Raw genomic sequence first — 104,835 nt, 5'->3', positions numbered from 1 at the left:
ACAGTACGTAAGCAAATGCTGCTCTTTTTTGGTGTGAACACTATTATTCTGCCATATGGCATATTGTACTTTGTTTGTCTACAGTATATAGGGATGCATGATGCCACGATTGTTGTTGGGATACATATACACGTCCGTCCGGTTTCATTTGTGATGTGATCCGACAAGACAACCTCCAGTCCACGCAGGTACGTCAGTGTGTGCGTCAGCAAAAGGGGGCGCTGGCCTGGGACTGGAGAAGAAATTCCGAATTCAGCAGCAACAGTGAAGCCAAGCCAATGGAAACATTCCTAAAACTTTTTGGATTTGAACATTATAGCACTTTTATTTCTATTTGGTAATTATTGTCGAACCATGAAAAAGCCTTGTTTAGTTGGTGAAATTTTTTGGTTTTAGTTACTTGTAGCACTTTCGCTTGTTTTGGGTAATTATTGTTCAATCATGGACTAACTAGGCTCAAAAGATTCGTCTCATAAATTACAGACATAGTTATTTTTTAATCTATATTTAGTGCTTCATGCATGTGCTGCAAGGTTCGATGTAACGGGAATCTGAAAATTTTCTAGAAACAAAACAAGGCCTTAAAAGATTCGCCTCATAAATTACATGCAAATTGTACAATTAGTTATTTTTTATCTATATTTAATGCTCCATGCATATACCGCAAGATTCGATGTGATGGAAAATCTTGAAAAAAGTTTTAGATTTTAGATATTAAACAAGGCCTAATTCGATCTAGGTGAGGCGATGATGATACGGTCAACACTGCAAGCGACAGCGACAGTGACAGTGTTAGCCCTGCTGACAAACTCTAATGCGCTAATCACCGGACTGAGCATTATATATACACGTACTGTATATAATAACTCCAAATTTTGATGAGATCTTTTGTCATGGAATCTTGGTTATGATGTGATTCCATCTCCTTATTAGCCATCATGGATATGCAGGCCATAAGTAAATAAGTCCACTTCAAATCAAATCAAACAAAAATAAAATACATAAATCAATCAACAACGGCCGTACGATATTATATATAGCCGACGATGGATCGGAGCAGACTTTTTTTTGTGTGTAATTATAAGATGATAATGGAGTATATAAGAATAGGGCCAGGACGCATCAAGATCCGTTGTCTGAAGAAGGGGATCGATACCTTTTTGGCTTGACGCACATGACTTCGATTAACTGGCGACGTTGTTAAGTTTGCCCTCTCTCCTGAGACATGCATAAATTTGTTTTTTTTTTTTTTTTTGCTTCTGTACATCGTGTATTTTTTTTTTTTTTGCGAGCAACTGCACATCGTGTATATACATGCCACTGAATCATGATTGCTACTGCTTTATAAGTACGACTGCCAAGTACTTCTTTTAAAAAGAAATAAAGATAGTGTGGTTCCTCCGTTCTAAAATACCTTTTACGATGGTTGAAATTGTTTCATATCGGCCCTACAAAATAATAATTTTTATGGATTTAATTCGTTGAAGGACAATATGGTCATTGTGTATATCCCTCTCACTCCCCATCCCTGCCGCACGCCCACCCCATGCTGAAAAGTATCAGGTAGCAAACCAAATTAATATATTTTTACCATGTGAACATAAATCCTAACCTGGAGTAACATTGGAAGTATGTGTGTAATTATGTATTTATAATCAGCACACTTGCACTAATATAAGCAAGATTAAAATTTTATATATGCATGTGATTCAGTGATTGTGCCATGCAGTTAATCAACCTAACATGTGAACTGATATAACCTGCTCTGCAAAATTTATTAAAAAAAACGTCTAATCCAGTAAGCATGAAGATCTTGAGGATCAGAGCATAACCTTAGCCCCCAATTTTCCTACTCCTACAGCCTTGCCGAAAGATATCTACTAACAGCCTTACAGAGTGTTAATCAAACCAACCCAATAAAGCTCAAAACCTAGGATTTATTTAGGATTAGGAACACTGTCCGATGTTGGGGCACTGGGCCTTTAACACAGACGGTGTTGAGCTTGAGCTCGCCGATCATCTCCTTCACGAAGCTGCGAGCACCCAGCTCCAGCTGAGCTCCTGGACCGGGGCTTGCGCGGCCCCCTTTCACCGGCAGCGGCGGCTCAGCACGGACTGGTGGGCGGCACCTAAAAAACCTAGAAGAAGTTTATTTTTAAATTTAAGGAAAAACTTTAGTACTTGAATCATATATATCATAACTACGTTACTCAAAATATTATTTTATAATTATAAATTTATTCTTTTACTCTTCATTAAAAAACTACGAAAAAAGAATTATCACTCCACTATTTAGGGTCCTAATTCCCATAAATTTGAAGGTGATTGAAGGCAATGTGATGTATATGACCCAGGGACTATAAACACACCTATCGCCTCTCATCGCCTTACTTCCATCGCTTGGTTCACCGACCGAAGACACACCAATCGCTTCTCAACGGCTCTCCAACTATTGTAAAAATATTCATTTTTAATTGATTAAAGTCAATCCACTTCATCTTTAACTAAGATTATATGAAAACACATTGACTTTTCTAGTTACATAGGTTTTGCTACGCATGAGAGCTTTCTCACTTGATTTATATGGTGCTCTGCATGTCATGTGCACCACATAACACGAAGTATGTACACCAGCTTTGTTGTTGTACTTATTTGCAATGACAGGCGCGACCAAACCAATTAGGCCTTGTTTACTTCCACCCAAAATCCAAATTTTTTCAAGATTTTACGTCATATTGAATCTTTAGACGCATGCATAAAGTATTAAATATAGACGAAAATAAAAACTAATTGCACAGTTTGGTCAGAATTTACAAGACGAATCTTTTGAGCCTAGTTAGTCCATGGTTGGACAATAATTACCACAAACAAACGAAAGTGCTACAGTGTCGTAAAAAATTTCCCTTTATAAATTAAACACGGCCTATCAAACCAAAATTAGAGACACATTTTCTTCTCCCATTCTCCCTCCTTAAAATCATTCTATTCTTGCAGTGTAGTACACCCAGGTTGTTGCCGCGCGTTAATCTATTTGCTATTATGGAAAAATCTGAAGGGTTCGAACCGCAAGTTCCATATGATGAATATTCTTTTTGAACCCAAAGTAATGATGAACCTCTGAGAATAAATCTATTATTAAAGTTGTCTGCCTGCTTCAAAGTCCCAATTTGGAGATCACATATACATATTTTTAGGGGATTGGAAATAAGCAATCTGTTGGGAATGCTGTAAGGGAATAAAGAAATCATTTGCTACAGTTTCTCTCAAAGCTGGCCAATAATAGAAGTTAGTTGTTACTGTTTTTGTTTTATTTATTTACGTACGGGTCCCACACTTAGGACTGGAGCAGGATGCCAGGATCTAACTATAACCATTGCATCAGTTTTTGCTAAGTTTATTTCTCTTACAGAGACAAGCATGACAATTATTTTTCTAGTAGTGAAACAAACTGTTCCGTGCTTGCTTGGCTTGGCTGTACATGCCCTATTGCCCTTAAAGAGACAAGCATGACAATTATTTTTTCTAGTAGTGAAACAAAAAATCCTTGTGGTTTGTGGTGAAAACCTGGGGAAACGGGAGTCACTACCCTAGCCCAGGTTTTTCCGTGACGGCCATGACTAATCCTTGTGGTGAAAACCTGGGGAAAAGGGGGGAAATGGGCGGAGTCTTTAACATCCCAGGGTGCATCGATCAAATTGTATTTTGGATACATTAACAAGATCTATTTGTGGCCATACAATATTTTAGCTGGGACGACATTTGGTGCACATGGCTTGCCGGCAACATTGAAACTTGTAATATATAAACTTTTTTTTTTGTGTTGAAACTGAACATAACGATGATATATTGCTATATGTATAGCTTGCCACACAGCTAATATATAAAAAGAAAACAGAGTGGGTGAGTATAGAGCAAGAAAATAAAAGAGGTTTAGAATGAAAGACTCTGAAACTCCAATAATATCTTTGTTTTAGAAATAATACTATCTTTTGGAAATTACAAAGTTTAATGTTTTCAAAGTACAATACTTCCCCTAGCTAGTCAGAGTTCAAATCTGAGGGACTCACTTTTTCGGCCCCAATGGCCACGAAAAGAAAAACTTTCTCGTCTACCCCCCATATCAAAAGCACGGGTCAGTGGCCAGCTCATCTCATGAAGCCGCGATACCGCTGTGCATGAGTAGGACAGGGGTTTAGAGGTTTTCTCGATCTATGTGAAAATATCTTCTTTTCAAGCCATGATACCCGGATTCTCAAACCAAATTATTTTGCAAAGCTCTTTTTGTAAACAAGAAAATGTTGTATTACTAATTGATGGCGTGTGCTACTAGTATAGTACCACATGCGTAGGTTGTAAGTATGACCTGCCTCGTTTTGGAGAACTCACCCACATTCTCTGGCTCTAGAGACGACTTCAACACTGTGAGGTGACCACCATAGCGCGCCATGTGATGAAGCCGGAGGTACATGATGAACTTGAACGAGTGCCAAATTAAAGATGGACAAAATCTGTCTAAGCGTGCATCTCGAGAGAGTATATATAGATATCCAATAAATATGCATATCTTCACGGATGAGCAAATGGCCGCTAGAACAAAATGTTAACAAGCAACAACTGGTTAGTATAAAATTCTACGGATTATCAGCCGCTACTTTTTCTTATATGGACCAATTATTGGTCGGTATAAATATTTACATATGTCCTCGGAGCATCAATAGGTAAAAATGCATATTAGTGTCCAACAATCAACTCAACTCACTCGTGTACAAAATAATTTATGCGGCCCACCTGTTACTCATAACACCAAAACCATATACCGGCCACCCTATCATCTGCTGCCGCGGGCTTAATTAAGTTTCTCTAAAAAAATAGCCTTTTACTCGTGTGCTATTATAAAAGATCGGAATTACATGTGTACTATTGAAAAAAGAAAAAAAGTTCACCAGTACCCTTGCACTAAACTTTTTTTGTTTTGTACCTACATGCTATTTCAAAGTTTTTTTTTTACCCTTATCAGCGGCGAACTGGCGATTGTCTTTTTGCTGCTTTCAAAAACTTGTTTGTTGAGGGGTGTTATGTGCTGTGTTTTCACCGTGATATTAAAGCTCCAATAGACAACGGACGATCCAAGAAAGAAGATGATCGAATAGGCTTTTGATGCACTCTTAATTTGAAGAGGCCGTTTTGTGTTATGCTGTCCATTTCTTATACTAGCCTTTGCTTTTCTTAAATATATACACGGGATACTTTTTTTAGTATCTTTTATCAAAAGGGGGAAAAAAGACACCTAGGCTTTATACATTGCTCATGCTCTAAGAAGAGGAAAGGGAAATGCGAAAAAGAAAAGATGAGTACATTAAATTCGCCTTGTTCGCTTGAGCTGTCGGATTTGCTAGCCATTCAACAGTATTTTCTCTCATAACAAATCAGCAAACATACTTTCAGTTATGGCTTATCAGTCAAACGTCGATGAATCGATGGTCAATGTCGATGGTGGTTGATCCAATAGACGGATATATATGATGTACAGTGGCATAGCGACGGTGGAATGCATGAACGCATGCCTTTGGTGCATGTTCCTTGGACCAAGTTTATTTGTTCCGTCGCAGCAGCAGCAGCAGCTTCTTCGCTTGCGCCGCTGCCGCCGTGGTACACTGCATCTGCATCCGGGCGCGCCTGCACCTGTTGCACCTGCTGCTGGGTACACCAGGCCACGAGCGAGGTGTGCAAGTGCGCCCCCACCTGTGTACGCTGTACGCAGCAGCGATGCAAAAGCAAAAGACACGTGCTGGATCGTCTCACCAACCAAGGCCTCGTTTACAACTTGTCTAGATCTAAAAAGATTTTAGATTTCAATACGATAATATTTTTATTTTTATTTGACAAACATTGTTTAATCATATAGCAAATAGGCTTACAAGATTCGTCTCACGATTTACAGTTAAACTGTGCAATTATTTTTTTTTGTTTTTATCTATATTTAATGCTTTAGGCATATACCGCAAGATTTGATGTGGCGGGAAATCTTAAAAAGTTTTTAGTTTTTGGGGATGAATTAAACAAATTAGTTATTTATTTTATCTATATTTAATGATCTATGCATGAGCCGTAAGATTCAATGTGATGGAGAATCTTGAAAAGTTTTTAGATTTTAGGGTAAGGTCTTGTTTAGTTCCGAAAAAATTCGGATTTAGGCACTGTAGCATTTTTATTTTTATTTGACAAATATTATCCAATCATGGATTAACTAGGCTTAAAAGATTCATCTCGTGATTTACAGGCAAACTGTGTAATTAGTTTTTATTTTCGTCTATATCTAATGCTTCATGCATATGCTCCAAAATTTGATGTGACGGGAAATCTTGAAAAGTTTTTAATTTTTGGGGTGAACTAAACAAGGCCTAAGGCTTTGTTTAAACTTTTCAAGATTCCCCGTCACATCAAATCTTGCGGCATATGCATGGGGTATTAAAATATAGTCGAAAACAAAAACTAATTACACAATTTGCTTGTAAATCGCAAGATAAAACTTTGAGCTGAGTTAGTCCATAATTAAACAATAATTATCAAATAAAAACGAAAGTAATATAGTGTCTAAAACCAAAAAATTGTGAAAACCAAAAACTTGTACTCCCTCGGCCCCCAAAAAAGTGACGTTTTTTACTTTTAGAAATCGTGTTTGACTGTTCGTTTTATTCAAAAAATTTATGTAAATTATAAAATAAATAAATTATTAGTAAAGTATCTCTAATGATAAAATATGTATTAATATAATATTTATGTAAAATTTTTGAATAAGATGGATGATCAAACAAGATCTCTGAAATTCTAAAACAATACTCTTTTCGGGACGGGCGTAGACCAAACCAATGACAAACGACAGAGACCCATTTCGCTTACCCAACCCATGGCAGTGCCTGCTACTGCTACTACATATACACAACACACTGGTGTGGTGAGTGGTGAGTGGCCCGCCTGTCGAGTCTCCTCTCCTCTTCCGTCCTCCACCACCCACCAATCATCATCACCACCAAAGCTGAGCTGAGCTGAGCTCTCCTGAGTCCCTCACTACTAGCTAAGCTAAGCTAAGCTAAGCTAGTAGCTCGAATGGAGAGGATGCTGGCAAGGCTGATGCGGCGGCGGAGCTCCTCCCCCCTGTCCGACCTCCTCCACCATGGAGGAGCAGCAGCGGCGGGCTCGCTGCAGGCCGCCGCCGGCGCCACTGCGGCCTCCCCCTGGCTCTTCTCCCACCACCAGCAGCAGCAGCAGCAGCACACGGCGGCCGCCGCGCTGCCGGGTCTCAAGATCAGGGACTCCGCGTCCCAGGTGACCTCACTCGGTTCATCCATCAGTCACAGCCTCAACATTTTCTTGCTACATAATAAAACTAATATATAATCTGCTGGTTCTGGTGTCTTGATTGACACGATTGTTTACATCTTCTTATTAGTATAAATAAATTAACCCGCCACGGTTCGATTTTATTTTACCATGTACCATTTATTTTATTTACATTACATTACATACGGTTCTTTGTGGGAAGGGTTTTTTTTTTTGATAAAAAAGAAGAATCTACTTCAATCGATTTTTATTTTTTTTTTTACCTCTGTCTGGGTTTGCTAATAAAATAAAATAAAATACAGTAAAAATAAAATAGGGCAAGCAGGATATCACATCAGGTAGCTAGCTAGCTAGCTACTTGCAGGTCTGTCTGTTCTTCACTGATGATGGACGGTCCATTGGTTTTTGGTCTGATTAATTTATCCTCCCGTACGTGCGTGCAGCTGATTGGGAGGACACCGATGGTGTACCTGAACAAGGTGACGGAGGGATGCGGCGCCCGGATCGCTGCCAAGCTCGAGTTCCTGCAGCCTTCCTTCAGCGTCAAAGACAGGTCCATACTCCATCTCCCACTCTCACCTTAATTAATTAATCAATCTACTCATAACTAGTAGACTAACCGTAAAAACTATTGATGCTGTAACTGTAAAATTCTGACTGATAGTAATTTTTAGCCAACAGCAAGAAGGCTGGTAGCTAGCTGGGGACTGGCGTTATCCAACCAATAATTCCGCTCCACGTGTCTATGCGGTCGGTCAGTATCATGTGCGTTGCGTACGGGCACACATGCATTTCTAGTGGCTGCTGTCATCCCAATCCCAGCACTCACGGCGATTTTATCCTGGGGACCTTCTTCCCGTTGTTTGGTTGCTTCAGTACTTACAAAATACTGTAGTATACTGCTATTATATATATATATATATATATATATATATATATATATATATATATATATAAGTTGGATTGTCGCTTCCGACCAATAATCAAAAAATGGGGCCCGCAAATCTCCTATCAGTTGTCCTAGCATGGAGTACGTGGTTGGATACTCTTTAATTAATTATTAGTATAAATAAATAATCTTTATATATGAGGGTCCCAGATTCACTGCACAATTCCAATTTGTACAAGTCTGTCTATTATTACATTCGCTTTTGTTTCTAGAAACGGAATTTATCCATATCTGTTATACTTTCGTATATCTAATTCAAAAAAAAAAGTAGTGATGAAGAATGAGGGATGCACCTCTTCCATTCCATCACAAAAAATGCATATATACTTTTCAAGACTAAGACTAACACACTGCATAAATGATAATGGGCATGGATGAAAGGATAAAGAGAGAACCCAATAACTTGTGGTGTACAAGCTAGGAATGACTATATGCATTGGAAATATGGAGGGGACCATTATTGGGTTATGATGGGGACTGATATTTAGTGCCTGGAGTAACAATACTTTAGGTAAAATCCAAGAGTGTGCTTGATGCAATCAAGAAGAAAACAACATCTTATCGCTTTCGGCAGATGATAGCAATTGGGGATGAATGTCCTGCCTGCCTGCCCATAAAAGTCAAGGAAAGTGAACCATGGGAGCTCATGAGTCAATACGATTACACACCAGATTACTCCAGTTAATTTTCTTTTTCTTTTCATTTGCAAGGGACTCCATCTGTCACTTTCCAAATTGGATCAACTATTGCCCCCAGTTGCAGGATACAGGGAACTAGGATGTTAATGTTAATGAATGTAGTACATATGGAAATCACCGGAGAAAAGGGATATGACTCCATAAGTAACTTGGAGAAAATTTAAGGGTTGTCACTGTCTGATTCTGATACATTTGGTTGAGTGATAATCAACAAATCAATCTTCAACTGAAGTGCTAATATGTTACCACCCATATACTAATTGATAATTGTTTCCCAAAAGTCGATCTTCAACTTCTAGTCTTTTTAAAAAAAAAAATCAGTTTTCTACACACTGATATGCTCTTGAAGATCTTCATCTGAAAAGTACTCGCTGCATCCACCCCTTAAGCGGTGTCCTAGTTCATGAGAAACTTCACGGTCATGTTGGCATATGATCCATGCATGGCTAACTGTGCGATGCCTATTACAAATTTACTTGTGGAACTATGATTCAATGACTGATCTTGATACTCCTTTTCGGGTGTGCTGTGATCCAGACCAGCAATTTCAATGTTGGAAGATGCTGAAAAGAGGGGACTGATCACTCCAGGAAAGGTCAGTAGTTATCACCAACAGTTTATAAAAATTATCTGTAAAATTAATATCTACCTAACAAGTCAGAGGAAGTAACAACTTTGACCAAAGAAACACCCTACTCCGAATTTCAGTATTTTTTTCCCTCTAGCAAAGCATTAACTTGATTGCACACTGAAATGACACTTATGACACTCTAACTTGTTTAACAGACCACACTGATCGAGCCCACGTCTGGGAACATGGGCATTGGCTTGGCGTTCATGGCTGCCCTAAAAGGGTACGAACTCATTCTTACGATGCCGTCATACACCAGTCTTGAGAGGAGGGTGACCATGAGGGCCTTTGGTGCAAACCTGGTTCTTACCGACCCAACGAAAGGGATGGGTGGAACAGTGAGAAAAGCAGCAGAGCTTTATGAGAAACATCCTAGTGCATACATGCTTCAACAGTTTCAGAATCCTGCTAATGTCAAGGTACTCTCCCTTTCTTGTTCTTCAACAATTTTGAATGATCTGGCCATGAGTTACACTTTGTAGGGGTAGTATTTAGTATACATTTGAAGCTGTTTCTTAAGGGTTACTGACTAAATCTCTGACAGGTACATTATGAGACAACGGGTCCAGAAATATGGGAGGACACACTTGGACAGGTTGACATTTTTGTCATGGGCATCGGGAGTGGCGGTACTGTCACGGGAGTCGGCAAGTACCTCAAGGAGAAGAACCCTAATGCAAAGGTACTATCATAGACCAGACAGAACAAAATCTCATAGCTAGATGCTCATAAGGTGTAGTTTCTGGAAGTTGTATTCAGTTATGTTGTAAATCTCATAGCGTGTACATGGAAACTTGCAGATATATGGAGTTGAACCTGCTGAAGCAAATGTTCTGAATGGTGGAAAGCCAGGTGAGCTTTGGCATTCTTTAAAAGAACTACTTCCCCCACTGTGCATAGTTTTAATATCTTTCAATATTGTTTGCGGAATCTAATTGCAGGACCTCACCTCATCACTGGAAATGGAGTAGGGTTTAAGCCAGACATTTTGGATATGGATGTAATGGAAAAGGTTCTTGAGGTAATGCTGAAACTATTTGTAGTCAATACCCTTTTAAAATCATGAATGAATAGTATTATGTAATTACGTAATGCTAATTGAATTGGGCATATGACAGGTGAAAGGTGAGGATGCTGTTAAGATGGCTCGAGAATTGGCACTCAAGGAGGGTCTTTTGGTAAGTGAGATCAATAATAAGTAATGCTCTCTTAAAAAAGAAGAAAACCATTAGGAAAACCTAATAAAACATTCAAAATCTAGAACTTCACCAATTTTGAATTAAGATATGTACATATTGTTTTGATAGACGCTGACCGGGTCAAATATTTGCAGGTTGGGATATCATCAGGAGCGAACACTGTTGCTGCTCTTGAACTAGCAAAGAAGCCGGAAAACAAAGGAAAACTCATTGTGGTATGTCACAAGTATCGAATCCTTTTACACCGCTTTACAATGTTAACATGAAGGCAATTTCAGAGTACTGACTAGTGAACCATTGGTGTAGACTGTTCTTCCAAGCCTTGGGGAGCGATACTTGTCATCTGCGCTGTTTGATGAGTTGAGAAAGGAGGCTGAAGCAATGGAACCAGTGCCGGTGGATTAATTTGGCCAATCAAACCGGGCACTGGAATCTGGATCTTTGGTGCACAATAAACTTGCCGGCAGATGTGTTACAACTGCCAATTGTACTTCCATTCCCCTCATCCAATTTCTATCATCTCATTTATGAACCTTGTGAAAAAAAAAATAATGTAAAATTTTGAAGAAGAGCAACTTTAGCCTCTAGACATTTGTGAAGGTCATTTCTTGGCTTGTGGGTTACAAGGCTTAGTTCAAACCAGCATAACATGTGTTGATGCAAGTTTGCACCAAGTAAGGCAATACAAAACGTGAATACTCTCGTAAAGGATTTCGACAGTGCATTATACATTTTGAATAGAGTTGAATATGCTGCAACTGGTAAGCTCCTCACCAACCAGTCCCTACAAGCAAATCTGTCAGGGATGTTTATTTTTGCTGCTACAAGAGATGAAATCATGAAATCCTCAATGTGACGGTGTAACTGCCTCTTGAAGATTATGTTGCTTCTTATGTCATCCTACACTACCATGAGAAAATAAAGGCTACTCCCTCCGTTCCAAATTATAAGTCATTCCAAGAATCTTGGAGAGTCAAAGTATTTTCAGGTTTGACCAAAAATATAAAGAGAAATATAAAGATTTATGTCATAAAATAGATACACTATAAAAATATAACTAACAAAGAATCTAATGATACTTGGTTGGTATCAAAAAATGTTATTACTTTACTATATAAATTTGGTCAAACTTGAAAAATTTTGACTCTGCAAGATTCTTGGAATGACTTATAATTTGAGACGGGGAGAGTAGATGAGAAGCCTAAAGTAGCGGATCAGAAAACATGTCGATGTTGAGGCATAATCCTGCCTTCTGGCACCATTCTGTCAACTCGTTGTATTCTATCAGGTGGCCAGATTATGTGTGTGATCCTCCCTTCCATCAGACCCAGAGGAACCTGCAGCTTATAAAGTTAGAATTCATACCAAAACTAAAGATGGCTAGAAACCGATTCTTTGCGTACTGCAGAAACAAGCCGCAAATATGATTAGTATCGCATTTTGTATATAATAAATTAAATGCAACTGATTAAACTCTATTGGCCATACAAATAAACTGAACAAACAAAATGGGTATTTCAGATTTTTGGATACTTTCAAATTGCCGAGTGACTCTAGTAACCTAATTCCTGACGTTCATCCAAACACTATATCAATAAAGTACCAAAATTGGATAAAAAACGATTGCAAACCATGAAATCTGCTTTAGCATGCATTTCTCTACAAGTCCAGGCTTCATGTGAACAGAGGAATGTGACATAAAAAGATTCTAATACAATACCATGATGCAGTCACATTCAAACAACACATGTCACAAGGATGAGACTGAGTTTGTCTGTTCAAGTTAGTAAATGGCAAGTATCTTGTAGCAAATATCATTGAATCAGACTGTATTGCCCTCTGCCCCCCTTCTATTTCAGGGCAAGGTTTTCTTGCTGCCCTATTCTACAAGGGTAAATTTGCAGCCCAAGCTACATCAATCAACACTATTTCAGGCTTCAGCAATCAGCACTGAGGTGTGAAACACAACCTTGGTTGAAGTGTTGAACACAACAACAAAAGCATCAAATTTATGGCCCCCCTGCTGCAATGCAAGTTTTTGCCAATCAATCTGTGCAGTTTTTGCCTAGCAAGAAGTCCACAAGGTGATTGACTGATAGCATTGGTGTTCTTTGTGTGTAGAATGCTTGTCTTTTGCTTATCAGTGCTGTAGTGTGTGTTGTAGTTATGTAGTACTCTGTTCCCAGCTTGTGCAGCATTGTGTTGCTCTGGTAGGCCACTGTAATAATACTATAATAATAATTTCCAAATAACACATGTGCTAGGCACGTTCTCAAAGCAATGAAGATCAAAAAAAAAAAATCCATTCATATAGACCATCGGAGAATGCCTTACAGGACCATAGTGTCTCGAGTCCCAGCTGTGGCCGGCATTGTCCCCTTCAACCCAGCAGTGGCCGTCGGGGACCTGCCGGATCTCCCGCTTCTCCGGGATCTGGATCCAATCGCCCGGCAGCGCAATCAGCCTCTGGACCGACCTTCTTCGATGGTACGTCGGCGACCTGCAGAGTGCAGACGAGACGGCGTCAGCGGGCCGACCCATCAATCGAACCAAATCGAAGAAATGCCAAGGAATCCGGGACGGACGGACGGGCGGGCGGCGGCGGACAGCAGCTCACTGACCTGAAAACGACGACGTCGCCGCGGGAGAAGTCGTGGCCGGCGAGGCAGCGGCGGTCCAGCAGGCCGACGTCGCCGTGGGCTTGGATAGTGGGGAGGCTCAGTCATATCAAATCTTATAAAATACTAAATATAAATAAAAAAATAATTGATTATAAAATTTGTTTGTAATTTTTGCGACACTAAATTTTAAGACTAAGGCCCTGTTTGGTTCCACCAACTAAATTTTAGCTGGCTAAAATTATTTTAGGTACTTTTGGGTGACTAATGAACTAAACTATTTTAGCTATTTTTAGTTAATGTGTTTGAAATTTTAGCTACTAAAATGACTAAAGTTTAGCTAGCTAAAATTTAGTTGGTGGAACCAATCAGGGCCTAATTAGTTTATGGATGCACAATAATTATCAGTAATGCACAATAGAGGGCATGGCCAATGCAACAATACGTAAGCTGATTTTTTTTTAAAAAAAAAAAAGAGAAAGGAATCGGTACATAGTAACAAATGCCTGGTTTTTGCACCGCTGCTTTCATAATGCAGCTTCACACACACACACACGCACAACTGAGCAAAGACAACTGTTACAATGTTTCATTTCTTGGCTTCGACGTGACCAATTATTTTGGGCGGCCCAAATTGTGGACATACGGCATGAAAGAGATTAAAATTTATGGATAGTGGCATTAACAGAAATTGAGTCTTTTTAGACGTCAGACAGCATATATCTATATAGACAAAAATCCCCAAATAAAAAACCATCTGAACAAGAAGTTTTAACGGAACACGACAGAAAGTCAAGGACACAATGTAGTCAAACGCCCCAGCTAAGCCACCCAGGAGGCCTGCCAAACGAAACTGGCTGTGCACAGGCTCCTGGCCCAACACAACAAATTACGCTGACATACAGTTTTGCAGGACTTCACTTAGGCCTTGTTTAGTTCGCAAAATTTTTCAAGATTCCCCGTCACATCAAATCTTGCGGCACATGCATAGAGCATTAAATATAGATGAAAACAAAAACTATTTACACAGTTCATCTGTAAACCGCGAGATGAATCTTTTGAGTCTAGTTACTCTATAATTGGACAATGTTTGTCAAATAAAAACGAAAGTGCTACAGTGCCGTTTTTCACCATTTTTTGCGAACTGAACAAGGCCTTAGTAGCTTACAACATACCAGTTCATTACAGGCAGAAGTTTATACACCGAGGCACGTAACCGAAATTACGTAGTTCAGACAGAAATTACGTAGTTCAATTCACAATCACCATCCAGTCAGCCACATCACCCATCCCATCACCTCACCCGGTTCATTACAGGCAGAAGAAGAAGTTTATACAACATATCAGATGTAAAGTTGGCGGATAACTGAAAGCGGGCAGAGCGCAGTCTTCTCCCCATGCTGCACAGCGTACTTGGTCGCGTGGAGATAGCACAGCGCGGCTCCAGCCACGTTCCACACGAAGCGGCACTTGGTGAGGCTCCTGGTAGACCTTGCTCGCTCGTAGACGATCCTGTAGATCGCGCAGGCCTCCATGAACACGTCGGAGAGATCCCGCGAGGTCTCCTCAAACTCGTTGGCGTTGTAGAGCAACTGCATTGCACGTATGCAGGGTTAATTTATGAATTGATCATGAGAGCTGGTCGACCTTGAAGCTACCTTTGCTTCATTATTTCCTTGTTGTGGTTGCGCGCATCAAGTAAGAAGATAGTAGGATGCTTACATGTTTGTAGCTTTGGTAGAGTTTCTGAAACTCATCGTTCTTTTCTTCTTTCTCCAGATCAAAAAGTTGCCTGCTTTTTGTCAAGTACTCTTGATAGCGTTGTTCCCATAGGGAGGTGCATGCTGGGGTTGCCTCCACCTCATCGAAGCATGGCAGTGTCGTTATCTCTGGTCACAACAGAAGAAATAGAGACGTAAGAAAATAAGTAGCTTCAAATTCCTTTCGAAAAAAAAAGTAGCTTTAGGAAAACAAGAACATCTGAAAGGTATCTAGAGAAATTAGGAAAATAATTCCACATCAGCATGTGGTTCACTTTGTAATAAATACTGGCTGTGCACATCCTCAGATGTAGAGGTTGGAAAAGTTTAATATTACACTACCTAATAGTAGTTCACTTATAAGTATTGGTGCGTACATCCTCAGATGTAGGACACAGGAATATTAACTATTTGAAGTTCAAAAAAACTATTAACTATTCCATTATCTGCAAAAATCACAGTGGACCCAGAAATCACATTAACATGCAAAGCAGTACTGGTAGAATATATAAAAAAACAGACCAACCTAGAAGAAAGCTAAGCTAGATCAGTTGGTTGACAGTGACAGTGGATTGCCAACTAGCAGAAAGACGACTTACGAATTTGTTCATCACATTGTTGCGATATTATTTTCTCAGTCTCATCGTAGATTTTGCCCAAAATAGATGTAGAATGGTAGGATTTTCCTTTCTTCTCCATGAAGTGTGGATATGCTTCTACTCTCAGATTACGATCAACAGTTACCTGTTTGATGGGCAGAGACATGGCAAGAAACAACTGTTGAAACAGAGCATGCAGCCAAAAGACTAAGTGAACTTTGGTCTTTGTATTAAATATCTAAACGACAGGAAATTGCACATTTAATTTATTTTGTATATTTTTTGCTGGACAGATTAAATATAAACAAAAAAGAATGATATGAAATTCATAATTGCATGGAAGACTAGACCATATCAAAGCATAAGATTGTAATTAACCTTGTGCCCATCCAGAGCCGAATAATAAATGTCAACTAATTTAATCATGTTTTTTGCAATCGATTCTGTTTCGTCTTGATCGATTCCTCCTGTTAAGAACCGGTCCATATGTGCTAACCAGCAATCAGACGATAAACCAAGTGCATAACTGTAAGAGGGAAATCCAAACATGTATCCATCAGATCAACACAATGGAACCAAACAGTTGTTGCAGAGAAAACAAAATTATAGTTCAGAGACAAGTGATGAAGAATTGAAAAGGATCTCAGCACAACCAGGATATTCAGTGTTCATTATTCTAGGAAACATCCTCATGTTACATAAAATAATATAAAAATTGTGTCAATCTTTGCATCAGCTTGTATTACCAATGATGTTGCAACTCTAGTTTATAGTTATTATGAGAGATGTATGGTCTAACACATGTATATCATGTTACTTGCCCTCAAGTAGTTATGCAGCTTGGTCGCTTTTAAAATTTCCTATGGCGATTTATAGGGGGTGGTGTGTGGGTTGGGTCTCTTCGACCCGTGTAACTTTCTTTCTATCTTAAATTCTTAATGAAATGACGCACAGTTCTCCTGCGTTGTTCGAAAAAAAAAGTAGTTACGTAGCTGATTCATATCAACAACAATAAATGATGGAATTTTTGGTGACATAATAAACTAAGCAAATTTGGAAAGGGCAACAATGACATCTTTGGTGCCCACAAGCCATATGGTAAAGAATGCACCCCATGTGCTTGGGTTACAAGGACACTATATATCCAATTGATAGCATATATCCACAGTCCTAAGTTGAACTGCACAAATAGAGGCAAGGATGAGGAATAATTCATTTCGCCAGTCCTCACTACATATTGGACTGACAAAATGCATGATCAGTACATAAAAGTTATTAAGGCATGCCATTGTAAGAAAGATTGCGCCTGGTTTTTTTATATTTCAGCATACTGCAACTTCACCTTGCTTTGAAACTAAGCATGCATGTCACATAGTTGACTGGATACCTTCAAATAAACTAAAGATATGTAATTCAGTATATACACAATAAAGAATGTTTATATGGTTTAGCAAAAGTAGTTATAAATGATGAAATCCAATTTGTGCAAAGCATACTGATCAATTCAAAACCAAGTAACATCCTATGAACACTATGATATGAACATGATTAATAATTGAAGAGATACAATACTTGGGTATAAACGTAGTCGTCAAGCATTCATTAAATAGCACTCTTTCGAGAATCGATTCATTAAAATCCCTGGGTCCGCTAGGCTTGTGCTGGGTCTCCTTTGGTTTTAGTAGTTGAACCCAAGGTTCACTTCGCTTCTCGAAAGCCTTTAGCAACTGAAACACCATTTTTTGCTATCACATTGCAGAACTCCTTTTGGCAAGATAAATTAAAAAATAATAATAATGCATATTAATGTGCAGAAAAATGCTATTGTGCTAGCACACAGGGGATGTAATTATCTAAAACAAGAAATACTAATGTAATATTTAATTTAAAGGAAAAGTATTAGACATGTATAGTCTAGTCCTATATATGTTGTATTTGGACATATTGTAACCCCAGCCCATTGGGCTATATGTATGAAAGGTCAACCCCCCCCCCTACCCTAAGAGGGTGTGGTGAGGTGTTTCCCTATCTCTCTACATGGTATCTTTCGCAATTAGATCCTGACTTCCCGCTTCCACTCCCTCCTACCCGATCCCGATTGAGACCGATCGGTCTATCACGCAGCCGCCGCCCACCTCCCCACGCGTGATCTTGTCACGTCGCGTCAACCCACCCTGGCGGCTTCCCCTCCCTCCCTTCTTCCCCTATGTCCACCACGCCAGCGACCATCAGTGGCTCCATGTCAGACACCCGGAAGGGCACCTTGCCGGCCACTAGTGCTAGCACCATGGGTGCCCTCGGTGCCAACCTTGCTCCTGCACCCATCATGGCCCATTCTTATGCCACGGTGAACGTCAAGTCCCACATCCCAATCCTGCGGCAGTAGGCATGTTAAGATCACCATAGAGATTTTTTATTTATTTTTAACACTTTTTTAAAATATATTTCAAATTTGACACCAAAAGTTTTTTATTTTTAAATCTAACCCTTTTGGCCGCGCCACTACACACGGCGTGTCATTTGAACTTTGCCGCCCCATGCATGGCGGCGCAGCAGGGCGGATGACGTGGCACGTGACCAGCCCACAGGCGCTGACGTGGCAGAACCTGCCACGGCCGCGCCATGATCTTGGCGTGGCACTACCGCGCCGTGGCCTGTGGTGCGGCAGAGCCAAATAAACCAGCCAGACTTGACAGTACTAGTAGTAGCTAGCTGATGCATTCCCATGCTAGTTCGTAAAAATTGTTGGGATTGACTACTGTAGCACTTTCATTTGTATTTAATAATTATTGTCTAACTATGGACTAACTAAACTCAAAAGATTTATCTTATAAATTACAGATAAACTATGTAATTAGTTTTTTATTTATATTTAATGTTTTATGCATATGTCTAAAGATTCGATATGATTTTAGGAACTAAACCAGACCTATAGACGCCATCCCATGCGGATTGCTTTCACCGCTGCATGAGGTGACAAGAGGAGCTGCAGCATGAGCATGAGGTGACAAAGGCTGCCACCCCTCGCTCGGCGTGACTCCATGCATGAGGTGACAACCGGTTGTTTAGTTCCTAAAAATTTTCAAGATTCTCCGTCACATCGGATTTTGCGGCACATGCATAAGCATTAAATATAGATTAAAAATAACTGATTGCACAGTTTGCCTATAATTTATGAGACGGATCTTTTAAACCTATTTAGTCCATGATTAAATAATAAATGCTAGATACAAACGAAAGTGCTGCAGCAGCCAAAACAAAAAATTTCATGAACTAAACAAACACCTAACCAAAGCATGATGGCGATGGACAGAAATGAACTGACCATATGGTTTCTTGAGACCCAGAACTCGTCACCATCAAAATCGCTGCCAGCCATCTCATCAGCCAATGATCTTTGTCCAGAAGTAGGAAAAAGTATTGCATTTTTTGAATATCCGATAAAGTTCTTCTCCAGTCCGTCAATTTGCCTTGCAGTTAAGATATGTATATCGCCAAAATGTAGCCCAGGATGTTTAAACACAAGCACATCTCCAGAGTATTGTCCGCTGTCACTGTTTAGTAGTATAGGACATAAAGTCAGCAATAGACAACAGTAAAGCCTGCTGTCAAATACAGTATTATCCATGCTCCAATAATTAATAACAGCATATTTATGTATGTTCTGTAGGAGGCTAAGAATGCAAGTTATCAATATCTCCTGTGAAGCATAAAAACATTTCCTTTTTTATGTGAGGTAATACCGTAATAGTAATAAGAATTTTCCACAACCCACTTCTTAAAATTGTTTAAAATATTGTACTCAAAAGTGAAAAGCTATTCTAATTTGATCGACAGAAAATAGAATGCCCTCAATATCTTGAAGATACAGATGCCCAGATCTATTTGTCCATCTTTTAAGTTCAGACCACTATTTCTGCTTCTGTCTTGGATATTTTCCTTTTCAACCATAACCAAATAGGATTGACAAAAGAAAATAGAGAACAATTCTCAAAGGGCTAGGGCTGGACACCGAGCTAGCTCAGCTCATGAAAAGCTTGAGCAGTTGAGCTAGCTCGTTTCGGCTCGCAACTTGACATCACCCTGTTCCTCCTCACTGTTGGCAAGGATCTGCATCTAGTTTGATGCAGGGGGTGGGGGAGAGATTGGCAATGGCTTGCCATGGATGAGGATGATGGCAGCAGCGAAGCATCAAGCATGACATAATCCTCACCTGTCGCAGCAATCTCACGAACACCCCCTTGCATGCCTTGGCAGATGTCGATCAGCACACATGGACTTCAACAAAGCTGAGATGTGACAGCATGTGGATCTCAACCGTAGCATGGTGTGGAGCCAGGGGCAATGCGAGCAAAATAGCTCGTTTTGACCACTTGAAGCAATTAAAATTGGCAATATCTTTTTCTACATGGCGGTGGAGTTTGTAATTGGGGATGGCCATAACACTATTTTCTGGTCTGATAGATGGCTAGAGGGGAAAACGATATCTGATCTGGCCCCTAACATGATCAAGATAATCCCCAAGAGGGCCATCACACAGCCCACAGTAGCCCAAGCATTGGTGGATCATCGCAGGGTGTCTGATATAAATGGCGCATTGACAGTTTCAGTCCTACGGGAGTGTCTTTATATATGGGAGCTGGTCAATGGTTTGATCTTGCAGCCAGGAGTAGTGGATCTACACTGCTGGAAGCTCATGAAATCTGGGCAATACAGCAGCAAATCTGCAATTTAATGCCTTCATCTTAGGAAGGTTTTGCTTTCACGCCTTGGAAAATGATTTGGAAAAGTTGGGTCTCCCTACGATGCAAATTTTTCATTTGGCTTGCGGTGAAAAATCAATGTTCGACTGCTTATTGCCTTGCCAAGTGTGGTGGTCTTCCTCTCCCAGTTGTCTGCCTCCTTTGTGATCAAGCTGAAGAATCCATCCGACACCTTGTCTCGTGTTTGTGCCTGCCTGGTCTGGTCTGTGGTTCTTCAGAACTTGGGATTGATCCTCCAGGCGCCCTAGGCCAACCCAAGTAGTTTTTCAAGTTTGTGGTGCGAAGCAATAAAAAATTTGCCAAAGAAAATCAAGGGCCTCCATTCTCTCATCATCCTAGTGGTATGGGAAACATGGAACAGAGCACCAGATGAGTGGTTTTAATGGTGTAAAATTTCGAGATTTGCTACTACTAAAATTGTATATCATGCAAACAGTTACAGAAATTTGAAGTTTCTTACTTTCATTAGGGTTATCCTCACTGTGCTTATAGAAAAAAGGTGTACATTATCACTATTTTATTAACATAATCACATTGTTATCAAGGACTACTAAATGGCAAAGTTGGCAATCAATAAATGGAGGATCAATGAAACATACAAGCAAATGCCCTCAGAAGGCACAGATGAAACAGAGTATGCTACCACTTACAGTATCAGACAAACTTCATTTGGTTTCACCGTTCCTGTAGGATCTGTTGTACCCATCAAATGATAGCATTCATCAATTGGTAGTTTTCCTTCTCTGAATCCTTTCATTTCCTGTTTGGCCATGAAACTCAGCCTAGATAGCAAGTATGGTTCTTCTAGTGGAATTCCAGAATGAATCATGCGTTCCAACATTGAATCCTCCATATTAGCATATCCAGAAGCAACTACATGAACCATATAAAAAAAGAGCTCCTTGATAAATGCAAGAGCAGGCAAGTGAAAGAAAGATTATAAAATACATTATCAGAACATGTACAAAGTTATGAACAATAAGAGCATAGGATCTACAGCACAAGGAAGCACAAACAATAAAAGCACGCAATGAAAAAAATGGAAACCCAGTGATTCGAAGTTTCAAACTTACGCTTTAGTGCGTGTCTGAAACTATAACGAGCATTCTCAACCCCTTCAATTGCATTATGTAGAAGTTCCATAAAATATTCTTCCTTAACTCCTCCATAGTGAAGCAACGCAATCAGGACCCTTGATGTTGATGTCCTGTTGGATTGATGGCTGATAAATAAACAAAAACATTTGTATTATTTGTTTTGAACCAAAAATGAACTTGTTTGCCAAAAGTGTTAGACAGCCACATATAGGCACGTGGGCTATCAGCCCATTATGGTTATTATAGATTGATTGCGATTATATTAGGCAAGGAGATCCGACAGTAGTCTTACTTCTATAAACCAACTCTGGGTCCTTGCCTATATATGTCCCCCTACCTACTGGCCTTCCAATCAATCTAGTAATCTACTAATTTCCCGTGCAATTCCATTGCTTTCAAAAAGAGCTTCAGATAAGGCACGACATGATGAAGAACATCCCCTGCTCCAACAGAGCGCGCCACACACACATAATTGGTGACTGCCTCACCAGCACTCCCTAAACGCTACAATTACTTATTCATATTTTGCTTGGAAGAGATGCATGGAAGTGTCTCAAACAGCAGATGAGGTTATGCTAACACAGCAAAACCCCCATGCAACCACCAATTCAAAAGTTGATTTGTAAGAGATAATGGCCCAAATCTAATGAAAGAGTAGATGGTCAAGTCCAGAAAGGTCTCGACTCCATTATATGCTAGGTTTAGTCCTACATCGGTAATTGATGGTGGGGCAGTCATCACCTATCAGACTAGTCTTTTTGGGTTGACTTAGGCCCAAGGCCTTGGTATGTTGTGGGCTCCAGTGGACCTGTGCCCGAGGGGCGCCGGGTTGTGGGTATAGGGAGATGGCCTGTATTCTACTGCGCACTCTAACAAGTGGTATCAGAGCCCATGGTCGGAAAAACCTAGAAAATATCAGGGGTCACATGGTGACGAGGGAGCCTATTAACGTCTCGTAGGTCACACGGGTTGTGTGTCAGCATTGGACTCGGGACCTAAAAACGTAACATCTTCAAGAGATCACATGGGGTTGTGTGATGTGAAGAGTTGGGTTGGTGGGGGAGCACAATATATAAGCTGGGGGCGGCAGTCCTCACCTATTAGGCTAGTCTTTTGGGTTAAGTTAGGCTCAGGGCCTTAGTATGTTGTGGGCTCCCATGGACCTAGGCCCGAGGGGCACCTGCTCATGGGTATAGCGAGCTAGGCTGATTCTGCTGCACACTCTAACATTATCATCCTTGGAGCATGGGTAATCTGGAATCTACGCAATCGATGCGTGTTTGATGGGATCTCGCCTAGTTTGAATGGAGTTTTAGAGTATATTAGGGAGGAGTTACATTTCTGGTGTTTAGCTGGGGCTCGAGGGGTTTCACATCTCCTCGCCCTTGGGTCCAATATCAGTTAGTTTTGTTGGTCAAGGCTGTTTGGTGCTTGCAGTCTTTGGCGAGTTTCTTTTTCTTCTTTTTCCTTTTCTTTGTTTGTGTGATCTAGCTGTTTGGTGGGGTTGTGTGTTGTTGTTTGGGTTCTATACCCTTTTCTTCTTAATATATTGATACACAGATCTCCAGCGTATTCGAGAAAAAAACTATCACAACACACCATTTTTAACATCAACAATGGTGAAAGGGGGCACGTGGTGCTGAAGCTGCGGTGGCTAGGGGATCTAAACCTAGACTCATGATACCATGATGGGGAATAGAATTGTTGTAATTGGATGGATGTATTGCATTGAGCCCTTGGGCAGTTTATATAGGGTACAAGATGAGAGCCAAGGCAACCCACGGATACATATGGCAGTCTATGATACACAATATCTAAACTACCAAATATACTATAACAGATGGTTAACAGTTACAATTTGAAATATAAGTATAAAGGCAAAACTAATGGTGATGGCCTTGCCTCAACAAGACTTACAGTATATAAGAGATAATGAAACCAATTATGTTTTGCAACAAAACAAAGTAAAAGGAACCAAAATAATTTCACCACCAAAAATGGCATAGAATGATTTTGCAGAGGATTTAGGGTTTATAACAAAAGGCTGTATGTGAAATCCCAAATATTCAAATGTGCTATATAATAAGTACGAACTTCAATACCTAAATCCAGCATTACAAAAACCCAAAATATTTCCAGACATACCTTGTGTTAACTATTTCCAAAGAACTGAGAGACTTCATCTGGGACAACCTTGGGTCAGCTTTTACTTTTACCATTGATGGTCGGATAACAATAGTATCATTGCGAATCTGTAATGGAAAAGAAAGAATACTCAGTTTTAGGTAACCTAAGTTAAGAAGTAAACATTGCCACACCCTTCAAATCTACATTACAAATAAATATCATAGCATATACTTTGTTAGGGAAATGTCATAATGTTGCTTTTTGTTTTTGTTGGGGGAGGGGGGGCAAGTAGATTTTTCTATCCATGGCATTGAGAAAATTAAAGAAACCCAAATACATTAGTGATCGGTTGGGCTTGTACAACAGCTAATGGTATCCCTTGAGTTCAGTCACACTAATCACATGATAGCAACAAAAAACCTGACACTATACAAGGAAGTGATCACTGTGTAGAAATGTATAAATATTTGAATCAACTATGGTCCCCAAACAACCATTTCTATACCAAACCTGCCAGTTGCCAAGTAAAAACAGATAGAACTTGAATGTAGGTAACATACTCCCTTCAGTCATATATTGGTGACTGGAGAGAGTAATATCCAGATTGTTAAAGTCTTAATGCATACCCTTTTGTCAACTAGCAGAGTTCCCTTTACAGCATATCCATTATAAAAAAGGCGGACCTGCATGAGAAGAGGCTAGAGAAAAGAACAGAATATATAAAGACACAGAATAGGCACATGATTAATAATATCCAAATTCAATGTTGAGAATGATGCCACTTTGAACTCGACCTCACCGTTGTTTCACCTCGATGCATATAATCCTGAAAAGGGATAGAAACAATCAATATATTAACTGACAATTGTATGAAACTTTACCATAATCTACTGCATATTGAATGCAGGGGCATACATATGCAGGAGTGATTTCCACAAATGCTCCTTTATTTACATATGTACTTCAATTTTGGAGCAATGGAGAGAAAAGCAGTTCACTGAACAACTTCAAAGTAAAAGAAATCCATGACATATTGTGGTTTGTATGGACATGTCCAGTGGAGGCCTCAAGGCACCAGCGAATAGTGCAATCCTAACTCCTAAGGCGTGAAAATAATATAAGGAGAAGTAGGGGTAAGCCAAACTTGAAATAGCTCTTTATTCATGGGGAGGCAAACTTGATATGTGAAGAGGCAATAAAAAGGAACTTGAAACAAAGGAATATACCCAAAGAATCGATCTTCCCTAGGAGTGCATAATAAGGAGCTATTCATGTGCCTAAACCATGAACACACTTTAGACCCTCTAATAACATCACTATTATTGAGCCTCATATATATTTTTGTTTTCTTTAATTCTTTTTCCCCTTTTTGCTAGTGGTTCATGTTAGGTTTTAACTCTAGCCTCCCGCAACTTGCTTGGTACTAAAAGGGACTATGTCATTCTTTGTAGGGAACGTATCTGGTGGAAACCACAACCTTCGTCAAAACCCGTGCAAACCACGGCAAAAAAGTCGTCTAAATTCACCAAAACAATCACACATGTAGATAATAAATGTGTTGACTTGATAAATTGTCATGAGGAGTCAGCAATACTCCCAGCGCAAGGATGGGCTGTTGTCGGACAAGCATCGCCACTGGGTATTTATATGCCTACACATGTACTCAGAACAATTAAGTAATAGGTTGAATCTTTTCATATCTCCTCTCTTCCCTGACCTTGTGTAACATCCCTGATGTTACGAACACTAAAACTGGATCATGTCATCATGAGCATTGCATCGCATATTGATTAAGCACCACTTGATGCATCAAATTAAAACAAGTTTATTTTGATTGCATGTGCTTAGGGAATTAAAGTGTGCTTATGTTGTGAAGTGATGCTTGTGTTGGTTGTATAATCCCTAGGGGGGGAGGTTTCCGAGAAAATAGTGGGGAAAACCCTGATTTTAAAACCCTGGATTTGCCCCCTTTTGTGTAACTTAAAAACTAAGCAAGATTTGGGGATGAGTTCAAAAGCAAAGTTGTAGATCTTGTCAAGGTGTACAACTTTGGTGTTTTGAGTTTTTGAAGTTTCAATACAAAATTGAAAGTAATTTTGAAAATACAGATTTCCAGAAAATGTCCCCCTTTCCAATTTGAATCCCCAATTCAAAATCTATTTGGAATCTTGAAAAGTGACCAACATGAAAGTTGTAGAGCTCAAAAAGTTGAACAACCTTCATGTTGGGAATTTTCCAAGTTGTTATGGAAAATCAAAAGTAATTTTGGAAATTCTGATCTGCCCCAATTCAAAATTAGAATTTCCCCAATTTGGGATTTGAAATTCAAACTGTTTTGTCAAATTCATCATTTTCCACTTGGAATCAGCTTTGGACACCAAAACATGTTTTGTAGCTTGTAAAGTTCTGCACAACTTTCATTTTAACAGATTTTGGACTTTAGTTCAAAGTTTGGGCGAATTTTGCAAAACAACAAAATGTTTGGATATGGCTCGCTACAGTGCTCGAGCAGAGGGGGGGATGCACTGCCGCCGGGGCAGAGCTGCTGCGTCCAGCGCCGCCACGCGCCCGGACACGCAGCTGCTTGCCTGCTGGGCGTCGCCCTGGCGTCCTCATCCGCAGCAAGCACGGCATCGCGAGGATAAAACCCCGAGCCGCCGTGGAAAACCTTCTTTTCCTCGCAACTCCGACGCCGACGAGCTCACTGTGTTCCTCAAATTCGCCTTCCTTGCTCCCTTTCCAAGCCACCCGAGCGCACCAACAACTCCGCCAAGAACTCCGCCACCGATTGCACCCCCTAGCGCAAGCTCTAATCCCCCCATAGGCCGCAACCGAGCCGTTCTCCTCCGACTCCGGCCGAAGCACCACCGCAGGCACTTCACCACGGCCAGCTCTTCTCCGAGCTCCTCAACCGTCGCTCTCTACCTTGTCGAAGTCGTGGTGAGCCCCTGATGCTCATGCGCCCTTTGGTTTGTGTTCTATCCGTTTGCAGTGGCCGGTGTTCGCGCCATTAGCCTCGCCGTCCGCCATGGACGCGGGCAAGGGGAGTAGGAGGGAGTAGCACGTGCTTTGAACGCCTCAGTGAGTGCGCGTGGAGTTGGGGAAGCTAGCCCGCCCTACCGCGGAGGCCGAGGGCTCACCGGCGATGAGCTTGAGCTCACCGGAGTGGTGGCGAGAGGAAGGAGAAGCTTCTGACGGGCGGGGCCCGCCCGTCAGTGGCCGCGTGAGAGGGGCAGCGCCCGCGCGCGACGCGGGAGGCTCTCGGGCCGACTTGGGCCGTGACCAAGCGGGCCGGCCGCATAGCACAGTGTGGTTTCCCTTTTTCCTTTTTGCTTAAAAATACTTGATATGTGAAATTGTGTAGAAAATTGTATACTGATTCAAAAATCATGGGAGTTTTGTGTAGGTTCTATAAAATGATTAGAACATTGAAAAAATATTAGATTTTATTTTCTGGTAGTTTGCATGTATATAAAAATTGCCTCTTTTAATTGGTAAATGAAACTTCCATGAATTTTTATAATTTATGGGTATATCCAAAAATCACCAAAATTTGTGGGAGGTCTCTGAGTATTATTCCCTGGCTTCACACAAAATTTGGTGGCATTTGGATGATGTTTGAATAAAATCATATTATACCCTCGATTAGTAATTTAGTAATAATTTCAAAATAATTAAGTAATAATTAGCTTAATTTCTCAAATTAGGATTTGAGGGCTTTTGAGGTTATGTGATGACCTGAGGTCATTAACCTTAATGACCTTTGGCACTTAATTGTTGTTTGGTATTAATGCTTAATTACTGCCATTAATACTTAATTAAGAAATTATTAAGATAAAAAGGTTTAATAGCCAGTAAATTAAGGAAAGTCTTAGCTTACTGATGCAACCTCTTGGGTAAGAACACTAAAATGATAAACAACTTTAGTTACTGTTTAACCTGTCCTTGCACCGAGAAGAAAAGTTGTACTCAACTCGGTCCTTCTTAAATAGTTGTCATAAGCATATCATGAGCATACATCATTTTACGTGTAGTGCACGTGACCGAAGGAGCGACCGTTGAACCGAACCCCGAGGTCGGTGCTCCGTTCGAAGAAGTAGGATCCGAGACTTGGGAAGTCTCCGAGGGTCCCTATCAGCTCTGCAACCAAGGCAAGCCCCGGATGCATTAACCCCTCCTTGAATGTTTTAAATCTTTTATCACTTATGAATTGAAAATGCTGCATTAGGTAGTTGAGAATTGGGTTAACCTACTTGCTGCATTTACTACCTTGATATTTGTTACCCTGTCCTTGACACCGGTTTTATTTCAAAGTCGCGTAGTAATGCTTAGCCCTGCTACTAGATAGGTTTTCAAACAAGAAAGTTTGAAGGGTTGTTGTGGAATACACTTATGGTCAATGATGTTTCAACTTGAGACCGATCGGTGGACTTGCTTTAAGAATGGAGTCTTAAAGTAGTGTCTCCAACTGTGTTGGTTAAGGACCGGTCCGTTGATGGCCTGCTGGGTTGAGAATTTATAGTACTAGCCACTTGCCCTCGGTAAGCCCGGTCTTGTGATCCCTCGACGCGAACAGCTACTCGCGCACTGGGCGTGGAGCGATGGCGAGAGTAGCGTGTACCCACCTTACGGATCTGAGATGACCGAGAAACATCTAGATCGGCTGTAGGATGGTGGAGTACTGTGCTCTCGGGTGCCGCGAACCTAGTCAAATTTGGGGAGAGCTCGATTTGGGTTGACATATGCAAGATTTGGTTCTACATATGTCGGGTGGTTAGGAAGTCCAGCTGGATTGCTAAGCGATTCGAATCGTCGTTGCTCCCCGATTGGGAGACTCAATTCCTTCGACCCTTATCGTAGTTAAATATGCAACTAAGTGATAATAAAATGAGAAAGGGGGAAAATGTCTCCTGAGGTTCGGATCCCAATTCCCGGACTCAGAGTGACATGAAGCTATGGCCGTTGGATAGATAATACTTTAATTAAGGACTAGGAACTTACAGACTTGTCTGTGAGAAGCAACTAGATAGACTGTCTTCGAACTCCTCGACCTCTTAAGGAGAGGAATTCGCGGGTAAAACTTGAAAGTAAGAATGCACTATTAGTAAGCTTTTTGGCAAAACAATTTGGCTCCTTGCTCAGCCACTCCTTGTCTACCCTAAACCTGCATTCCTAAGTTCTCCTCTTTTTCTACCGGGTAAGTCTTGTTGAGTACTCCCGTACTCAGGGTTTTATAACCCCTGTTGCAGGTGCTGACTTGTGCTCTAATGGAGGTCATGTCGGTGGGCGCGACATGATTTGTCCACCTCTTCTACCTTAGAAGCTTCACCTAAGATGCTTCCGCTACTCTACACACCTTTTAGAAATTTAGTTGTTTATATTCCATCATATGTTGTAAATTGAGTTATAAATGTTCCGCACTCCGATGTAAGTTATTTTGTAATAAATGTTGTAATGTTGTGGTAACTCCATGTTGATCCTGTATGAGTTAAAATGTGGATGATTCGAGGTCCTCCGAGGGCACCCGACAGACTATCCAAGTTATATGACTCTCATGTGCAGTAGTCAGAGGTCTTAAGAACAATGTCAAGTGCATGTGGGCCATATAATTAGGGTGGTTCTGCCACACCTTGCTGGCATGGACCGCCGGTAACGGCGTCAAAACTACGCCAATGAGGACGGGGGCCTCAACTGTGCAATTCACACAACTACACTTTACGCTGAGTTCCTCCCACAAATAACCCACCACAACATAAAAAGATCAAAATACAAAAATGGCAACCATCTGTAGAAGCCCCACATAGTAATAAGTTTCTGTAAAGAAACTGGCAAGCACAGGGCCAAGCGTACATACTTTTGACTTCTTTCCCTTGACAATTCTGCTAGGGCATTTCTTAGCCAAATTTTCAGATATGAACCCAGTCCCATCAGTATGGATCAAACGCTTCCCATCTGACATAACAACTTTCCCATGTTCATCCTGAAATACCACATTGAAGATAAAAGTTGCATGCTCAATAGTAATAAGATACTATTGGAGAGGAACAAAATAATTACCCGGCAAGGTTCATCATCAATCAGTATAACGTCAATTGCCGATAAATCAACATCCAGTGTTAGAGTTTTTGAAAGTATCAAAGAAAACCTGTATCGCTCCAATCAAAGAACATATGTTTAAAACACCAGAAGGTGGAGGATGCATATCCATGTAGAAAACAATAATATCATATTGTTAGTTCTCATTCTCAGCTGCAGCAATTGCAATAACATAAAATAGCAACACTAGGTAGCATAGTTCTTATCTCATAATCTAGAATATTGGCACTCTTTTTAGTGCACCACTTTTTGGTTTTTGGCTATTTTCTGAAAACTCAATGTTATATCATTGTAGCAGAATTTGTAGTTCCCTACATCCTTATCACCAACCAGAAAAGGTACGTGCATTGCACTTGTGAGTTGCCTTTGGCCTTAGGAAGAGTCAACAGACATGGTTGGTTGAGCTTAATAGGTTAGATAACAAACCTTTTCACATAATTTGCCACAGTGGGAGCAGTATGGATATGCATGAACAGTTTGCGGCACTTGTCAATTGTTTTGTGGGAAGTAATATAACTCTCATCCCCCCTCCACCCAGACTTAGTGCAAATAAAATAGCACCTTACAGACGAATTGAATTTCTTGATATCCCCCTGTTCACCATCTTTCTTTTTCGACTCTTTTCCATCCTTGTAAACTGTGAAAGAAAACCAATGAAGCCAATCTAAAATACTAGAAGTTTGATAACTGCTGCAGCACAGCAAAATGCAAATAAATTAAGAAGTCTAGTTCTTTTATCAGCTTGTTAGGAATCCCCAATAAATTAATATTTGCATGCAACTCCAATGTTCAGATCCAAATCTTTACAACACCGAAATCCTCCCTACCAACTAACCGAACCAAGATTTTGTTGCGTGTGCTATTGCCACCAAACATAGCAAAATATGTATAGCATCCAGCTCTCATATTTACCCACATCAACAGCCAGAAAGAGTTTACAAACTGTAAAATAGCATTGCTTAACAGTTCACACTGACACGCCCACGGACTTGTGGATCTAGTTTCCACTTGCCAGCTCATAGTCATTTTACACTTTTCCTGACCGAGGACCATTTCTCATGCATCCTCTATTACTAAAAGTAAGGACCAACACTGTTATCCACTATATCTAATGAGGAAATTGTCATGTGAGGAAAACATTACTCCAAGTGCAAACGTTAGGAAGCGGCGGGATCAGCATGTGATGGCAACAGATCGGAGATGATTACCCATGATTTCAGGAGTTGTTACCTTCTTGGGCTGTCTTGATTAAGTACTTCAATTCACTGAGAGAAATCAGGAACAGATTGTAACATCTTGGCATCAGTATAAAAAACTCGACCCGCGGGGAGTAAGACGTCCCCGGGCATTGCATTAAGAAGAAGATCCTCTCTGTTAGAGTATATGTGTATGAGGCCCATGAGGCTAGGCCCATGAGGCCCATGTATCCATAATTATATGGCCACCCTGGTTTAGGGTGAGCCAATTAATGAAACCCTAATTCTAACATAGTATCAGCCTAGGTTTTCCTCCTCCTCCCCTTCCCAGCCGCCTCCAGGCCAGCAGCCGCCGCCGCCGGCCGGCCAGCTGCCTGGGCGCCGCCGCCGCCGCCATGGCAGGCCGGGACCCTCCTCCCTCTCCTCCTCCTCCTCCCTATTTCCAGCAATTCCCGGCGCTGCCCTACCCGACTTGGGCCCAAGCCGCCGCCGCCGCCGCCCGACCTCCCCTGCCGGCCGCGACCCGCCCTCCTCTCCTCCTGGCGGCCGTCGCGAGCGCGGAGCCGGCGGCTGCCGCGGAAGCCGGCGGCGCGTGCGGCGGCAGAGGCGCGCGCGCGCGCAGACGTGCACGCAGACGTAGCACGCGCGGGCGCGGACGCAGCACGCGCGGCCGCAGACGCGCGCCCGGATGCTCCAGCGCTCGCGGACACGGCAGCGCTCGCGGCTGCAGCGCGTGCGGCGCGAGGGGAGCGCGCGCCTGCAGCAGACGACGACTCGAGCGCAGCAGCCTACGCCCGGGGAGCTGCTGCCGCCATTGCTGCAGGGCTTGGCATGCCCCTGGACATGGAGACTCTGCCCAGGACACTCCTCACAGCCGGGGGCGCCCTGTCCAGGGGGCTTCCTGCCGTGGGCACGGCTCCCTTCCCTGCACCGCCTCCGCCGCCCGTGATGCATCGTCCGGACTCCACCCTCCTCGCCGCTCTCTCCACTGCTCGTGCTGCAGCTGCGGAGGGCCGGGCCCGCGTGCGTGAGGCCGCTCTCGCTTGGGAGCGCGAGCGTGACGCGGCCGACGCCTTGGCCCGCCAGATTGCCGACGCGGAGCAGTTCCTCGGCCTTCCGGCCTCGCCTGACGTCGGGACCACGTCCTCGGCATCGGCTCCGGTCGTCTGGCACGATCCGACCGACCCCCACGTGGTGCAGCTCCACTACCAGGCAGGGGGCGTCCAGAACATACGCCTCCTCGTCCCGGTCGTCCTCGAGCCCGAGTCGCCCTCCTACGCTCGCTGGAGGGACTTGGTCCTCCTCACCCTCCGCCGCTACGCCCTCGACGACCACGTACTCCTCGACGCCGCGGGGGCGGTCCCGACCCCCTCGTGGCTTCGCCTCGACAGCGTCGTCCTCTCCTGGATTCTGGGGACGATCTCCCTGGATCTCCACGACCTCGTCCGCAACACCCCGAGCGCTCGCGGGGCCTGGCTGGCGCTCGAGGGCCAGTTCCTGGGCAACGCCGAAGCCCGGGCTCTGCGGCTCGACGCGAGCTTCCGCACCTTCGTCCAGGGAGACCTCTCCGTCAGCGAGTACTGCCGCCAGATGAAGAGTATGGCGGACTCCCTCGGCGACCTCGGCTGGCCCGTGGAGGACCGCATCTTGGTCCTCAACGTTCTCCGCGGGCTCAGTGACCGGTACTCCTACCTCCGGACGTGGATCACCAGGCAGCGGCCCTTCCCCACCTTCCTGCAGGTCCGTGACGACCTTGTCATGGAGGAGCTTACTCAGGGCCTACAGCCTGGGTCCACCTCCGCTTCGGGGTCCTCGTCCTCCTCCTCGACTGCTCTCGCTGCCACTCCGCCCCGTCCCGCCACCCCACCACAGTCGTCTCTTCTTGGTCCCCTTCCCCCCGGGCCGAGCGGGGGTGGGGGGGGTCGGGGCGGCCGCCGTCGTCGTGGTGGGGGGCGTGGAGCAGGTCGTGGGGGCAACACGACGACGCCGCCACCTCCACGGGGTGCACCCTGGCCATCCTACAACAACCCATGGTCAGGGCGCATCTCCATGTGGCCGTTCCAGGCTTCCGGTGGCGAGCCTCGCCCGCCGGCGGCCATGCTTGCGGGTGCTCCCCCGGGGTTCCCCTCAGTGACCCCGTGGGCGGCCCCGTTCCCCGCGCCCTCGTGGGCTACTCCACCGGCGACCTTGCCCGGGTCTGCTGGCTGGGACCAGGCGGCCTTGGCGCACTCCTTCAGCACCATGGCCCTGACACCCCCAGTCGGGCCGGAGTGGGTCGCCGACTCTGGGGCTACTTACCACACCACTCCTAACCCCGGTATACTTTTCTTCTGTTCGCCCTCCTTCTCCATCTCTCCCTTCGTCCATTATGGTCGCTAATGGGTCTTGTCTTCCTGTCACCTCTGTGGGTGCTGCCGGCCCCCATGGTTCCTTTCGTCTTCCTGATGTTCTTGTTGCTCCTTCTATGGTTCACAATCTTCTTTCTATTCGTCGTTTTACAGCTGACAATTCTTGTTCTGTCGAGTTTGACTCTTCTGGTCTTACTGTGAAGGATTTGGCTTCCCGGCGTCCTCTGCTCCGATGTGACAGCACGGGGCCCCTTTACACTCTTCGCTTTCCGGCATCTGCCTCGCCTCCTTCGCCAGTTTTGTCAGCTGCCTTCGCCACCACCACCTCCACTACTTGGCACCGGCGTCTCGGCCATCCTGGACGTGATGCTTTGATGCAGCTTAGTCGTAGTTCCGATATTCGATGTACTCGGGCTCACGATGAGCATTTGTGTCATGCGTGCCAACTGGGCCGACATGTTCGTCTTCCTTTTTCTAGTTCTTCTTCTCATGCGGCCCGCATTTTTGACCTTGTACATTGTGACTTATGGACCTCTCCTGTCATCAGTATTTCTGGATACAAGTACTATCTTGTGTTGGTGGATGAGTATTCTCATTATTCCTGGACTTTTCCTTTACGTGCAAAGTCTGATGCTTTCCCCGCGCTTGTCCACTTTTTCGCTTGGGTGTCCACTCAGTTCGGCCTCACTATCAAGGCTATCCAGTGTGACAATGGTCGGGAGTTCGACAACTCCGCCTCCCGTGCCTTCTTTCTCTCTCACGGTGTCCAGTTGCGCATGTCTTGCCCGTATACATCCTCTCAAAACGGCAAGGCTGAGCGCATGATTCGCACCACCAACGACACCGTGCGCACTCTCCTGCTCCAGGCCTCTCTTCCTGCTCGCTTCTGGGCCGAGAGCTTGCACACCTCCACTTACCTCCTTAACCGCCTTCCTTCCGCTGCTTGTCCAGCTCCCACACCTCACCACGCTCTCTTTGGTACCCCTCCTCGCTATGATCACCTTCGAGTCTTTGGGTGTGCGTGTTATCCCAACACCACCGCCACCGCTCCTCATAAGCTGGCACCCCGTTCGACTCTCTGTGTCTTCCTTGGGTACTCCCCGGATCACAAGGGGTACCGATGCTACGACCTTACCTCTCGTCGAGTCCTCATATTTCGCCATGTGGTGTTCGACGAGTCGATCTTCCCCTTTTCCACCACTGCCACTCCTGCTTCCACCTCGGAGCATGACCTCTCCTCTGTGTTTCCTACTGACCCGGTGGTCCAGCCACCGTTTCCGGTGTTTCCTGCAGGTACTGCTACGTCGCCCGTGACACCTCGGGGCCTCTACCCTGCCCGGGTCCCGAGGTGCCACCTTCCGGCCCGGCCCCTGCGCCTGACGCGGGTCCCGGGTCGGCACCTTCGCCACCGGTACGCTTCGCCCAGCCGGTGCGTGTCTACCAGCGACGTGCTCCCGACGTGGGCCCCGGGCCGGCGTCTCCGACTCCGGCCCCACCGACACGTTACGCCCAGCCGGTGCGCGTCTACCAGCGACGTGCCCGGCTGGCGCCGCTGCCTCCGGCGGCGCCGGTGGCCCCCTCTCCGCCGGGGTCACCTGCGCCACCGGCGACGTCTTCTCCGCCGGCGACACCGACCCCGCCGCCGCGGCATCCAGCTACTCGGGCCGCGACGCCGGTGTACCACCCACCGCTCCTTCACCGACACCCGCGTCATGTTCACCCGATGGTGACGCGACACGCGGCTGGGACCCTGCAGCCCCGGGCTCTTGCGGCGATGCCCGGGGACCCGCAGGTCTCACCGGTACCCTCTTCCGTCCGCGAGGCCTTGCTGGACCCTCACTGGCGCCGCGCGATGGAAGAGGAGTACGCGGCCCTCCTCGCCAACCAGACATGGGATCTGGTGCCACGACCGCCGGGCTCCAACATCGTCACCGGCAAGTGGATCTGGACCCACAAGCGCCGGGCTGACGGCACCCTTGAGCGGTACAAGGCTCGCTGGGTTCTCCGGGGCTTCACTCAGCGGCCCGGTGTCGACTACGACGAGACCTTCAGCCCGGTGGTGAAGCCGGCCACCGTCCGCACGGTGCTCTCACTGGCTCTCACGCGCGGGTGGCCCGTGCATCAGCTGGACGTCAAGAATGCCTTCCTGCATGGCGTTCTTACTGAGACAGTCTACTGCAGTCAGCCGGCGGGATTTGTTGACTCTGCTTGTCCTGACATGGTGTGTCGGCTCAACAAGTCTCTCTACGGCCTCAAGCAGGCCCCCCGGGCGTGGAACCATCGGTTTGCTGCTTTTCTACGGACTCTGGGGTTTGTGGAGGCCAAGTCAGATACCTCTCTGTTCATCTATCACCATGGGACTGAGACTGCTTATCTGCTGCTCTATGTTGATGACATTGTCCTCACAGCCTCCACTGAGTCACTCCTTCGGCGGATCATCGCCTCTCTTCAGCAGGAGTTTGCCATGAAGGATCTGGGTGCTCTACATCACTTCCTCGGGGTCACTGTTCAGCCTCACCCTGCTGGATTACTCCTTCACCAGCGGCAGTACACTCTTGATATCCTAGAGAGAGCTGGGATGACTGACTGCAAGCCCTGCTCCACTCCAGTTGACACACAGGGCAAGATCTCAGAGGCTGAGGGTATACCAGTGACAGATCCTACTGCATATCGGAGTCTTGCCGGGGCACTTCAGTACCTCACCTTCACCCGGCCGGATATCACCTATGCAGTTCAGCAGATCTGCCTTCATATGCATGATCCCAGGGAGCCACACCTCACCGCTCTCAAGCGGATCCTACGGTACCTCCGCGGCACAGTCGACTTCGGTCTTCTCCTTCACCGACGGTCGCCCTCCACCGAGCTCGTCGTCTACACCGACGCCGACTGGGCCGGGTGCCCGGACACCCGCCGCTCCACCTCTGGCTACGCCGTCTTCTTAGGCGGCAACCTGGTGTCTTGGTCGTCCAAGCGCCAGCCGGTCGTCTCCCGCTCCAGTGCCGAGGCGGAGTACCGTGCTGTCGCCAACGGCGTGGCCGAGGCTTCCTGGCTCCGTCAGCTCCTCGCCGAGCTCCACAGCCCTCTCTCCCGGAGCGCACTGGTCTACTGCGACAACGTCAGTGCGGTGTACCTCTCCACCAACCCTGTGCAGCACCAGAGGACCAAGCACGTGGAGATTGATCTACACTTCGTCCGGGACCGGGTCGCTGTCGGCGATGTTCGGGTCCTCCACGTCCCGACCACCTCCCAGTTCGCCGACATCTTCACCAAGGGTCTCCCGTCCTCGACCTTCACCGAGTTCCGCACCAGCCTCAACATCACCAGTGGCTAGTTGTGTCTGTGGGGGGGGGCTCGTGTGTTGTACTTCTTTTCTTTCGTGTCCAGTCTGTAAACTCCGCTGCGACGGTAGTTCAGACTGCGGGGGGATGTTAGAGTATATGTGTATGAGGCCCATGAGGCTAGGCCCATGAGGCCCATGTATCCATAATTATATGGCCACCCTGGTTTAGGGTGAGCCAATTAATGAAACCCTAATTCTAACACTCTCACGCAGGTCGAGAAAACCCCCGAACCCTGCCCCACCCATACACAGCAGCACCACAGCCCGGGCACCTTAGACTTGTGCTTTGGTGTGGGACAGCCGAGGGGATTTTTTAACCCCAGCCTGAAATTCACTCCCAGAGAGAGTCAAATCCAGGACCTAAGGACCCTTTCGCTCAATCCATCTAACCAACTCAGCTAGAGACCCTTTCGCTCCTGGCATCAGTATAAGCCAAAGATCATGTACTCTGAATGAGCAAGCAATAGAATCGATCCCCATTCTCTCCTTCCTTTTGACGCCTTGGTCGTTCCCTTTGGATGCGCTGGCCATCCCAGCTAGAAGATGGCAAGCCATGCCCTAGGGGTCCGGGCCATGAAATCAAATCTCTCACGATTACTTCCTGTGTCAACCTCTTCATTGCATCAAGGCCCCCAGTTTGGGTTTCAGTGATTGATGGACGCAAGGACATGTGGCTAACTTTATTTTTGCAAAACCTCTCACGATTACTTCCACTGTCAACCTCTTCATTGCATCAAGGCCCCCAGTTTGGGTTTCGGTGACTAATGAACACAAGGACATGTGGCTAACTTTATTTTTGCAGAACCTCTCACGATTACTTCCACTATCAACCTTTTCATCGCATCAAGGCCCCCAGTTTGGGTTTCGGTGACTAATGAACACAAGGACATGTGGCTAACTTTATTTTGCAAGGTTTATAACAAAGGGTTAAGTCACATCGAGGCCAGTTAGTTTTCTTGGACCCCGGTAATTTGATTCAGCATGTAATGCAAGGATATTCATGAAAGCTAAGGAAACAACAGTGTCTAAGTGCAGATTGGTGTTGGCACTTAGACTTAGTGCTAGATCTTTTGTTTATTTTTTTTCACATATACTATTAAAAGGGGTCGAGATTGGTATCTTGACCTAAATTGAGTCAAGATCATTTTGATGCATGCATGAGAGTTACCCTAAACAAAGTCAATCAAGAGTGGTTGAAATAGATAACAGCTAGTTTGACACAGAACATGCTTACTTGGTGTGCACACTGTATCATTTGGTGAGGTATATTCAGGAATAATTAACAAAAAAATGTTGGAAAAAATCAGTCAGAGCAGGGCCACTGGATGATCCGGTGTTCGAGTTTTTCAACAAGCATTTTCTCCAATTGTTGAATGCTTTATCATGCCTACATATGTGTGTTCCCTAGCTTATTTGGAGCTCTATTGAATCCTTGGAAGATATATGAGAGGCATTGAGGAAGGGTTGGGGGGACTTCAAGTAAAGAAGATTGCTTAGGAATGTTCTTTGTGTGCATCATTATGCTCTTGGCTTAAAGGTTGATCAAGTAAATATTAAAGACTTGTTACTCTTGGAGTTTGGTGGCTCCTAGACAGCCCAATAGAGGACTAGATGACATTTCCGGTAGAGATCTTGTTGGGAGGCTCCTAGCTTTGTGCTTAGTTTGAGAAATGCCAATCCGGAGTGGAGAATGAGTACTCCAAGTGGATTTGGGGCCTTTATGACATAAGTAAGCTCAACCCTTATAGTGTGCAAGTTACTCTTGAGTGACATGTACGATCTATTCATGATAGTGTGCTCTTAGATTGTAGGCTTGCTTTCTTGCTCCTAAGGACAATATTGTTAGTTTGACTTAATTAGGACATGTGTTCATCTGATGGCCCTAAGGATTCTATTTAGTATGTTTTGTAGAAGTTGTAGGGCTAGTTCTTGAAATAGCTTTTAATAGGCTAAGGTTTGATACTTTTTTTTGAGCCTCAACTCAACCTCCCCCACCCCCCCCCCCCTGCCATTTGATCGGTACACCTCCCTGTAACCAACCAACCACACCCAACATAACCAGTGATAGCCTGAGATAGCTTGGGTGCCAAATAGATGAAGTCCACCAGAGTTGTTGAAGCTCATAACAAAGATCAAAACAATGGACAAGCACATCACTTACCTAAAACAAGGGCAAGCCATGGAAGAGAAGCAAGAAGGCCCAACCCTAACTAGCCTAACACATGCACATTCACGACATCGCTCACATCCCCCCCCCACACACACACACACGTGCGCGTTCTAATTTGTCTTTTGGAGCTGCTTTCTTTTTGCATTTCGGTCTGTGGTATCGGCCCTCCGTCCCTCCCCAGCTATTGATTGTCATTCGAGACCACATCCTGGCAAACGTAGCAAAGCGTCTCCTGTTTGCCTACTACTTACGGTTAATAGGCTAGGACGCCAAAAAGTTAACTGGAGCCCTCCTCCCCTCGCTCAGTATCCACCACTGGCTGGAACCATTTTGAATATGCTACTGCCAAAGACAAAGGTCGCCACTCTCTAGACCTCATCATCATCTGCATGCAAAGGACAATGTGCCCAAACAATTGCTCGGTGATGTGGAATGGCATATAAACGCTCGAAGGTTGGTGGCATCCTCACGCAAGCTACATCCATGAACCACCAGACTGAAAACTCTGGCAACACATCCACTACGGATGTGTTCCACTGTGGTACTTCAAATTGGACTTTCCCAAATAAAGCGATCCACTCCCATGGTTGAATTGATGTGAACGATATTTTGGTGTCCAGAACATACTGGAGCAACTGCTCCACCGAGACCACCCTCCTCCCTCTTAACCACCACTCCCTACGCCAACGCCACCCTCCTCCCTCTAACCAACTACGCCTATCATAGAAATCCAGTAAATTAAAAGTATAAACTTTTGAAATGCACTTACTCTCATTGCAACTTACTTATTTCACATTCACATGCACTCTTACTCGCATTGCAATTTGCAACTAACTTCATTGTGTTGACTGGCTACAAGTTGGCTATGGCTACAATAACAGTGCACTAGATAAATCCAACTAACTCTGTCACGAACTGCAAGTTGGCTATGGCTACAATAACAATGCACTGGAGAATGATTGAACATCTACTCACTCAACCCATGAAACACACCATATGCACATGTCCGCAAAAAAATCATAAATTTATAAGCAACGCGTATGTCAAGTGCTGACATTGTGTTCATCCTAGTGGCTAGCACAATAAAATACAGAAAACATGTGGAGTCAAGACTATGTGTATGATATTGTTGGTAATATATCCAAAATAGATTTTGGATAATAAGAAACTCACCAAAAAATTCATATCGCCGCAGACCTAAAATAATACCATCTTCAGCAATTTTATGGTAATGTTGGCGGTAGAAATCAATGCTCTCATCTGAAGGAACCATAAACTTTACTACAAGAACATTATCATCACCAAAAATTTTCTGTAGAAGAGTCCTCCTATTCTCCATATATGGTCCCTGATTCAGTCAATTAAGTCAGAAATATAAATTTGTCCCTAATTTCCTCTAAAGATTTCTGGTCCACAAATGAAAAATTTGTCAATCCAGGTTCGTTAGCCCATTAATGGTGTTCGCATTCATCCTTTTATCTGTATATGAATGGATTCGATGCACGGTTTGTCAAAATATACAACTGTATATTAATATATTTTAGGACATGTCGATATGATACATAAATTTGATAGGGATTGCACAGCTACATGTGTGCATCTGTACACTAATGGAAATATCAACCGGTTCCCCAATTACATGTTTGAAGCACAGATTCTACAATATGATGAGGATAAACACTAGAATATTCATGTAACTGCATTTAGGTAAACAATTTGCAATGGACAACTAATAGCAAAAATACAGCAAATACTAACCTACAGAAATAGGAAATGGCAAACAGTTATCAGAGCAGAATATGACTGTGACTACATGCATGTTGCCTGTGGGAAGCTAGATTCGTGAGAAGTTAAATGCAACTAATACAATTGAACAATGTAGAATCGCTACTTGTTGATGTGAAGAGAACAATCACAATAAAAACGAAACATAAATACAACATAAAGATATTGGGAGCAACACGAACCTTCAAAACATAGAATGTGGAATCCCCTTTTATCTCGATATGACAATGGTATACTTTTGCTGTAGTTGGGTCTGAATCAAAATTCTGCAGGCATCAATGAGTAAATGGAGTCAAAATTGAGGTTAGGACATAAAAATTCAAATGTAAATAAAAGGCTGAAATGATCATGCACAGGCAAATTGAAGGGAACTCATGACATGTGCAGTTGCAAATTCTACCTAGTTGGTTTCATTGAACATGACATATCATGGGTTACCATGTTAGAATAAAAGGCATTGTTTTGAGAATTGTGACAGACCTATTATGAGGTGAGAGAAACAAGAAAATAACTATAATATGACCTTTGCCCTATCTGCTGCAGTTCTTTTGGATGCCTGAAAATTCTTCTGACCAAAGTCCCTCCAGATTATGGACTCAAAATAAGCCATGGAGGATAGGAACTTCAACTTGTTAATATAGTCCACAGTCAGTACAGCTTCATCTTCCACTTTATTCCTGTAAGATGAAAGGAAGATGTCTTAGCAATAGCATAGCACAAACAAAGGTTATTGCTGTCTCAAACAGGTATCTAATATTCAGAAGAAACCACATATTCATTTAGAAATATGTAATTGTACGTGAACAAAGGAAACATAAACCGCATATTCGCTGACAGGGTCGCAAAATCCTGAACTTTGGAAGCAGTATGTTCTTTGTTCACAATCCTGTAAGAAACTGGAACTGAAGAGACTTACTGACAAAGATAAGAGAGTATCAAAAATCTCTTGCTGAACTCCAAATCCTCCAGTGCACACATCTCGGGGCTCGCCGTCTCCCTCAATTCATTTTCTATGATATGAGGGCTTGCTGACTCCCTGAACGCATTTTCCACAACAACATTTGGCTCGGGCTTTGGTATCATTATTGCACACTCCGGACCGATACGGTGTCCAAAGGGATTAACTCCCTGAAGACATCTTAACACATGCTGCAGGCGAATCGAGGGGGATTCCATTCTTTGATCTGAAGGAATCATCCACTGCTCGGGGATGCCATTCTGTACATGGTTGTGCAACTCAGATGGTCTGCCATCTCCAGGACTTTCAGCCAGCATGAGAAGACCATGCGGTACAATCGAAAACAGTTCCTGGATACGGTCACGGTCACGGTCGCCATACTGCATAAGCATCTGGTTTGCCATTCCTGGGACAATGTTACCAACTTCAATGCAATCCTGGCCATACTGCATAAGCATCTGGTTTGCCTGAGAAGCCATTCCTGGGACAATGTTGTCAACTTCAATGCAATCCTGGTCCCACTCCCAGGGGGGCATGTAATCAGGTGGGTCGTCAATTGCCATCATCACTGGATAACCTTCCTGACCTTGACCCTCTTCAATACAATGGTTTGAGAGGCCCGAAGTTACCTCTTCCATTTGGGCCTCATTGTGGCACGGTGGCCCTTGTACAGATTCATCTGTTAAACACCAGATTCTATTATCAGGAAAGCATTACGCTTTATTATCTAAAAAAAAGGAAAGCATTACGTACAAAGCTATTTTAATCCAAAGTCCCCATTATGTTACGTACATGCCCACAAGAAACAAACGGCTAGCAAAAACGCTCCACAGATCTGTAGAAATGGCAACAGCTGCAGCCTACAGCTAGCCAAAAGGGAAACTTGCACAACTAAAATTAAAATAGAGGTAGAGACAAATCCACAACCACAAATTGGACGGGAAAAAATGGAACATTTATAGTACTAGTATTTGAAATTGCAGTAGTCGTTCAGAAAAATAATAGGAGGCTGGTGACAGAAACAACTTACATTTTTTTCTTTTTGATGAAAGGACAGAAACACCTTACTTGATGAATGAACAAAAAAAAACAGTTTTTTTCTTCCCCAGCCCAAAAAAAAACAAAGGAAAACCAGAAGTGACGAAGAAAAGAATGGGGCCGGCCATGGCGGGGGGGGGGGGGTGTCGGGTACGGTCGGTGGAGCCTCACCACTGAGGGAAGGAGCGGAGTTGCAGGCGAGGCTGACGGCGGTAGGGACGGCCTGCGCGTTGAGCGCGAACATCTCCTGCACCGCGACCGAGACGACGTAGGCGGTGAGCGTCCGGGGCTCCACTTGGGACCTCGCGATCCTCCGCAGCACGCGCACCGCGGCGGCTTCGCCGAGCTCGGCCAGCTCCCGGCGCGCGGGCTCTCCGGCGACCTGGCCCAGCCTCCACTCCAGCTGCGCCAGCTCCGCCGCCACCACCGGCGGCAGCGGCGGCGGGCCGGGAGGCTGCATTACACTAGTTGGCGGTGGTGGCGGTGGCGGTGGGCGATGGTTGGCGGAGCCGAGTGCCGAGAGGCGGCGAGTGAGGTGGGGCCCGGATCAAAGCGGAAAGTGGAGGAGGAGGAGGAGCACTGGCGGGCGCAGGCGGCGGTGGGAGGGGGACACGCGTTATTAATTGGGGCCTTTTTTAGTTCATGAAAAGATTTCGATACTGTAGCACTTTCGTTTGTTCGTGACAAATATTATTTAATTATGAACTAACTAAGATCAAAAGATTCGTCTCGTGATTTACAGCTAAACTGTGTAATTAGTTTTTGTTTTTGTCTATATTTAATATTTCATGCATATGCCACAAGATTCGATGTGACGGAGAATCTTGAAAACTTTTTAATTTTCAGTGTGAACTAATGCCTTGTTTACTTCAACCCAAAATCCCAAAATTTTTCAAGATTTCCCGTCACATCGAATCTTTAGACATATGCATGGAGTATTAAATTTAGATAAAAATAAAAATTAATTGCACAGTTTGGTCGAAATTAACGAGACGAATCTTTTGAGTCTGGTTAGTTCATGATTAGATAATAATTACCACAAATAAACGAAAGTACTAACAGTATCACGAAAATTTTTCGTTCAGAAACTAAACAAGGCTGCGAGCGAAACAGGAGGAGGATGTGGGGGCCCGCACGGCAGTGGGAGAGGGAGAGTGGGAGCAAGGGAAGCCCAAAGCCCCCCAGCACCACCAGCACCTGGCGTGCAGCAGAGCGCCGGCCATGTCCACTTGTCCGGCCCACTGTCAACGTCAACGTCGTCTCCACAAGTCAGCATGCAGTCTACTCGTACGAATAGAATAGGCGCCCGTTGCATTGCACAGAGATTCATGAAGGTCACGGGGCATGGCAGTATTAGGGCTTGTTTACTTCCCAGAAAATTTTGTAAAATTTTTCACATTCTCCGTCACATCGAATCTTTAGACGCATGCATAGAGTATTAAATATAGACGAAAATAAAAACTAATTGCACAGTTTGGTCGAAATTGACGAGACGAATCTTTTGAGTCTAGTTAGTTCATGATTGGACAATATTTATCAAATACAAACGAAAGTGCTACAGTGTCCATTTCCCAAAATTTTTCGGAACTAAACAAGGCCTTAAAAAGAAATGGTCGCTCAGGCCTTGTTTAGTTCAAAAAAATTTGTAAAATTTTTCATATTCCCCGTCACATCAAATCTTTAGACGTATGTATGGAGTATGAAATATAGACGAAAATAAAAACTAATTGCACAGTTTGGTCGGAATTGACGAGATGAATCTTTTGAGCCTAGTTAGGTCATGATTGGACAATATTTGTCAAATACAAACGAAAGTGCTACTATTCTTATTTTGCAAAATTTTTTGGAACTAAACAAGGCCTCAGTCTTTAAATAAATGTGCATTTCGTTTTTTTAAAAGAAAGAGATGAAAGTCTTTAAATAAATTTAGTCTTAAAAAGAAATGGTCGCTCAGTCTTTAAATAAATGTGCATTTCGTTATTTTTTTAAGAAAGAGATGAAAGTCTTTAAATAAATTTGAACAGGTTAAATGTATAACGACAATTGGATGGTATATGTGGAAGTTTGCAGGTTAGCTCAGATCTAGTTAACCGAGTTTTAGTAGTAGTTGGCCGAGTAGGCTCGTTTGAGTTTATTTGCTGAATATAGTAGTCATTTAATAGTATTTTTCTTTTACAATAAATCAGCAAATAATAATTTCAGTCATGACTTTTTAGCCAAACGAATAGGCCCAAGCCTACAATAATTTCAGCTTGTTCGCTTGAGTTGATTTTATGTGTTTCTGTGCTTGGTAACCCCAGACAATAAATCATTGGCGTTTATTATGCTTTCAATAAAGCTAAGTGAATGCCTCTGATCTAAAAATGTATAACAACAAGATTGCTCCCTTTTCTTAAAAGCTTCAATTTCTAAAATTTGTATCAGTCAATTTTTTTAAGCTTGACTAACTTTATAGAAAAGACATCACTATCTATGACATAAAATGAATATTTTATAAAAATGTATTCTATGATAAATCTAATGATACTAATTTGATACTATAAGTCTTAGCGTTTTTTTCTAAAAATTTGGTTAAAGTTTAAAAAGTTTGACTTAAGACAACTCTAAGAATTGAAGCTATCAGAGAGAGAGAGAGAGTAATATTCATAATACAGTTAAGTAAGGATTAGTAGGTTATTAGTGGCATATATTTTTATAACAATTTATTTAGAAATATAAATGTTTATACTGTTTTTGAAAAGTTAGTCGGATCTGAAAAGTTTGACATTTTGATAAACGAAATAAGCATTTATTTTGAGATAAGGAAAATAAAAGAATAGATTTTTGTTTTCATCGTTTTGTCAGAACTAAAATGTGGTGACGTCCAAGGATGGTAAAACAATGTTCAGGAGACATAACTTTACAATGCTCCTACACACATGCTCCCTCCATGCCCACGAAAAGTTATTTAGGACAAGGATACGGTTTTCAAAATTTAACTTTGACTCCTTGTTTTTATAAAAAAATATCAAAAATGGTATATGTATATTTTTATGAAAATATTTTTCAACACAAATCTATTCATATGGTTTTCATATTTCCAAACTCAACGATTTAAAAGTTATTCATAATTTATATTCTCAATGTTTGACTCAAATCTTGTCCAAAATAATTTTTTTATGGGTACGGAGAGAGTGGAGAGGCTCCTGATTTCATTTGGGCTTATCAGGCGAATCTGTCAGCCATTCCGCAGTGTTTTTCTCTCACAATAAATAAGTCAACAGTACTTTCTGTCATGGCTAATAAGTCATGGCTGAAAGTATTATTCACTGATTTGTTGTGAAACAAAAAATACTGGTGAACGGCTGTTAGATTCGGCAAATAAGGTTAAGCAAACACGCATCCTTGATTTACCGAGTCATACATGCGCATTCACTGGATCTGATTTTTATTCCGTGACCCTATATCCTGGCAAACTGATATTTGACGGGGTTAGTTCATGCAGCATGGAAGCATATGCATGTAGCATCGTGAGTTGCCGGAAACAGCCGTCAGGAAGCTCGGTTTCAGGCTATTCTGAAGTTTCACGCTCGAGAATTGTGAGTTCAGATCGAGCAGAGACTAGAGAAGCAGTTCCGGAGTGGAGACTTCTTTCTGTAAACGAGTATAGTATGGGAAAATACACGATGATTACTTAGAGGTATACATATAAGCACGATGAGCCGGACACGGCACGCCCTGTCTTATGTTTATAATCTAACACTCCCCGCAGTCAGAACTGGAAGCACAACGAACATTAAGACTGGTTCTAAACTTCACAAACACCGATGATATCTGCATACTGAGATGTTGTAGGGACATGCAGGACGTGAACTTCTCCAAGGCCAACATGATCACGAACGAAGTGTAGATCAATCTCCACGTGCTTTGTCCGCTGATGCTGAACATGATTGGTAGACAAGTAAACAACACTTACATTGTCACAGTACACAATAGTAGCTCGTCGGAGTGGGCAATGGAGCTCATGAAGGAGTTGGTGCATCCAGCACGCCTCCGCAACTCCATTGGCGACGGCGCGATACTCGACCTCAGCACTAGATCGTGAGATAGTACCTTGACGCTTCGACGACCAAGAGATGAGGTTGTTCTCCTAGAAACACGCCATAGCCAGAGGTGGAACGACGAGTGTCAAGGCAATCAGCCCAGTCAGCATTAGAGTATACCGTAAGATCAACAAGCGAAGTCCGGTAAAGATGGAAACCAAGATCCAAAGATCCGTGGACGTAGCGTAAAATGCGCTTCATGGCGGCCAGATGAGGCTCTCTCTCGGATCATGCATATGTAGACAGATCTGCTGAACAACATAAGCAATATCAGGACGTGTGAAGGTGAGGTACTGAAGGGCGCCAGCAATGCTGCGGAATTGGGTCAGATCGGCAACCGGGACTCCATCGGCAGATAGCTTGGCGTGAGTATCAACTGATGTACTACAAGGCTTGCAATTGCTCATCCCTGCACGCTCCAGAATATCCAATATATACTGTTTCTGAGAGAGAAATAATCCATCGGCTCGGCGTTCAACTGAGATACCCAGAAAGTGGTGAAGAGGACCCATCTCAGTCATAGAGAATTCCCGTTGAAGAGCTGCAATAATGCACTGAAGAAAATTCTGTGACAAAGCTGTAAGAACAATATCATCCACATACAGAAGCAGAAAGGCGGTGTCAGCGCCGCGTTGGAAGATGAACAAAGAGGTGTCTGCCTTAGCCTCAATAAAACCGAGGGAGGTGATGTGACCAGCAAAACGACTGTGCCAAGCGCGAGGAGCCTGCTTCGATCCGTATAGTGACTTGTTCAAACGGCAAATAAGGTTGGGTCGAGATGAATCAACAAAACCAGAGGGCTGCTCACACTAAACTGTTTCAGTCAACGTACCATGAAGAAAAGCATTCTTGACATCCAACTCATAAATAGGCCAAGAGCGTGACGGAGCCAATGTGAGAACCACTCGGACTGGGGCTGACTTGACAACTGGACTGAATATCTCATCATAATCGATACAGGGCGCTGAGTGAAGCCTCGAAGAACCCCATCTAGCCTTGTAGCGGTCAAGAGAGCCATCAGCGCGGAACTTGTGACGAAAGACCCATTTGGCGGTGACGACATTGACACTAGGCGGGCGAGAAACCGGGGTCCAGTCGTTGGCCAGAAGCGCATTGTACTCAGCCTGCATGGCCACTCGCCAATGAGGATCGACCAAGGCTGAGCAGACGGACGTCGGTACGAGAGCCAGGGACGCTGCATGAAGGTTCATGCGGTCGACCGGCTGCTAGCACCGGTGTGCCGGGCGTAGAAGTGTTGCCGGTGGCGACTTGCAGATCATGGACGTCGATCTCCTCGAGAAGCAGCAGCGTTCGCGCTTCAGGGAACATGGGGAACGGGCGCTGCATCTTCAGGTTGGACACCATATGCTTGTACTTGTCATTGAGGCCGCGCAGCAGGGTGAGGACGAGTTGCCGATCGCCAATTGGATCGCTGAAGTCACTGAGGGAGGTAGCCATCGTCTTGAGGCAGCGGCAATAGTCCGTGATGGACAGATCACCCTGCCTGAAGGACCAAAACTCGGCCTCCAATAGGAGGGCGCGAGACTCGCGCTGTCCGAGGAACTCATGCTCGAGGTACTGCCACGCGGATCGAGCGGCGGGCTTGCGGATCATCAAGGACTGTTGAAGATCGTTGGAGACCATGCAGTAGATCCATGTAAGCACGCAACAGTCCATGGTCTTCCATGCTGATCGAGCAGGGTAGGAGTCATCGGCGAGGACGTGATCCAGGAGGTTGTACTTGCCGAGCACAACGAGGAACATGGAGGACCAGCAGCCATAGTTGTTGGCCACCTTCTCCAACGTCACAGGGGAGAGGATCTTGATGTTGAGGACGGCGTTTGCTTGGCTATGGAGCGTGGCGTTCGCGGCCTCCTTGGCAGTTAGTTCCTTGTCGAGGGCTTCGGCGGCCGCCTTGGCATTGGTGATGCGCTTGGCGACGGCGGCTGCATCTTCGCTCATGGCGCGTGCAAGGGTCCTGGCGAGATGCTCGCGGTAGGAGGGGAGTATGTCTGGCGAGGAGGCTCAGCGACGGGCAGGTAGAGGCCGACGGTGATCCAACAACAGCCGAGGGTTGGAGGTGGAGCCGGCGACGAGGTCAGTGACGGCTAGGGTTTGCGGAAGCGGTCGTTGGAGCGAACCAATCTGATACCATGTAAACGAGTATAGTATGGGAAAATACACGATGATTACTTAGAGAACACTGTTGTGTATCACGATGGGGAGCCGGACACAGCAGGTCTATGGGCTGTCTTACGTTTATAATCTAACACTTTCTTCAAGTTTACAAAACTATAAATCAACAACTTTTTTTCTATTCAGAACGTTTTGCATTTGCCGGTTTTGTCTTTTTCTTTTATTTATTTATTTATTTTTGTTGAATCTTTGAAAAACCATAGTAAATCACAAAAAAATCATAAAAATATTGTTGGACTCCATATGAGTAGATCTACGCAGTGAACATATAATATGGTATATTTTAGGCTAAATTTTTGTTATAGATTTAGATCTATGGAATATTCTAATTAATTACAAAAAAACATAGATCTAAAAGTTACAGAAAAAACTTTGTAGTAAAGCATACCATATTATATGTTCACTATGTAGATCTACTCATTTAGAGTCCAACAAAATTAGATTTTTTATTTTATAATTTACTATGATTTTTCAAAGATTCGACGGAAATCTTTCCCTAATATATAATTGTAAAAATTTTAGTCTGCCTTTTCTTTGTGTCCATCAATCTTCCGTCCTCTGCTTCAACACTCGTGGAAGAGAAAAAAGAGAATAGAAGATTTTCTAAGGTTCACAATGTAAATTCTCCTAACACATTAACAAACAAATACACATCAGAGTACATTGAGAATAAAGAAAGTATAGGGGCCTAAGTACAAAGTGTTTGTCCTATTAGTTTACTTTTCTTTTATTCTTTAAATCGGCTGAAAATTGATAAATGCATAGTAATTCATTGAAAAAACTAAAAATTACAAAACAAATTTTGTTCAGCTCCACATATGTAGATCCATGCAGTAAATAAAAAATATCACAAAATTTAGTATATTTTTTTTGCTGGAGATGCTTGCCTATACTTTTTAGTGTAAAATTGAAATTGTAGTTATCTTGCTTCAATTATTATGAAAATTTTATGGTAGCCTATTTAATGTGATGCTTAATTTATGGCAAAATTTTTAGCACCATTTCTGCATATCTCACTGATTTACTAATTTACCTAGATTTATGCTTACTAAATAGTTTACAATCAATTTAAGTATGTAAAGATAAAACATACCTTTGCACGATGTGTTGTTATGTCATATGAACACTTCATAAGCCCATGTGTTCATAAAATAAAAAAAATAAAGCTAGCAACAAACTTCTCATATTTTAATATAATAGTAAGGTATATTAAGAGGTAATATTAGAGTAAGATAAGGTGTCTAATTTCTATTTTAATTATTAAATAAATATGTCTTCAAGCTATATATTATTGTAAATATTAACTATCTAATACCATAGATGTCATGGTTATCAATAAAATAAATTATGGACTTTAAATTTTACAAAAAGGATAAATGTAAATAGATATGTAACATTATGTCATTACTTTATATGGTTATTTGATGTTTTTTCATGTTGCAATAATGTTACATATCTATTTACATATAAATAGATATGTAACATATATCTATTTATAGTGGTTTTGCAATAATGTTAAATATCTATTTATATGGTTATTTGATGTTTTTTCACCTTTAAATAGATATGTAACATTATGTAAATTTTAAAAAAGAAAAGTTGTAACAAAACCACCGTCCAAAACCATTTGAGGGGTTATTTATAGTTCAAAAGGTGAAGTAGTCCAAGGTTACGTAGACTTTTTTCTATTCCGAACATTCCTGGGATCATTTTAACGTCTTGCTATCACTCTTATGAAAGTATATATATACGTATCCTGTTTTTATATAAGTATACATTCGTCTTTTTATTTAATTAGAGAAAATAAAGGTTTCTAGAATCGAACGGTGGTAGTGTACGGTCTGTCTGGTATAAAGGTTTGTAGAATCGCATACAGACCATCGAATCCATTGCAAGGGCATGTAAGCCCATCTAAGGCCCGTTTTGATCGGACCCAATGAAACGAACAGGTCCAGCAAGGGCCATGCGCTCAAGTATGTATTAGTAATAAAAGTATATATATATATATATATATATATATATATATATATATATATATATATATATATATATATATATATATATATATATATATATATATATATATATATATATATATATCCTACATCCTCGCAAGAAAAAAAAAATAGTACCGGAAGGATTATTCAAGTGCTCTAAACTGGCCTAAAAAAAGGAGGCGCTAACCCTCTTCTCGCCGGGCCTGGTAGCGCAGGCTTGTGACCTAGCTATTGGGGGCAGGAGTTGGCAGGTTTGGGCCTTTATATATGGTCAGTTTCCGATGACGGGCACTCTTGACAATGTTGGAGTGTGTGACCCGTGAAACTCACGGAACAAGTCACCTGAGAGGCTGGATTGGCACACTCTGTGTTGCCAACCCGAGAGTTTGAGGCAAGAAAATTGCCTTGACCAGGGGGTGGACATGGCCTCCCACGAAATGCAAGAGAAAGCTCTCTCGGAAGTTGACGATGGGGCCCTCTCCTTTCAACTCCTTTTTTTAATATGTATAATATATATCATTTTCATTTTCTTATTCCTTCTAGAATTATTATTATTATTATTATTATTATTATTATTATTATTATTATTATTATTATTATTATTATTATTATTATTATTATTATTATTATTATTATTATTATTTCTTATTTCTTCTAGAATTATTATTATTATTATTATTATTATTATTATTATTATTATTATTATTATTATTATTATTATTTTGGGTTATACAATATTTTTAAATTTTTATCTAGAAAACTTTGATAGTTGTAATGAAAATATGATGGCACAATAATTTAAGTTTGGATTTGTGGTGTACTCTTAAAAAATGATACTCTGAACATGATGTGTTCGCAACATTTCGCTTGTACGCAATCATCACTGTTACATGAGTCCTAAATGGATTCGATTCACCAAAAATTGCAATGGATATATTTGTGGCGTCACAGCCGGAGAGAAAGGTGTTAGATTTTATTGGCTTCTTGATTTTATTCTACTTTAGCTATAAACAAACATATCGTACATGTATAGAGTTAGCATTCATGAGCAGCTCGTAAGTCAGCTCGAGCTGGCTTGCTATAGCTAAGAAGCTAAGAAGCTAAGCTTGGCTCGCTAGAAAGTCGTAAAGAGCATAGCCGAGTTAGCCGAGCTGGCGACGAGCTAGTGAGCTTCGAGTTTTTTATTCACTCTAGCTCTATATGCTCATGTGCTGGAGCTAGAGCCGGAGCCTTTTTTCTAAAGTCTAAAATCGTAACTCTGCATGCTGTAAGAAAAAGATTCTTCTCAACCTTTCATACCAGAGAGGTTGCTTCGCCATCTTTTAGTGTAGCCTCACTGTTGGAGTCAAATCTAGAGTCAATCAACTCTAGCGTCACTATATCTATACCTCCCTAATCTATATCTATATCTATTAATAAAAAGACAAAATTTTAACCTCTTTTTTTGTCTGGCCCATTCAATAGCCCAACTATCTCACTTTCTTGCATTTGGCCTACAACGGCCCACTCAGCTCGCGTGTGAAAGGCCTATCGCTCTCGTTCCTTACTACGCACTCACTCGCGTGCCTGCCTGCCCAATGCTCCTCTCCCTTGGGTGACGATTGTGAGCACTAGCCGCATGAGTTTGGTCACGGCCTACACATCGTGGCTCGTTGCGATGGCCCTGTAGACCATAAAATCTTATACTATATAGGGTATATTCGTTTGTCTAAAAAGGCATAACAGAAAGTATTGTATGCTAATTTATTGTGAGAGAAAAATATTGCTGAGTGGTTGACAGATTCGGTAGATAAGCTCAAATGAACATGCTCTAATTCTCTAAAGAAAAACATAAGTATATGAGTACAAAGTACTAGACAAAAATTGAACAAGAAAAAAAACCTAGAACCTATATAATTTAGATATAAATTGATTCAAAACCAAGATTCACAAATCACAAAAGGGCACAAGGATAGAGGGCCAGTCAGCTGCCTAGTCGTCGCCATCGTCTAAATTCTGAAACTTGGGCGTCAAAACGTTGGTGATCGGCGCTGGTGATGCTAATTGTGTGGTGATCTGATCGGTGCTACGTACCTACGTCTCGCCGTCTCACCAAGTGCCGAAGTACGAAATGGAGAAGTCGCGATCGCTATGTGTCGCGTGCAGGGCTGCGGAAAATTGGTGACTCAGCTCCTCGCCTCCTATAAAGAAAGAGTTCAAAAACTCCTTTTGCTGATGAGCCGCTTCACCTTCTCATTAATCCTAAATCCTAATGGATTATAGCTAAAGGGTATGAGATCTTATATACTTAGGTTTAGGCCCCTATCCCGCTTGGGCTCTCAGCCGTCGCACCTCCTGCCCACCCCTTAGGGCCAACACTAGTCGTCGTACATGGCATCGCTAGATGCTTCGTCCACACAATAGTCAGAATCAAATCTCGAAAACACCAGTTCGGATTAGAAAAGCCTAGAGTAAGTATTTTTTGACAAATTTAGTGATACTTAAGTTGGATTTTGAAAAAGACTTTGACAAAATAGAACACCAAGCCATTATAGCAATCCTAGAAGATCAAGGTTTTAGAAACAAATGGATTACATGGATACAGACAATCCTCAGTTCACGGACCTCGTCAATTTTGTTAAATGGAATACGTGGAAAAATATTTCATTGCAAAAGTGCTTAAGAAAGGGAGACCCACTTTCACCCCCTCCTTTTTGTTCTGGTTGCTGACTTCCTATAGATTTTGATTAATAAAGCCAAGGACATAGACATGCTAAGCCTACCCATACCAATGCAGACTGACACCAACTTCCCTATAGTACAATATGCAGATGACACTCTAATCATTATGGAAGATGATCCCATGCAGTTGTTTTTCCTCAAAAAATTCTACGCAATTTCTCTAAATCAACTAGTCTAAAGGTGAACTAGAACAAATCCATGATGCTGCCAATAAACATAGCAGATGACTAGAACATTTGGTTGCTCAAAGGCTCTCTATCACACCCGGCCCAATTTGGTATTTGGCCCGTGGTGGCCTATGTGCATATTATGAGATAATTATAGAGGATTTAGTCTCACCTTAGTTGTTAAGGGTGGATTAGACAAACATATAAAGCTTCTAGAGTCCATCCCACCGTCCCCAGGTTAATCCTTTTACGCGAAATGAGAATAAAAGCGTGAGTATGATGGTGGTAGATGTGGTTCGCTCAGCGTGCAGAGTGGATCTGAGCCGTTTAGACTCCGGGGCGTTACACTCTGTACCATTTACCTATCTGGGCTTACCCTTGGGAACAACAAAGCCAAAAGTTCCAGACTTCCTACCCCTATTAAACAAATGTGAAAGAAGGCTTGGTGGGGTCTCTTCCATGCTCAACAAGCTGGCAGGCTGTAAATCACCAATGCAATATTCTCTGCACTGCCAACATATATGTATACAATGGAACTCCGTAAAGCTATTATCAAATAAATGGATAAGTTTAGGAAGCACTGTCTCTGGAGAGGCAATACCATAAATGGACAGAGTAAACCCAAGGCAAGGAAATGGAGTCTCCTGCTTCCTTTGGAAAGACAAATGAGACTCTCAACCACTCCAACATGTTTTTCCTCAAGCTTATTCGTTTGCAAAAAATAAGAATATAATGGTTAGGAAAGCTTTCAGTGTTTTTACAGTACCACTTCCACAAGTAGCTTTTGATCAGATAAGAGTCATTCAACAAAAAATGGAGAGTACAACTATGGTTGAACAATGTGCAAGGATATCTAGCTATACCCTGGTGGTGCCTCAAAATACAAATTGGGGAAAACATATAGGACATTGCTAGGACATCAAGATATTGACCCAGCTTTCAAATGGATTTGGAAATCATACTGCTAGCCAAAACATAAAGTATTTTGCTGGTTGTTAACGAAGGACATCACAAGGAACATCCTCAGACGAAAGCATATGAACATTCAATCCTTCAATTGTGAATTCTATCTGACACCACAAGAGGAAACTGTCGATAATCTATTCTAGCATTTCCCCTTTGCACAACAATGTTGGGGCCTCTTCAATTTACAGACAATACAAAATGAAGGAACCATCAGAAACATTCAAACTATCAGAGATCAGGTGCAAAGCCAATTCTTCATGATAATAATCATTTTAATAAGAAAAAAGTCTACATAATCCTCCAAACTATCTAAAGTGAATTACTTTAGCCCCCGAACTATAAAATCGAATATTATACCTCCTGAACTTTTCAAAACCGGTCAAATAACCCCCTCGAGCGGTTTTGGAGGGTGGCTTTGTCTTCTTTTTTTATTTATTTCTGTGAAAAACCATAGTAAATCATAGAAAAAATTATAAAATGAAAAATCTAAGCTTGTTGGACTCCACATGAGTAGATCTGCATAGTGAACATATAATATGGTATGTTTTAGTACAAAGTTTTTGCTATAGCTTTAAATCTATATTTTTCTACAATTAATTAGAATAATTCATATATGCAGTTTCTATGATCCAATTATGGTGATTTTTTTGATTAGCTAATTATTGTATGGTTAAAGTATAGTAAAAATTTTATACCCATTGGATCACATATAACTTAGTTATAGATTTATTTAACTTTATTCTTATTAAATCTATGCTTTATCTATAACTAAGTTATACGTCATCCAATGAGTATGAAACTTTTACCATAGTTCAAGCATACAATAATAAGCCCACCATAAAAATTTTACCATAATTGGACCATAGAAACTGCATATATAAATTATTCTAATTAATTACGGAAAAACATAGATTTAAAGCAATAGAAAAAACTTGTACTAAAGTATATCATATTATATATTCACTGTGTAGATCTACTCATCAGAAGTCCAAAAAAATTTAGTTTTTCCATTTTATGATGTTTCTATTATTGATTATAATTTTTCAAAGATTCGGCATAAATAAATAAAAAATAAAAGACAAAAACACCCTCCAAAACCGCTCGAGGGGGTTATTTAACCTGTTTTGAAAAGTTTAGGGGAGTAGAATATCCGATTTTATAGTTTAGGGGGTGAAGTAGACTACACTGGATAGTTGAGGGGGTTATGTAGACTTTTTCCTTTTAATAACCTGGATAATCTGGTGATCTAGAAATGAACTCATCTTCAACAACAACCAAGTCACATTACAAGAGTGTAAGGGTTTCCTCATCAGAGAAGCTCAACTTGTCTCCCTTTGGGTGAAAGGTCTCTCGGCTTCCTATGATCAAAATGGATTCAAAATCCGCAATAGAATTTAATACTTTCTTCATCGTTTTTGTCACCTACTTTGTTTTATGCTTTGTACTTTTGTACCTGCCCTTTTAAATAAATAAATAAATAAATAAATCCTCTACAGGGCCCTGGCCCCTCCAGTTCAGTCAAAAAAAAAAAGACAACCATGGGTGGGAGCAAGGAGCTGTACTCAAGATATGTCGACGAAAGCTGGTCGGCAGTCTACCTTGGCGTATGTCCACGGTAGTAGTTTATCGGTAGACGGTGCGCAAGCTACGAACTCGATGGTGACGCAAGACACAGACAAGGTTTTTATCCAGGTTCGGCCGCCGTGTGAGCGTAATACCTACGTCCTGCGTCTGATTGTATTGGATTGTGTTGAGAGAATAATGCGTCTTAGGGGGGTCCCTTGCCCCTCCTTATATAGTCCGGAGGGCAGGGTTACAGATCTGGAAACTAATCCTAGTCGGTTACAATTGCCATAGATAGCATGATATCAATTCCTATTCTAACCGACTAGAATCCGGCTTGATCTCCACGTCCTGTTTCCTTGCGCAAAACTCTAAGCAGTTGGATCAAGCCTCAAACTGTCCTCGTGATGGGCCGAGCCTCCTGGACCAAGTCTAGCCGTAAGGGTATAGGGGTTTATACCCCCACAGCTAGTCCCCGAGCACCGTGTATTGTGATGTAACACGCCATCTTGAGCTTCTTCGATCAACAAGGCTTGACATCTTCAATAAGCAGAAAAGTCACCCAAACAGTTGCAACGGTATTTTGACCAACTCAAAAGACAGTTGATCAACATTGACATGGAAGAAGCAGGTTGTTCGAAGAATGCATGGTGCTCTGAATTAAAAAAGATTTCTTTCCTGGTGAAGTGTGCCCACTTTACTTTTGTGAAAAGTATAGACCTCAACAAAGCAAGCATATTCACCGCAAGGTGAAGTGTGCCCACTTAGTCCCCGTGCGTGGTAGTAGGTGATGTAGGCACGTGGTGCCAGGGTCAAAAGAAAAGCCTTCAAAATAATTCGAAAACTGAGATGCATCGCCAGATGCATCGTACCGATGTAGTCCCCGAGCTTGCTGGAAGGCAAAGTATGAGCCTTGTAGCAAGGTCTAAAAAATTAGGATTATCCAGTCCCCGAGCATATCACGCCCGTTTGCCATCGTATAGGCTTATCTATCAGTCCCCGAGTACATAACGCTTGATGGTCGGGACAGTCCCTAGATCTCCAGACTGGCAGACTGATCGACCAGTCCCCGAGCATGTGGTGCTTGGTGGTCGGTGCAGTCCCCAGATTTCCAGACTGTCGGACTGGTCGACCAGTCCCCGAGCATACGGTACTCGGTGGTCGGTGCAGTCCCCAGGATACCCAAACTGATAGACTGGTCGACCAGTCCCCGAGCAAACAGTGCTCAGTGGTCGGTGCAGTCCCCAGGATACCCAAACTGATAGACTGGTCGACCAGTCCCCGAGCAGACAGTGCTCAGTGGTCGGTGCAGTCCCCAGGAACGTTGATCCTCCACCAATTTTTGTCTGTTATTTGAAAAAAGCATCTTACCGCATTAATGTGTGATGTGACGAGACATCCTGACATGTTGTCAGATGGCTGCGTGAAAAGGTGCGCCTGGTAACTGCGCAGCCGCTCTTTGCACGGTTCAAGAAAAGGAAACCGTCAATTATACAAAAAGGCCACCGTATTAACTACCGGTAATTGTTGAAAACCGAAACGCCGCATCCGCCACTGGGCCCGCTCACTTCCCGAGAATGCGGGAAGTGGAAGGGGTAGAGCCGTTGCTTATAAAGGCGTGACTCTTCGCCCATAATCTTTACCGTGCCATTGCCTCCAAGCTTTCGATTCTTGCCTTCTGCAATCACCATCAGCCCTCCCAACTCGTAGTCATCCCCGCAGCATCAATGGCGAAGAGCGACTCCAAGAAGAGGGCCGAGCTGATGGCTACGGAGTGAAAGAAGTCCCGGAGCAGCGTGAGGTCCCTCAACGACCTCGTCGGCATGGGGCTACTGCACAGCCAAGAGCTCGACGGCTGGAGGGTGCCAGAGGGGGAGAGCTACCCCGACCCCCTGTGCCGGTGAGATCGTGGTTTTCGAAGATTTTTTCAAGAGGGGTTTTGGGGTTCCTGTCCATCCTTTTCTCCAAGGGCTTCTTCTTTACTATGAGATCGGGATCTGCAATCTGCACCCGAACTCGATTCTTCTTATTTCCACTTTCATCCATCTATGCGAGGCCTATGTTGGGATAGAGCCGCACTTCAATCTTTTCCGCTACCTTTTCTATTTGAGGAAGAAGGGAGCGGTTGGAGGCTCCAAGATTGCAGGTGGAGTATACCTCAATCTTCGTGACGGGATGAAGAACCGGTATCTTAACTGCCCGTGGAACACTTCTCTCACCGAATGGTACAAGAAGTGGTTCTACATCAGGGAAGAGCCGGGCAGCTCCACGTTCTGCGACGTGGGGTACATTTCTGAGAAGAGGGTCAGTTGGACAGACCGCCCAGAGTTCGCCGGTCAGGTAGAAGACCTGATGAACCTGATCAACTGGTCGCGTTTAGACGGGCTAGGAGTGGTCGGCAACTTCATCTGTCGTCAGGTGATGCCCTGCCAGAAGAGGGTACACTCGGCGTACGAGTACGCGGGGAGTCAGGACCCGACTAGGATGAGTCCTGAAGTTCTAGACAAGGCAGAAGTACAACAGCTGTTGAACGAGCTGTTCAACTTTGCCGACAATAGCTTCGTTCGAAGCGGTGATCGGGTGCGGGCCTTCAAGCTGGGGCGACCAGCTCCTAAGGTAATGTTGCTGTCTGGTGTTACCTCCTTAGTTCTTGTTTTTCCAGTTGTTGACTTGTCTTTGATTGTGTTGCAGATTGGAGACGTTGACCGGTGCGCGGTGTACATATCGCTGGCACCTGGCATGGAGAATCCCGCGGGGGAAGACCCGCCAGAAGACGACGCTGCTCGGTGTGCTCGATACACCAGCTGTGAGGAGGAGCAGAACCATCCTGCCCCAACCACCGAAGACAGAGTGGCGGGGAAAAGGCCACTGGCGGCGGACCCCTCCCCTGCGGCAACACTGCCGGCGAAGAGCAGCCAGGCGTCAAAGCGTCGTCGGCTCGTCCGGATCACCGACGACGACGAGGAGGAGGAGGAGGAGGCCGCTCCTTCGTTGGTCCAGAGGCCGCGCAGTCGTCCAGACGTTGCGCCAGCCACCACTGATCGGGTGGCCAGCGACCCTCCTGCACCGCACGTCGAGCCGACGCGCGTCGTAGAGACGGAGGCGCAGGCGCCGACCGGTAGGACCAAGAGAAGGTTCTTCACCGCGACGCACAGGCGCTCTGACCTGTAAGTTTTCAATCTTACTTTCATACTGGGATATTTTTTGAGTTTTGTTATTGCTTTTGACATTGCTTGAATGTTGCCTTGCTGTTAGCGCGGCATCGGACGCCGACCCTGACCACACTGCTGGCCAGAGGGCGGCCGAGCCAGTCGCTGCTGTTGGAGACGCCGTGCCGCAGACCACGGACCAGCCCGCGGCGACGATCGTGGCTGAGAGCGCCGAGGAGCATCCAGCCCCGGCAAGGGCCACGACAGGCACCCCGACGAGAGACGCAGAGGTCGCGAGGACGCCTCCCCCGAGCAGCGCTGTGGGGGAAGAAGGCCGAGCCCCGACTCCCTCTCTTGCCGAAGAAGGGAGAGTCCCTACCCCGCCCCGTGCAGGGGCCTCGTCGCCAGTGGGCTCGTCTGGCCTTGATCAGGGTCCAGTGATGCCCGCGACCACGGCCGGGGGGAGCGCGGCGGGCGAGGAGACCCAGACGGCCTCCGACGATGAAGTGGAGGAGATCCAAGGTCGTCCCCGTGATGGTTGCCAGCACGTCTACGTGTGGCGCCCAAGCGGGGACCACTTCATCGGGCATGAAGAGATCGCGGAGACGGAGGAGGCCCCGAGGGTGGAGCGCGCAGCGAAGAGACTTGTGGACGAGGTTAAGGTAAGTGATCTTTTGTGCTGCTCAACGTTTATGTGCAGTATTTCTAGATTCAGTGTGTGTTCTTCTTGTAGGGCGCGATGAAAACGACGATGTACCGGAAAAGGTGCTTCGACCCGATTGAAAGCATCGTGGCCGAGAACAAGGCCTTGTCCGCGGAGGTGGACCGGCTTCGGTCGGAGGCCGAGGAGAAGACGGCTGAGATGGGCGCTCAGGAAGGGCGCCTACTCGACATCAATCGGCGGCTAGCCGACAAGGACCGAGAAAGTAGAGGTCAGTAAAATGCTCCGAGCAGTCATGTAAAACTGCGTAGTCATTTTAGTTGACCAGAAATTGCTTTCACAGGCTTGGAGGAGGAGGTTGCGCGCCTCCGACAAGAGAATGAAAGGCTCGAGCAAGAACGAGCCAAGGCACTAGATGCCGAGCGCCGAGCTGGCGAGGAGTTAAACAATAGGAATCGGGAGTTGACCGGTAAGAACCATGTCTCCTTCTTCTTTTACTGCTCGACATCCCTTGTTTTGTGTGCGAACAGACTCCCTGCCTGGTTCTCAGTGCTGAAAGTAAATACCAAGAAGCACCTCGATGAGCTGGTCAAGGACCGGGACTCCTGGAAGGCCAATTGCATCAAGCTTTGGAAAGGAGTGGCCCCGGTTCTTGACTTGATCAGCCCCGAGCTCCCTGAAGGCCAGCCCCGCGCGCCAAAGCTGACTCCAGTAGAGAAGGCGCAAAGGGCGTGGGGCTGGCTCCAACAATTTGTCAAGGATGCCGAGGAGTTTGTCGGCGCGCATGTCCTCAGCATGGTGCGCGCCCACTACCCTCTGGTCGACTTGTCCAGGCTGGAGAAGGGGTACCCCAAGGAGGTTGGTCCGCAAGAGGCAGACGAGCTATGTGTTGGTCTGCTCGATTTGTCGTCGACAGTAATCGGCGACATCAACCTCTGCGGGTCAGCGAATCCCCCCGACCAGTCCGGATCGGACAGATCGGCCAGGGAGTTGTCGGGAGCGTCGAATGTCGGAGATGGGCGGTCGACGCCTGCGGTCTCGACCAGCCAGGCGCCGGTGGCCCTGACCCCTTCGACTGGACAGCAAGACCGTGCGGGTGATCAGCCCGAGCAGTAGGCTTGTAAAGTAGTCTGTAGGGATAGACTAGGAACCGCCCAGAGGGGTGCATATTGTAAACTTTGTATGTAAAGTTTGTAATAAAGTTTGATTTGTCATGACCATGATTCTGAGCGCTGTAACATTGTCTGAGTGATGTATCACTGTGTTAAATTAATGATCGTTGAGAATCTTCGCCTCGGAAGAAAATCATTGTGCTCGTCTAAAAGTTCTGCATGTAAAAAATATACAGCGAAAAAGAGGACTTTATTATTGTTAATTATAAGAAACTTACAAGCAAAAGGCACTGGAACTTATGGATAAAAACATCACAGTTTGTCTATGTGCCAATAATTTGGCAAGCGTGTTCCGTCTGGATACGCCACTCTGTAAGATGTAGGGCGCGTGACTTCGGCGACCACAAAGGGTCCTTCCCAAGGTGTGGATAACTTGTGCGCTCCTTCCTGGCTTATTTTCCATTTGAGTACAAGATCACCGACCACGAAGGAACGGCCTTTGACGTTCCTATTGTGGTACCGCCTGATGGCTTCGAGATACTTTGCTGTTCGGAGACATGAGGTTAGACGCCTTTCCTCCATGAAGTTGATTTCAAGCTCCCTGGCCATGTCGGCTGTTGACTGGTCGAAGTGTTCAACTCTTGGAGATCCGAAGGTTACATCAGATGGGAGCACTGCCTCAGCGCCATAGACCATGAAGTAAGGTGACACGCCTGTATTGCGACTAGCCTGTGTCCGAAGACCCCAGACCACAGCCGGTAACTCTTTCATCCATCGTCCAGGTGCTCTGTCGTTCTCGGTATACAACCTTTTCTTTAGGGCGTCAATGATCATTCCGTTCGCGCGCTCGACTTGGCCGTTTCCTCGTGGATGAGCTACTGATACGTACTTTATGACTATGCCCCTGTCATCGCAGAAGTCCCAGAACGTAGTGCTAGTGAACTGAGTGCCCAAGTCAGTGATTATACTATTGGGGATCCCGAATCTATGTATGATTTGATTAAGGAACTCCACAGCCTTCTCGGAGGTTGCTTTCACCAGTGGCATGTATTCGATCCACTTCGAGAATTTGTCGATTAGCACGAAGACGTACTTGACGTTGCCGGGGGCCGGCTTAAATGGTCCGATCATATCGAGGCCCCAGCAGGCGAAAGGCCAGGACGAGGGGATAGTTTGAATCTCGTGAGCAGGTACGTGGGTCCTCTTGGCGAAGAACTGGCATCCTTCGCAATGTCGGACCAGTTTCTCGGCGTCAGCGACCGCAGTTGGCCAGTAAAAACCTGCTCGGAAGGCCTTCCCGACCAGAGTTCTTGAGGCCGCGTGGTTGCCGCAGGATCCGGTGTGTATGTCATCCAAGAGCTTGATGCCGTCATCTTGGGATATGCACTTGAGCAGCACCTCAGAACTTGCGTTCTTTCGCATAAGTTTGCCATCCACCAGTATGTAATTCCTGGATCGTCGAATGAGGCGCTCGTTCTCCGTTTTATCGTGAAAGCCCAACCCGTCTGATATATACCTGATGAAAGGGGTGCGCTAGTCACGGCCTGTTGTTGTCGGAGTAGCGTCGTCTATGAGCATTGCCTCATTGGGTTGCTTTTCAACCAGGTCTGTGCCCACACTTGGCGCATGGATGTCCTGAACGAAAACACCTCGCGGGATCTGGGCCCGAGATGACCCTAACTTTGACAGCGCATCCGCTGCCTGGTTCTTTTCCCAGACCACGTGGATGTACTCTATGCCATAGAAGTTGGATTCCTATTTGCGGATTTCTTTGCAGAAGAGGTCCATCTTCTCGTGGGTTGTGTCCCACTCCTTGTTGAGCTGGTTGATAACTAAAGCGGAGTCGTCGTGGATGTAGAGGCGTTTGACTCCCAGTTCGACAGCTAGTCGTATGCCGTGTAGGCATGCTTCGTACTCAGCGACGTTGTTTGACGCCGGAAAGAGGATTCTAAGGACGTAACGTAGTTTGTCCTTATTAGGCGACACGAAAAGTATCCCAGCGCCGGCGCCGTTGATATTCAAGGACCCGTCGAAGAACATTGACCAGTGGTCGGAGATGTCAGAAACAGGAGGCTCGTTGAGGTCCGTCCACTCTGTGATGAAATCGACCAGGGCCTGAGACTTGACGGTGGTGTGGCTCTGGAAATCAAGGGAGAATGGGCATAATTCCATTGCCCATTTTACAATTCTACCGTTGGCATCTTTCTTGCGTAGAATGTCCCCTAGAGGGAAACTGGTGGTTACCAAGACCTGATGGCCGTCGAAGTAGTGCTTTAGCTTCCTCGACGTTATTAGGATGGCGTATATGAGCTTCTGTATCTATGGGTACCTGGCCTTGGACTCGTTTAAGACTTTGCTTATGAAATAAACGGGTCTCTGGACCTTGTAGACGTGGCCTGGCTCATCTCGCTCGACCACTATTGCCGTGGAGACAACCCTGTCGGTTGCTGCAATGTAAAGGAGTAGATCTTCATTGGGTTGAGGTGCTGTGAGAACAGGCGGTGAGGTGAGGAAAGTTTTGAGCTGGGCGAACGCAGCGTCAACTTCCTCTGTCCAGGAGAATTTTTCCGACGCCTTCAAGAGTTTGAAGAAAGGGAGGCCTTTTTCTCCTAGTCTTGAGATGAAGCGGCTGAGAGCGGCCATACATCCGGTGAGCTTCTGAATATCCTTGACATTCTTAGGTGGTCGCATGTCGAGCACTGCCTTTACTTTTGAAGGATTCGGTCGTATGCCGTCGCGGCTGACGACGTTGCCGAGTAGTAGACTAGAGGGGACCCCAAAGATGCACTTTTTGGGGTTAAGCTTCCATTTGTATTTGTTTAGTGCCTTAAAGGTTCGGTCTAAGTTGTCGATTAGAGTGCTTGCATCCCTTGTTTTGACGACGACGTCGTCAACATAAGCCTCGACGAGGTCATCACGAATCTCGTCGTGGAGGCATTGCTGGATGGCCCGTAGATAGGTGGCTCCGGCGTTTTTGAGTCCAAAGGACATGGTCGTGTAGCAATATGCGCCGAAAGGAGTAATGAAAGACGTTTTGATCTGATCGTCTTCCTTTAGCGAGATCTGGTGATAACCAGAGTAGCAGTCTAGAAAAGAGAGGAGTTCGCATCCGGCCGTTGAGTCGACCACCTCGTCGATGTGAGGGAGACTGAAAGGATCTTTAGGACAGTGTTTGTTGAGATCAGTGTAATCAACGCACATTCTCCATTCGTTATTCTTTTTGCGTACAAGAACCGGATTGGCTAGCCAATCGGGATGATACACTTCTTTTATAAATCCGGCTGCTAGAAGCCGTGTTATTTCTGTCCTAACAGCCTCCTTTTTGTCACGAGCGAACCGTCGCAACTTTTGCTTGATGGGTCTTGCGGTCTTCTAGACGTTTAAGGAGTCCTCGATCAGGTTTCGTGGGACGCCGGGCATGTCTGCGGGTTTCCATGCGAAAACACTCACGTTGTCCCTTAGAAACCTGACGAGCACGTCTTCCTATTTGGGGTCCAGATTGGCCCTGATGAGGGCCGTCTTCTCGGGGCTGCCGTCGACTAGCTGTACTTCCTTGTATTCCTTTGACTTTGAATTCTTCCTAGCGGTCTCCTGCTCGGGTAGTCGGAGCTGGTCGGGAGGGAGCTGTGCGGCTTGGGCTGCCGTTTCTGCCATGCGGATTGAAAGATCGATTGCTTCGGTGATCTTGAAGCTTTCCTCCTCACAAGTGTATGCGGTGTAGACATTGCCCCTGACAGTTAGGACGCCCTTCTCTGTAGGCATTTTGAGGACCAGGTATGAGTAATGTGGAACTGCCATGAACTTTGTCAGCGATGGTCGGCCCAGTATAGCATGGTAAGTTCCATCAAAGTCGGCGACCACAAAGTTGACAAACTCTATTCGAAAGTGGTCGGATGTTCCGAACTGGACAGGCAGCGTTATCTGTCCGAGGGGTACTGAACTTTGACCTGGTAGGACTCCCCAGAATTGAGCGTCGTAGGGTTTTAGTTGTGCCAGAGATATCTTGAGGGCTGGCAAGCTGTTGCGAAAGAGGATGTCAATAGAACTTCCTCCGTCGACGAGCACTCGCTCGAATCTGATGCTGTTAATGCAAGGATCCAAGATTAGAGGGAAACGTCCTGGCTCCGGGTTGGCGGCCCACTGATCCTTCCTGCTGAAGGAGATTTCCCTGTGTGACCAGGGAGGAAATTTCGGATCGGCGATCAGGCCATCCGTGCTGTCTATGTTGAGGCAGGCTCTCTTTAAGAGCTTTCTTTCTCGCTTAGACTCGATGGAGACCTTGCCCCCAAAGATGGAGTGGACCACGTCGGTAGGACTGACATACTGGTGCCGTGGGTCCCTATCCCGGTCGTCGTCCTCGTCTTCGTGATCGTGCCCATCCTGTTTCCCGTTTTTCTTGGCGGGGTCGTCTTGAGCAGCCCGCTGTGTGTAGATGTTTTTGAGGACGCGACATTCCTCCATTGTGTGGTTGGATTTTGGGTGAGTTGGCATGGCCCCTTCAACGTCTTGTTGTAATCTTCCTGGTAGTCTCGCCGCCCATTGGGACGCTTGACCGTATTCACCTCGTGGTCGTGGTCACGAGGGCGCTTGCCTCTGAAGTCATCACGATTGTCACGCCGCCTATCCCAACCTTCTTTGTGGTCGTAGTTGTCGGGGCGACGGTGGTTCCTGTTGTCGAAGCGACCACGACTCTCGTCGAGGAAGCTGGTCGGGACCTCTTGCGTCCTCCCGGATGAGCTTTTCTACGTCGTCGGCGTCGACGTAATTTTTAGCCGTGGCAAGGAGCTCGACCATCGTCGTTGGCCTTTTGCGCAGTAGTTTGTTCCTCAGTGCTTCGTGGAAGCGTAGCCCTTTGATGAAAGCAGATATGGCCTCGTCGTGAGAAATTTTCGGGATCTTAAGGCGCATATCCGAGAATCGTCGGATGTAGTCACGCAGAGGCTCGTTTTTCCTGTCCCTTATTCTCTCGAGGTCGTATTGTTGCCAAGCTGCTCGCAGGTAGCGATGAAATTGTCGATAAATGCTTGGCGCAGTTCTTCCCACGAGTCGAAAGAGTCTTCGGGCAGGCTCAGGAGCCACTGATGACCAGCCTGATCGAGGACTACTGGGAAGTAGTTGGCCATGACGTGCTCATCCCCCGCGGCTGAACGGACTGCAATCTCATAGAGAGTGATCCAGTTCTCTGGGTTTTCCTTGCCGTCGTATATTTTGAGCTTCTCGAGCTTGAAATTGCGAGGCCACACCACCTGGCGGAGGTGTGAGGAGAACTGTCTCAGGCCCGGAGGACCGTGCGTTGCATCATACTCAATGCGACGCAGGTTTTCGTGGACTGCTCTCTCCGTGGCGCGCCTGTTGATGCGGTCTCGGGCGTCTTTGGGAGCGATGTTGTATCGAAGATCCCTGTGCTGGTTTACTTCCTGACCACGCCCGTGATTCTGCTCGCGGTAGCTGCCGGCATCCCGACCACCGTTGTCACGCCGTGAATCTTTTCGACGATTGTTGGGGGAACGGCTGCGGTGGTGCTCGCTGGGCTGTGGTGAGGTCCGGCTGCGATGGGTTTGGTCGGAGGAGACATCTGCGTAAGGGATAGCTTGGACTCTTTTGAGCAAAGTGGCTGTTTGTCCCATCGCGGCGATCAGATGCGCACGTACGCTGGATCGGACACCCTGGCACTCGGGAGTATCGGGGAGTCGGTCTAGATTTGTCATAGCAACGGCCACGTTAGCGCTTGGCGTCTTGTAGACTTGCTGGTCCCCGACCATGTCGAAAGCGTCACTGAGGTTGTGCGGAGGGAGTTGTCGTTTCTCGTCCGCGCGTCGCCGGGCGCGGTCGGCATTGCGCTGCTCGCGGAGCTGCCTCTGCTCGTCCGTCTCTCCATCAACGACCGGCTCATCGCTGCTGACGTTGAAGACGAGGTCTCCTCGCCGGGGTGGAAAGACCGGGAAGCGAGAGAAACCCGGAGGATACGGTGGTAAATCCAGGTCGTAGTCTTCGTCCTCTGAGTTTATGACTTCGGTGGGAACGGATCCAGTGCTGGAGTTTGTGCTGGAAGCCTGGCCGTCCCGTAGTTCTCGGATCGTCACCATGTTGACGTAGTGACGAGCTGGTCGACTGCTCCGTTTTGGCAACTAACCGGCCTCGTTGAAAAGGGATTGGATGTGTCGCGAATAGTGAACGGCCGAGTTGCTCAGCCCGTAAGGAGAACCTTGATCTGGATCAGCCTCGAGTTTGACGGACCGTCCTGAGGGAGTGGAGGTTATCGTCAGAGACGTTCCCAGCCGTTCGTGTGTGACGACACGAGTTGGCCGGTAGGAGTTGAAAAAAATCCGTTGGCGCAGCTTGATCAGGCTGGCGCGAGATCCCATCTACTAGTCGGGAAGCTTCGAGAAGCTTGAGATCGGCGCGATCAAGAGCTCGGAAAAGGTCTGAGTCATCGATCTTCTTTCCCTTGTAGCGCGGAAGCGGTGGTCGAGTGCTCGGTGCCAGTGTCTGCGTGGTCGGAGCCGACGCCGCCGTCGTCCCAGATCGGATCTGGGTTTCTTCCGAAGCCGTGGTCGTGAGACCGCTGCCGTGAGTTGTCCACGTAATCTGGCCGACAGTGAACGTGAGACCTTCAGGCACGACCGCAGAAGCTGGAACGATGACTATCTTGTTCGCCGGAAAAGCTGTACGCACACTCCCTACCTGGCGCGCCACTGTCGACGAAAGCTGGTCGGCAGTCTACCTTGGGGTATGCCCACGGTAGTAGTTTATCGGTAGACGGTGCGCAAGCTACGAACTCGATGGTGACGCAAGACACAGACAAGGTTTTTATCCAAGTTCGGCCGCCGTGTGGGCGTAATACCTACGTCCTGCGTCTGATTGTTTTGGATTGTGTTGAGAGAATAATGCGTCCTAGGGGGGACCCTTGCCCCTCCTTATATAGTCCGGAGGGCAGAGTTACAGATCTGGAAACTAATCCTAGTCGGTTACAATTGCCATAGATAGCATGATATCAATTTCTATTCTAACCGACTAGAATCCGACTTGATCTCCACGTCCTGTTTCCTTGCGCAAAACTCTGAGCAGTTGGATCAAGCCTCAAACTGTCCTCGTGATGGGCCGAGCCTCCTCGCCCAAGTCTAGAGGGGTTTATACCCCCACAGGATAGAAGATTTCTGTTTGTTGTTTGAGATTTTGCTGCAAGCATCGATTTTGGAAACAAGGCCGACAATTATCACTTTGGACTCTACATAAAAGCATACAACCTAACATGAAACAAAAAAAAAGTCTGACTTCTAAATTTACCATTGTTTAGTCTACGATTATGGAATATACACTTAAACCTTCCATATTGTTTTCCTTATTATAAGATATGTTATGAACTATATCTGTTTCAAGATGTTTGTCAGATAAGTCATTATTTCCTCTTTGTCAGAAAAGTTGTTGCTTCAGTGGAAATGGTATCCATCATGGTGTTTATAGCGTCAATGTTGTACTCTATAGTGGACCTTCTGCCAGGTTTCATATTTTCGTTCATGGCATACATGTTTTTTTTAACGAACATTCATGGCATACATATGAAAAGGCTGGACAAGTGCAGCCATCCAATTGGAAAGAGGCGCATGCAAGAAGTGGTAAGGACATTGTTTTTCAAACCAAATTACTTTGGTTTATTTTTTTCATAATTAAAAATGATATATGTTCATGTATCCCATAAGAAAAGCCTATTCAGATATCAGCTCTAAACTTATGTGTTCTTGTACACTCCTCAGATTCAGTTTACTTAAAAAGGGTAGCTAAAGATTTTTTTTACACAGATGGCAGTGCCTTTCAATTAAAGCTAAAATGAGTTACACACTGGCGTGCCATATTTCTGAATTCTATAATACCTAGATCACTTGGAGTGTTGACTTTTGTTTCCATTAAGCTGATACTTTGACATTTGTTGCAGAGATAATAATTTTGAATCAATAATAGGCACACTGGCCTTCCAAGTGCCGAACCGGCACTCACCAATGGAACATTCCTCTCCTCACTAACACTTTTGACAATCAAGCTGTGCATCACATAATAAATACCCCTACTGTTGATAGTACATACAATGACATTCTAAGATGGACTCCTGCTAAAGATGGAATGGGAACTGCGAAAGCTATTTTTAAACATCTTTCTACTAATAACACTATGCAAATTCCTGCTACAGGTACAAGAAGCATCACCCCCAGGCTAACACAATTCTATGCAGGGTTTGGAAATGCAAAACTATCCCTCCTATCATTAAAACTTTCACCTGGAGACTCATACGAAGAGTAGCCACAGCTGACAGAGCCACCAGATTCTCTTCTTCAGGTAACAATACATGTGACAAATGCAACATGATTGAAAATGACTTCTATCTGTTTTTCCACTGTACCCTACCAAGACAGGTATGGCTCACAGCCAACCCCTCCATTAATACAGAAAATCTTGCCCCAGAATTTGATGGTGTCCAATCAACTGTAGCCCTTATCATCACAGATAATACTCCTGAACCTTTACTCTGCAAACTTCTTTATACTCTCTGGTTCATTTGGAAAGCCAGGAACGACTACCATTTCAACAGGAAGGACTGGACACCCCCTCAGGTTCATCATGCAGTCCAAGCCTATATGACTTACAATGAGCACAACCCTCCTCAGTCATCGACGCAGTTTGCTCAACCCCCAAGTAATCACCTTTCGGTTTTGCAGGCTCCAATCCAAGAAGCACCCACGCACTTCTGCCCCTACCCTGCAAGCCTCCAAGGCTCAAGATGTTATGTTGATGTTGCGGTGGTTCCAGACAATCAGAACATAAACACTAATAATGCAGGCCTAGGCATTTTTATTCTCAATTTTCAGGTTCAGCCACTTCAAGCCATCTATGTCAAGGCGCAACTCCACAATTGTCAATTTGTGCTCATGGCGAAGCGGCAGCCCTCGCTCTTGGAGCAACTATTGTCAAAGCCCTCCAAATACAATCATGCAACTTTCTCTCAGATTCCCAACAGCTGGTGCACTTCCTTCATCAGGAGAAACAACAGAACCCGTCTCAGTGGAGGATCAAACCTTTTAGGCAGGTTTACTCCAACACTGCAGCCAATCTTCAAACCCAGCTCTTTAAGATCAACAGAACTCAAAACATAACAGCAGACACTTTGGCTAAACAGGCCCGAAATTCCACGCTCTCAACACAAAATTGTAATTGTATCAGGCCTCTTTGCGAGCCCATTTGCTCTTTATTTCAGGCTCTACTTCAAGTAGACCTCAACTCTGTATCCATTATTGCAGCTTCTTGCTGCGGCTAATAAATTTTCTTGCACTTTGTCAAAAAAAATCAGGGCTCCAACTCATAGCTCAAGTACACCTAACACTAATTATTACTCCATCCGTCCCAAAAAGAGTGTCGTTTTAGAATTTCAGACATCTTATTTGACCATTCGTCTTATTCAAAATTTTTACATAAATATTATATATTTTGTTAAGGCTTATTTTATCATTAGAGATACTTTACCCATGATTAATTTATTTTATAATTTACATAAATTTTTTGAATAAGACGAACGGTCAAACACGATGTCTGAAAGTTAAAAACGTCACTCTTTTTAGGACGGAGAGAGTACCAGTGCAACGACCCAATAGAAGCAGACGAATTTCATGCGCAAGCTAGAGCTCTGGATGGTATTATAGCCTACCCAACTTTTTTCAACTCTCTCGACTAAACAACCACTCATTTTACATGTCAACATCTTGCTTGAGTCTTCAGTTTTTGAAATAATTGATATTAGTCATAAGTCAAGTTACCACATGAGTTTTTAGGCAAATAATAAGAATTTCATCTCCCATTGCAACGCCCGGATATGCTTGCTAGTAATACTAAAGAGATAATTTCTGCCACCATAATTTTCATCCAGCCTTGCCACTCATGTCCGTATTGCTCTCGGGTGCCAGTTCACTTTATGTTAACATTGACAAGGGAGATTAGGAGTGGGAAAAAGAACGAAAAGAAATACAAGGTTCCAGATGTAAAGATATTAAAGAAAGAAAATATGAGAGGGTCTTAATAGTTTTTGAAAGAAAAAAAAATCTATATTACCTCCCTCAACTTTCACGAAAGTCCGTTTTTCCTTCCTGAACTCCAAAATTGCAAAAAAAACATTTCCCCAACTCTCTTACCTTCCTAGCCTGTTATAAGCAATTTTAAAGATAGTTTTGTCTTTGCCTTTTTTTATTTATTTCGACTAAATCTTTAAAAAAAATCATAGTAAATCATAAAAAAATTCATAAAAAAATCTATTTTTTAGACTACACACGAATAGATCCACAAAGTGAACATATAATATAGTATGCTTTTGCACAAAGTTTTTTTCTGTAATTAATTGGAATAATTCATAACTACAGTTTCTATGATCCGACTGTGATGAAAATTTTGAGGTGAGCTAATTATTGTATGATTAAACTGTAGTAAAACTTTCATACTATAACTTAGTTATAGATTTTAGATTATACATGACCCAATGAATATGAAATTTTTACTATAGTTTAAGCATACAATAATTACGCGAACGTAAAATTTCATACTTATTGGATCATATATGGTACTTGATAAGAAGCAGAAAGCAACTCAAAAACAGAGTGAAACCCAGTAAGCCACATATATCAGTACTTGTAATACATAAAAGCTTTTATGTATCTGATGGAACTTGGAAACCCCGTGAGACCAAACCAGAAATATGTATGAATTCATGAAGAATATTGGCTAATCTCATTACAACGACTCAGGCACCAACCATTTCCATTGGTCAGATTAACATTTACCAACATTTATGAGCATCATATTCTGCCCATCTCTCTCAGCTGTTACGGAACTAATTAAGCTCAAACCAGCAAAATGTCGTTTTCGAAATGTTCATGTTACCTTTTTCTGCACACAGGTGAGTTCATAAAACCACAGCATTTGTAGAGAGGACAAGGAATACTTCTCTTGATGGAATGGAAAAATTCAGTGCTGCATCATACTACATTTCAATGACAACATAAGGATTCCAAAAACTGCAAGCAGCAAAGGTTCTCACCAGACATTTCCTATAATTGGTTCTTTTCTCCAACAATCCTACAGTTGGTTCTGACAGGGAGATTGATTGTCAAACAGATATAAAATCATCATCAGCATCATATCCGTTAGTTTCACTGCCCTCCCACGTACAGTGGAGTCCATCTTGAGGCTTCAGCCAGTCCATATTCCATAATGCTATCCTAACCCTACAATGGAAAAGGAATGAAGGATAACCAACCTAACAAAAGGTCAAAGTGGCATAATCCTTCCTTCAGGCATTTTTCTGTCAACTCGGCCGATTCTTTGGGGTGGCCAGATTATGTGTGTGACCCTGCCCTGCAACAGACCCATAGGAACCTGCAGGTATAAAGTGTTTTGGATGTTTAGTAACAAGATCATAGATGCCTAAAAAGTAAAAACTCAATCTGCTACACTTTGCAAACAAGTATAATGTGTGCTGCTGGAGCCTGGGAGACATTTGCTTGTCTCTTTTTTCTTTTGGAACAAAATTTGCTTGTCTCTTTAAAGGGCAGAAAGATATGAACATAGTCAGAACAGAAAATAAACCTCAATGAGGCACTGGCCTACTCTTTTATACTTGCCCTCCTAAGCTATTAGAATTAGAATAAAAGGCTTGCAAGATATCATATCATAATAAACCATGAGGAAAATATAATAATCAGAGAAAATGAACAGGAGTGGAGATATTGAGGGCTTCAAGCTAGTTTTAATCCACCAAACAAACTAAGAATGAACTTGGTATTTTGAACTTCTTAATTAATTTAAAGCTGCATCAGTTGTAGTTCATCAATGATGATTGACGTCTGACAGTGGACATGCCATTACAGCACCGAAATTGGCTCAAATACCACCACGAGCCATGAGTTCCCCAACCCTCACAATAAAAAATAAGGGGATACAATTATGCATTGTGTCAGTGGCTTGATTTGCGAAGCATACAATAAATTCCTTAAGTGACCAAGATGCCAATTCAAGATGAAGATGCATTCATCGAGATTAAAAAGATCACTAGGAATAAATAAAGGACTAAAACTATCATTTTGGTAACCAAGTAAGCCTGGCTTTTATCCTGTAGGACCTCCTTTTTGCAATTCACAATCAATTTATCCTAGGCCAATAACGCACTTATGTCCAGTGAACGAGATGAGTAACTTACAGGGCCATAAGATCTCGAGTCAAGGCTAAGGGCGGCATTGTCCCCTTCAATCCAGCAGTGGCCCTGCGGGATCTGCCGGATCTCCTGCATCTCCGGGATCTGGATCCAATCCCCAGGCAGCGCAATCAGCCTCTTCACAATCAGTTGACGATGGTCCCTCGGCGACCTGCGACGAGCAACAGCAGCAGCAACATCAACAACCAACCCCCCCAATCCAAGAAACGCCCACGGACCCGGAGGCGGGCCGCGGGCGGCGGCGACATAACTTACCTGATCACGACGACGTCGCCGCGGGAGAAGTCGTAGCGGTAGAGGCAGCGCTTCTCCACCAGAGCGCGCTCGGCCTGCTGCGGGTCGAAGGTGGGGTGCATGGAGGCGCCGTCCATGGTGACGACGGAGGCGCACCAGTCGGCGACGGTGATGCCGAGCACGCCGCCAGTGATGCATCCCTTCACGAGCGGCCAAACGGCGGCCAAGGCTCTCGCCATGCGCGAAAAGAAAAAGAAAAAACCCACCCGCGGGATGAAAACAGCGCCTCCGCCGGCCGCCGCCGATGCTCGCCGTCCCGTCAGGGAGGATGGGGATGCAAGCGTAGACAGAGGCAGGTGCACATGGGCCAAACTGGTGTGGTGCAGCAGGAAGCTCGACTCGTTTGCACCGCACGGGGCCCGACTCGTGGAGGCCCAGTCATCCCACTCTCACTCTCGGAGCTGCTGCTCCCCAGCACAAGTTTTGCTGGATGGATTGGGCTCGTGGCTGCTTTAAAGTCCGTGCGAGGACGATTTCGCGCTACAGACGGGCCGCTGCGATTTGGCCATTCCTTTTCGGGAAAAAGTCTACTTTTCTTCTGGAAGTTCGTTTTTCCTCCTTCAACTTTAAGTTTAGATAAATCATATCTTTCAACTTTTCAAATTGTATATTTTACCTCACTGGAACGGTTTCGAAGGTGGTTTTGCTACGGTGAATGGTGATTTTGCTATACTAACGGTGGTTTTGTCTTTTTCTTTTTTAATTATTTCGGTTGAATTTTTAAAAAATTATAGTAAATTATAGACAAATCATAAAATGAAAAACTCAATTTTTTTACTTAAATTTTTATGATTTTTCTGTAATTTATTGTGATTTTTCAAATATTTAGCCAAAATAAATTTAAAAAAAAAAAGAAAAAGACAAAACAAAAAGCAAAAACCTTTGTACTGGGGAGAAGGGTGCTGCTGAGGGAGAGGTTGCCGAGAGCATACATCGCGGTGTTGTCTGCACCTGGTATGCCAGCCAGAGAAGGAGCCTTGGGGGCTGCGGCCTTGATGCCGGCGAATCTCGAAGAAGATCAGGATGATCTGCTGTCGTGAGGCTCAGCATTACAAGCCTCGTTCATTTGGCTGATAAGTCATAGCAGAAAGTACGGTTGTCTAATTTACTATGAGAGAAAAACACCGCTGAATATCCATTCCAAAAGTCCAGCAGCTGTCCGGCAACGACTCACTCTCGGCTCCGGTACTGATTTGATTCATCAAGTAACATCGTAGAATAGCCATGCAATAAATAAATAGAGCAGCATACTACATGGGGTTGATCAAAAACTGAAAACTAATATTAATAATGTATACATACTGACCAAAATTAGCCATGTGCCCTGCAGAGACAGAAGACACATTTTTTTTGACAAAAGCAAGAAACTTTATTACCCGCAGCAAGAAGCTGCTAAGATGGATACAGAGTTGAGGTCTACTTGGAGTAGAGCCTGGAACAAAGAACAAATGGGGCCACATAGAGGCCTGGTACAATCACAGTTTTGAAATGTAATTGTGAAGACTCGGGCCTATTTTGCTAAAGAATCAGCTCATGAGGGCAAGACAGAATTGAAGGTAACGAGAGCTGGATTCAGGATTGATTACACAGACAATTACACAACTAGTTGTGCATCCTACTAGATGGTCTGGTGTACTGTGCTCTTAAGGGTCAGCCTGATGCACCAAACCATATAATAAACATGAAGAAGTTAAGTATTAGAATTTTGTTATTGTTTGGCCATCAGTGCACACTCCATTCAATTTGCTAACCATATGCTATCCATCCACCAATAAGTGATCTGTACCTTGTGACAGTGGGAGGTGGATGGCACAAGTACAAATCTGCTGCAGGTAAAGCAACTGGACCAAGCCTAATGTAACTAAAATCTTCGATAGTATGTAACTAAAAGCCAAAATTGCCTATATGGCACTATGGGAGACCATTAGCTAATGTACCACTCCACTGTCCCCACTAGCTATTTTACCATCCGCTACATTGCACCATCGATGTACGCGGATGGTCCAGATCACTTGAGGATCATCACCACTGTTAACTTTTTTTTTTCTCTTCCACGCCTGCTGTAGAGGAGAATCCTCTACTGATCTGGTCGGCTTGGGAGAAAGAGGTAAGCAGGTCTGGTTTCAGCTCTGGGATACTACAGTAGAAGTCATGGAGGTGTGCTAGAGGCGGTCAGCACACTGGTACCAAATATGGGCTGAGGTGGTGTACCTGGTTGAGCTGCTCCACACCAAGAACAAGTAACATTTTTTCTAAATTATTTCTTTTGCAGGTTGCATGACATTTTTTAATCCATAAGATTATGTTAATAAGTAATAATAGTTCTCAAATTAGTCATGGTGTCAGTGTATATATATATTCTATATGCTTCTATTCTTAGATTTTTACAAAATACATACCTGTTTCACATTGTCCAATTGTTCTTTTTAAAGGACCCAAGATATGTGCAATGTGTGGCTGCCCCATCCCGAGTGCAGTTTCATCCTAGAGCGAATTTGGGCCATGGGGTATGACCTTGATAATTCTGCCAAATTTCAAATTCAAAATCTCGTCAATTTCAAGATCAGTGGACCTTGATAATCTGTTGTCGTTCTTTTCTTTTCAGCCGTACTTTTTCTGCCAGCCAGCAGTGTTTTTCTCTCACAATAAATCAGCCAACAGTAATTTCAGCCAACAGTAATTTCTCTCACAATAAAAGTATGGCTGAAAAGAAAAGAACGACAACAGAATATGAGTCGGATAAAAAAAACCTTTTAGGTTAGTTGAAAATCAAATATCATTATAGCAGGGGATCCAGTATTTACATATGGTTTTCAGGAAGTAGCCTAAAAAACCTTTTAGGTTGGTTGAAAATCCAATATCATTATAGCAGGGGATCCAGTATTTACATATGGTTGTCAGGAAGTAGCCTATGGTGGCATATGTGCGGATGAAGTAATGATCAGCCTATTCTTTGCTGTCCTGACATAAAATTAAAGGTAAAGTGACAGCATTACTTCAAGTATCGTGTTGGGTACTGGAGTTGAATTATTTGCACCTACACAAAAAGGAACCAAAATGCTAAGCCAGTACCAGAGTCCAGAAATGCCAAGTAGCAAGTCAGTGGCAACTAAAGCATTGTGTTCCTTGAAATTTGCTATGCTGATAACTGTAAAATAAACCTAGAAACATACTTCAGGCAAAGAAAGACCACTAAAAATCTCTGTTAACAAGAAAGCAATGCCACAACAGAAAATAAGAATTACAATGTTCTGCAGATTAGCAAAAATCAGGCAGGGGACATTTGACATTTCAATAAGGATGCAATTGACAGTAAGGGGTGTTGTGAAAATCTCAAGTGCAGACAACAAATTTGTCACTCTAGTCAGTCCTGGAACAAAACGCTGTATGTTGTTAGAAAATTATATGTCAACTAAAGTATTTACGCTACCAGTTTCCAAACTTCAGCAGCATCATTATTCCATTTTCCAACAACATTTGATACAAATGGAAAAAAACAAATATTCATGTTTCAGAGGAGTACTCAATGTTGAGGAGACAGCTTCTGAAACATGAATAACAAAAGGCTGCTTCTGTTATACTTGCAATCAAGCAACCAATTTCATTGAAGTTTTAGATAATAATGTGAATGCTACAATAAGCTGGATCCTACACATTGTTAGTGAGGAGAGGGATTACCAGGTTGGGATATGATAAGCTCATGAAAGACAGCACAAGATGTTCTAAGTTCCGACTAGCTTGTGCATTGTGTTACTCCAACTACTATTGAGCAACAGCAACATTTGACTAGTCACCCGGTTTCAGGCCACCTTTCACTACTGCTTGCTAGTTGACTGAGAGCTGAGCTCCAGTGTAGGCAGGACAGCCATTGCTTCCCCTTCAATTGCAACAGAGCCCTCCTCTTCGTCCATGAAGCATTTGGTTGCGAACTTGACACTGTGCAGCACAATCGATAATTAAGTTAGGTTGAGGTCTTAATAATAAGGCAAAGATGTGAGCAAGGCTTGCTGCAGGTGCATACACGTATCGGCTTGCCGCGCCGCTGTTCGCCGCCCCTGTCGTCCTGATGTTGAGTGCCTGGACTTGAGCAACCACCTCATATCCGACGTACACCGGCGCCGCAAACTTGAGCGTCTGGCTGGCGTACACCGCGCCAGGCTGAACCAAAACCATCAAGCGAAGCCAGCCACACCGTGAGACTCCACGCTCACGCGCTGTTCGACGGAATGACGTAGAGAAAAATAGGGAGGGAGGGAGCGTACGTACGAAGCTGGCGGCGATGATGGAAGGGAAGAGGGACGCGACGAGCATGCCGTGCACGACGCGGCCTCGGTGGAACCCGCCCAGCTCCCGGGCGACGGCGTCGTCGAGGTGCACCGGGTTGCGGTCGCCGCTGACCGCCGCGTACGCCGCCACGTCGTCCTCCGTGAAGCGCCGGCGCTCGCGCAGCGCGTGGCCGACGCTCAGCACCCCCGGCGGCGAAGACGCGGCCGACGTGGTGGTGGTGGTGCGGACGAGGGGGAAGATTGCCCGGCCGCGGAGGCGCATCGTGGCGGCCGCCGTTGGGGATTTCGGTGTACAAAATCGGACCAGTAAGCTGACAGCTGGGGTTGCAGTTGCCTCTCAACAATTTCTTTCACATCCCCACCCCCCACACCCCCACCCCGCCGCCGCCGCCGCCGAGATGCAAATCCTCCGCCCTATTCTATGTCTCCTCCGACATTCTACATTCTAATGTTGCCCTATTCATGGCATTTGCAACTCCTCGCCGGTGGCCATCAGCGCACGCGCAACGAATTTCTGCACACATGGTGTTTGCCAATCCACCTGTCCGTCGGCTTGCTCGGTGCATTCTAGTTCCACCTAAAATTCAAAAAATTTTCAAAATTCTCCATCATATCAAATTTTACGGCACATATACAGAATATTAAATATAGATAAAAAAGTAACGTATACCTGTAATTTGCGAGAGAATTTTTTGAACCTAGTTAGTCTATGATTAGACAATAATTACTAAATACAAACAAAAAAATGGTATAGTAGAAAAAAAAACTTTTCACGTAAACAAAGCCTACTTCGATTGTGTAGTTTTAGATACTCATCTCTTGTTTTTTAAGGCAAATGGGGGAATATATGTGGTTTCTCGTCTTTTTTAATTCTAAAGTTTGTGCAGTTTTAGTTTTAGTTTTCGGATATAGATTGTGACCAACGTGGAGTTTTGATTTTTGCTTTCTCTGTTGGCTTTCGAAGGCAAGTGGGGGAAGTGTACTAGTTCCGGCTGCCTGCTCGGCCGGCCGTAGTTCCCCAAACAAGTTTTTTTTCCCTTATTATTCCATATGATTCCCAAAGCAGACAAAAAGAGATCGAAAAAATAGAACTGATTTCAGGCATAGATAATGTTACTTACGATTTCATGTCAAATGCTGATATTGGCCTTTTGTGCTCTCTAATGATTAATGATAGATTTCTTCCTGAACCTCGTAACATGGCCGCCATCAGTCGAGTAAAAGACGATGAGTCTGTCAAACGTGATACATCAGGGCAAATTGTGAAAGGAGAGCAGAGGCGCGCAACGGAAAAACACAGTGGAAAAATCGTTGCCAGTGACGACCAAAAAGTCAGTGATGATGAAGAATACACTGTGAAAAATATACTTGCAAAAAGTGGACACCATGACGGTTCCATATACAGGGGTATGGATACATGGTGGAAAAGGAATTATCTTATTGCAGATCATAATGAGAGTAAGAGATCAATATCTCTTTTTTATCCTACAGCAGTACAGCTACATATTTTATTGTGATCCTAGATATTATTATTATTATATGGAGCTTGCCTCTAGCTCCATCTACCTGTCTTATTCGGGGAGGCTACAACTTATCTTTTTTTTTTGGGAACAAACAACTTATCAACTCAATTATGTCATCTCTGCCTACTTATTACATATGCTCTTTGGAGTTGCCCTAGGCAGTGATTGCATCCATTGATAAATATAGAAAAAAACTGTCTTTGGAGGGGATCTGACATCAGTGCCAAGGGCTATAATTTGGCAGCTTGGGAGGCTGTAACTATTCCGAAGTATAAAGGGGGGCCTGGTGTTAAAGATTTATATCTGCAAAATGATGCCCTTTTAATGAAACATCTCCACAAGTTCAACAATCAGGAAGATATACCCTGGGTAAATCTGATCTGGCAGTCATGCTATGTCCAAAAAGTCCCACATCTATTCTCTGCGAGAGGCTCCTTTTGGTGGAGAGATATAACCAAGCTTGAAGCTAATTTCAGAGATATAGAAAAATGCAGTATTGCAACTGGAGTCACAGTAGGCGTATGGATTGATTGTTTTGTAGATCAGCCTTTATCAACCAAGTACCGAAATTTATTTACCTATGGACGCAACCAGAATCTTTCAATGCAAGCATCCTGATAGACTGAACATGTGATAAATTCATAGCATTCAGGGAGGAACCCAACCAGCTTGATCTGACAAGAGTTGCAGAACAAAAGGACAGATGGTTTTATGTCTGGAACAATGCCAACTACACATCAAGCCACTATTACAAACATCAAATTGCAGCCATCACACTGCCAGAGCCATTTATTTGGATTGGAAATCCAAATGCATGCCGAAAATCAAATTCTTCACTTGGCTGCTGCTGTCTGATAGACTGAACACGCGTAGTATCCTTCAGAGGCGCAATAAATTTCTGGAAGAAAGCTATGTGTCTTATGTCATGAAAATGTGGAGGAAATAGCTATGCATCTTTTCTTTGAGTGTTCTTTTAGTGTCATTCGGTGGTTCAAACTCAATATTCAGTGGAACCTGCTACCTTGCTTTCTAAAAAGCTGAGTTTTACTTGTTTAAAAAAAAAAATCAGTGGAACCTCTAGGGCAGCATTTTCCAAATGTTTTTTTTTTCGAAAACGCAGAAGAGCTACGCTTCATTATATTAAGAAGATAAGAAGAAATAGGGGGTAAAGAACCCTTAGTGGAACCTACAGGGCAGCATTTTCCAAATGTTGATAGAACAAAGAAGAACATGTACACTTCCTTTCTTCATGGATATCTTTATGATCACAGCATGGAGCATTTGGAAGGAGCACAATGACTATATCTTCAACAACCGTCACCTCCATCATGTAATTTTACAGTGGCTGAACTCTTTGTAATCTTGGTCTCCCCTTGTAGCTTTGGAGCCTCCTAGTTAAGTTTTTCATCTTCTGGTTTTGGTTAGCTCCCTGCTAACCCCTTTGTACCCTGGTCCTTTTCGGTTGGTTTAATAAATTGTGGTGCTGTTCTGGGTGGCGTTGCCCCACAATTGTCTTTTAAAAAATGCCCCAACAGAATTTACAATGTGTATGCCCCAAGCAGCATTGAAAGTTCTATTTCTATTAATTCTCACCAGACAAATCATTTACTATTGTTGCTTTGCACTAGCGCTTCCATGCGTATTCTATTAAAATCCATTTTCTTCGTAAATGGCTCCTTATTTTTTTTTAGTTTCAAGAAGCTTATGTTTGTGGTGCAATTTTCTAGGTGACTAATCGAGACATTTCACCAACTTGCAATCTGTGCAACATAAATCTATCAACTCTCCAGATGGCGAGCACCATTGTGCTCTGCCCATTGTTGCTACCTTGCCCCTGTGTGACTTAACTGTCGCTCCAGATGATAGCCATCATTGTACCACACGGGACCTCTTCACTGTTGGCACAGCAACCCTGCACCGAGGTGAGCAGCACCTGCTCTCCTCCCCTCTCCCTCTCCCCTGCTCCAAGGTAGAAGAAAAGCCCTGAGCTACTACTGCACACGCACACAACACACACACAGTTTCAGACTTGAACTGAAACTGGAACTGAATGAGTGGCAATGAACTTGCTGCTGCTTCCATTGCATTGGCCTGGTTTATATACACCAATACATGTATCTTCTAAGGTACAGTTCTACAAACTACATACACCTAGGGTACAAGGCTGAAATCAGCCAACAACTACACTAGTACCAGCCATACAGCTGGTGTACTTCTACTAGTACAAGTATGGCCTATTGCCTTATACTCTACAGGACCAAGGACTTGACCAACCATGAGATGATCTGATCCACTACCCTGTCTCTGTCCTGGTCAGCAAGAAGAAAGGAAGGGGGCAGCAGATTATGTCTTACAATCTTCCCCTAATCTTTGCTGCCCACATTTGACTTCCACCATGCCAATCATCTTCCTCAGTTCCTGAAACCGAAGCTTCCCGAGTGACTTGGTGAGGATGTCAGCGAGTTGTCGACCGGTTTCGACGAACTTGATGACCAGCTGCCCTCCATCGACGCAATCACGAAGAAAGTGAAACTTCACATCAATGTGTTTGCTTCGGTCGTGGAGAACTAGGTTCTTTGCCAATGCTATGGCCGGCTGATTGTCCATCTTCAGTGCCGGTGCCTGAGCTTTACTTCCTGTGAGCTCACTCAGCAACCGCCGGAGCCACACCACCTGGCATGCTGCCGTCGCTGCCGCGACATACTCCGCTTCACAAGTGGACAAAGCCACCATTTTCTGCTTCAGTGATTGCCAGGCAACCGGCGCAGTCCCGAGGAACACAAGCACCCCAGAGGTGCTCCTCCGTCCATCCACGTCCTCGGCCATGTCCGCATCACTGTAAGCCACCAGCTTTGCTTCCCCTGTCCTGGGTGGCGCCTCGCTGAAGACAGACAGCCGAAGCCCGCCGCGCTTGGGGAAGATGAGCCCCATCTCCGCTGACCCCTGGACGTAACGCAGCAAGCGCTTCACTGCCGCCCAGTGATCTTCCCGCGGATCCTCCATGAAGCGGCTCACATAGCCGACGGCGAACGCAATGTCCGACCGGGTATGCGTGAGCCACCTCAAACCACTGACGATGGTCCGGTACAAGGTGGCATCCACCTTCTCCGCCGTGCTCTGTTTGGAGAGCTTCACGCGCTCCTCCATTGGTGTAGCCACTGGCTTGCAGCCCACCATGCCTGCCCTTTCCAGTAGCTTGAGCGCGTACGCCCGCTGGCCAAGCTTGATGGAGTCTGCCCCCTGCCTCACCTCGATCCCGAGGTAGTAAGATAGCGATCCGAGATCACTGATCCTGAACTGGCTGGCCATCTCCTCCTTGAACCGAGCGATGTCGCTCGCCCGCGCGCCGGTGATGATCAAATCATCGACGTACACCCCGACGATGAGGTGCTCCTTCCCCCGACGTCGGGTGTACAGAGCATGCTCGCTGGCGCACTATGTGAATCCAAGCTCCGTCATGGTGGCATCGAGCTTGGCATTCCAGGCGCGCGGAGCTTGACGCAGTCCATACAACGCCTTCCGAAGCCGCAGCACTTTCCGCTCCTGCCCCGCCTGCACGAATCCTGGCGGTTGTTGACGAAGACCACCTCCGCCAAGTCGCCATTGAGGAAGGCAGACTTGACGTCGAGGTGGTGGACCTGCCAGTCCTTGGCCGCCGCGAGCGTAAGCAGGAGCCGCACCGACTCCATGTGCGCCACTGGTGCGACGACCTCCTCGAAATCAACCCCTTCCCTCTGCACGAATCTGCGGGCAACGAGCCGTGCCTTGTGCTTCACGATGGCGCCCCGCTCGTCGCGCTTGACCTTGTACACCCATTTGAGCCCGATCGGCCGGCATCCCGCCGGCGGATCGACAAGCTCCCAGGTGCGGTTGTCCTCAATGGACTTCATCTCCTCGAGCATCGCACGCCGCCATGCTCCATCGCGCTCCGCAGCTGCAAACGTGCCCGGCTCCTCTGCGCTCATCAAGAGCAAAGTGTGGGCACCGTCGTCGAGCAACCGTTCGGCCAGTCCTGGCACGGCTGCCTCTCCGACAACGTTGTCCACCCGCCGGAACCGCACCTCCTCCCCTTCATGGAAAGCATCCACGAAGTCTGAGACGTTGGAAGGTGGCGAGGCGTACTCAACAGTGGCCGCAGCTGGTGTCCTCTGCTCGGGTGAGCCAGGGAACTCTTCCCAGGCCGGCCCGGGCGCATCCAGGTGCCCAGTCCTGCTTGGACTGGGTGGCTCCTCTGCTACAACTGGTGACTCGACACGTCTCCCGGTTGCAGGCTCTGGTGACTGCTCAGCCGCTGCGCCGTGGCCTTGAATCACCAGGTGTTCGACGTTGAAGGAGTCGTTGATGCCACCGCCTTCTGGCGCTTCCCCCAAGTCGGTCTCCTCCTCCCACCTCCAGGCAGCCGCCTCATCGAAGACGACATCTCGGGACACCATCACCTTCCCGCCAGCCGGATCGTAGAGCCTATAGGCCTTGGACCCTTCCTCGTAACCAAGGAACACTGCCTTGGTGCTCCTATCTTCCAGCTTGTGAAGCCCTGGCTTGGTGGTGCGCACATGGCCAATGCAGCCGAATGTGTGCATGTTCGAGACATTAGGCTTGCGCCCATGCCATGCCTCGAACGGTGTCTGTCCTTTCAGCGCCTTGGTGGGAGCCCGGTTGAGGATGAAGACGGCCGTGCTCACCGCCTCGCCCTAGAATGCTCCCGGCATCTTTTTCGCCTTCATCATCGAACGCGCCATCCCAACGATGGTCTGGTTCCGGCGTTCCACCACGCCGTTCTGCTAAGGAGAGTAGGGCGCAGTGAGATGGCGCCCCATCCCCTCCTCAGCGCAATAGGTGGCGAACTCTATCGCCGTGAACTCGCCGCCGCGGTCTGTCCTCAGCACCTTCAGCTTCTTCCCGGACTCCACCTCCACCCGCGCCTTAAAGCGCCTGATGGCGTCCGCTGCCTCGACCTTGCTCGTTAGAAGCTGCAGCCACATGTAGCGGCTGCAATCGTCTACGAGCAGGAGAAAGTACCTCCGCCCACCGTGGGTCGCCGGCGTGATTGGTCCGCAGAGGTCTCCATGGACCAGCTCGAGCAGCTCCTCTGCGCGATGCTTGGCTGCCTTGGGGAACGGCAGCCGCCTCTGCTTCCCCGCCAGGCAGCTATCGTAGAGCTCGCCCGCGTGCCTGATCTCCGGTAGACCGTCCACCATCTTCCCGAGCCGGCCCAGTGCATCGAAGTTGAGATGGCCGAACCGGCCATGCCACAACCATGGCTTCTCTGTGCACGCTGCTGCTAGGCACACTGGTTGCTCGATCTTCAAATCAAGGAGGTAAAGTCGGTTGCGTGATCGCTTTATCTTCGCCAGGAGTCGACCGTCCTGGTCCCTGATCCGGAGCACGCCGCCGCGGATGAGCACCTCCACGCCGTGCTCGTCCAGCTGTCCCAAGCTGACGATGCTCGACCGGAGTTCGGGGATGTAGTAGACCTCCGAGAGCGCACGGTGTTCCCCGTTCTTGCACCAGCACCGTCCCTCGAGCGCGGATCTCCACCCGAGAGCCGTCCCCGAACCGGACGCTCCCGGCATGCTTCTCGTCCAGCTCGGAGAAGGCGGCGCGGCAACCGGTCATGTGATTGCTTGCGCCGGAATCCAGGTACCACCGTTGCTCGGACTCATCTCCGGCGACTCCAAGATGGACCTGCGCTCGAGGCTCATCAAAGTGATGGATAGCCAACGGCGCAGGACTCTGCTCCGCCTCCAACACTTCTTCTTCGCCACTCTACTCCGGGCAGTACACCCCCATCAGGAGTGCATGATCGCCGTCGCTGTCGTCCTGGGCCAGGTGCGCCTCGTCCTTCTTCTCTTTGCGCTCCGGGCACTCCCGCGCCCAGTGCCCAACCTTGCCGCACTTGCGGCAGGCGTTCGGGTCGGAGAACTTCTTCTTCCCCTTCTTCTTGTCCGCCGGCCCCTTGTTCTGCTGCTTACCGCCGCCGCGATCGCCGCTACCACGGCTAGAGCCTTCCCCGGACCCTCTTCTCCTTCATGCGTGCTGACCACTCCTCAGTCAGCAGGAGCTTGGGCTTCTCCTTCTCCGGCGCCGGTGTGGTGCGGCTCTCTGCTACCCGCAGCCGCCCGGCCACATCCTCCAGAGACAGCGTAGAGATGTCCAACATGGTCTCGATGGACATGGCGAGCTGCGAGTACCTTGCCGGCACGGTGCACAGCAACTTGGTGACGAGGTCCTCGTCGTCCACCTTCTTGCCGTAGGTGGCCAGTTGCGTGGCCAGGGACTGGAGGCGAAGGATGAAGTCCTCCACCGATTCCCCGGGCTTGAACTTGATGTCGTTCAGCTCCCTGCGCAGCTGCTGAATCCTCGCCCTCTTGGCTCGATCCGAGCCAATGCGCAGGGACTCTAGCATCTCCCAGGCCTGCTTCGCGATGTCCTTGGCGCCCAGCGCCTCATGGTACTCCGCCGGCGTCGAGGCCATGAGCGCCTCCATGACTCCCACCTGGGCGTCCTCGGTGCGGTCATCCTCCTCGATCGCCCGCCACCACTTGTGCGCGCGAAGTTTCCACTTCATCTGCGTCGTCCACTCACCGTAGTTGGTGCGAGTGAGCATGGGCTAGGAGCCGCTGCCACTGAACTCCTTCACCACGCGCACCTCAACCTGCGGTGGCGCCGGCTGGAGCTGTCGCTCACCACCCTCCTCGCCACCGTTCCGGTCCGCACTCTCCGCCATTGCTGGTCAGTGGACCTAGCTACGGCTCGTACGGCTCTGATACCACTTGTTGGCACAGCAACCCTGCACCGAGGTGAGCAGCACCTGCTCTCCTCCCCTCTCCCTCTCCCCTGCTCCAAGGTAGAAGAAAAGCCCTGAGCTACTACTGCACACGCACACAGCACACACACAGTTTCAGACTTGAACTGAAACTGGAACTGAATGAGTGGCAATGAACTTGCTGCTGCTTCCATTGCATTGGGCTGGTTTATATACACCAATACATGTACCTTCTAAGGTACAGTTCTACCAACTACATACACCTAGGGTACAAGGCTGAAATCAGCCAACAACTACACTAGTACCAGCCATACAGCTGGTGTACTTCTACTAGTACAAGTATGGTCTATTGCCTTATACTCTACAGGACCAAGGACTTGACCAGCCAAGAGATGATCTGATCCACTACCCTGTCTCTGTCCTGGTCAGCAAGAAGAAAGGAAGGGGGCAGCAGATTATGTCTTACATTCACCCTCTAATGTTGGTCGAGAGCGAGCATCGTGAGAGTCAGGAAACATACAAACTGCATGAGTCTCTGAATCATGGACAAGCACATAGCGACGAACAAGTAGCTGGAAGCCCAGATATGTGTTCTTGGATTGACGGAGTTAGTGGAATCCCGGTTCCTCCCAGTCCCAAGAGGCCAAGGCCAAGACCATAATTGATTCACCTGAGGTCCATCACCTCGAGCCCAGGAACTTGTCATCTGGTACGCCTATCTGCCTCTATTTGCCTTCTCCTCTGGTGGGCATGATCTCATCTCACTACTGCATAGGAATTTGGTCGTGATTTTCCAGTTCCTGAAATCATGCAGTGAGAATGTCCTGAGATCATATTTTTTTGAACACTTCTAGGAAGTACACGCTTGTGTTCTGTGAAGCCTGCTCGGCCTCTCTTCTTCACTGCCTTTTTAAGGTCGTGATGTGCTCTAGCTACTGGTTAGTGTAACCGTACGGCAACACAAGCCATAAATGCTGGCTAGTTCATTCTCATGTAAGCGTAGATACAAGTGTTTGCCTGCTCTGCCAATTCTTCTAGCTACCACCAAACATTTGCTGATCTTTCTTTACTTCCATAGGCATATCATCTAGGATTTATAGAGCAAGCATCATTCACATGGACCCTCTGCTGGTGCACCCATGGCATGTTGTAGCTTTTAGTTCAACTTATTTGTTACTCTATCATCCCTGATATAAACACATCTGCTGAATTGAACCCCTGAAAACAGGATGTATACAAACATTTTTACTAAGTTACTCTCTAGAGAGTAGAGATGCTGGGAGCAGCTTACAGTTGCAGCAGCCCACATACCACACCATTAGAATGCTGCGCATCTAGCTAACTAAGCCGGTTGCACTCAAACACATAGAACGACTCTGTTGGCTATGAGCTCACATTTGCTGTAAGCGGTGTACCTCAACGTGTTATCCTCCTTAGGTCGTTTGGGTGTTGCACTTTGTGCATCTGAATAGTCACAACTATTGCGTATACCACTGTACCAGCCAATGTACTATGCGTGCTGCAAGTATGATGACTATAACTTGCCAGGCCACCCTCTTCGGGCTTCAGTCTATGATGCTGGGTAAGAGCACGCGTCATAACAGTCAGTCAACATATATAATGCACCAATCTTAAAAATTTAATAACTATAAATAAACAGAAAAATCAAATTGAGATCTAAATATTAAGATAGTCTTGTTCTTCTACTCAATTATGCGTCCCAATGATTCGAGATTTTTTTCTAATTGCCAGAGATGGAGAGAGAAGAACCAAAAACATAATTAATCAAGTAATCTAGCACTAAATTTCGAAAAATATTTTTGGAATGGGTATGGACTTACATTATAGAGTCACCTCCTTCAACGAAACCTAGAGCAAAATCTTTCCTCAGATTTGCCATTTTAGGGTTGTTGATCTGTGAGCTACCCCTTCTCCTTCTCACATTACTGTTCTATCGCGAGTAGCAGAAAGGGGGTTGCTATATATTCTGACATAATTTTCAAAAGCAGTGAAAAAGTTCAACCAACTCTAGAAATGTCCCTCGTTTGTAGATGTTGCTAATGGTCTGAGCTGCCTCTAAAAATATATGCTTTGTTTTAGAGATGGTTGGCACGGCAAGCCGCCACCAGAAATCTATTTCTAATGATATAGTCCATGAAGAAAATAATGCTACTTTGGGATGTCAAGAAACAAGCAATATAATGGGATACGAGGATTGCATTCTTTCAGCAACTTCATTTTTTCAGTAATATGAAAGTATGCATATTTTTTGTTTATGGCAAGTAATAGTCTCGTAGTTGTCCACCTACCGGGCTAGCTAGTTTCTCGTGCAACCATGATGGATCTGTGTGTGGCATTTACCGACAAGTTATCATGCATGCTGGAAGCCTGGCTCCTGGGAGCACCGTATCTCTTCAACCTGTGACGCACGGTAAGAGCGAGGCTCATCAGCAAACACATCAATCACTGAATCATGGACATTGGACAAGAGCCAGCTAGGCAATGAACAACTCACTGCAAGCGCAGATGTATGTGCTTGGATTGATAGAGTTGCTGGAATCCCGGCAGGTTCCTGCCAACCCCAAGAGGCAAGGCCAAGATATGCTTGATTCACTTGAGTCTCCTGAGGTCCATCATCTCCACTCTAGAAAGTTTCATGGTCATCAGGTATGTCTCTCTCTTGTCTGATGGACATCCTCTCTTCTCTCTATTTCCTATATGTGGCACTGCCTAATATTGCAAATCATGATCCTTCAGTTCCTAAAATCAGGCAGTGTTGGTGTCCTGGGAGATGATATGACAGCCAGAAGCAACCGACCAGATGCTAAGAACCTTCCTTTCATAGCTTCCGTTGTTTCTTCTGAATCTGCTGTTGCACTTGAAAGTTGTTTAGGAAGCGTTGAACCTCCCGTAGGAGGCCGCACCTTTGTTTATATAGGTGAGAAAGAGGCCTCTCACGTGGCTTACAATTAGGTTGAGTCGGTTGAGATCTTGGATAACAACAAGATTACAACACGAGATAACAATACAAGATCCTAATCTCAACCGACTTAGCCTTGGGTTACAAGTTACTTTAACATCCTCTCTCAATTCTAACCTGGTACATCTAGGTTAAGATTGTGTTTTAACTCTTGTAGCTTGTAAGCAGTCAACGGTTTCGTGAACCCATCTGCTACCTGGTCATTAGTACCAATCAACTTGATATCAAGTAATTTTTGTGCTACCCTTTCTCTTACAAAGTGGTAGTCGATCTCTATATGCTTGGTCCGAGCATGGAACACTGGATTTGCACTCAAATACGTGGCACCAAGGTTATCACACCACAGCCTGGCCGTCGGCGAGCTACGCACGCCCAGCTCCTTGAGCAATGACTGAATCCACATAATTTCTGCAGTCGCATTTGCCATGGATTTGTACTCAGACTCGGTGCTGGACCTTGACACGGTAGCTTGCTTCCTAGCACTCCATGACACAAGGTTGGAACCAAAGAAGATAGCAAATCCTCCTGTAGAGCGTCTGTCATCAACGCACCCTGCCCAATCGGCATCGGTGAATCCACTGACTAGCCGAGATGATGACTTTGTTATCCGAAGTCCCAAGCTCATGCTACTCCTGATGTATCGAAGGATACGCTTTACTGCTGTCCAATGAGTCGTGGTTGGTGAGTGCAAATATTGGCAAACTTTATTAACAGCAAAGGAGATATCCGGTCTGGTTAGAGTCAAATATTGCAGAGCGCCAACCACACTTCTATACCTTGTTGCATCTCCCATGCTAAGTGGAGTTCCCTCATGCAGAGAGAGCTTCTCTGATGCAGCCATAGGGGTATCGATTGGTTTACACGATTGCATACCTGTCCTCTTGAGTAGATCACCAGCATACTTGCCTTGGGACAGAATTATTCCATCGTTAACCTTGGATACCTCTATGCCCAGAAAGTAATGAAGCTCACCCAAATCCTTTAGTGCGAATTCAGACTTGAGATCTTGGAGGAGAGCTCTAGTTCCTTAAGGGGATGAGCTTGCAACTATAATGTCATCAACGTAAACAAGAATGTACATGACCAGGTTACCTTTCTTGAAGTAGAAGAGAGAGGTGTCACCCTTTGAAGGCTTGAATCCAAGGGTTTGAAGTTTCATGCTTAGCCGATGATACCACGCTCGAGGCGCTTGTTTAAGACCATATAACGCCTTGTCGAGCTTACACACATAATTCGGGTGCAACTCATCTTGATACCCAGGGGGTTGTTTCATATACACTTCTTCCTCTAGAACGCCATGAAGAAACGCATTCTGCACATCCAATTGTCGAAGACTCCATCCATTTGACACAGCAATGGATAGAATTAGTCTTATAGTGGCTGCCTTCACCACTGGACTGAATGTGTCCTCATAATCGATGCCATACCGTTGTTTGAAACCTTTAGCCACCAATCTTGCCTTGTGCCGATCTATGCTCCCATCTGCTTTCCTCTTCACTTTGTAGACCCATTTGCAGTCGATGATATTTTTGCCCTGCTTAGGTGGCACAAGACGCCAGGTCTTGTTCTTGTGAAGAGCGAAGAACTCAGCATCCATTGCATCTTTCCAATTTTTGTCTCCTAGAGCATCTTCAAGATTTCTTGGTTCAATAATCCATACCTGACTGTGCCATCAGTGTATTGCTTTGGTTTGCGAATTCCATGCTACAATCTGGTTCTTGGCAGTTGTTGGGGTGTGACCGGTGTTGTAGTTGATGCAGGGACTGGCTCAGGCGCAGATGGCGTAGACGATCCTGCTGGATCAAACTCGGTAGTCGTGCCAGCCACAGCCGATCCGTGCGGCGGCGCCCGAGGCGAGGTGGGAGAAGCAGCTGCGCGCCCCGGAGCAGAAGATCCCATGGGCGCCGTCGTGATCTCCCCGTACAGCTGCGTTGCGACAGCATCCGGCGCCTGATCCGAGGCGGATCCGCCTGGTCCTCGTACTGGCGACGACGGCGGATCAGCTTCGTGTTCCGTGCTGGGAGTCACACCAGGAGAGACGCCGTTTTCTTCATCAAATTGAGTTGGATTTGCCTGTAATCTCACAAAGGGATTAGTAGCAGTGCACGGTAGAACATTAGCACAGTCAGAGCGCATATCCTCATCTCCTGAAGTTGTAGATGAATTTGACGAGTTTGAATCAAGGAGATGATGCTCGGAATGAAAACGAGCGCCTGCATTCGGGTTAAGCTTTGAGAAAGGAAAAACATCCTCATCAAAAACGACATCTCGTGAGATGTATATGCGGCCAGTGGCGAGGTCAAGGCATTTAAAACCTTTATGAAGGTTACTATAGCCGAGAAAAGCACATTGTTTTGAGCGAAAGGAGAGTTTATGTGCGTTGTAGGGTCTTAGATTTAGCCAACAAGCACACCCAAAAACTCTAAGGGAAGTATAATCAGCCTCCATCTCAAATAATCGTTCAAGGGGAGTTTGATACTCAATGACTCTACTCGGAGTTCGGTTGATGAGATATACAGCAGATAGAAAAGCTTGATCCCAATACTTCAAGGGCACCGAGGATTGAGCTAGAAGGGACAACCCAACTTCCACGATGTGTCTATGTTTCCTCTCGGTAGCCCCATTTTGCTGATGTGCATGTGGGCATGACACGAGATTGGTAATTCCAACTTTGGAGAAGAATGAGTTTAATTTTTCATACTCCCCTCCCCAATCAGATTGGATTGACAGGATCTTCCTATCAAATTGGCGCTCAACTAGTTGCTGAAACTCATGGAAACGTTGGAAGACCTCAGATTTATGTTTTAGGAGGTAGATCCAAGTAAATTTGCTATAGTCATCGATGAAGCTAACATAATATTTATTTCTGCCAAAAGAATCACAAGCTGGTCCCCAGACATCAGAAAAGATCAACTGCAAGGGAAAACTAGACTGACTCGATGACTTGGAATAATGTAGCTGATGGCTTTTGGCCATCTGACATGAATCACAAACCGTACTAATACTAGACTCGAAGGAACATGGCAATTTGTTCCTTTTGACAACTTGTTGGACTACTTGGAACGAGGGATGCCCTAGGCGGTGATGCCACCGTTCCACCGAAGGATGAGCACCACCAGAAGACGTGCTGAGGGCTTGTTTATTCTTGAGGGCACCAGCTGGTAGAGGATAGAGGCCACCTCTACATCTTCCTTCCAGGAGGACTTTCTTCATTGCCTTGTCCTTAATACAAAAGGAATTTGGATGAAACTCAAAATAAGCACTGTTATCGGAGGCTAATTTATGAACTGAAACGAGATTCTTTGTTGCTTTAGGAACATGAAGGACATTGTTAAGCATGAGATTACGTTCAGGAGTATGACAGATAATACGACCAACATGTGCTATATTCATACCTGAGCCACTGGCCGTGTGGACTTGTTCACCTCCTGTGTAGCGATCTCGAATCACCAGCTTGTCAAGCTCGCCGGTAATGTGATCAGTGGCTCCTGTATCCGTGTATCAGTTGGAGTCCACCCCATAGTTGCCATTGCTGACAGCATTGGTGCTCTTGTCTTCTGGAGGAACAAAGTCTTCTTCATAGCGATGCCAGCAATCGACCACGCTATGGCCTTCCTTCTTGCACAACTGACATCTGATCTTGGCCTTGCCGGAGTTGTAGTTTCCTCGCCCTCGGCCACCGAAATTGCCACCACGGCCACGGTTTCCACGGCCACGATTTCCACCACGGCCGCCACCACGACCACGTGCTGCGATGTTTGCCAATGAGTTACTGCTGTTGCCGTTGCCGCCGAGCAGATCCATCCGCTGCTCAAAGGACTGGAGTTGCGCAGAGAGTTCGGTGACAGAAATTGGCTCAGTTCGGGCTAACACCGACGTGACGACTGGATTGAAGTCGATATCAAGGCCAGCGCAGATGTACGAGACGAGTTCCTCATCATCGATGGGTTTACCCACCGATGCCATCTCATCAGCAAGAGATTTCATCTTGCCAATGTATTCTTCTACAGGTATAGATCCCTTCTTGGTGGTCGTGAGCGCGATCCGTATATTGACAGAGCGCGCACGAGTCTGGGACGTGTACAACGCCTCCAGTGTAGACCAAAGCTCCTCGGACGTGTTGCAGGTAGAGACTTGCTTGAGGACTTCACGCGTGAGCAAAGCGACGAGGTAGCTGAACACCTGTTGGTCAAGAGCCATCCAGGTTTCATATGCAGGGTTCAGGATCTTCTTCCCATCCGTGCCATTGATCTCCTTCTCCGGGGCTTTGGTGGTGCCATTGATGTAGCCCACAAGACGTGCCCCGCGGATGGCCGGAAGGACTTGGAGCTTCCAGAGGCTATAGTTGGATCTGGTAAGCTTTTCGGTCACGGGGTGACCAAACGACGATGGAAGCACAACGGCGGTGGCTTCAGACGTCGACATTGTGGATGTGTTTGTTTAGAGGCTAGCTCTAATTACCATGAAAGTTGTTTAGGAAGCGTTGAACCTCCCGTAGGAGGCCGCACCTTTGTTTATATAGGTGAGAAAGAGGCCTCTCACGTGGCTTACAATTAGGTTGAGTCGGTTGACATCTTGGATAACTAACTATGAGTACAACAAGATTACAACACGAGATAACAATACAAGATCCTAATCTCAACTGACTTAGCCTTGGGTTACAAGTTACTTTAACAGCACTCAGAGTCACAGTTGGCCACGACGCACATTCAGTCCCGGCACAGGATGCTGGCACTTGAACAAGAGGAGTGGATCTTTGAATCCTGATTCCTCCCAATCCTACTAGCAGTCTCTTGTGCAGCTATATGATGTTCTGTGGACTTGACCTGCTACTCTCTGTCTGTGAGCAAATGGGAATATGTTGGCAGCCTGAGGGACGCTCTCGGCTCTCGGCTCTCGGCTTTGTGCTGCCTTTTAAGGTCGTGATTTACCAATTCATGTAACTAAATAGCAATGTACCTTATATTTTTTTAAGGACACACAGGAGAGCTGCGTATCTTAAGAAGAAAAGGGGGGGGGAGGGGGGGGGGGTAGGAACCCCTTACAACACCATGCACAACCCAACACACGTCCCAAGGCACAATCCGTCTCTCTCTAAACAAAGACTTGACCCTCGACCACTAGTAGTAGGAGAACTCACCCATTGGCTAGCTCTTGAGCAAGGAGATGGGAAATTCCTCGAGCTCCGACCAGACTCCAGAGGTGAAGTTCGTCCTTAACTACAGCTAAAACTCCATTAAGACTGAGTTGAATCCCATCAAACACACATCTGTTACGGTGGTTCCAAATAGACCAAACTCCTAGAATGATGAGCCATCAATTCCACTGTTCGTGCCTGCCCACTAGTCATCAAAGGAGATGTCTTCAGGCTGGGAAGAAAGGCCCTGCAGGCCGACCCTCTGAAGAATATTGAACCACACTTGGTGGGAGAATACACATGATACTAGCAGGTGGTTAATTGTTAATATGTTGGCAGCCAGAGGGATGTTCTCGGCTCTCTTCTTTGTTCTGCCTTTTAAGGTCATGATTTACAATTCATGTAACTAAACAGCAATGTGCCATAGATGCCCGCAATTCAATCTCATGTAAGACTATACGTACCAATTCTACTACCAACAAACACACATTTACTGATTGACATGTATTTCTTTACTTTCACTGACATATCATCCAAGAATTGTAGAGTAGGCCAGTGTGGCAGAACCCCCTAAGTGATTGGGCCCACCGGCACCTGTCATTGTCCTACGGACCTCTGACGGTGATGCCGGGAGTCCTCCCACTTTAGAAGTCCGATGAGCATCGCTGGACGCTCATTCCACTGCTACCTGTGGCGTACCAAGCCGGCTCGTCCTGACCACTGGTGATGGTCAATTAACGAGAACTTCTTCTTCTCGCCCTTACAGCATAGCAAGTGGCCACCTTAACACCAGGATCATTCGTTGCGAGGACAACGCAGTAACACAAACGACACAAGACCAAAATAATATTTCAGAGTAAAACGGCGGAAGTATTACATAACTTAATTTACAAAAGGAGTTCTTCCAAGTAGTAGAGTATTATTACAAGCCTGATCCAGCGGAGCAACTTAATCTTTAGTACAGAGATTACAAATTTACAGACCCTGCCCATGGGTCACGCTTACTCTTCTTCGTCGTCAACCTCGACGAAGGTCACACAACAGGGTCCGAAACAAGTCGGCTCCTGCGCTTCACCTGCAACAGGGGGTTGGAAAACCCTGAGTACGGGAGTACTCAACAAGACTTACCCGGTGGAAAAGAGGAGAAAGTAGGAATGCAGGCTTCGGGTAGACAAGGAGTGGCTGAGCAAGGAGCCAAAGTGTTTTGCTAAAAAGCTTACTAGTAGTGCATCCTTACTTTCAAGTTTTACCCGCGAATTCCTCTCCCGCAGAGGTCGAGGAGTTCGAGGACAGTCTATCTAGTTGCTTCTCACAGACAAGTCTGTAAGTTCCTAGTCCTTAATTAAAGTATTATCTATCCAACGGCCATAGCTTCATGTCACTCTGAGTCCGGGAATTGGGATCCGAACCTCATGAGACATTTCCCCCTTTCTCATTTTACCACTTAGTTGCATATTTAACTACGATGAGGGTCAGTGGATTGAGTCTCCCAATCGGGGAGCAACGACGATTCGAACCGCTTAGCAATCCAGCTGGAGTTCCTGACCACCCGACATATGTAGAACCAAATCTTGCATATATCAACCCAAATCAAGCTCTCCCCAAATTTGACCAGGTTCGCGGCACCCGAGAGCACAGTACTCCACCATCCTACAGCCGATCTAGATGTTTCCCGGTCATCTCAGACCCGTAAGGTGGGTACACACTACTCTCGCCATCGCTCCACGCCCAGTGCGCGAGTAGCTGTTCGCGTCGAGGGATCACAAGACTGGGCTTACCGAGGGTAAGTGGCCAGTACTATAAATTCTCAACCCATCAGGCCACCAACGGACCGGTCCTTAACCGACACAGTTGGAGACACTACTTTAAGACTCCATTCTTAAAGCAAGTCCACCGACCGGTCTCAAGTTGAAACATCATTGATCATAAGTGTATTCCACAACAACCCTTCAAACTTTGTTTGAAAACCTATCTAGTAGCAGGGCTAAGCATCGCTACGCGATTTAAAATAAAACAGGTGCCAAGGACAAGATAACAAATATCAAGGTAGTAAATGCAGCAAGTAGGTTAACCCAATTCTCAACTATCTAATGCAGCATTTTCAATTCATAAGTGATAAAAGATTTAAAACACTCAAGGAGGGGTTAATGCATCTGGGGCTTGCCTTGATTGCAGGGCAGAGAGGGACCCTCGGAGACTTCCCAAGTCTCGGATTCGACTTCCTCGAACGGAGCACCGACCTCGGGGTTCGGTTCAACGGGCGCTCCTTCGGTCACGGACACTATACGCAAAATGATGAATGCTCATGATATGCGTATGACAACTATGCAAGAAGGATCAAGTCGAGTACAACTTGCCTTCTCGGTGCAATACAGAATAAACCATAAATAAATTTGTTTTTACCCAAGAGGTTGCATCTGTAATTAAGACTTCTCTTAATTCATAATTATCTTAAATTAACTAATTATTAATCCTTTTATCTTAATTAACTCTTAATTAATTACTACTGACAGCAATTAAGCATTAAGGCCAAACAATAATTAAATGCCAAAGGTCATTAGGGTTAATGACCTCAGGTCTTCACATAATCCCAAAGTCACTCAAACCCTAATTATGAGGATTTAACTAATCATTGTTTAATTATTTTGGAATTATTATTTAATTACTAAATAAGGGTTTAATAGTATTTTCTTCAAACATTATCCAAATGCCACCAAATTTTGTGTGAAGCCTGGAAACAATATTCAGAGGCTCCCCACAAATTTTGGTGATTTTTGGACATACAAATAAATTATTAAAATTCATACAAGTCTTATTTGCTAATTAAAGGAGCCAATTGTTATACCCTTGCAAACTATCAGAAATAGAACCTAATATTTTTCTTGGGCCATACATATTTCAGGGAGTCTATACAAAAATTTTCATCATTTTTGGATCATCACACAGTTTATTACACAAATTCAAATATAAACAAAAAACTGCACAAAAAGAAAAAAGAAAAGAACAGCGCAGCGGGCGGCCTGGAAACTGGGCCGCAGGCCGGCCCACGCGCGCTCGGCCCGCACCCGCGCTGCGCGCGCCCGCGCCCTCGCCTCCCCTCAGGACGTCGCTGACAGCGGGCCCCCGCTGTCAGCTCCGTCTTCAACCTCCGGCCGGCCGAATCGACGGCGCGACCGAGCCATCCGCGCCTCCTCTGCTTCTCGCGACCCGCTGGTCGCGTTCTCCATCCCATGGCGCACCTCTGGACACTCTTCTCACCCCCTTTCTCCTCCCCTAACCCTCGCGACCACGGACACGGCGGACGGCCGCCTCGGCCGGGCAAACACCGGCCACTACGCTTGAGTAGAGCGTGAAGAGAGTAGCGCAAAAGCAACAGAGGCTCACCACGACTTCAACCGAGCAACAAACAGCAGCGGAGAGGCTTTGAGCGATGCTGGCCATGGTGGGATGCTTGCGGCGGCGCTTTGGCCGGAGCTGGAGGGGAAAACGACCCGGTTGTAGCTTATGGGGGCTTAGAGTTTGCGCTAGGGGGCGCAATCGGTGGCGGGGCTCAAGGCGGAGCTGCTGGGGTGCTCAAATGGCTTGAAACGGCAACAGGTGAGGCGAATTGGAGAGGCGCAGGGAGCTCGACGGCGATGAGGTCCAAGGAGAAGAAAAGAAATGTCCCGGCCACCCGAGGCCTTATCTACGCGACGGCGCCTGCGATGCGGATGAGGACGTCGAGCGAGGCACAGCAGCAAGCAGCTTCGTGGCCTTGTGCGTGGCGTCGCGCGCGGAGGCGGCTCTGCCCCGGCGGCAGAGCACCCCCCCCTGCCGAACACTGTAGCAAGCCATATCTCCTCACCTTGTCTTTTTGTGAAATTTGACCAAAACTTGAACTAAAGCCCAATTTCCACCAAAATGAAAGTTGTGCAAAATTTTGTAAGCTCCAAAATATGTTTAGGTGTCCCAAGCTGATTCTGAGTGGAAAAAGGTTAATTTGGCCAAACAGTTTGAAAATCAAACTCAATTCAAAGGAATTCAAATTTTAAATTGGGGCAAATCAGAATTTCCAAAATTACTTTTGCTTTTCCTAAGCAACTTGAAAAACTCTCAACATGAAAGTTGCTCAACTGTTTGTGCTCTACAACTCTCATGTTGACCACTTTTCAAAATTCTAAATGGATTTTGGATTGGAGGTTTAAATTGGAAAAGGGGACACTTTCTGGAAATCTGTATTTTCAAAATTACTTTGAATTTTATATTGAAACTTCAAAAACTCGAAACACCAAAGTTGTACATCTTGCCAAGATCTACAACTTTGCTTTTGAACTCATCCTCAAATTTTGCTTGGTTTTTGAATTGCACAAAAAGGGGCAATTCTAAGGTCCAGAAATCAGGGTTTCCCCCCCTTAGTCTTTCGGAAAGCTCCCACCCTAGGTTCTAGCAACCAAGTCAAGCATTAATGTACAACATAAACACACTTTAGTTCCCTAAGCACATTCAACCAAATTAAACTCGTTTTAAGTTGATGCATCAAGGTGTGCTTAACACTATGCTGTGCAATGCTGATGATGCCATGATCCGTTTTTAGTAACCGTAACATCGGGGATGTTATAGCGAGGCATCATTGACATAGAGTAAATTGCTCACTGTTGGTGGCCAAAGGCATAACTTTCACTTCAACTAATGTAACCATATCTCTTATGAATCCCCAGCCAATGTGATGTAAACTATTTTACTAAGCCACCCACCATTCAACAATGCAGTAAAGTTAATGGTCCATGCTATGCTCATGGTCATCCTTCAAGAAAAATATTTGCCCTATCAACTATGTTCTGCTCCACAAAATGCAAAATACCACAAATGTAGTCACCGAACAAACATCACATTGCAATGCACAGAATTGGAAATATTATCTTTCAATGAACTTTAGCAATATCATAAATAGTTGTTAAAATGATGATTGCAGAAAATAAGTTGTTATAATACACAGTGAATGTCCAAAATAGCGCCATGAAAAAACCACAGAATGCCTCCCGACCTGTCCCCTACCCTTGGCGACGGCGACGTCGCCGCCCCGCCTCCCTCACCGATCCGCCCACCCAGCCCCTGGCCAACCCATCCAACCTCAGATCCGAACCCCCCCAGAAGCCGATCTACTGTGTCATGGGAAGTCCAAGCTTGCTCAAGCTAATCCCGCCGCTATTTCCCCAGTTGACGATTAAAGCAAAGGAGAAGGCCCAAATCATGAAGATGGAGACTGAGCTCCTAGGAATGAGATGGATTCTATAATGTCTAATGGAACTTGGGAATTGGTTGAACGACCTTATGGGTGTAAACCTGTAGGGTGTAAATGGGTGTTCAAGAAAAAGCTTAGGCCTGATGGTACAATTGAGAGGTACAAGGCTAGGCTTGTGGCTAAGGGTTATACCCAAAGAGAAGGGGAAGATTTCTTTGATACTTATTCACCTGTTGCCCGTTTGACCATAATTCGAGTGTTACTGTCTTTGGCTGCCTCCCATGGTCTTCTCATTCATCAGATGGATGTGAAGACAGCTTTCCTAAATGGTGAGTTAGAGGAAGAGATCTATATGGATCAGCCTGATGGATTTGTAACAAGTGGTCAAAAGGGCAAGGTGTGTAAGTTATTAAAATCCCTTTATGGCCTAAAACAAGCTCCAAAACAATGGCATGAGAAGTTTGACAGAACCTTAACTTCTGCCGGCTTTGCTATTAATGAAGTTGACAAATGTGTGTACTATCGGTTTGGTGGGGGTGAAGGTGTGATCCTTTGTCTGTACGTGGATGACATACTGATCTTTGGGACAAGCCTTGTTGTGATCAAGGAAGTTAATGACTTTTTGTCTAATAACTTTGAGATGAAAGATTTGGGAGAAGCTGATGTTATTCTAAACATTAAGCTTTCAAGACAAGGCAATGGTGGGATTACACTTGTGCAGTCCCACTACGTGGAAAAGATTTTAAGTCACTTTTGGTACAGTGACTGTCAATCTGCTCCTACGCCTTATGATCCTAGTGTGCTATTGAGGAAAAATCGAAGAATAGCAAGGGATCAACTAAGATTCTCCGAAATTATAGGCTCATTGATGTACCTTGCTAGTGCCACGAGGCCTGATATCTCGTTTGCAGTGAGCAAACTTAGCCGGTTTGTGTCAAATCCAGGAGATATTCATTGGCAAGCTCTTGAGAGAGTGATGCGCTATCTGAAAGTTACTGTGAGCTATGGCATTCACTATACCGGATACCCGAAGGTATTAGAGGGTTATTGTGATGCAAACTTGATATCTGATGCTGATGTGTTAAAGGCCACAAGTGGATATGTGTTTCTGCTTGGAGGTGGCGCTGTTTCATGGAAGTCTTGCAAGCAGACTATCTTAACAAAGTCAACCGTGGAAGCAGAACTCACAGCATTAGACACCGCCGGTGCTGAGGCTGAGTGGCTTCGTGAACTTCTGATGGATCTACCGGTGGTTGAAAAACCTGTGCCGGCTATTTCCATGAACTGTGACAATCAAACAGTGATCACTAAAGTCAACAGTTCTAAGGACAACATGAAGTCTACTAGGCATGTCAAACGGTGTTTGAAGACTGTCAGAAAATTGAGAAACTCCGGAGTTATAGCATTGGACTATGTTCATACGTCCAAGAATCTGGCAGATCAATTCACAAAGGGACTATCACGTAATGTGATAGATAGTGCATCGAGTGAGATGGGTTTGAGACCCACGTGAGGTCTACCATGGTGGCAACCTGTTCTATGTGATCGGAGATCCCGTGAAGTAGAATGGTGAAACAAGCCAGAAGTAGATTGTGAGGAAAGACCCTTTACTTAACTCATCTCAATTGCACTTCTTTCCTAAGTCTGTAAGGAAGGCTGGTTATATACCTTAATGTATTCCAAAGCGGCTTGTGAAGCGATAGATGTTGTCCTACAGAACATCTTTAAGGAATACACCTATATGAGTTTGACTGCTAGTCACAGTCTATGAGATTTTGGGTGATCTCTAGATACTCATGAATGGGCCAGAAGTATGACTTATATGCTTCAACCAGAGGGGATGTTCATGCAACCCGGTATCAGTTATGAGTGTAGATGAAACTTATATCACACAAAACTTGCAATTCAAGGCATAGTCCATTGTTCAAGTTGTGGCTAAGTGTAGTCTGTACTCTAGGTGGAAGTTCAACTTAACAGTCTCCACCGAAACGACTGGTATATGAAACGACATGGAAACTCGAGAGCTTTTCTTATGTGCCCTACAAATATGTGGGGATTGTTGAATATAATGGGCCATTAGCCCATAATTATATTTGATGATTAATTCAAGGGCCCATAATTAATGCTATAATGAAAATGGTTTAGTACCATATTGATGATTGACCATGTGTTAACTCAACTTAAATAGGTGGCCTTTGTTAGCCCCTATGGAGAAGTGAGGGAGGGTGAAGGGGTGCCACACGCGCGCGCCGCCGCCGCCGCCGTGACTTGTCTTGTCTTGACGAGCGAGTGTGACGTGGCACACGAGGACCAGACCAGACGTGACATTCCTCTGGGTACAATCTTAAACGATTGTTTTTCGTTTTCAGTATGTCTGCTGTTGTTGCAGTAGTATTTGCAATGTTTATCTCTAATCTGAGTAGTGATAAAATTGCACACGTGCACATATATACCACCACAATATTATGCGTAATTTTCTAGATTAAATCAAACATTAAAATGTCTAAATTTCTAACAGGAGTTTAGTTTCTGGAATAATCCCGGTTCCTCCCAGTCCCAAGAGGCCAAGGCCAAGACACATTGATTCACCTGAGGTGTCCATCACCTCGAGCCCGGGAACTTGTCATCAGGTATGCCTCTCTGCCTCTATTCCCTTTCTCCTCTGATGGCCATGCTCTCATCTCACAACTGCATCTGAATTTGGTCATGATTTCTGTTCCTGAAATCATGCAGTGAGAATGTCCTAAAATCATGAGTTTTTAAACACTTCTAGGCATGCGCAGTACACACTTCTTTTGTGCAGACTATAGTGTTCTGTGAAGCCTGCTCAGCCTCTCTTACCTTTTAAAGACGTGATGTGATGTACTCGTTCGTGTAACCGTATGGCAACACGCCATAAATGCCCGCTAGTTCGATCATTATCATATTTTATATATATGTATAAGCCTGCACATGTTTGCCTGCTGCCAATATTCTGCTAGCTACCACCAAACATTTGCTGGTCTTTCTTTACTTACTATAGGCATATCATCTAGGATTATTTATATTATAGAGCCGGCATCATTCACACGGAATAATATAAAGTGATCTCTGTTGGTGCGCCCATGTCATATCGTAGCTTTTAGTCCATCCCTGATGTAAACACATCTGAACTAAATAGGATGTACAAACATTTTTACTAAGTGTTCACAAGAAAAAAAACATTTTCACTAAGTTTCTCACTATAGAGAGTAGAGATGCTGGTAGCGCTTGCAGTTGTAGCAGCCTGCAAACATAGAGACTAAGAAGCCGCAAGCATTTTGCGGGTTAGCAGCAGCCCACATACCGCCACTAGCTAACTAAGCCGCTTGAGCTCAAACACACAGAACGGCTGTTGACTATGAGCTCATTTGCTGTAATCAGTGTACCTCAACGTGTTATCCACCTAGGTCGTTTGGGTGTTTCACTTTGTGCATCTCAATAATCACACTACTCGTGCAGTCGTTATGGATCAGGGTGCGTATACCACTATACCAGCCAATTGCCGTACTATGAATGCTGTAAGTATGAAAGACTAGAACTTGCATTGCAGGGACACAAAGGCATGACAGTCAATCAACATATACAATGCACCAATCTTAAAAAAAAAATAACAACATCTACTAATAAAGTAGAAAAATCAAGTTGAGATCTAAATATTAGGACAGTCTTGTTCCTCTACTCAACTATGGGCCCCAAAGATCTGAGAAAAAATTATTTCTAATTGCCACCGCCATGAAGAGAGAGAGAGAGAGAGAGAGAGAGAGAGAGAGAGAACCAAAAACATAATTATTCAAGTAATCTAGCACTAAAATTTAAAAACAATTATCATGCATGCTGGCTCCTGGGAGCACCTCTTCAATCTTTGATCCAGGGAAAGAGCACATCTCGTGAGGCAACAGGTACATTAATCACTGAATCATGGAGGAAATAGCACATCTCATGAGGTAACACGTACATTAATCACAGAATCATGGATGAGAGCACCACCCTAGGCGAAGGATAACTCTCTGCAAGCACAGATGTATATATGTCCTCCGAACCCCAAGAGGCAAGGCCAAGATATGCTTGATGCCTTGATTCACTTGGGTCCTGAGGTCCATCACCTCAAGCACAGACGCATGCTGCTGCTGCGGATTCGAAAGAGGGTGCAGATTTATGAACCCTGGTTCCTCCCAATCCTACATGCACTTGGGTCGTCAAACCAGAGATCAACGGGCATCCCAGCATCCTTCCTGTTTTTCAAACACTAGGCAGTACATGCTCTTGTGCTCTGTATGGTGTTTTTGTGCAGCTATATGGGATACGGGGATTGTATTCTTTCAGCAACTTCATTTTTTCAGTAATATGAAAGGTATGCAGATTCTTTGTTTATGGCGAGTACTAATAGTCTTGCAGTTGTCCACCTACTGGGCTAGCTAGTTTCTCGTGCAACCATGATGGATCATAGCGTTTACTGACCAGTTATCATGCATGATGGAAGCTAGTTCGCGGAAAGAAATTTTTTTGACTATTGTACCACATTTGTAGTTATAGCAATTAATGTCTAATTATAGACTAATTAGAATTAAAAGATTTGTATCCAAAAATACATGTAAACTGTGCAATTAGTTATATTTTAATCTATATTTAATGCTTTATACATGTGTGCAAACATTCGATGTGATAGGGCCACAACTAGAGAACATAATTTTGATCAGCATTGGATTTTGGCTTTGGTCTCGGTAATTTTAGCGTCCAGGACGAAATGGAGAATTAGTCCGGTTTGAGATACCCACAATCAGTGGCGGAGCCAGGATTTGAATCTTGGGTATTCCCTTGTTATTGTTTGGTAAGTCATTATTCAGGTGTTGCCTCTAACCATATGATCGACATGTGCCCTCGTGAGTCACCATGTAAGCATAACATAGAGATAGAGGCCGCGCCCGCGTTGCATGTCCCACGCTACCAGGAGCTTAGGACACTAGGAACCAGCAGTGTCGCCACCACGTCATGCTTGATCGGCTGGGGTCAGAGATTTAGGAACGAGGATTATA

General features: G+C 45.0%; 6 protein-coding genes across 11 annotated transcripts; 2 read left to right on the top strand and 4 right to left on the bottom strand.

Annotated features, from left to right (window-relative positions):
* On the top strand, positions 6,934 to 11,529 carry LOC8066013 (bifunctional L-3-cyanoalanine synthase/cysteine synthase 2, mitochondrial). The gene is made up of 10 exons (XM_002447428.2): positions 6,934 to 7,326; positions 7,785 to 7,894; positions 9,526 to 9,583; positions 9,775 to 10,038; positions 10,164 to 10,301; positions 10,420 to 10,471; positions 10,561 to 10,640; positions 10,738 to 10,797; positions 10,953 to 11,033; positions 11,125 to 11,529. Exons 1-10 carry the CDS (start codon positions 7,108 to 7,110, stop codon positions 11,221 to 11,223), a joined length of 1,161 nt encoding a protein of 386 aa, XP_002447473.1. The 5' UTR covers positions 6,934 to 7,107; the 3' UTR covers positions 11,224 to 11,529.
* LOC110436301 (mitochondrial inner membrane protease subunit 2-like) lies at positions 11,977 to 13,540 on the bottom strand (the record flags this gene model as incomplete). The annotated part of the gene is made up of 3 exons (XM_021462992.1): positions 11,977 to 12,155; positions 13,153 to 13,318; positions 13,440 to 13,540. Coding segments are annotated over 3 exons (390 nt in total), but the record flags the coding sequence as incomplete, so codon positions are not given.
* LOC8066011 (probable RNA-dependent RNA polymerase 3) lies at positions 14,570 to 43,298 on the bottom strand. Of its 3 annotated transcripts, none has more exons than XM_021463138.1 (19): positions 42,885 to 43,298; positions 41,634 to 42,354; positions 41,241 to 41,394; positions 40,900 to 40,983; positions 40,106 to 40,280; positions 30,305 to 30,515; positions 29,840 to 29,927; positions 29,637 to 29,762; positions 24,582 to 24,608; positions 24,409 to 24,480; positions 23,801 to 23,907; positions 21,632 to 21,780; positions 21,209 to 21,431; positions 19,121 to 19,349; positions 17,368 to 17,522; positions 16,174 to 16,321; positions 15,796 to 15,940; positions 15,159 to 15,325; positions 14,570 to 15,028 (listed from the first exon to the last, which is right to left on the bottom strand). In XM_021463138.1, exons 1-19 carry the CDS (start codon positions 43,171 to 43,173, stop codon positions 14,780 to 14,782), a joined length of 3,519 nt encoding a protein of 1,172 aa, XP_021318813.1. In that variant the 5' UTR covers positions 43,174 to 43,298; the 3' UTR covers positions 14,570 to 14,779. The 3 variants fall into 3 exon arrangements, with proteins under 3 accessions (XP_021318813.1, XP_021318814.1, XP_002446090.2); XM_021463139.1 differs by having other exon boundaries at positions 30,440 to 30,515; XM_002446045.2 differs by lacking the exons at positions 14,570 to 15,028; positions 15,159 to 15,325; positions 15,796 to 15,940; positions 16,174 to 16,321; positions 17,368 to 17,522 and adding an exon at positions 18,728 to 18,867.
* On the top strand, positions 58,890 to 60,771 carry LOC110436300 (flocculation protein FLO11-like). The gene is made up of 6 exons (XM_021462991.1): positions 58,890 to 59,021; positions 59,097 to 59,334; positions 59,437 to 59,572; positions 59,661 to 60,076; positions 60,559 to 60,684; positions 60,746 to 60,771. Exons 1-6 carry the CDS (start codon positions 58,890 to 58,892, stop codon positions 60,769 to 60,771), a joined length of 1,074 nt encoding a protein of 357 aa, XP_021318666.1.
* On the bottom strand, positions 72,044 to 74,245 carry LOC8066010 (mitochondrial inner membrane protease subunit 2). The gene is made up of 3 exons (XM_002446044.2): positions 73,830 to 74,245; positions 73,560 to 73,725; positions 72,044 to 72,739 (listed from the first exon to the last, which is right to left on the bottom strand). The coding sequence occupies exons 1-3, from the start codon at positions 74,045 to 74,047 to the stop codon at positions 72,632 to 72,634; spliced, it is 492 nt and encodes a 163-aa protein (XP_002446089.1). The 5' UTR covers positions 74,048 to 74,245; the 3' UTR covers positions 72,044 to 72,631.
* On the bottom strand, positions 75,213 to 78,505 carry LOC8066009 ((R)-specific enoyl-CoA hydratase). 4 transcript variants are annotated; one of them, XR_002454006.1, is made up of 4 exons: positions 78,135 to 78,505; positions 77,890 to 78,026; positions 77,547 to 77,804; positions 75,213 to 76,392 (listed from the first exon to the last, which is right to left on the bottom strand). XR_002454006.1 is itself a non-coding variant. In XM_002446043.2 (3 exons), exons 1-3 carry the CDS (start codon positions 78,414 to 78,416, stop codon positions 77,684 to 77,686), a joined length of 540 nt encoding a protein of 179 aa, XP_002446088.1. In that variant the 5' UTR covers positions 78,417 to 78,505; the 3' UTR covers positions 77,311 to 77,683. The 4 variants fall into 4 exon arrangements, 1 of the variants encoding a protein (XP_002446088.1); XR_002454008.1 differs by lacking the exon at positions 75,213 to 76,392 and adding an exon at positions 76,427 to 76,571; XR_002454007.1 differs by lacking the exon at positions 75,213 to 76,392 and adding an exon at positions 76,711 to 76,905.

This window comes from Sorghum bicolor, chromosome 6, assembly GCF_000003195.3.
Source record: "Sorghum bicolor cultivar BTx623 chromosome 6, Sorghum_bicolor_NCBIv3, whole genome shotgun sequence".
Classification (NCBI taxonomy): domain Eukaryota; kingdom Viridiplantae; phylum Streptophyta; class Magnoliopsida; order Poales; family Poaceae; genus Sorghum; species Sorghum bicolor.
The sequence above is the reverse complement of the archived record's forward strand: the minus strand, read 5'-3'. Positions and strand labels throughout refer to the sequence as shown.

Excerpts from the sequence above, each read along its gene's own strand:
- LOC110436300 (XM_021462991.1), top strand. The coding sequence starts at position 58,890 with ATGAGTCCTGAAGTTCTAGACAAGGCAGAAGTACAACAGCTGTTGAAC. Across the intron at positions 59,335-59,436 it reads GAGCAGCCAGGCGTCAAAGC|CCACCACTGATCGGGTGGCC; the intron begins GTCGTCGGCTCG and ends ACGTTGCGCCAG. Across the intron at positions 60,077-60,558 it reads TGAAGTGGAGGAGATCCAAG|GCTTGGAGGAGGAGGTTGCG; the intron begins GTCGTCCCCGTG and ends TTGCTTTCACAG.
- LOC8066009 (XM_002446043.2), bottom strand. The coding sequence starts at position 78,416 with ATGCGCCTCCGCGGCCGGGCAATCTTCCCCCTCGTCCGCACCACCACC. Across the intron at positions 78,027-78,134 it reads CCATCATCGCCGCCAGCTTC|CCTGGCGCGGTGTACGCCAG; the intron begins GTACGTACGCTC and ends GTTTTGGTTCAG. Across the intron at positions 77,805-77,889 it reads GGCGCGGCAAGCCGATACGT|TGTCAAGTTCGCAACCAAAT; the intron begins GTATGCACCTGC and ends TGTGCTGCACAG.
- LOC8066010 (XM_002446044.2), bottom strand. The coding sequence starts at position 74,047 with ATGGCGAGAGCCTTGGCCGCCGTTTGGCCGCTCGTGAAGGGATGCATC. Across the intron at positions 73,726-73,829 it reads GGCGACGTCGTCGTGATCAG|GTCGCCGAGGGACCATCGTC; the intron begins GTAAGTTATGTC and ends TGCTCGTCGCAG. Across the intron at positions 72,740-73,559 it reads ACTCGAGATCTTATGGCCCT|GTTCCTATGGGTCTGTTGCA; the intron begins GTAAGTTACTCA and ends TTATACCTGCAG.
- LOC8066013 (XM_002447428.2), top strand. The coding sequence starts at position 7,108 with ATGGAGAGGATGCTGGCAAGGCTGATGCGGCGGCGGAGCTCCTCCCCC. Across the intron at positions 7,327-7,784 it reads TCAGGGACTCCGCGTCCCAG|CTGATTGGGAGGACACCGAT; the intron begins GTGACCTCACTC and ends ACGTGCGTGCAG. Across the intron at positions 10,472-10,560 it reads TCTGAATGGTGGAAAGCCAG|GACCTCACCTCATCACTGGA; the intron begins GTGAGCTTTGGC and ends ATCTAATTGCAG.
- LOC8066011 (XM_021463138.1), bottom strand. The coding sequence starts at position 43,173 with ATGCAGCCTCCCGGCCCGCCGCCGCTGCCGCCGGTGGTGGCGGCGGAG. Across the intron at positions 21,781-23,800 it reads TTGGAAATAGTTAACACAAG|CCATCAATCCAACAGGACAT; the intron begins GTATGTCTGGAA and ends TTTATTTATCAG. Across the intron at positions 15,941-16,173 it reads CGGCTCTGGATGGGCACAAG|GTAACTGTTGATCGTAATCT; the intron begins GTTAATTACAAT and ends CCCATCAAACAG.